General features: G+C 35.8%; 7 protein-coding genes across 13 annotated transcripts in view; 3 read left to right on the top strand and 4 right to left on the bottom strand.

The window, feature by feature from the left end:
* Positions 1 to 10,793, top strand: part of LOC115440948 (putative peptidyl-prolyl cis-trans isomerase dodo) — a 26,342-nt gene extending 15,549 nt beyond the window's left edge. Inside the window, exons 2-6 of one of the 2 annotated variants that reach the window (XM_037447395.1) lie at positions 3,450 to 3,475; positions 4,201 to 4,323; positions 8,427 to 8,466; positions 8,775 to 8,978; positions 10,002 to 10,793. In XM_037447395.1, coding sequence (XP_037303292.1) covers positions 3,473 to 3,475; positions 4,201 to 4,323; positions 8,427 to 8,466; positions 8,775 to 8,978; positions 10,002 to 10,207 — 576 coding nt within the window. In that variant the 5' untranslated portion in view covers positions 3,450 to 3,472 and the 3' untranslated portion in view covers positions 10,208 to 10,793. Of the gene's footprint in view, positions 1 to 3,449; positions 3,476 to 4,200; positions 4,324 to 7,733; positions 7,870 to 8,426; positions 8,467 to 8,774; positions 8,979 to 10,001 lie in introns of those variants that run through there. The other variant, XM_037447397.1, reaches the window with a different exon arrangement.
* A 612-nt stretch (positions 10,794 to 11,405) lies between these two features.
* On the top strand, positions 11,406 to 21,884 carry LOC115440944 (E3 ubiquitin-protein ligase TRAIP). Its single transcript, XM_030165470.2, has 8 exons — positions 11,406 to 11,828; positions 13,309 to 13,524; positions 13,870 to 14,028; positions 15,828 to 15,929; positions 16,488 to 16,601; positions 17,014 to 17,206; positions 17,667 to 17,789; positions 18,331 to 21,884. Exons 1-8 carry the CDS (start codon positions 11,716 to 11,718, stop codon positions 18,655 to 18,657), a joined length of 1,347 nt encoding a protein of 448 aa, XP_030021330.2. The 5' UTR covers positions 11,406 to 11,715; the 3' UTR covers positions 18,658 to 21,884.
* Positions 21,885 to 28,183: 6,299 nt separating this feature from the next.
* Positions 28,184 to 65,164, top strand: LOC115440968. Of its 3 annotated transcripts, XM_037446697.1 has the most exons (23): positions 28,184 to 28,829; positions 35,606 to 35,765; positions 36,129 to 36,269; positions 37,432 to 37,592; positions 38,325 to 38,436; positions 38,837 to 38,906; positions 39,407 to 43,158; positions 43,411 to 43,428; positions 44,087 to 44,233; positions 45,173 to 45,326; positions 45,839 to 45,927; positions 46,884 to 47,007; positions 48,594 to 48,685; positions 53,548 to 53,666; positions 55,605 to 55,730; positions 56,271 to 56,361; positions 56,773 to 56,891; positions 57,182 to 57,280; positions 58,160 to 58,321; positions 58,710 to 58,916; positions 60,518 to 60,674; positions 61,282 to 61,386; positions 61,889 to 65,164. In XM_037446697.1, the coding sequence occupies exons 1-23, from the start codon at positions 28,650 to 28,652 to the stop codon at positions 61,951 to 61,953; spliced, it is 6,450 nt and encodes a 2,149-aa protein (XP_037302594.1). In that variant the 5' UTR covers positions 28,184 to 28,649; the 3' UTR covers positions 61,954 to 65,164. The 3 variants fall into 3 exon arrangements, with proteins under 3 accessions (XP_037302594.1, XP_037302598.1, XP_037302604.1); XM_037446701.1 differs by lacking the exon at positions 43,411 to 43,428; XM_037446707.1 differs by lacking the exon at positions 43,411 to 43,428 and having other exon boundaries at positions 60,518 to 60,666; positions 61,251 to 61,386; positions 61,889 to 61,939.
* A 1,698-nt stretch (positions 65,165 to 66,862) lies between these two features.
* Positions 66,863 to 90,742, bottom strand: LOC115440942 (myosuppressin). Of its 2 annotated transcripts, none has more exons than XM_030165467.1 (3): positions 90,688 to 90,742; positions 67,885 to 68,078; positions 66,863 to 67,310 (listed from the first exon to the last, which is right to left on the bottom strand). In XM_030165467.1, exons 1-3 carry the CDS (start codon positions 90,696 to 90,698, stop codon positions 67,219 to 67,221), a joined length of 297 nt encoding a protein of 98 aa, XP_030021327.1. In that variant the 5' UTR covers positions 90,699 to 90,742; the 3' UTR covers positions 66,863 to 67,218. The 2 variants fall into 2 exon arrangements, with proteins under 2 accessions (XP_030021327.1, XP_030021328.1); XM_030165468.2 differs by lacking the exon at positions 90,688 to 90,742 and adding an exon at positions 75,302 to 75,459.
* A 17,192-nt stretch (positions 90,743 to 107,934) lies between these two features.
* Positions 107,935 to 109,025, bottom strand: LOC115440938 (mast cell protease 1-like). The gene has a single exon (XM_030165462.2). It carries the CDS (start codon positions 108,960 to 108,962, stop codon positions 108,036 to 108,038), a length of 927 nt encoding a protein of 308 aa, XP_030021322.1. The 5' UTR covers positions 108,963 to 109,025; the 3' UTR covers positions 107,935 to 108,035.
* Positions 109,026 to 112,487: 3,462 nt separating this feature from the next.
* On the bottom strand, positions 112,488 to 128,176 carry LOC115440912 (src substrate cortactin). Of its 3 annotated transcripts, none has more exons than XM_030165418.2 (12): positions 127,720 to 128,176; positions 124,238 to 124,377; positions 122,791 to 122,877; positions 122,158 to 122,267; positions 121,195 to 121,349; positions 119,896 to 120,061; positions 119,401 to 119,522; positions 118,644 to 118,817; positions 118,288 to 118,356; positions 117,661 to 118,044; positions 116,931 to 117,101; positions 112,488 to 116,386 (listed from the first exon to the last, which is right to left on the bottom strand). In XM_030165418.2, exons 2-12 carry the CDS (start codon positions 124,375 to 124,377, stop codon positions 116,303 to 116,305), a joined length of 1,662 nt encoding a protein of 553 aa, XP_030021278.1. In that variant the 5' UTR covers positions 127,720 to 128,176; the 3' UTR covers positions 112,488 to 116,302. The 3 variants fall into 3 exon arrangements, with proteins under 3 accessions (XP_030021278.1, XP_030021279.1, XP_030021277.1); XM_030165419.2 differs by lacking the exon at positions 127,720 to 128,176 and adding an exon at positions 127,430 to 127,645 and having other exon boundaries at positions 116,931 to 117,098; XM_030165417.2 differs by lacking the exon at positions 127,720 to 128,176 and adding an exon at positions 127,430 to 127,636.
* A 188-nt stretch (positions 128,177 to 128,364) lies between these two features.
* LOC115440911 (acyl-CoA synthetase short-chain family member 3, mitochondrial) lies at positions 128,365 to 141,386 on the bottom strand. The gene is made up of 12 exons (XM_030165416.2): positions 141,216 to 141,386; positions 136,170 to 136,320; positions 135,866 to 136,010; positions 135,440 to 135,584; positions 135,017 to 135,113; positions 134,245 to 134,444; positions 131,228 to 131,459; positions 130,685 to 130,844; positions 130,209 to 130,356; positions 129,746 to 129,891; positions 129,213 to 129,444; positions 128,365 to 128,903 (listed from the first exon to the last, which is right to left on the bottom strand). Exons 1-12 carry the CDS (start codon positions 141,319 to 141,321, stop codon positions 128,626 to 128,628), a joined length of 2,040 nt encoding a protein of 679 aa, XP_030021276.1. The 5' UTR covers positions 141,322 to 141,386; the 3' UTR covers positions 128,365 to 128,625.
* Between the last annotated feature and the right edge of the window lie 2,793 nt (positions 141,387 to 144,179).

Below are 144,179 nucleotides of genomic sequence, written 5' to 3'. Positions count from 1 at the left end.
GTTGTTGTCGGTTGGGCTCTTTTGGTCTGGAAGCGTTGCAGGCAGCGATACGGGGCGACGTCCAAACGTGATCAAAGTGAGCCAGCCACGTGTATTTTGTGTCGACGTGTAGATTTTGGGCCACAAGATTTGAGCGCATAAATTTTTTTTTTTTGTTATTAAGTACAGAATTTTGTCAAAATTATAATGGCGAAGCAGGAGATGTCTTTAAATGTATGTTAAGAATTTAATATAAATTAAGAAAATGATAATCGTACTGCGCGGCGCTTAACGTCTTCAGATATTCGATGTTGATTGATCTTCAGATATTATTCTTCATACCGAATAATAGTAATAACAATAATTTACTTCAAACTAGAACACAATTCTTGCTCACAACTATTTACCCGTACAAATCCTAAAGTGCTGCTTTATGCTTCATTCCCATTATACATAGCTGGCATACAAGAGACTTACGTTTAGATTTAGTTTAAGAAAACGGCGATAGGCTGATTGATTGATTGATACCATGGATCGGTTATTACTAAACATTCTAACAAATTGACCATCGTCACATATTTCATAGAATAAAATATGCTGTCAACCAGTTGCGAATGGTTAAATTCCGAAAGGTAACCCGACACAACATATAGGTACTAATATGCATCAATGTGGTCTACAAATCGTTCTAATGGTAATTAAATTCTGCATAAACTTCCCTTTATATTGATAAAGAGAAGCCGGCAAGAATTGGGTAATATGGATTCTTCGAGACTGCTGTCAACAAAATAGCCTAAACTTTTGGCCGCATGTATACATCGGTTTGAAACGCAGCTTTGGCTTGCTATGTCTACGCTTTCAGTTAATGCATAAAACGTTTCATAGCTTTAATATTTTAATCCAATTTTGTCTCTATACAAATTTTAAAACACCGTAGTGACTCGATTTTGCGAGGTTTTTAAAATGGACTTTATGTCGTCTAATCTTGATTTCTTTTAAATAAACGTTGTTATATTATAAAATAAAATTTTCTTTATTTGCTACTACAGTTCACATAAGAATTTATTCAAAATATTAAAGTTAGGTTAAATATATTCAGTATCAAAATGTACAACGAACACATCTCTGCTGTGTGGGTGTGTGATATCTATAACTAGATTTGCATCTTCGATTTTATTTACCGTATCAACTTGGTAACGACCACGAAATTATATTATGCAACCTACCAATAGGATCTACTGGTATAACGAAACTGCTTTAGAATTAATTTCATCGACAGAAACCATAGCAATAAGAAATGTTTTCAGTTCTAATGTAGGAATAATATTCATTGTAGTTAGAAGTTATGGATCAATATAAAGTAGAATCATTCAGAATTACATGATGTTTAATTGGATAAGCGCTTCGACTGTTCGATTACCAGACATATTGGCAAAACAATTATGTTACAGTAAACACCTGGGCCCATTGAAGAGTGCCCGTCGATTGAATGAAAACAAACGTTATCTATTATCTCAAGATGGCCGACTTTGCGCGGGAACCTTTTTGGTAAAGGACCTCGTCTTCTGACTTGGAAAAAATAACACTGTTTTACTTGAATTAAAAGATCTAAGGGTTAAGTATATAATTAAGAATATTAATATAAAAGTTTTGAGGAGTATGTTACTATTTATCTCGTAGAATTTAGAATTTGAAAATTATTTTAACTTATTTTGTGGAAATAAACAAGGCCTGCTCTGCAGTGTGACGGGTAAAATTCAAGTTCCTTATTGCATAGTGCGTTATTTATGGCTTTTATGTTTAGAGACTTTAAAGACTCTATCGGAAAGCAAAACTGATCAACGTGAAACTTAATAAAGTTGGAGCCACTAAATGTGTTAAGTCCTTAACCAATTTGTGACGTTTTCATGGACGGTGGGAAACTTCGATCTACTAGCATCCTTGTGCCTTGTAACCCTTTTAACACTTAAGAGATCAAAGATATTTATAGACGTTCCATATTTAAATCGAGGTATTACAATGATACTTAGATATTTTTTTTTTATTTATAATTAGTGCTTCAATAATGCAAAAAAAATGTGTTATATCTTAATCTTAGTAAATATTATGTATGAATATTTGTGTTGGTTTCTCGAAGAAGAATTACGCCACAACACCATTGCTGATGGTAGAATATTTGTATCCACCGGAATAGAGGCCACCGTACACAAAGTGTAAAATCCTCTATAATGGCCTGCGTACGTGTGTCGCGTTTCGAATCAGTCTGTTTATATCCAGTTTTAAAAAGGCTGACATAATTATGCCGACTGGTGAGAGGGTCTAACCAGTCAATCGACACTATCTAAACCTTATTTCACTTACCATAAGGTGCAGTGTGGTTAATTTTGCGCGTATAACAAAAAATGTTCCTGAGTGAAACTCCATAAATCTCTATTATGACGAAAATAGCCTGGGAAAGGGCATCTAAACCGTCTAGTTTAATATCCCAGCGGTGTGTCAACAGCGTCCATTGTTGCTCGACTACATCAGAAACCAGCTATTGTACATCAGTTCATTGGGTATTGCCTAGCTCGCTTAGTCGTGTTTAATGTGTTTAGATTTTTCCATACTATAGTCGTATTAATTCTTTATTTATATTATAAATATATATTTTTTAACAGATAGTTGTTATTTGTGTTATTACATATGGATGGCGAAGGCAGGTGAGTGACCGCTATTCGATACGTCGCTAGCTCTGTAAATATGGTTTGTCCATTCATGCAGTAATAAAGATGATTTTTTAGTGGTAAGTGTTGGCTCATGCCGCAGCTTGAGTTAAAGGCGTTCCGTGGATTAAAAGCCCCATTATTTATTTAATTATTTACGGTAAAACCAAAATACTTACAAAATTATATCTAATCATATTATAGCATATGAAAAGAATTTTATTTCCTGGTTTTCCGAGGTAAAAATGTGTCTTTATGTTAATCCAGATAATTTTCTATGTCCCAAACTTCATCCAAAACCATTAATGAGTTTACTTTTAATAATCATCCAAATACCATCATAAATATTACTATTTTTAGTATGATTTGTTTAATTATAGAGCTAAGAAACTACGCTCGATAGAGGAGATATATAATTTCTTATGTTAATTTCTTTAGTTTTCTCCCGACGTTTCGAAGACTTTGCAGCCTTCGTGGTCACGGGGGGACTGACCCTCCTGTCGAAACGTCGGGAGAAAATTAAATATAAAAACCCGCGATAGAATCCGAAAAGTAGTTTAATTTTAAAGATATACATAACTTTATAGTCATGTTTCCTTCTCGCTCTCTCAGTCTAAGATGACTCATAAAACAGCCCAAATCAAGTGCCTACAACGATGTAAAGATCACTAACACTTGAAGGGTAATAGAGCGTCAAAACTGTCTCCTACATGTGTATCACTATTAATATGATAATTTTATAACTTAAACTGTTGTTTGTTGCAGTTAACGCGTCTCAGTTAACTATAATGGTGAGTTGTTACGTAAAGCTTTTGATGTATTCATTTAACTTGTAAGTCCGTCGTGGAAATGTTGAATTTTAAAGTTATCTATTTTGAGGGTGCTGATTATATTTTGTACCAAACAATATAAATTAAGTAAGTAATTAGTGTTAGCATCTAGTCTTTTACTGTAATTTCATTATTTTAATATATTTTTTTTACGTTACTAAAACCAAATAAAATATTTCTTTCTTTCTTTTTTCTTTCCTTCTTTCTTACTTACTGTCTCTAAAACCGACTAGGCTAGGTATAGGGCGACTAAATACATATCATTTGTTATTTCAATAAATTTTATTTGTATACTTTTGAAATAAAAGCAATATGTTGTTGCTCTGAAAGGGATATTTTTATTATAATAATTTTCTTACTTTACATATAGACCTTACACCCATACTAATAAATGAAATTAATCTTACGTGAAAGAGAAACAACATTTAAAAATATTACTTTACATTCACAAATCTCTTAAATCTTTAGTTATCCGTTTTAAATTTAAATGTCATTTTAATTTCAATGTTGTCAATCTTGTCTATTAAAAAAAACCATAGAGATATTTAAAAATAATAAAATTAAATGAAGTGTTAAAAACTTCATTTACATACATAAAATCGATTGGTCGAAGGTGTGAGTCTGTAAAGGCTGAATAGCAATAGAACAGCCCGATCCCACTGAATCTAATGTAATTATCGTGTTAGAAATTCAAGTTCTGCTCGGACGGTGACTGCCCGCTGTGGGCGCTGGCCGGTCTTCATGCTCTAAGCGGCTTGCCAGCCTCAGTATTCAGGGATCTGGTGGCGTGTGTGGTCTACGAGCGATCGGTAAGTGTTCTTCATTGGTAAGACGTTAGCAGTGGTATAACTACACCGTAAATAGATTATAGATTTTTAGTTATACTCAAAAATCTTTGTAAATTAGTGGCGAAGGGAAAGATTTTCCGAAAGGTATTTACTAGCAGTAGTATAATAATAATAATATCAGCCCTGTATTATATACTTGCCCACTGCTGAGCACGGGCCTCCTTTACTACTGAGAGGGATTAGGCCTTAGTCCACCACGCTGGCCTAGTGCGGATTGGTAGACTTCACACACCTTCGAAATTCCTATAGAGAACTTCTCCGATGTGCAGGTTTCCTTACGATGTTTTCCTTCACCGTTAAAGCTAACGATAAATTCACAAAGAATACACACATGATTTTTTTAGAAAATTCAGAGGTGTGTGACCTTGGGATTTGAACCTGCGGACATTCGTCTCGGCAGTCCGTTCCACAACCAACTAGGCTATCGCCGCTATTATAACTATACGGTAAATATAGTTTTTAAGGAATACTCAAAAATCTTTTTTAATTAGTGGAGAAGGGTAGATAATGTTTTCCGAAAATAACCTGACACAGCATATAAGTATTATTATGCATAAATGGTGTCTGCATATCATTCTAATGATTGAAATTAGATTTTTCCTAAATTACGAAAGGGATTCGGCAGGAATCATTTTATATGGACCCACTACGATGAATATTACAATGTGCTAGGGCACCTTTTTTTTGGTTTTGTAGTGGATTTTGAAGACGGTTCAATTTTTAATTATAATGTTTTTGTTACACAGAACTTGAACCTATTCTCTCACGTATTTTACACCAGAACTCGAACGTCATAACCTAATAATATCGAATACATATAAATGCTATTCCACAATATAGTCACGTCGCTGTTCCATTCGTGATAAATTCGATTTAACGCGTTATAGTGTTTCACCCACCATTAGCCTTTCACGCGGCTTCTGTCGTAGTTCTGGTATCGAAAACTTTGAATTGATAAATAGAAATACAAGTATTTTATTAACTTAAAATCAATGATTTTTATGATAGGCCAACGTAGGGCTGCCATCCGTCCGGAATTCCCCGGATTTGTCATAGTTTGATGGGCGTCCTCGGGCCGTCCGAGAGTGCTTTATATTTTTTAATTTTAATGTTGTTTTTATTTTTTATAGTAAAAAAATAAATTTTCATAGGTGTCCGGGGAAAAACCCGTATTATGCCCAAATTTGTGAGATTTTTGCCGGGTTTATCGGGTGTACGCAATTTAGGTGATGGCAGCCCTAGGCCAACGTGGCATAAAATAAAGTATTTTATTTAGTTAACTTAAAATGTGCATAACATTTTGTAAGGAAGGCCGACGTGGTGCAGTGTCTGAGCAGTGAGTAGTGAAATAATACAGGGCTGATATAATTATAAAATTAATTTCTATTATATTTGATAGATTTTCAGTTACGTCATACAAAGTTAGTATTCCGAGTAAGTATAATATTTTGCTGTTGATATATTTAATATCATTCAACATTCTTTTGGATACCACTCCACTTACTCTCAGGTGTAGTGGGGTAATTTTGCAGTGACTGTACAAAAAAAAAAAAGAATAAAAAAAAAAAAAAAACAGAAAAAAATCACCCCGAAATAGTACCTGTATTTTCTAATATACATGACTATATTTATCTTGATCTATCAAAATCGTTTCAAACTTAATCATAATCTACCCAAAAAAAACCTGTAAGTTGAGATTCATTTTGACATCTCGCATCAAAAAATTTAGTGTCTTAAAATCCCACCTGGAAATCAAACATTGAATCCCACTAACCAAGCACCAACGCACCCGTCCAGGTCTATTTATTTAAGGACTTCCAACGAAGTATACACGACATAATAAAAACAATGTAGCATTTTTACAATTAACAGTGTGACGGGCTTCTTCAATTATAATAGGAGACTACAGCATGTAAATTTAAATATTGGTACAGCGCCAAAAAATGAATATTTGTTATTAATATTATTTATATTAAATTATACTATCAGAGCAATGACGTAATTAATTTTACACCTATAAAGTTTAACCTAGAACTTCTACATAGAGTTTCATGAATCGATACAGCATGGCTGCATGTTAGGTTCCAAAAAATTTACCTAGGTAGTACTTCATGTCTTATTTTGTGAACTGAGAAGCATTAACATTCTGTTTGAAGCGTGCACGTTTATTCAATTCTTTGAAAATACGTTGACACATAAATATTTGTTGTTTCAACATCAAAAGTATTGGAGAAGTATACTGCTGGAATTTGTAGATTTTTATAAATGTTCCGCCAAATAGATTGGTCTTTCTATAGATACCTACATTTGTTTACTTACCTGCTTATATTTATTGTGTGACAAATATTATGTAGTGTACTAAATACACCTTATTGCTACAGGCATGCTTGTTGGATTAGTTTCAAATGTTTCTTAAAGACGTATTAAAATACGATCAATATAATTGTGACGTTATAAAAAAAGAAAATCATTAACGATAGGTAAGTACTCGGAATTATGAAATAGTAATGAACATTTTAACATTATTCTTGTTGATTACCAGCTGGTCCCTCGGGTGAGCCCCTGATTACGTATTCATAAGATCTCTATTAAGTATTTTAGCTAAGTATAGATTCGGTTAAAAAATATCGCAAAGAATAAGTAAAAAGGCAATTTTGTTACTGATGTGATGTTAGCGCAATATGATTTCAATTTGTAGATTTCGGATTTCAAACTAAGCAAAGACAAAATAAGAAAAGGCAAGTGACCAGATGAAGGATGATTGCTTAACCAAGAATTAGTGTCGGCTGTCGTTAATTATTGATGAACGACTTCGATGTTAGAGTATACAGTCCCGAATAAATCGTGCTAGATATAAGTACACATTAGTGTTGTTCAAACGGAAAATCAAATCGAGCACAAACTACGTACTGTTTAATATAGTGGTAAATATTCACCTGACAATTTTGCAGGTTTTTAGAAAAAATAGTAGATAATTTATTTATTTAACGACCTCTAACAAAATGTAAGCCTATTTATTTAATATAATTGTAATGGGTTATATATTATTATTTTGTTTACTTGTATAGCTTATAATTGAATCCTTAAAGTATATTTACTGAATGATGAACCTCGTATTGTTTTAATTTAAATGGCAACATTGTAATTTATGTTTGAATCAAGCTGATTCCTCTAATATTCATAAACATACTTAAATTGTCAATTATAATTGTAATAAATCTTATAATGAATATTGATATTATAATTGCTTTTGTATAAGTAGTAAAAGTAGCAAAAGGGAAAATTAAAAACAAATGGTAAGTTTAATTAACTGATTTATTGCTCAAAAAAATAATGAAAATATGTCTACAGTTTTAACAAATAGAATAACTAATATAAAAATAGTTTTAGAATATATTTATAAACAATGTTTAAAATAAGACGGTAGTTTGACTCGTTAGACAACCGGATGGAGATAGACTCGACGAGTCGTGGTGTGCGCGAGTGATGAAGCGTTGTAAAAAAGTGGTAAAAATATATACACGGCACCGAAAGACTGTTACAAGTAGTTTTATTTCCAGCAACTTATGTTCCCGGGAGTGGCCCTTATAAAAAGATACACGGCATATAATAAATATAATGTCGTAGCATTTGTACAATTAACAATGTGACGTGCCTCTTCAATTATAGGAGACCACAGCATGCAAATTTATATATTAGTACAGCGGCAAAAATAATAATATTTGTTACTAATACTTAATTAACTTATCTACTGCCACTGTTACGAAAACGTGCTAAACAGAACAAAATAAGGACATCAACTATAATGTAAACTTTGACCTTATAAAATCGACTGGTATTTTTGAAAAAACGTGTCGGTACACGTCCATTATATTATTATATTGCTTTGTCCATTTGCGCGTGGTAACAACGCCATTCCGCCCGATAGGTATGGCTCTTTGGCACTCTTTGTCGCGTAATTGAATGAGAACAGTGATGCTCGTTGGCGGGAAACGAAGTCCGCCATTTTGTTTCACTGCAGCTAATTTTGTTGTAAATTGTTATTTGTTAACTTTGTTTCGCAGGATGACAAGATCATGGACGTGTTGAAGGGGACTAGTTTGTGTGAGTATTTTAATGAAATTTCCATTGATGTTAAAATGTGGTTAAGTTTATAATTACTTATATTCCTATACATATTACATTTCACACATTACTTACGCGCCCCTCCCGGCTAGAAGCCCCTGTAAATTAAAAAGAAAGAAAGTAAGATTCAAAACAAAACCTGAACAACCCCTCTCCTTCCCAGTTCCCAAACCCTTTTCCTTTCTTTTAAAACCGGGATCACATCCACGATTTTCCTGCAGATGAGTATCATCACCAGTGATGAATTCGCATCGCCTTCAAATAAACATACGATTCTTCAATACCAGCATCCCGCGAAGAATGCGCTCGCGCAGCGGCAGTGATCCGCTGGGTGTTGCGCCAGTCGTGGTCGTGCGCGTGCGCCGGCGCGCAGGTGACGCGCGACCTCCTCGTGCTTGGAGTGCCGCGGTCGCACGCCACTGCACTCGCGGAGGCCGTTGATGAGCATCGAGAAGAGCACGAGGCAAATGTCAAAGCTAACGGTTTTATGGGTGGGTACTTTATGTTCATCTTTTGTTCAATATAAAATGGTCAAATGTCATCCCGGGATAAAGGTTCACTGAGTCCTTTATAATAATAAATAATATCAGCCTTATATTATATCCTGTCCCACTGTTGGGCACGGGCCTCCTCTACTACTGAGAGGGAATAGGCCTTAGTCCACCACGCTGGGCTAGTGCGGGTTGGTAGACTTCACACACCCTCGAAAACTCCTAATAGAGAATTTCTCAGGTATGCAGGTTTCCTTACGATGGTTTCCTTCAACGTTAAAGCAAGCGATAATTCCCTGAGAATACATACATAATTTTTCAGAAAAGTCAGAGGTGTGTGCCCTTGAGATTTGAACCTGCGGACATTCGTCTCGGCAGTCCGTTCCACAACCAACTAGGCTATCGCCGCTTAGTCGAGTCCTTTGCCCGGTTCAAAAGTAGTTTAAATGTGAATCCAGGACAAGGTCTAGATTATATCAAATTGAATCGTACAGGAATCGCTGCTTACACTCTCGATGAACATCTTCACAAAATTTTGTGTGTATATCATTATGAATGCAGGTTTAATTTTTAAAGAGTATGTAAGATTCGCATATAAACATTGCATTCGCATACATTGTGTTCAATTTCAATGAAGTTTCGTTTCTTTTCTGCGTTCGAAAAGAATGGGTATTACCAACCTCAGGGATGATTTTACGCAGCTATCTCATTACAACGAGATGCCCGGTGCCGCCCGTATGCACAGAAGGCCACCGCGGCTTTTGGTTGGTATGCCGGTGTAGGGTATACGGGGGTTAGGGAATCGGGCCAATGCTCGCTCGGATGATGCTATACTCCCGAGTGTCGACATTGGTCCGTAAGACCGGTGAAACCAACATAACCATTCCACTCTTTCTCAAGTGATTGTAGCAATAACGCGCATTAACGTAGCGAAAAAAATTGGTATTAAGTACAAACTTCGTTAGTTCTTGCACCCCGAACCCCTAATTACTATAAACTTAAAAACGCACTTTTCTTTTCCAGTAAACAAAGTGACTGACGTGTCAGTAACTCCAGGGCCTGAAGGGACAGTAGATACTTTCAAAATGACACTGCACGTCGATGACGTATTTATCGGAGAACAGCACACAAGAGAACTTCTCATAGAAAAGAGTCAGGCACAGTCGCTCCTCGAAGAACTGAAGAAAGCATATAACAAGATGGAAGAGTTAGATTGTAGTGAAAATTAATTTATGCTACTTATTATGTAAGCTAAAAGTAGATGGCAATCAAGCCAATTGTATTGTATAAGTATAAATAAAAATTAATCTATATGTAATGAACGAGTGGAATGTTGCATTCAGTGCCGGCTTTAGGAGGGGCGTCCTGGCACCAGATTTTAGGAAGGATGCTATGAGTTCTTGATGCATTTACTCCGACTTTATCGTCACTTATGGATATAATAAGATTTTTGTCAGCATTAATATTATTGGGACCTAAAAAACTTGCACACGCCGACCCTGGTTGCATTTTTTGAAGGTCGGTAGAATTGTGACGGTCTGTTTTATAGAATGTAGTCCGTTTCACCCCGAACCGCGCGATTTTTCACAATGTGACGATGGTTGCTAACCAGTCTGTAACTACCACCCTATTAACAGCCGTTGAACTTTCATTTAATACGCAAAAAAAAACTAAGTTACACATACGTAGTAATGTAAGATTTGTGCATAATTAAACTCATTGTAGAGAAGTGCAAAAAAAACAAAATTATGTGTCTTACTGTGTATAATACTTATAATACTAGATATAGCCATTAAAACGTATATATTGTTTTTATTTTAAATAATTATTAGTCTTCTTCCATCTCCTCATAACAAAAGTGTTCCACAAAAGGCTTTTTTTTATTACAACCGGCCGCTTGAGACTTTTATCGAGCGGCTCACCTGTTGCGCATTCGCTGTAGATAGTAGATACCTACCAATTATTTGAACGCGCCTTTACACATTCTACTATAAAAAGAACGATGCACAAATATATTATATCCGAGGATTATACAATTATGTAATATAAAAACTTTATTATAGTACAAAATCCACTCCAATTTTTATTTTACCAAACCAATAGGATTCCATGATTCCATGGCATCTGCGAAACTGCATTCGGTTTAAATTTCGGCAGTACATGATGATTCGCCGAGTGTGTAAAGGAAACTAATTATAAATGTTGCCAAGTAAGAAATAAATCGTCAATATTAGGGAAGTTTTGGACCTATATTTTGCTTGTTTTCTGCAATTATATAAACGTTGAGTAAAAAAATTATGACAATCTATATTTATTACTTATAATTTAACTATAATACCATATCAGTTTATAAAAACTGAAACGGAGACATGATAAATTAAAAGTAAATATTTTCTTTAGAGTTAATTACAAATAATTATCTGGCAACATAATTTCTCGCGTCTGTCCTGTCATAAGCCTCAACATTGTTTTCAAGTGGTGTGAAATTCGTGATAAATTTATTATTTTATCGATTTCATTGGTTTTGTATGAACATGTATATTTTGATAGTGTAGTGGATTTTTAGGTAAATCAAACACCATTAACCAAACCGTCACATCAATTTTCAAACAAGTGTGGGTAAATGAAAAAATATTTCGTTCAGTAGCCAATTGTGGTATGATAAAGGACATTTTTAATTTGTAAACAGTTTAGCAATTGTCGGTGATATTGTGATGACATTGTAAAGTAACTCACAATGCATATTCTGTGCACAATATGCAGTGATTTGGTTAACCAGGCGGAGAGCATTTACGTTACAAAATGTGGCCATATATTCCACCACCATTGTCTAGCGCAATGGATAGAAAGGTATGTGAATTACTTGATTTTATATTGTAGGGCAGGCAAATATCAATTTTTGGGGCTGCTTATAACTGCTCTGTAACTGTAAAACGTAGTGATTATATTCTTTTTGTGTAACTGCCTCTTTTACTACTGAGGGTAGCCTTGGCTAAACAATGTTAGCATTGACTTACTGAACACTATATTGTACTCAGATTAACGAAATTTAATAATATTATTTTAATCTAAATGACCTATAACTATCCTGCATTGTACAGGACCTTCCTGTAATGCTAAATGTAATCCCACTTTTGAATATGGAATAAAATAGTCCCACAAAGTCTATTGTGTCCCATTTTTCTACCATACTTTTGTTGATCAATGCCCTAGGGACTTCGAGGAAACTTAATAAAAAGTTGAAACCCTACATGTTGAGTTTATGATAAAAAAAAATGGGTATAGGGTAAAATGGTATGGGTGGGATAGTTTTTTTTTTTGTCAAAAAGCTTATCTACCCTTTTACTTATAAAATTTGATGTAGTTATTAATGTTTATTTCTTATCAGGCAAGCTGTTATAAGAAATTGACAGCACCTACATCTTTCCAATGTCTGATTGTTTCTTAAATTTGCAATATATCTGTCAAATGAGATCCGTTATGTGGGTATTTCAAGCTGACACTACTTCAGGTAGCTTGTTCAACCCGTCTATTACTTAGAAAATGTTTATAAGGATTGTTTTGGGACTAGGCTATTAGCTAATATTGATGGCTCAAGTAATCAATGAAACTTGTCCTGTTATCTTTATTATGTATTAATTTTAATATGTAATATGGTGCTTATGTTAAAAAATATTGTCTTTTCGAAATCTTCACATTTCCATCTAGAAGGGAATAAGCAAATGAAATGTAGCTTCTGTTCTACTTAATTTAAAGACTGTTAAAATTCTGTTAAATGGCTGGTTTTTTTTAATTTAAAAATAGCTGAAAAAAATTAATTGGACGATAAAATTTTATTTACTAACTTTATTTGCTTTATTTTAAGGCATTTGTTCGTCTCATTTGCAACTGTATTTAAATGCATGAAGGAGTCCTTATGTTTGGAGGGTATTTATAGGCTGAAGTAATTTATAAAATAAAAAGCAAACAAGGTATCACTTTAACTCTTCACTGTCACAATATAGTGTTCATTTGTTGCTGTACTTTGAGATAAAGTAATTGGACAGCAATAAGTTCCTGGCAATAAACAGACTATATGTAGAATAAATTAGGATTTAAAGTTTATGTAATGCAGAGCGCCAATAACAAAACTGAGTCTGTAACAACAAGCTTTTATTAATCTATCCAGTATATGTTAATATTATTGACAACATTCAGTTCATAGTCATCTCATACCAACTAATTGTGTCTGGCTAGAGATATTTTCAGCTCCTCTATTAATATTTGCATAGCTGAACTCACTTATACTAAATATATAAAAAAAAACTACAATGATTCTAAACCTTTATAGATCAAAATCATGTCCACAATGCCGCAACAAGGTAACAGATCGGTGCATGTTCCGTCTGTACCCGACCATATCCAACGACATCACAACCGGCGAGGATGTGGCCACGCTGCAGTCGCGACTGGACGACGCCCAGCTTCAGCTGCGACAGACGAAGACTGTCTGCAAGGATAGGGAGGAGAAATTGTTGGCAATACAGGCTGATTTGAAGAAGAATGAGTAAGTCAATATTTTTATTCTTGATAATATACTGTGTTACTGTTTTAGGGTAGAGCCTTCTACTAGGAATTATTTTTTTGGGTCAGTAGTTGCATCAAACAAATTCATAAATTTTGCTTTCATTAGTGATGTTAAGAAAAACCATTTGTACATTTAATGTGAGAAAATTATTGAAGCAAGTAACTTAGTAAACATATTTCCGTTTAGTGGCAAACAGACGGTAGTTTACTTATAAAAACCTTGAAATGCCATTTGTACAGACTGCTTTGAGTTTGGTGTGCCTTGGTTTACACCAGAGGCATCCAACTAATATGTGTATATTTAATGAAAGAATGTTAATTGCAGTGAAATCATAAAATCCTATGAGAAGAAACTAGTCAGTCGTCAGTCAGCTCTGAACGGTTTGCGAGAACAGGTTGAATACCTGAAGATGCAGAATAAGGAAACGCAAAGGCTGAAGGAGGAAAATGTGGCCTTGCAGCAGAACATGCAGCTGTTCAATGGGTAATTATTTGTTATACAACCAAATAATACAAGCAATTAGCTCAAATGATGGTAAGTCACAACTGCTCAAAAATGGTATCATGCAAAACTTGGGATTCTTATGTACTGGTTTATCCTACCTTATTTAAATATTTGTCACCCTGAGATATGAATTATTAATGACATGTATTTACACTAACTTTTTAACTGGAAGAATATCGTGTGGACACTACCAGTTGGTGTCAGAAAAAAAATAAAATTTCTACCCAAATGTTGGGGTGCCGGGAGACCTTCTGGTACTGGCTGCTGGGCGTGTATCTGAGTTGAAAAACTCAGCCGCCGGTACCCAGCCCGTTGTATCTTCCCACGTTGCTGTGATGCCTCTTAAAGGCGTGTAACTGTGTGTATGTGGATGTGGGTGTGTATGCACGTAACACCTGAACAGCGGCAGGTGCAGTATGTTAGAGGGAGATGGCAAATAAGAAACAATAATTGATCGTAATGCCGTGCCAAGCGCCACCCTATGGTCCCTATACACCCCGTCCCTATGACTCTACTAAGGTACGTCGTCTTGAATATTCTTGAGGAATCTTCAATTTTCAGGAGTCTTCAGTTTTCTTCGCTTTCTTGAGTTGAGTTCTTGAGCCCATGACAAACCCGTAAAACGAATTAGCTTACCTGGGTCGCGGCTATGCCGTAGAGAGAGCCGCGACCTATTGACCCAATTTCTACGCTATTTTCGTTATGACACTTGGCATTTTCGGCAATTATTTAATTTATCTTTAGTCGTACACATATCTATATACTATTATATAAAGCTGAAGAGTTTGTTTGTTTGTTTGAACGCGCTAATCTCAGGAACTACCGGTCCAAACAGAAAAATTCTTTTTGCGTTGGATAGCCCTTTGTTCGTGGAGTGGTATAGGCTATATATCATCACGCTATGACCAATAGGAGCGGAGCAGTAATGGCTAATCTCAGGAACTACCGATTCGAACTGAAAAAAACTTTTTATGTTGAATATTCCTTTGTTTGTGGAGTGCTCAAAGTTATATATCATCACGCTATGACCAATAGGAGCGGAGCAGTAATGGCTAATCTCAAGAACTACCGGTTTCCACTGAAAATTTCGTTTTGTGTTGTATAGCCCTTTGTTCCTGGAGTGCTATAGGCTATATATCATCACGCTATGACCAATAGGAGCGGAGCAGTTATGAAACATGTTGCAAAAACGGGGAAAAATTATTAGTTTTGAGAGCTTCCCTTGCGTGCGCTGCGTAAACGGTTAAAGTTATGCAACAATGATGTATGACGGGATTGTTCCTCTTAAAAAGTTCTAAAAAATATATTATAAAACAAAGTCCCCCACAACATCTGTCTGCCTGAATGTGTTAAACTCAAAAACTATCCAACGTATTAAGATGAACATAGGCTCCCGGGAAACTACTACTTTTATAACGGAAAACTTTAGCCTGAAAAACTTTATAACGCGGGCGGAGCCGCGGGCAAAAGCTAGTATGTTATATATTTATGAAAAGGTCTCAGCGAGCACTATCCGATAACATAAAAATGTCTGCTATACATTAAATCTACGATAAGTTATAATCAATATAAAACTAAAAATTTACAAATGACCTCACTCGCTAACACTTTTCACTATTGTCGGGACATGTCACAAACGCGCACTGGACACTATTTTTCGTATCGGAGGGGCCGGCACGCAGCTGACGAGGTCGGCGCGTCGCCAACACCAGATATAAGTAAATAATTGTAATACCATTTTTGGTGTAAACGCATTTATAATCCCTATGTATTTTCAGGCTGAACAACATATTAAATGCAACATGCGAGGATGTTGAGAAGATGCTTCAGGGTTACACGGATGTTCGTACGGTGGCCACTTTCGCAACAGCACTTAAACGGTATGTTAACCAAATCGCGTGTAATTGTTACCTACCTCCTAATCATGCTACACAGGTGTATGCAGGATGGGAGAGGGGAGAACTATGTTAGTGGCTGTAGTGTATTTTTTGTCCCATTGGAAAAGTTACTGGCCTGTCGCAAAATATATTTTGCACATTCTATTTTGAGGCAACATATTTGTGTTACGGGATATAAAAGGCATTTAATTTATATCCGCCCGGATAGCGACCACCGTACACAAGGTGTTAAAACCAGATACAGTGGCCCACGTAAGTGTGTTGGATATCAGCCTGTGTATATCTAGCTCTAAGAGGCCGGCATAATTGTGTCGACTGCGGAGGGATAATCATCTCTCAGCAGTCTTGAACATTCTATTGGGCCCCACTCTTACCATCAGGGGCAGTTACTTTACAGTGCCCTTATAATAAAAAAAAATTGTTAGCAGTTTCAAAATGAAACCGAGCATTCCATTGATATCATAAGCCCCACTAATTTATACCATCGCCACCATTTTGTATGCCGTGCTAAGGTAAATAGTACCGTAACCTTCGTTTCAGAGGCTTGTGCGAGTCGGAAGCTAAAAACAGAGAGATTAGAGACAAGCTGCAAGTGGCCAAGCAGCAGATTGGGGCAGAGAAAGCTACGGTGGCTGATCTACAGGCCAAGCTATTGTATGTATGGGTCAAGTTCATCTAATTAATTCTGTAGCGCAGTAAAATGTATTTTAATTAGTTGTTTTTGTTTTCGCAATTTTATAATAACCAGAGGTCATCCAGTGGTCGTGTCGCATCGAGCTTAATGTATTTGTAATACATATGTATAAATGCTATATTCTGCACCCCTTCTTTATATGAACTTTAAGTATCCCAAATTTCATATAAAAATATAGACAATGAATTAAAATTTTGCATTGAAAAAATTTTTTTTTACCATAGCTGTGATCTGTTTTTAGCAACCATGTTTTTATTATCTTCAAAGAAAATCTGTAATAGGCATTTAGATTTAAATACATTACAATATCAAAGGGAAATGTCCCGGAGCGTAGCTGCTTTGATAATTATCCAAAAAATCATTCTTCTGCAGGCAAACAGAAGATAGGCTGCAAGAAATAGAGCAGAAGTACCAGTCGCTCTCCAAGAGGAAGGCGGGGGACATGAGTGACAGCGACATGGACACGTCTGCGCCCGCGCAGGAGATCGCCGCAAAGCAGATGCGGTCCATGGACCTGTTCGACTTCAGCGGACCGGTGCTGCCCGTTGATAGGGATGAGAGTGTTGTGAGTTAAAATACAAAGTGTAATTTTAAACGGCTTCCCATCCTTTTTCCTTTTTTTCGTGGGGAATCTTTAAGACCTCGCGCGAGTCCGAGGAGCCGAGGCGAGTATGTTGGAGTTTCCAGCTTGCTATGCATGCCAGTATACCAACTCAAACCCCACGGTAGCCTTCATCAACATATCAGAAGTGGCTCTGAGGTACCAGAATAATATTGAGGTAACAAACCCAGATTACTACTGGATCAGTCTCTGTGATGAACTGTGTACACGTCGGTAAGCAGGATGCAACTGGCGTCCCCAAACAGCAGTGAAGTCTGCACAGCAGTTCATTCCAATTGAATGTCCCAGGGCAAATATAATATTACAGTCTACTTTAAAAGTCTGCTTACCATTCCATACGCTACACAATATGTGAACTGAGTTTTGATCTCCTAAATATAAGTATATTGATACATTGTTTCAGGGAACATTGGTGAGAAGGATTGAGAATGCTGACTCGCCATATTTGACCTTAAAACAGAGCAGTCTCGCTTTGTCCGCGCTACAGCGAGCGCCCAAACACGCGTTACCTGTGGACAAGATGAAGGTAATAGTACTAAATATTTGCCCCTCTATCCATATTGATGATGCTTAGCTTTTAACCGTTTACGCAGCGCATACAACGGAAGCTTTTAAAAGGAATAATTTTTTCCCGCTTTTGCAACATTTTCAATTAATGCTCTTCTCCTATTGATCATAGTTTGATGTTATATAGCCCATTTATCTATGATAAATGGGCTATTCAACACTACAAGAATTTTTCAATTCAAACCAGTAGTTCCTGATATACCAGCCTTGTACCGTATCCTATCGCAGTCCAGTGCACGGGCCTCCTCTGCTACTGGTTATAGGCCTATGTCCAACATGCTGACCTTATTATGTATTGGCTAAGACACAGCGTATACTGAGCTGGTATCCCTTCTACCACACATCATGCAAGGAGTCTGTTGTGTGCCTGGTTAACTGTGTGTGATTTTTTTTCTTTTCATACTTTTTTTTGTTGTTTTTATGTGTATGTAGAGAAATAAATGGTTTAAATGTTATGTGTAATGATTTAATGCCAACAGTTAAAACAAATTTGTTCACAGCCATCAGAGCTCGCCATAATAAAAACAACGCGCAACGCAGTCATGAAGCGTCCGAACACAGATAAACTATCAAGCCAGAAGTCAGTCAGTATTTTCAACAAGAAGGAATCACTTAGCTTGGACACAGCGGGTGAAATGCCAAAACGATCCAACATATGCTACGACGGTCTCGGAGGACATTCTAAGTTGGAGATATTTCCCGTGCCAAATAATACGCCTAATAAGAACTTTATACCTAAATTGACAGCTAAACACAGGTTAAAACGTCCGACGCCCGTTGGCAGTCAAGATATAAGCAAGATGTTGGATAAAATGAGGGGTAAGTGAAATTGATCTTAATATGTTGGTATTTTCGGTGGAATTTTCTCTGGCAATAGGATTTAGTATTTGTGTACACGATGTTGCAAAAAGGGGGTATGCATAAAACCATGTAATGTAATGTAATGTAAAGGAAAAAGGAATGATGTTTAATGCTCAGAATAAATATTCGACATTTTCCTTTCACAGTTTTAAGAATCTCACTATTGATAATACTTTGATTTATTTAAATTGGGTAGTAAATACGAACTAACGATGCAGTAATTAAGAATGTTTAATGCATCTTTCATTGTTATTGTAGGAAAGGTTTTAAGGTGTTAAAAACTCTGCTATCCACACTGTATGGGTGACATATCACCTTTTTGTAACACTCTATATGTTGAGCCACTTTTGATACAGTTTTAACAACGAAATTGTATATGCCGACTGTTGATCAGTTCAAGAATATGTTTAATTTTGATACCATTTACTACATATAAAAAAAAATACTGCGAACCCTATCAGACTGTAAGTTTGGAATAATTAACTATGTACACTGTAAGAATAAAGTGCTAAGCGCATATTGTTTATCAGTTGGTGTTATTAGGGTTGTCAACCAACTATCACTCAAATATTTAAATAGTGTAGTGTATGTTATAATTGTTAAAACCAAATGTCGTTAGTGTAAAATTTTATAAAAAATAATAATAAATCCAATCAATGTAAATGTTGAATGTCTACTGAATCTAAACGAATTTCGGTCATAACTGATATTTTATTGACCTTAGATAATGACTTCTTTATCTACATAGTTCAATCTATGTTCTATGATTGCTCCATCCTAGACAAAAAATAAGTTGTATCTATCGTCCATGACAACTGATATAACCATTTTCAAAAGTCATCTGTGACTCACTGTACCCTGCACTGTGCTGTTTATTTATATTATTTTAAGTAAAATCTAGCTGAATATAAATATTACATATATCTATTTGCCAATTGAAAAAGTACCGATTTGTTAATTGCTCTAGTGTTCTAGAGCCATTGAATTCCCAAAAAAAGAAAAATACTTTTAGTTTTCTTAGAATTTTCATAAATCACAATTACACATCACTAATAAAGCCCGTCACACAGAATAAGAGTTTCTCGTGCGATAGAGACGAGAATCTAAAAAAAAAGTCATTTAATTTCATAAATTTCGCTTTCGCTTTCTTTGCTTCGCTATATTTGCTTTCATTTATTATATTTTAATCTTAAAAGTAAATAAGTGGAGAGAGTGTGCCGGGTGAGATCTCGCAAATGACATTATTATAATCCCGATTCTGTCTTAAGAGAAACTCTTATTTTGCTAATGAAGTTTAAAAAAAGGTTATTTCTATGAATTAAGTGTACCTCACTACATTATAAGTTATAGATTCATATAAAAATAGTCTAGATTCTATCGAAACAAGTCATTTGTGTGGTAAATAATTGGATTTTTTGTTTGATCAGTTGCCAAATTTTTTGATGCGAGAAAATATTGTCAGTACCTACAGAGTCTATATCTCGTGCACGAGAAACCTGCACCAAATAAGTATTCTCTTGCCATATACCAATCCAACCGGAACAGCGCCGGACAATTTGATATTTTTTGTTCATATTGCCGAATGATTTCATTTTACTATATACTATCCTGTGAATATCTCATACAAATGCCATGTTTCGCCAATACTGTTACATCTGGTCATTAAAATAGATTGTTAATAAACAGTGATAATGCAAACAGGTTCCTACATCAAAATAGATTATAATAATTTTCTATTTCAACTTAAACCTAGTAATGAATAAGACCAGTAAACTGAATTACTATTTTAGAGGGAATAAAATTATTATTTGTAATGCGGTTTTGATACTCTTTTATACATTGTTCAAGTCAATGCATATAAATAGACAATCCAAAAAATTATACCGTATTCCTACGAAAAGATCATTTTACTTTAGAATTATTTTTAAAGAAAGAACTATAAAAATAATTCACAACTTTTGTTTTCCTTAGACGTTAGGAGTAGCGAGGTAGCTCGCTTGTATGCAGCTGATCATTAAACATACCAGTGTTTGCAATAAATCAAATTGTAATTTATTATAATTAGACTATTTAAATATATTCTAGTTATTTTTAAAACTCTAGAATCGGACAGTGTTCATTTTTGTTTTATCTCGCTTCCCAGAATCACAATTACGATTTATCTAGATATACGTATGTTGCTCAATATAATACTGTAATGGTTGTATGGATTAGGATGAAGTGTAGCGTATGGAAAGATCGAGGAAAAGATATAACAGTTTCAGGACAGCCAATAAGTCATGCGACAAATCGGCAAGATTAAGTTAATAATATGGATAATTATTAATTGTTATTACAAATCTCGAGGACTAAACTAATTTTGATAAAATCGTTTTCAATATTAATGAAATTCCTTCCTACTTAAGGAAACTTATTATATCCATGTCCATGTTGTTACTTGTGACTATAGAATTCCCTAATTTTATGACAAGACAGTCTGAAGGCATGAATGAAAAAAAAATCAATAATAAGCAGATTTATTGTTAATCCAGTTTAGATGAACTGACCGGCATAATAGTGTCGATTGGCGTGGAATCTTCGTAAATCGATGCTTTAGAAACGACTCCATTTATCAATTGTAATCACTGTGCAGTTTCAGTATAAAAAACTAACACCCTTATTCATATACGTTTTCTATCTAAGGATAGAACATTGCTGTGATGACAAGTTTGTTTCTCAGTGCTGACGGCATGGCAGCCTTTGCAGTGTGTGGGCATAGGGCCGTTGTAATTGGCTAATATTGAGATACAACTTAAATATAATTAGCTGTCAGATAAAAAAAGCTGAACAAACAGCAAGCTGTCATATAAACAAAGCTGAGGAACAAACTTATCACAGCAATGCTCTGTCCTTCGATAAAAAATGTCTATGAATAGGGTAAGTGTCCTGCTGGTCTAGTACTTGTTCCCTTTCCCATGCCATAGTGATGTTAAGTGTTTTGATGTGAATCATAATGGTTGCATGTTTAGTTCATAAGAGTAGATACTTAAGAAATAGTTTTACTGTGATGTTTAAATATACTGAATTGATTATTGCCGCTTGTAGTCAACAAGTGGTATGTTAAATGTAATAAATATGTATTAAATAACTCGTTGTTAATTTATTAAAGACTGTTAAATATGTCATTGATGAATAAATTGGTTTTGATGGTGTGTTTGAGTGTTTTTATTTACCTTAACAATAAATTTATTTATTTGAGTTTTTGTGGGGGTAGAAAGAGATTTAAAGAGAGTGAGATGACAGGTTTTGGGGCGTCTGATAGCGCAACCCAATGCATTATGTGTTGTCTGGATTTCAGTGGTGTGGAATTATATGCTGCTGGGGCAATCCATTGTTATGACTGAAACGATATTGGACTAATAAACTGGTTAGATGTTGATTTCTTATGTTTACGCGAATGTTAGACATTGGAATTAAACTAATTTTCCGGATTCTATCGCGGTTTTTTGTCACGGGGGACTGACCCCCCCGTGACCATGAAGGCTGCAAAGTCTTCGAAACGTCGCGTCGAGAGAAAAATAAAAAACAAAAAGCCGCGATCGAATCCGGAAAATTAGTTTAATTTCAATCGTTATATGTTACTGTTGGTTAACCAATCGTTGACATTCTGCAATCAATATAAAATTTCATTAATTTTCATAAAAAGTTTTGATTTAGATAACCTGGAATTTATTATTACTTGCTAGAAAAATGTGTATAATTAATGTATGCAACAGTTTTATATCACTGAAGTAAGGCCTTATGTTTATTTCGCATAGTGTGGGACGATAAACCGAACGCAGATTTTGTTGACATTTTCTTGTTCTGCAAGCGAAAAAGGCGGGAAACTGTGAATAAGCAAAGGCGCCCTTTTTGAATTATTTATTTAAAAAAAAGCTTTTCTAGTATATTTTGTACATTAGCCTTCACATATTTATTAAATAAGTGTCTACATAAATAGTTAGCCCATCAAAATGGGCAGGAAGAGACGGAGAAAAGATGAACTTGAACCTCCGGATCCAGACCTATCGAGCTTCGGATCTTCAGACACGGATTCGTCGGAGTCTCTTGGAGCTGCAGGATCAAAACATAAAGATCCCAAAGACAAATATAAAATATACAAGGTAAAAGGGTACACACGTAAGTATCCCGAGGATACAAATCAAACCGAACTAATAGTCTTCCTTAACCACCTGGACGAGAACAAAGTATTCAGTGATAGGGATCGCATGGCCCTTTCAAAAGGTATACGGGAGCATGGAGTATCAGGTGTTATGCATTCTGCGCTCCATCAATAAGTACAAGGTTGGAATAACATTTGATTTGCCTAACAATGCTAACATGTTCATACAAAATAAAAATTGCTCGACCAACTGTCTCTGAACGCAACTATACCCGCTAGAGATACAGAGGTCACTGGAGTTCTCACTTCGGTTCCTATTGATATGTCCAATAAACAGGTCTTTTCGTTGATTGGTAGTTCCAAAAACGTAGTGCAGGTCAGGCGCTTTATGCGCAGGGTGAAAGGGAACGACGGTGTGGTAAAATTTATTCCGACCCAGGCAGTGGCTGTAACCTTCGCCTCCACCATCCTCCCTAACTACATATATCTTGACTCGTGGCGACACGAGGTAAGTAAATATATTCCTCCCGTTAAGCAATGCCTTAAATGTTTGAAATATGGACATATTGCTAAATTCTGCCGTAATGCAGAAGTATGTTCGATTTGTACATTAAATCACAATTTTAAAATTGCCAAATTGACCCTAAAGATGCCACATGTGTCAACTGTAAAGGCAATCACGTTGCTATTTCGTCGACATGTCCAATAAAAAAACAAAAGGTTGAAGAAAATAAAAGAAAATCTAGAACTGCCACATATTCAGAACTTTTGACTCCAATGCATTTCCAGCTCTTTCTGCTCGTACTTTAGATACGCAAATTAATAATTTAATGAAATCGGATACATTTATAAGCACATTAGTTGAAACAATTATTAAAATAATAAGTAATAAAGATGCCCCTATTAATTCTACTTCCATTAAAGAAGTTTTAAAAGCAACGCTAAGTAATAAATTCCCTTCATCTTCATAATGGATTTATCAACTTTAAATATAATACAATGGAATGCCCAAAGTCTGAATAGTAACAAACATATATTTATTAATTTTCTTTATACACACAATATTCATATTGCTATAATCAGTGAAACTTGGTTAAAACCTGAACAAAATTTTAAAATTAAAAATTACAATGTTGAAAGGAATGATTGTGGTAACAAACACAATGGTGTTGCAATTATAATACATAAAAGCATTATTTATTCTAGAATTAACACCTATTTCGATAATTCCTTACAAAATGTATGTGTGAAAATAACAGTTAATAATAAAGATATATGTATAGTTAGTTTCTATAGTCCTTTAAACTCTAACCCAGTCTTCAGCAAAAACAATTTTGATACATTGGTTAAGTCTATTCCTAGTCCTTTCATATTTGCGGGCGATTTTAACGCTCATCACACTTGTTGGGGCTGTGGTTCCGACAGCCCGCGTGGTCGAAATATTCTAGAGGTTATTGAGGATAATAATTTGGTTCTCCTTAATGATGGGCAAGCAACGACTATCGGTTCTCCAACATGGCGACCCAATGCTTTGGATTTATCATTGGTATCTTCATCACTGGCTCTCAACTGTGACTGGTCTGTACATGATTGTCCTCTTGGTACTAGTTATCATATTCCTATAATCATAAAAGTAATGATTAGTCAACCCAACATTCACACTCAAGGAAATTGTTTTAATGCTGTACATTTGCCCATTTACCCAAATTACAAACTGGTGGATTGGCAAATGTATAGAAAACAAGTTGATGTTTTATTAGTAGATTTTGTAATAGATGATACAACTCCTCTTGACTCATATCTCCTTTTTGGCAAAATTTTGCGCACTGCAGCTGCGAATTCTATTCCCAATTGTAATAGATCATATTTGTATGAGAACTCAAATATTACAACTCATTCATGTCAGAGAAACAATAGGAAAAGCCCTACACTTCCGTGGTGGAATCAAAAGTGTACACAGGCTGTATCAAATTTCAAAACTGCATATATATCTTTCAAGAATAATCCCACACAGGAAACTTATTTACAGTTCAAAAGGCTTAGAGCAGTTAAAAAACTAACTTTAAAAATAGAAAGGCGAAAAAGTTGGTTCTCTCTTTGTGAAACCTTTAATAGATGCACACCATTGTCTATCATATGGAAATTTATGCGAAAATTTAATAAAACCTATAATTTTAATAATCATGAAGATGACTTATGGGTATCTGATTTTTAAAGAAATATACTCCGGACTCTGTACAATATAACTCAGAATTACTTTTACCAATAATGTAAATACCAACAATAGCTTTCTCCTCAATCCTTTTACGATAAAAGAACTCATATCAGCCATCTCATCTCGTAGAGATTCTGCTTATGGTCTCGACGGAATGTCATATATTTTATTCAAAAAGCTCAGTGTTACAAGTTTAGAGATATTTTTACAAATCTTGAATCTTCTTTGGGATAATAACATAATACCACAAGACTGGAAAATGGATTGCCTTGTACCAATTTTAAAACCTGATAAGCCAAAGTTACACCCGATTCTTATCGCCCTATAGCACTTACTTCTTGTGTTGGTAAATTATTTGAACAATTGCTTAAACATCGTTTAGAGTTCTATGTAGAAAAATATAATATATTACCTTCCAATCAATTTGGTTTTCGTAGAAATCGTTCTGCTAGAGAAAGCGTTTGCCAGTTACAGCTGGATATACAAAACTCTATATCCGCAAATGAAAACTTGGTCGGTGTATTCTTTGACATCGCAGGTGCTTTTAATAGTGTAAACATAGATATTCTATGCCTTGAGTTATTACAAATAGGGATTCCTGAAAAATTATAAAGTGGATTAAAAATTTCTTAATGAACAGAGAAGTATTTACTAAATTTAATAGACACCTTTATGGTCCTAGACTTTCGTCAAAAGGAGTTTGTCAAGGGGTATATTGTCGCCTTTAATATTCATATTGTATATCCGTAGACTAAATCTAATATTGGGCCCTTATGTTAAAAATTTACAATTCGCAGATGATTTGGTTGTTTATACATCTGGAACTAATGTATCACAAGTGGTTTCAACAATTAATGATGCATTAGCAAAATTGTACAACTATTTTTCTTACCTTGATCTCAGTGTGAATCCATCCAAGTCTAAAGTTATTGTATTTGGTAAACATTGTCACAGTACACCTGCTGTGCAATATAATAATTGTTTGTTACCCACTACATCTGAAGTGAAATTTTTGGGTGTCCATATTTCATATAATTTATCCTGGAATAATTATTTAAATCATATAATTAATAAGGCAAATAAAGCATGTAACATTTTAAAGTCCTTGTCTGGTTCATATTGGGGTTCTGACCCCAAAATTTTGTTGTTATTGTACAAATCGTTAGTTCGTAGTCATTTTGAATATGGTTTTTATTGCTTTTGCTGCAGATGCTAGAATTGTAAATAGTTTAGATGTTTTGCAAAACAAGTGTTTGCGTATTATTACCGGGGCATTCAGAAGCACTCCCATAAATGCAATGCAAATAGAATGTAATGTCCCACCATTAAGTATTCGATTTAATTACTTGAAAGAAAGATTCATATTAAAACTTTTAGTGTAACTAATAATAATCTTTTGGCCAACTTGTTGCATTCTGTTACTCAATTCTCCCTAAACCAATTTATATTTTACAAGGTCTTCAAGAGTTCATGAGCTTTATTAAAAACATGAACATTTATCAATCAAAACACATTTTGCCTTGCTATGAAGGATCTTACATTAGTAAGTTTCCATCTATTGATATAATTTTAAATCAAAAAAGGACCGGCCCTCGACAGAAGAAGTAATCCATAGCCTGTTACCATTTTCAGACCATAAATTTATATATACTGATGGCTCCAAAAATGATAGGGCTGTGTCTTTTGCCATATATGAGCCCTCATCAAATATAGGCATCGGGAAAAAAATTGATAAAGCTGCTAGTATCTTCACAGCTGAAGCTGTCGCCATTTTCAGTGCTTTAAAACACATAAAAATTGTAATTCTGACCATACTAAATGGATAATAGTTAGTGATAGCAGGAGTGTATTAGAAAACCTTGCAAATAATCAATTTCATGCTAACACTAATTATGTCATTTATTTAATAAAAGAACTATGGGTCGAACTGTCCAAATTAGATATAGTAGTTCGTTTTGTTTGGGTTCCTTCACATATTGGCGTCATAGGAAATGAAAGGGCAGATTACCTGGCCAAAAAAATTGTTGAGTTACAAGAATTAATTCCTAATTCCAATATTGATATGACTGTATCCATACCACACACAGACGCTGTTAGTTTCTTAAAACAGCGTATGTGTCAAGCATGGGGGAGACATTCATATCAATACACACACTCATGAAAATAAAGGAAACTGGTTTGCTAGTATGGATGTCCAAATAAACTCCACTCCTTGGTTTTGCAAGAAAAATAATTTTATCAATAGAAAATTTTATTCAATTATTTGTCGTATGCGTTTTGGTCATTATAGATTAAATTGTCATCTTCATCGTATTAAAATGGCTAATTCTCCCTATTGCGAATATTGTCAATCACAAAAAATTCAATCACTACATCACATTTTCTTCGAATGTTCATCTTTCAACATTCAGCGCCTTGTGTTGGCGGATGAGCTTTTAAAAATCTATAAGAAGCCTAACCGGGTCCCGCAATGTTTAAAAGAGTTGCTTAAGAATGCCTCAACTTATGTTTACTTGTATAAATTTATAAAAGACACTGTAAATGATATTTAGTTGTTTTTTGTTTGTTTCGTTGAAATTTCTATTACGTAGTAATATTGTAAATATTGTTATTAAGTCTTACTTGTTAACTATTTTACAGGATATTGGTTTCAGACATATATTATAAAATGTATTATAATCAGTTCTTTAACAGCTGAGTCTGACAGATAATATCTGCCATTGATTATATTTGAACTTAGAGGAAGTACTTACTCTAAGTTTTTGAAATTTTGAAGCACGCTCAATACATGGAGCAAAGAGCAAATAGTGGAATTGCAAATTCTATATCTCAATGAAGCTTTAAATTAAGAAGAGGATAGTAAAAACATATTTTACGGATAGTATGAAACATATTCACTGACGAGGAAAATCGTACTGAATTGATATTTACTCTGGATTTGACAATTGGAAAAATGGATTATACTTTACCTGGAATTGACTATACTTACGAAAACTACTAATTGGAATACTTACGAAAGACAATATATTAAGAATTTAAATTTGAAGAAAAGAAATACGTAAGACTAGGCAGTATGGTCGTAAGACTATAGCCTGTCCTATAAGGACGAATTATAAAAAAAAAAAAAAAAAATTGTTCTGCAAGCTGACATTTTCATGACAGTTCATCGCCGAGACGAAAGTAAAGCTCGATCCACCGATTTTATTTATAAAATATCTCTTTCGTCTATTAATACACCGACAGATTACTTTTAGAACAACATTTAGAAACGGTGGAGGCACGCAAAGGCGTAGTGTTTATGAAACAAACGCGTAATTCAGCGTAATACGCGGCGCAAATCCTTAGCGCGCATCAAAATATTTTTATTTATAACAAGACGGTTTGTATGAAAATGTGTTTAAAAACAATCGCGGGGCACCTTTATGTAACTCGGAGGAACGATTTAATACATTATTCTATCTAAAATTATAACCAAAGAGGTAAAATCAGTTATTATTGATAAGATTGCGATCAGGCTGCTGATTAGAACATTCAAAAGCGTGTTATTGGTGTGTGAAATGTGTTGACGAGTTTAGTGGATTTGTGAAGTGTAAGTGCACAAAATGCCTGGTAAGATTAAAGTGAAGGTGCTGGCAGGGCGTAACCTGCCGGTTATGGACCGGGCGAGCGACACCACGGATGCCTTTGTGGAGATCAAGTTCGGTGGAGTCACTCATAAGACTGACGTGTGTCGGAAGTCTCTCAACCCTCACTGGAACAGCACTGAGTGGTACCGGTTTGAGGTAAACATAGTTTTATTATTGCTTGTTGTTAGCCAATAGGAATGCCTATTTTCCTTCATTGGAGTCTTGAAGTAGGTATGATTAGTAATAATTTTGGTAAAACAGTTCATAATTCACTAGATGATAATTAGTTCAAAGCATTGTTGTTGGTGTCTTTACCATACCGTCCAAATAACATAAGTGATGCTGGTAAGTTTTGAATATTATAAAGAACAATAAGCAATCTATCATAAAATATACTGTCCATTTTACCATCTGAATGATAAAAGAAACTAATTGTATAAATTCTATTGAACTATATTTTCTTTCAATTTATTAGTAACTAAAATGTTTCTTAAGTTTTTTGCACAAACTCATGACTACCTTCAAAATAGTACACTCACTGGTGACTATATAGGGGGGCTAGGTGGTCTGTGCCTACACTGGAATTTGTTGTGTCCACCTGATGGATTTTAAGGCAGCCTACCATTTTCCATTTTTAATTTAACCTAAACGACCAGATCTGCAAGTACAAAGAAATCTGATATTTTTTTTTTACTTTAAGACAATGTTCCACCTTGGAACATGATTCTAGCAATGTCTATCGGTACACACATATTGTAGGTGCATCTAGTGTTTAACCTAATTTTTACTACAACTGAAAATATTTAGTACAAATATAACTTGTGATCATAATGTATAATGTTTTCTGAACGATAAATTCAATTAATTTCCAATTGCTTAATTTCAGTAAACTGTAGTACTGCAGATAATGATAGTTATAGTGAAAGTTTATTTTATTTGCCCTTTATTTTCTTCTTTTTATTTTGTAAATATTTTACTTATCCAAAAAGTTAAAATAAGTATTTATTTTTTTGTTATTGGCAATCGGGTGATTCTTTTACATTTGTAATGCATATTGCCCATTGTAATCCCCGTGACTATGGTGTGCAACACAACATATTATTATGTTTTGAAACCTTTCTAGAAGGTAACCACTACATGCTTTGAGATGCAGAAATTATTTGGTTTCATTTTCATGCTCGGCTGCCTGCCTAAAGGAAACCGCAACTAAGATGTCATCTAAATATTAATGATATCATTTTGTATATGAACACTATGAGGGAATTCCATATTAGTATTAGCCATTTTTGGTCAATACTAACTAGAATACATTGTTATTTGCATTACCATAGTATAAATATGGAATAACAAAAAGATTCCATTTTAAATTTGATTTTATATTTTTAAACTCCACCAATGTAATACAATGGTTTTAAATGTCGAAAATATATTAATGATTGCAACTGACACTCATCTCGACAGACTATTTTACACAAACATTTTTATTTAAGTAACTCCAAGATACAATACATTGTATTGTTAAAATTATTGCAACAAAATAATAACAATTGCTAACCTTTTCTGTGGACTTACTGTCATATCTCAGTACTGTGCTTGTTTGGCAGCATGTTTTAATGTACCTAGCCAGGCAGATAGTAAAGAAGTATTGACTCTTAATTTATATCTGAAGGCCATGATACAAGTTAATTATTGTATACAATTGAATGATCAGATGACTATGCCATTTATTTGATTGATATAGTCACCATTCTGCATTCATGATTGACAATAACTTATTGCTTATTATTGACAATCATTTATTGCAAGGCTACTTTTAACTGTGCATCAAACACCACAGCATCAATACAGTTCACTCGTCACTCTGAAACAATAGACATTTTGTGTAATAATATATAATTAATTTGTTGACTACAATGTGCTTCAAACTGAAACACAAATGTTTGCACTACTACAGGCTACAAGCAGCCTATAACTATAAAGATAACCCAGCCATACCCAGACAGATTCTTACATGGAACTCCCTCAATAGTTTAGGGACAATTGCAAATTTTTTAGTCATTGCTGCCATCCATGCACACAAACCAAACCAGAGGAGTCATAGGTGCAATAAGACTTACGGCTGAAATAAACTATCTCAAACCCAATCTCTGGATCTGATGCAGAAATGGATCAATCAGAATAAAGTTTGATTATAACATTTTTACATGTTACACAAATTAGATTGATTTAATTTCGAGCTCTATCAAAATTGATTACTAAATTTGGCATTAAAGAAACATAATTTATTTATTTATTGCACTAAATATACAAATTTAAATTTGCGGACTTAATGCCATGGGCATTCTCTCCCAGTCAACTGTGGTGCACACATAAATAAGGAAGGTGCATAATGGTAACATGAAAATTAAAAAATAATTATAAACATTCCAGTTTATTATGATTGGCCATATCGTTTGTACAATTCTTATATTAAGTTTGAAGAGCAGAATGGTGAACTTTGCGCCTTTGTCAATCTCAGCTATAAGAGAAAGAACCGATTTGCGTAGAGTACCACCGCCCCCGTCAATCGCTAACAAAACTGGCAACTGCGTAGCTCTACCGAACTAAAAGTAGGTAAATAGTAGATAAAATATAAAATGTCCACTTCAAAGATAGAAATTTCATGACAAACGTGCATTTGGACCATTTGGCGTTGGGACGAGCCAATTGCCATGACGCGCGGTGTGGCGGATTGTTTCAAACTCTTAAACCGTATGTAAACGTTTAACCGTTCGTTAAATTAGGCATTACACTGAATCACAATATACTAGTTATTCTATATGCCAAATCTATTGAAGTAAAACTATTTTTCGGATTTTATGGCGTATTTTATATTATATTTTTTCCCATCTGTAATATAAAAATTTACTATAAAATTGAATATGCAATTTACATACATTTCTCGGTTTAGATCTAGTTATTATAGTTATGAGATATGTCATTTTCGAAATTGCATATTTAATTAGAAATAGTTTTATTTCTATGTCTAACTTTCGCTTAAACATAAATCATTATGTCAAATCTATTTGAGGTATAACCACTTGTTTGTTTTTTTTTTCAAAGAAATTATTAACAAATTTCTGGGCAATTTGAGGGTTCACATATAAGACTGTCAGTATAATTTGACGCAAGGAAGAAAGTAACAAAACTTTTATTGGAATTTCTAAATAAATGGCAAAAGTTAATGTTTAACGAATTTGCGTTCGAGCGTAGTAGAATGCCATGCATTACCGATACGTACTGAGTAATCTCAAATCCTGGATAATGAGGCCAATGTTTAGGATCAGTTGTAGCTATTACCACTAAATACTATCATTCCTAGGCTCGCCTCCCATCTATATGAGACGGAAAACACTTCGAGAAAAGTGGGTGCCCTGGTTACTCCTCTGTCTACTCCTTCGGGCATAACGGCGTGATGTGTGTGAAGTTTTGTCATCCAGTTGTATACTAAGGCTAATTGGCTACAGAATAAAAATCATAGTTCTATTGATTTGTAAAATCATTTTAACAACAGGTTTGAAGTCGCCGGTCGTTTATATTTTTACATTATCGTCTGGCGTTAGTCTGCCATTTATTTGAATGCGAGAGTGTTTAGTGCGACGTGTGACGCTTTTCAAGGGAACACGCGGCACATTTGTTTCATAGTTAAATATAGTATTTTTGCTATAGTTTCCGTCTCGTACTACGCAGGTTTACGTCGTATGTCTAATGTCTTAGTTGGGGAGCGAACTACGTATCAAAGAGCGGAAACTAAGCCCCCCCCCCTGACCTCCTTCAGGCAGTCTACATGCGACAACAATTGTAACATTTGAAAAAAGGCTCAGTTTCACAAACACGATATTGTGACATTTATTTATAAATTCAATGAAAGTTTACAGCACTTGGCCAAAACACTTACATCTAACAATATAATATAACTGTAAATTTAACAATATTAAGACAGCAATAACAATAAAACAAAATTCAAACTAATAACAAAATAACTAAAATTATTTCCAATACTTAACTTACTAAGGAACATTTTAAAGCGTTTCTAAAAATAACTTAATACTATTGTAAATACATGTGGCAAAGTAGCACGAACATCCATGTTGTTTTTATTGTAATTAGTTAAGAGACCAAAAAGAGACACGTCGGTCTTTCAACCACTCAGGATCATCACGCTCAAATAAGAAGGCGATGAGCACCCTGTCATGGCGCTTGATCTATTTTCAAGGGGGTAGCCATTAATCACGTGAGGCTCGAAAGGGGGGAGGTGTTAGGAAATAAAATCACGAAATGTCACAAAAAATGGGGGGGGGGGGGGAGATAATGAGATATCACGTGCATTTGTTTTTCCTTGATCACACACACACAACATCACGCATTTATCCCCGAAAGGCTATGCTGAGGCGCAACCAGGGCACCCACTTTTCGCCAAGTGTGTTCCGTCCCATGATGTGATAGGGGGTGAGCCTAGTCTAAAACGTCACCACATATCACCAGGGAGTGGAGCGGGTTAAAAAGTGACTACAAACATTGCTTGATTAATGGACAATCCCAAGGGCGGATTGGTTGGTGTTGCTGTTTATAGGAAGTGAGGTGTATGATCAAATTGGCCTATCCCATCATTCACGTAAAAAATATCTTAATTTAAATTAAATACAATTCTGTATGTCTAGTACACACTTGAACACATGATTCAGCGTCGATTATGAATTGGTAGCTCGCCAGACGGCTTTTAACTGCTTTTAGCGTTACACTGAACGTTGTGCTTTCTCTGACAGTTTTAGGTTAATACTCCCTGTTTATAATGCGTATTATTATTTGGATACAGACCCCGTACTCAACACCTGTAGTAAACAGTGGCTGGGGAATTAGATTCCCCCAGCTTAGCGACTGCAGGGTCCTGGAGGGAAGTGGGATACCTTGGGAAGGATAAGGCACCATTTTAGGATGGACGGAGGGGAAAGGGAAGGGAAATGTTCGCGAGTCCCTCATAATCCTCAATGTATACTTACAACCACGAGGTGTACATACTTAACTGTGTGTCTAGGGCCGCGACAAATGTCCCCCCATGCATGGGCGTGCATACGGTGTTGAGACTGAGCGCACAAGAATTGCCTCTGGGGGATATAATGCGTATTGGAATATGATTTGCGAAGTTCACACTATTGGCTTTCTGTTTGAGATCAGGGTTGAGCCATTTTTACACGGGAAAGTGACCCAACTACACCTGATGGTACGTGGGGTGGGGTCAAATACAATATTCAGTGACGAGAGATTACCTCTCGATAGTCGACACAATAGGGGACCGGCCTATGCTTGATTTTGTACATTATTCTATATGTAATGGTTAATAAAACGAAAAAGAAGCACTCCTGCGAAAACTGTATAAATATTGGTTAAAAAATGAGCGAGTAATTCATATTTAAAATATTGTAATGTGCAGAAGTGGGCGCGATATCGCTTCATCTCTTTCTTTTGCACGCGTCGTAATTCCCGATGACGTCACATGTGGGTATTTCGTCTCTTTTCTGTTTCTTGTTAATTACCCCTTCTACCGAAATTCAAAGACTTATAACTTGTTGATTTTTTACCGGATTTCAATAATTCCTTCTGTGTTATAATTTATATTATGTAAATATTTGATAATAGTAAAGAACAAAAAAGAGTCCGGTACCCTATTATGGCGGTCAGTTCATCGCCGCCCTTCGTCTGACGTGTTCATTAATATCTCTTGTTGGGACGGCATCGAGCCAATTTACTGTTAACAAGACGGATTAATTTATTAATCAATTATCACTATCGATGATTTTAATAGACGTGTTGAGTGTCTTTATTATTAAAACTAGCTTTTGCCTGCGGTTTCGCCTTAGAAAAAGTTTTACGAGATAAATATTTTCCCAGGATGAAAAACCTTTACCTCTCAGAAGTAATGTAGCTTCCAGCTACGAAAGGTCCATATAACTTGATTCCTGCCAGATTCCCTGTCGTAACTTATGTAAAATCTAATTATCATTGGAATGTTTGGCAAACAGCAAATTTATGCATATTAGTAGTATCTTTAATATATTGTGTCGGGTTCCCTTCCGCAAAAATTCACCCTTTGCTACTGGTAGCTTCCTATTATTGAAAAAAAAATCAAAATCGATTAAGTAGTTCCTGAGATTAGCGCGTTCAAACAAACTCTTCAGCTTTATATATTAGTATAAGTCAAAATGAAATACAGAAATAATAAAGTAAACATCTGCAAAAATTATAGAGATGTAATAGCATAACGTATTGTAATGGGAGGGATTGTATGAATTGGCGAAATCACACATTAATGATACATAATATTAAATTCAATCTTAAACAAAGAAATCTCAGATATAATTATGATAATTTCTGACTGATTTGACGAACCCTTTCGAATAACAAACTCAATACCTATAAACACTGTAGTAATTAAAAAGTAATTAAAACAGCACTGCAGCAATTACTTATGGAATTGTTAAAAAACAAACTCTGTAAGGTGTATGTATGTTTTGTTGGCTGTTCAAATAAATAAACACTTGTTCAATTACATGTTACTTTTCAAATTGCTTTATTTAAAAGGTAATTTCAATAATATAATCTGAACGAAACTTTTTTTTAAGTCTAGTATTTTTAAAATGGTAAGTTGAGTGGGGTCCAATAGAATGTCGACTGACGCGAGATGATTACCCCTCGACAATCGACACAATTATGCCGGCCTGTTGGAACCGGATATACCCAGCCTGATCCCGGAACGCGACATTTACGTGTGCCACTATAACGGGTTTTAATTCCTTGTATGGCGGTCGCTATCCAGTCGGATATAAAATATATTCCACCACCAGCAAAACTATCGGCAAAAAATGTATGCGCTTAATTCTCTATCGTATATCCAGGTTGACGAGTCGGAGTTGCAAGATGAGCCCCTGCAGCTCCGGTTGATGGACCACGACACGTACTCCGCGAACGATGCTATCGGCAAGGTGGTTATTAGCCTGGCGCCGCTGTTGGCAAGGGAAGCTAACAATGTTAACAATACTACAGCACCACATGGAGGTAATTATCAGATAATTTTATGTATAGCCAGGAAAATAGCTGAACAAATTCCAAATTTAAAAACGTTTACATATTGACTGCAATCGAAATGTTTTTTTTTCTTCATCTGTAATAAATTAAACCCTTTGATGTTTATTTTAGTGAAGCAGAAACCATTGTTAATAGTGACACACAAGTTTGAAGGCGATTTGAAATTTCCAATTTGTTCAACTACTTTCGGGGTTGGAATGTACTTAATGATGATACATACAGATGTCTTGAGGCAACGCTTTCAATATTTTATGGTGATAAAGCTTCTGCTAAAATATTCTATTGCCATTCTCCACCCTAACTGCTGGATATGAAAGCGGTTCATCATTCCAGGAGCGGTTATGTCCGGCTGGATCCCGGTGTTTGACACGATGCATGGCATCCGCGGCGAGCTGAACGTCATAGTGAAAGTGGAGCTGTTCTCAGACTTCAACAAGTACAAGACGTCCAGTTGTGGAGTGCAGTTCTTTCACTGTAAGTAAGACTATAAACAGGGTCTGATGATGGAGCTCGAAAAAATCAAAAGAAAAAGAAAATTAAAAACAATCTTTTATTACTTGTTAATAAAAAAGAACCAAAAAGTTAAAAATAATTTAAACCCGATGTATTCAATATTTTCGTTTTTATATCAGACACATTTTTATACGTGATACGATACGACCGCCCATTAACAGTATAAACGCCATCCAACCTTGAATTACAAAGTATTGTTTGGTATTCCACTGCGCTCGCCATCCTGAGACTTGAGATGTTAAGTCTCATTATGTCCAGTAGTTTCACTGGCTACAATGTCCTTCAACCGGAACACAACAGTGAATTTAAACTGTTGCTTGGCGGCAGAAATAGACATTGCGGTGGACCGACCCAGACGACCCCTCGCATGCGAGAGTCCTATCACCACTTAAAGATTTGGACATCATTGTTTGAATAATTTTCTATGTTATTCAATGTATCTACCCGATGATTTCATTGTCCAAGAATTATTCACATATCCCTTTTATTTCTCAAACACGCTGCCAATTTCCCTCTAATTGACACGTTCGGCTTACGGACTTGGCCAGCCCGCTGAAGCTATTTCAGTGCCAAATCTGATAGCATTGTGTACGTGGATGTCTCGTTCCGTAGTGGTGGAGTATTTTATCAATGCGCCATATGTGGACCAACATTATTCTACCTACTTTTATCATTGCGCCATATTTGAACCAGTTATTCTAACTAGTTCTGGGTCTTTATGATTCCTTCCTGAACTAATTTCGGGCATGATAGCCAATCTGAACGGTGATCAGCCAAATACGCAGGAGATATTATAGTGCACAAGTGTATGCGCAATACACAGATGCACTCTTAGTTCCTTCACTCTCTTAGTCCAGTGAGACGGAAGTCCGACATGGCCGGAGAGTAGCACGGGTATCACACCGCCAACTTCCCGACGCTGAGGTGCAACTGATTTATTTTATAGGTCGAAAAACCCAGTCACAATTATTTTTGCTTGACCTGGGATTCGGTCCCAGGACTTCAGCGCGGTAATGGTACTCATTACTGTGTACAGTTATAACTGCGTCACTGATACAGTCAAGGGCCATTATAGGAAAGATGTTAAAAAAAATAGCTTGTTTATTCTAACCATATATTCCAGGTCCTATGATACCGCCAGGATATAGGGCGACGTCCATCCACGGCTTCGTCGAGGAGTTGGTGGTGAACGACGATCCTGAGTACCAGTGGATCGACAAGATCAGGACCCCCAGGGCGTCCAACGAAGCCCGGCAGGTGGCTTTCATTAAACTTAGCAACCAGGTATGATTCTTAAGCCTATAGATAATAAATTTATCAAAATCAAACACTATACCACACTAGCAGCAATAAGTCTATACAAAAGTAACTTCACGCAAATCTTGTAAGCTTCACATTATTTTGATATGCCTTCGACAAAGTGACCCCACTGCACCTGATAGTAAGTGGAGAGGGTCCAATAGAATGTCTACTTACGAGAAATGATTAGCCCTCGACAGTCAACACATGCCGGCCTGTTGCAACCGGACATACACAGTCCCGGACCGCCACACCCTTACGTGAGCCACTATGGCGAGTTTTAACACCTTGTGTACGGTGGTTGCTATTCAGGTGGATATAAAATACATCCTACCACCAGCAAATTTGCAGAACTCAGCCTTCTGTGATTGCGTAAATGGCGAAAAATGCTTGGGGAAGTAGACTTCTTCGAGTTTTCTTGCAAATGTAAACATAGGTTTAGAAAAATATATATAACTGATATAGGTGATACTACTAAAATACTCGCCTGTATAGAATAACTATGTTAAGTATTTTTATCATTAAGTGATTTATTTATAATCTTATGAGAAATAAATGATTCTTAAACCTTAAACCTTACTCATGGCTTCGCTCGCGTAACAAGGTGATATTGCTACAAACGACAGATGAAACAGAAAATGTAAAAACTACATATTTCGTTACGTACATTTATTTTGAGAAGTACTCAAATGTTTATTCACGTGTTTACACTGTCAGGTTCAGCGTCTGGTGGGGTTGAAAGCTGCCGAGTTAGGCGCAAACGCAGTGATCGGCTACCAGCAGGACTTCGACCTGGAGGGAGAGGCGGGCGTCGTCGCCAGAGCTATCGGTATCTATTAACCTAATAAAGAACTAATAATTTGTTTCCCAACAGTCTACTAACCCGCACTAGGCCAGCGTGGTGGACTAAGGCCTAATCCCTCTCAGTAGTAGAGGAGGCCGTGCCCAGCAGTGGGACAGTATATAATACAGGGCTGATATTATAATTTGCTTCCCCTATTTTCGTTTTAAGTCTGACATTGCATAATGCCATACAATTGTATCAAACTATAATAATAAATAATGCCCACCTATCGATTTATCGTATCTTATAATCGATTTATCGTGGTATCGATATTATTAAAATATCGTACTAGGGATATTCATCAACCAAATGGAAAAGTTATGTAATCATTTTAATTAATATATTTTGATTTTTATATGTTTAATAGCATTTTATTTTCTTCCAGGCACTGCAGTGAGCATCTCGCCTATACCAACTCCGAGCCAGCAAGTAAATATACCGCCGTGCACGCAACAGTGAGTGTAGCAATATATAACAATATAGAATATTCTAGTATAAATTTTAAATAAGCTATAACAGAACTTAGTATATAGGAAACTTACAGATAAACTGAATTTGGGTTTGAATTAAAAGTCCCATCAAAGTACAAAGAGTTCTAGGACGGCAAATGGATAGTAAAGCCTAATAATGTTAAGTACATTATAGTCCAAGAAATATTTCGAATACGATATGTTCCCTAAAACAGCATTTTATGTTTTCTAATATACTATGCCCCCAGGCTACCTCTTATTTTTATATAGGGCCCTGCAAGTCTATGTCCTTCATCAGGTCAAACTAGCTTAAGATATTTTAGGTACTAGTCAATGGCATATTTTGAATCACCCGCACACTTTTAAGGCTTTAAATGTGCGTTATCAATGTTGTCTAGAAATAAATAACATTAGTTATGTGATAAACAAAACAACTCATGGAAATTTTCTGTTTGCATGGTTTGTTGTGACGCTTGTACTCACAGACAGTTGAAAAAATATTTGGACATTTTGGCCTCTGACGGGGACAATATAACAGATCTGAAACTGTATTACCAAAATCATCAGGAAGAGTTGCAGAAATTGCTCACTATACTTAATCCGAATGCTTCCTCGTTACTCGATGAGCCTATGGACGATGATGATGATAGAAGTCTGGAGTTGGCCAGGCCGTCAAACGCCAGCAGCTATGCTGGCAGCGTCTCTCTCTACCAAGATGATTATATGTCCCACAAAAGCCTCAAGGACATCTCGGAAGACCAGACGGATTTGAACCGACTACTCAACAGAAGGGATGATTACGATTCGGACTCCTCGGGTCCTCTGCAAAAGATTAAGAAACTTAAAACCAATTTATTCTCTAAGAAATTTTCTTTGCGTTCTCGGAAATGGGACAAAGATAGCGATCAAGTATCCCTGAAATCAAATTCTTCTGATAGTTCTAGAATCACGCTTTTAGATTTGAAAAATGAGTTTAGGAAATTGAGGAGAATCAAAAAGCCCAAATTTCGTAAAGCTGTATCGTGCCAAGAGGACGAAGGTGAGGGCGAAGGCATGGTTTCCATTCTAGCTAGATCTGTCATCCATGCTCACACAAGTCTAGCATGCATTGCAGAGAAAGATTCCGATCATTCGCCAAGTTCTACACTGAGACGTACCAGTGAATCCGAGCCTACGATTAATGTTGTTGACGAGGAAAAACATAAAAAGATCGAAGGTGTAGAGGAAATACATGAAAATACAAAAGTAATCCCTGAAATACATTTTACCTCCTTAACTAACATAAGTTCAGACGGGCCTGTGCCGGAGCGTCAAAGAAAGATATCGGAATCCTGCCCGACAACTCCAGTAGTCGGTAGAAGCGAAAATCTTCTTAAACTACCCGGAGATCCAGAGTATTTCGGTTCAATTTCCTCTGCATTGTCCGGGGAAAGTTCGGAAATATACTCCAGTTCTGATGAAGACGACGAGAGTTCTGATGTGAAGACCTACACAGACGGATCTTTTGAGACTACAAGTTCCGTAGTACAGTCGGTATTAAATCATGAAGTAGATCCCGCTATAATCGACCAAATGGACAAGAAATTGAGTATCCTTGAAAGCGCTACTCCCGAACCGTCTGAACTTAAAAACGATGATTTATTCACAAACACTACATCTTTAGAATCAGTGACACACGACGCGGAAAATATTAAAACTGAAGAAATTGAAGTTACCGTACAAGAGGCTCCTTCTACTTCGAAGGAAGACACGTGCGTAAACAGAACCAGTAGTCAATACATCAAACTGCACAATCCTTTTGCACACAAAAAGGCATCGAAAAGCATTAGCGCACCCTCCTCTCCTACAGAAAAGACTGGCTTTGTCTATCGTTCCTCGAAGCGGATTAAAAATAAATTATCAAAAATATCTAAAAGCAGCATGATAAAGAGTCTTTCTCATTACTCATTGTTGCCAAAGAAGAAAGTGCATTCAACTTTGAGCAATCCCAGCTCTTCATCTGATGTACCATCTAAAGCCCCAAGCGAGACTGTATTAGGATCCCACTTTCTTTCATATTCAGACTTGCTAACTTTAGATAGAGAAGGATTCCAATCCCACAAACCTTTGCACAAGAGTGACGAATTTGGCCGCTCGAAATTCTCCATGTATATTGGCTCGGAACCTGTATCTAGGGCATCACTTAGTGGCACTTCATCCCCTCCTCATAAAGATGATCATGACCATCACGTGTATAAGAAAGAAAAATCTTTGAAGCCCGCAAGTCTTGTTCAGACAGCTATGGAGACCATGCTGATTGACAGAGTCCAATCATTACTAATACCCACATCGCCCGATCCCGCTTCTGTTAATACTCAGCAATTTTTCACTGACGTCAGTGAGAAGTTGGAAAAAGTTGAGGAATCTAGAAATAAGAAAGATTCGATCGGCATTGTCCGTCCAGATGTAAGCAAAGCTCAGTCTTTGCCACCTGAATCGCGGTCGCCGTCTTCAAAGTCTGTTCCATTTTTTGATGATTTCAGGAATAAAAAGTCGAATATGCGCGAAAGGAGTATTTCAGATCACAAGCCCCCTGGGCTTCTCCATACCGCTATGGAGACTATACTCATGGATAAAGTCCAAACTCTGGTAGGTCCTGCGACTCCAGAGCCCATAAATACAGTGCCACATTACGAAGAAAAGTATAAAAAGGATAAACCAAAAACTAAAGCCAAAGAGTCATCTGGTTTGGTTCACACAGCGATGGAGACTATGTTAATGGAGAAAGTACAGTCAGTATTACCTAAAAGTCCTGAAATAATAACAGTAACGGCAGATCCAGCATTGGATAAAGATAAACCCAAAAAGGTCGAGCCTAAAAAAGGTATTAAGCCAGCTGGGTTAGTACAAACCGCAATGACAACTATGCTTCTGGAAAAGGCACAAGCAGTACTGCCAGAAACTCCTGAACTTGTTGTAATACCAGAACCTTCTTTCGGCGAAGATAAATCTGTTTCAAAAGGTAAGGGAATGAAACCTAGTGGTTTGGTCCATACAGCCATGGAAACTATGCTACTTGAGAAAGTGCAATCTGTATTACCTGAGACTCCTGAAACTATTCCTATTCGAACAGAAGAGCCTTTAAAAGAAAAAACAGAAATTAGTGATGTTAAAACTGGAGATGTCAGACCAACTGGTATAGTCCATACAGCAATGGAAACTATTCTTATAGATAAAGTACAAAATCTTTTGGCATCTGATGTTAACGTAGGAACTTCTGCAAATGAACACACCAAAGAACTCGAGCTTCAAAAGTCACCGTCGACTCATTCGATGGATAAAATTAGTTTTACTTCAGAAAAGTCACCCTCTATTTTTATAGGCAAAGGAAAAAACAATGATTCGGTTAGTATAACAAGTGGTACGTCATCTGGATTAGTACGTACAGCAATGGAGACAATGCTTTTTGAAAAAGTCCAATCCGTACTAGGTCCTGAAACGCCCGAACCAAAATCTGTAAATATAGAAACTGAGAAAGCAGAGAAAGAACCTAAAGACTTGTTAGATATGAAGTCCCCTAGTTTAGTGAAGACAGCGATGGAAACCATTCTTATGGATAAGGCTCAATCGCTGATTCTAGAAAGAATAGATCCGGTAGGTACGAAAAATCAAGATGCTGATAAGACTACTGCAAAAGACACTGAGGAACCAGCCGCTTACGTTGACAAAGCTATCAAAAACATAGACAAACTCCAATCTCTAATAACTGAAAGCGAAACGAAGGCCAGCGAAGATCCTTGCTTAGTCGAAACCGAAACAAATCAAAAGAAAGAATTTAAAAAACCGAAACTAGTAAGACAAGACAGCGTAAGTTCAGCGCAGTCGCTCAAAATGTCCAATGACGTACAATTAACAAAGCCTATGTTGCAACACTTTCATCCGGTGCTAAGCGGCGCGCAGTTAGAGACGATACCGTCGCTGCCGGAAAGCTTTGAACATACAGAAAGCTCGGACGTGAGTGTGGAAGCTAACTATAGTGTCGATGTGTGTGGTAACTTGCATGCAGTGTGCGGTGTTGACAGGGATAAGTGCGAGCCAGGGAGGGGCTCCCCGAGGCACGCGCGCCACGAGTCCTATGGAGGGAAGGAGCCGGTACAAACGCATCAGCATGCCCAGAACTCCTCGCTGAACGCGTCCTCCACGCCCATGGGTATACACAGGAGGTCGTCAGATTCTGATCTCAGTGTTACGCCTAAAGGTAAGATGTTTTAAACAATACTATGTAATTTTTGTAGTGGCGATGGAGAAACTAGGAATAAGGTGTACCTGATATTCGGTTTCGATTATAGTCGAGATGGATTGTTATACATCAAGACCCATATGAAACTTGATAATAATTACTTCGTGTTTCTTAGTACTATGTGCTATAGGATGGCAATTATTTATTATAATATCGATTAGGTCTTTAAAGTATGTTTTTTAAATTATTTTAAAAATCAACATTTTACAGGTAATGGTTTTTTGAATGGTAAGAAGTTTTTTCTTCTATGAAAACAGAGTCCATATAGGCTATAATATAGCTATATTCATTACGGTCAGTCAACATTAAGCTATGCTGTTCTGTGTTGTGCTGCGCTTTCATTAATTTCCCTTTTCACACATAATGGAGGAAACAAACTTAACATTCTGCACCGTTTTGCGTAAATTTTCCATTAGTATTAACTACCGTGGAACCACTGCCTTGTACGCCAGCTTGCACATATGCAAAACCCCATCTGCCAGGTTGGTTAGTTGATATAGTTCGTACTTGCAGTTATCATTTCTCAGCTCAGCATGGAAATTATAGAATGAACTTAGCACAGCATATCTCAGCAAATCTTGATGTTGATAACCTTCAGATATTATAGGGCACTTATGTTCCCATTCAACTACGTTATTTGCACTGTTTTTGTTTAAAAATACGGGTATTCATATTTCACTGACATCCAATTATCTGAATTTTAAAGTGAAGAAATAGGAAAGCTTTTAGATGTAAAAAGGTATAGACTAAATAGTCCTCCCCATACATGATCATTCCAATAAAGCTAAATATCCCATCATTTATGGCTTGACGGGTAATTCATTTGTATCGATAATTGCAAGTGTGAAGCATTTCAGTCTTATTATACTTATATAACCGTTTACAGGAGGTTCTCTGAACACGTCGGCGGGTAACGTAGGTAGCGGCGGCGGCGCCATCTTGCGTCCGTCGATGAACAGCAATAATCTGGACATGCTCGAGTACCCGTTCCTCACAATGACGGAGTTTCCACCAGGGTTCATTGTGCATATAGGTGAGATAACTGTCCAGATATATGAAGTAGGATTTATATATTCAAATATTGGTAATATATTCGTTCGATTAAATATATAATATCGATATGTGAAATTAGCATGTCGGTTAATTTATTTATTTACATTTTGTACACATAGTATACAGGCGGACTTAATGTCGTGGGCATCAAATTTAATCACAAGCATCTAAATTAAACGATATCGACTAACGAGCTGTGGTTTTTGGCACATTCTAAGGGGGTTAACCGGTATGCTAGTTTGCTTTCGGTAAATTGTTCCTACATGTTCGATAGCGTTCGTGTGACAGAGTTGTATTCGCCCTTTAGAAAATCATAGCGAATATTTATTTATTTATTTAGTACTTGGGAAACAAACAGAACACTTACAACTGAATATACACAATAAAAATTAACAAAATCCAGCATAGTTTCCACTAAAATTTTATCACGATAAGGTACAGAAGAAGGTATATGTATACAGGACTACAGTAATTAATATATGACTGCCTTGATAGTTGTATCGCGTGTGCGGTACGACACCGCTCTGAACTTTCTGGGTCGGGCATAATGAGGTTAGGCTTTTTTGCTCTGTATTAGCCTAATGATTTCTTATGTTTACGCGAATGTTAGACATTGAAATTAAACTAATTTTCGGATTGTATCGCGGTTTTAGTATTTTATTTTCTCCCGACGTTTCGAAGACTTTGCAGCCTTCATGGTCATGGGGGGGACTAAGGTGTTGTTCATCCGTAAACTCAATTCGAAACGTCCGGAGAAAATAAAATACTAAAACCGCGATAGAATCCGAAACTATTAGCCTAGTCCGGATTGTCCGATATGATGATAGATGATGAGCTAGTTAGTTTTTAAGGAGCTGCAGTTTTCGCTGGTACATACGCTATGATGGCGTAATGTGTGTGTGTGTGTGTGTGCGTGCAGGCGGCACGGTGTGCGCGCGCTCGGTGAAGCTGGCGGAGACGGAGGGCGGCGCGCGCGGCGCGTGGTGGGCCGAGCTGCGCACCGAACTGCGAGCGCACGCCCGCGCGCTGCGCTGCAACGCCGTCGTCGCCTACGCAGACTCCGCCGCCATCTGGTCAGCTCTCGCACTGCGTCTTACACTATACGATAATGGCTCGACAATTGGTACAAGTTAATGCAACAACCACTAAATAAATTTCCATGAAATTTGGTACACGAATAGACTGTGTCCCGGATTAACATATAAACCGGTAATTTGTTCCTATAAGAAAAATATACTTTTTAATCCGATTATTTCAATAGATGGCGCTATAGGTTGCTACAATGATTTAGTAGCTTTTGTAACGGGCAAGGCTTTTTGAGCGACACCTAATTATTTATATATCCATTCATATATCACATAAACTAAAAGTAGACTTAAATTAGTTACTATAAAAAATAAAAAAATAATAGTTGATTGTAAAGATATATTAAATACATTAATAACCACACGACTAAATTTCTGACTTACATACTAAATACTATTACTAAAAATAATGCTAATTACCACTTAAATTTAACTTCATACCGTAACATTAGATTTTAAACTTTATAATGAGTAATAATTAAATAACTATTTGCTTACAGTGAGGACGTGTGTGTACTATCAGCTTCTGGAACCGCTGTAGTGATCAACCTGGATTGTGACTTCAATGCTGAGGTCGATGGAAACAATGGTACGATATTTTACCTTCGCTCATTGCTGACGAAACCCAATTTTTTCTACTTATTATCGAAATCAATAAGCTATCACAACTGCTATCTTCAGATCGATCGAAAATGGATCAGTCAAAAATTTTATCGTTAAAGATGATATTTTGATTTATTTACAAGATGAATTTGGGTCCTTATTTACTGTGTAACACATTATTTTGACAGTGCGTAACAAGCATGTTGCACTGGGTCGCGTTTGCTGGTTGTAGGATATATTTCATATCCGCCCGAATGTCGAACACCGTACACAAGGTGTTAAAACTCGCCATAGTGGCCCATGTAAGTGTCGCGTTCTGGGATCAGGCTGTGTATATCCGGTTCTAACAGGCCGGCATAATTGTGCCGACTAATGAGGGGTAATCATCTTTCATCAGTCGACACTCTATTTGACCCCACTCTTACCATCAGGTGCAGTGGGGTTACTTTGTCTTACACGTCTAAAAAAGACAATAATAATTGGCATACAGAATACCATTCCACGCTAATGTCAAGAAGATAACGCAGCACGACCTCGTTACGAGTTTACATTGTTATATTATAGTTAACTTATATTTTTCTAGTTGAAACTCAATTTTCTGCCAAATCAACCCAACTCACACTTCAGAAATAAAAATTTAAGCATATTGCAATTGACGTACACCATATTATACCTACAAGATAACACAACTACATAGGACTATTAAAATAAAAGATAATAAAGTTCCTAAAGATATCGATAAGGGGCTTTTAATGATTTTGGCCGATCATCTATTAATATATACTAGACCTAATGATTATAATCAATAAATTAAAACAGCTAATTAATGGCCCACGAACGTCCTGAATGTAGACCGCCTCTAACAGGTCGGAGAATTTAAAGGAAAGCCTTCGTTCGGCAGTGGTCTTATAGCTAATGATGATGATTAATTGATGTTTGCAGCGTCGAGCGGTTCAAAGAACGCCATAGATGAGCTAGAGGCGGAGTCGTGTTCGGTGGCGCACGTGCCGTACTCGCCTGGGGCGGGGCCCTACCGCGCCGAGCTCTCCACTTGTGGGGGGTGCAGGTAAGGGAGGTGGACCACACTAATACGTAAGATGTTAAGTGTCATAATGCTCAGAAAGGCCTTCAATATTTAACAACACTGTTATGTTGAAACACCTAATACGTAAGATGTTAAGTGTCATAATGCTCAGAAAGGCCTTCAATATTTAACAACACTGTTATGTTGAAACACCTAATACGTAAGATGTTAAGTCTCATAATGCTCAGAAAGGCCTTCAATGTTTAACAACACTGTTATGTTGAAACACCTAATACGTAAGATGTTAAGTCTCATAATGCTCACAAAGGCCTTCAATATTTAACAACACTGTTATGTTGAAACACCTAATACATAAGATGTTAAGTCTCATAATGCTCAGAAAGGCCTTCAATATTTAACAACAGTGTTATGTTGAAACACCTAATACATAAGATGTTAAGTCTCATAATGCTCACAAAGGCCTTCAATATTTAACAACACTGTTATGTTGAAACACCTAATACATAAGATGTTAAGTCTCATAATGCTCAGAAAGGCCTTCAATATTTAACAACACTGTTATGTTGAAACACCTAATACGTTAGATGTTAAGTGTCATAATGCTCAGAAAGACCTTCAATATTTAACAACACTGTTATGTTGAAACACCTAATACGTTAGATGTTAAGTGTCATAATGCTCAGAAAGACCTTCAATATTTAACAACACTGTTATGTTGAAACACCTAATACGTTAGATGTTAAGTGTCATAATGCTCAGAAAGACCTTCAATATTTAACAACACTGTTATGTTGAAACACCTAATACGTTAGATGTTAAGTCTCATAATGCTCAGAAAGACCTTCAATATTTAACAACACTGTTATGTTGAAACACCTAATACGTTAGATGTTAAGTCTCATAATGCTCAGAAAGACCTTCAATATTTAACAACACTGTTATGTTGAAACACCTAATACGTTAAATGTTAAGTGTCATAATGCTCAGAAAGACCTTCAATATTTAACAACACTGTTGATATTGAAACGTACATTGATTGGAAATTGTATTTGTCGATACTGTAATTTTCATTGGATTTTTTTTATTAATCAATAAACTTTATTTGGTACAACATTAAACGGCAACATATTTTCACATGAGATTTGACATGCATTAAATTGTTTGTGAACTTCTAAAACAATATTTAGCAGGGAGCCCCAAACTAGGCAATGCCGTTATCTTGGAGGTCAGAACGATTTTAAATCTATCTTAGTTTAGTCTATCCTAGTTTTGTTTTTTATTTGGAGAATTATAAGTTTGCGTCTACAGTGTGCAAGTAAAACACCTGTCGAGCTTTGATTCGCACACGCCACGTGATACGATGTAGCTGACCTTATGGAAATATAAAGCGCAACTCACAATTTAGAATATTTCTGAAGTGTTTTCGATTGAAGAATTCACGCCTTTTTTGTCCCTAATCTAGACTCGATACTATAAATGAATATCGGTATATTTAAATACTATATCGATATAAAAACTACGTCTATACTTTATAATATAGTGATTTTAAGTAACAAACTAGAATCGATAATGTAAGCAAGTAATTTAAAATTTTCTGTATATCGCAGACGAGCAAGAGTGCCAGCCGTTTTGTTGGCAACATGCTCAAAACCAAACAAATTGGTCTCCTACGGAAAAGCGATCACACTCACCGCTGTTGGTAAGAAATTTACAAAATATATAACTACTGTATTTTTGCCCCTGAATAGCTTAGTTCAAAATAAAAAATTGCATTTACCCTACCTTTGCTAGTACCTTTATAGATAGGGGTTCGAATCGTGAGCACACTCGTGATTGGTCAGTTTGACGTCCTTCTTCTTAGTCGTAACACTCTTGACAGAGTGGTCGTGGTCGTCATGTAGAGTTTTCTGGAGCAGATGCAATACGCCTCATGATCTTACGCCATATCTCTCTGTTAGAGGAAATTCTGGTGCATTCATGTACGGGACGGTCCACGGCAGATTTAACTTGATCGGTCCAGCGCATAGGAGTCCTTCCTCGCGGTCGAGTGCCTTCAACCTTGCCCTGGACGACAACACGTTCCACAGACTGGTCACCTCTCCTAGAAATGTGTCCGAAGAAAGCGAGTACGCGAGACTGTACTAAGGCGGATAGACGCTGCTTGATGCCGAGTTCTTGAAGTATCGAGGTATTTGTTCGAAATTCAGTCCACGACACCCCAAGCATTCTTCTCCAGCACCACATTTCTAAAGCATCTATCTTCTTCTTTTCAGTCTCTCTCAGAGTCCACGTTTCTGCAGCGTAAAGGAATATGGGTAAAATTAGAGTTCGTACGAGCCTGATCTTTGTGGCTTTAGTGATGTTTCTGTTTCGCCATATTCTCTTCATTTTGTCCATTGCGGTCCGAGTAATTCCCATACGCCTTTTAATTTCGTCCACGCATCCACCATTGTTTGTGATCAAAGCGCCAAGATATATGTACGATTGTTCTACTTTGCAGTTCGCAATCTCAGTAACTTCTGGCGAATTATTAGTTTTTCGGTTTATGATCATTATTTTGGTCTTGCTGCGGTTTATGCGTAATCCGAACTCAAGGCTCACTTGCTCCATTTTAGAAAGCAGCTCTTCCATATGGTGCGCACTTGACGCAAAAAAGCGTGGTATCGTCTGCGTAGCGCAAATTCGCGACTTTGTAGCCGCCAACTGTAACCCCATCTGTCCAATTCTCCAGGACAATACGCATTATAATTTCAGTGTATATGTTGAATAAGAGCGGCGATATTATACACCCTTGACGGACACCAGCACTGGGATGAAAATTCTTGCATAAGATGTTATCTGTCCGTACTGATGCAGTTCCTTCTTCGTACAGGCGCCTTAGAAGGTGCACGAGATGTTTCGGTGTGCCCATGTCCAGTAGTGTTTTCCATAAAATCGGCCATTTCACTGAATCAAATGCTTTTGAGAAATCCACAAAGCAGATATATGTTGGCTTGTTGAATTCCCGAGCCTTCTCAATAATTTGGCGAACAATAAGAATCTGTTCTCGAGTGCCCTTCCCCTTCACAAATCCGGCTTGTTCTGGTGCAATTTCTTTGGACAAATATGCTTTCAGTCGTTCATTCAGAATATGTAACAAAATTTTGCTAGCGTGTGATATTAGAGCAATGAGGCGGTAGTTGCTACATATCTTCGTGGAACCTTTTTATGTAGGGGAGTAAAAACCGTGTGCGTCCACTCTGTGGGCCATATGCCTGTGCTCCAAACTTTATTGCAAATGGCATGAAATACGTGGTCACCACGTTTGCCCATAGCCTTTATAGTTTCGATCGGGATTCTATCTCTGCCCGTGGCTTTTACTTGTTTTTAGATGCTTTATAGCGGCTCTTACTTCAGACAGAAGAATATCTGGCTCCAAATCTTCATTACTCGGATCTGTCTTTGGAAAACAACTTGATTGCGGATCCTGAAACAGCGACTGACAGTATCCCTTCCATGTTTCCGAAATTTGATCCAACTCTGTCATCAATTCGTCATTCTCATTCTTAATAGCCCAGGTCTTAGCGGGTACAGTTTTTGTGATAAGACGAATTTTACGATAAAGATCTCTGGATTCGTATTTTCCTGCATGTTTTTCGACCTCTTCACATATTTTACGAAGGTATGAATTGCGATCTCGCCTGCAGTTAGTCTGAATTTGGGCAGACAACTTGTTAAGTTTTCTAATGTCTACTCCCTTCGCCTTTTTCTGCCGTCGGTCTTCAATTAAAGCAAGAGTACTATCTGACATCCAGTGTTGTCGTTTATGTGATTCAGTTGGCAGCTTAGAGTCTGCGATTGCTTTTTCGATAAGATGTTTTGCCTGGTTCCACAGTGTTTCTGGTGTTGCTTCATTTTGGTTTACATTCACCCAATCTGCCCAGTTTTTATCTATAGCAGTAGTGAATCTTTCGATATCCCCAACTTCCGCATTGTCTTGTTTGTAGATAATTCTTGCAGCTGTTAATTTCAGTCTTAGCCTGATTATCAGAAGTTCGTGGTCCGATCCGCAGTCTGCACCAGGCAACGTATGAGCGTTAAGGATAGACGTTCGCCAGCGTGATCGAACCAGGATATAGTCAATTTGGTTACGATAGGTACCCCCTGGCGACGTCCATGTGTACAATCTTCGTGGATGATGTTGAAATAAACTATTTGTTATGACTAGGTTGTTCTCGTCAGCAAATTGTATTAAGCGTTCACCACTTTCGTTGCGTATCCCAAGTCCAAAGTTTCCTACGCTGTTGCTGAGCTGTCGGGAGTTTGCTCCAATTTTGGAGTTGAAGTCGCCCATGATTAGCAGTAGCTCTCTATTGGGCATTTTTGTGATGGTATTTTCCAATTCCGAGTAGAAGTTTTTAATATCTTCCGGTTGAGCCAAACTCGTAGGAGCATAAACCTGTATGAGATTCAAGTTTACAGGCGATGCTTTCAGTTTCATAGTGATTACACGGTCACTAATTGGCTCGTAACCCAATACACAGTTTCTTAGATGTTTTGGTATTACTATTGCTACTCCATTTCGGCTACTGTTATCGTTCCCAGAGAAGTAAATGGCATGGGTATCGGTGAGAAAATGACCGTTTTTTCTCCAGTGGGTATCGGCCAGTCCGCAAACATTCAGGTCACATCGGATTAATTCTCGTTCGAGGATGTTCAATTTCCCAGTTTGCAGCAAGCCACGTACGTTCCACGTACCTATCTTCTGGATTTTACGTAACTTGATGGGATTTCCAGTAGCAGAATTTCCATGAGAAGCCTGGTTCCCCGCTTCTACAAGGCGGGTAGTCCATTTCTCACCGCGCGCCCCGGACGCATCGCGGCGCCGGTTGCTAGCCGGCTCACGTGGCAAACGTGATCCATTTCTTTTTATCTGCATGATGACTTTCTCGGGATGATAGTTGCAGTGGTTTCCCCTTGCCTTCTGCACCAGACCTTTTTGGAGTTATTTAAGCTCCAAGGTTGCTGAAACCTCATCTGATCAGTTTCCTGATAGGGTGTATGGTTATACCGCCATTGCTCGGTCGCCAGTGCCTCGTCAGTTATCTAGCAGGGGGACCGCGGTAGCTCAAGAGCTGCCGCCGCAAATTTGTATAAATTTGCGCGTGCAGGTGAGGATGACAGTTGGGGTCGGAAAGATGTTATATCCGTTCTCCCCCATTCCCCCAGTTTGACGTCCAACATGCCGATATTTCACGTGATTGGTCCCTCAGTTGATGCTCGTTGTCTATTGGCTTGCACGTGCCATGCTACCTATACTCCCGTCAATTAGTACGTACGCTCGCTCGTCCCCGCCACTGTTTAGGGGCCGTTCAAGTATTACGTAATGCATTTTTGAAGATTTTTGACCCCCCCCCCCCCCCCTGTAACGCCCCATAACGTTTTCCTGTGCGCGCCCGCCCGCCCTCGCTCCAAAAGTTATGTACTTATAATTAGACTTTTTTTCTAATATTCATAATTATTTTACGCAAAATACCGGAAAGTCCCTAAAATACCTTTGTTATTGTTTTAAAATAAAAAACAAACAATGTTACATAACGCTTTGTACGAAACCCCCCTCCCGCCCCTGTAACGCATGGTAACGTTTTACAATATCCTCCCAAATTACGTTACGTAATACTTGAACGGCCCCTTATCTGTGCTCATGATTTATGCCGATTACTGTATTTAACTTTAATCGATAGGAATATCGATATGCTAATTCTGTATTAGATATAAGTATAGTAAATTGGAAGATGATTTTAATTTTGTAATAACTAATGACAAAGTGATCGAAGTATCGATAATTTTTTATCGATATAACAGCGATCAAGTAAATATCAAACAGAATAATTTTCATTTCACAGCAGCTCGTGTTAAGAGAAGGCCTGGTAAGCCAAATAAATATCGATAAAATTGTAGCGTCCTGCACTATCGCGGCATTCGCACCTACATATACATTTGGTGAATAGAATATTATGTTACATGTGATTTGTTCTTCCAACTGCTGATTTTTTTTGTCTTCAGATATTTTTAACTTGAACGAAGAATTCAGTAATTTCGATATAATATTGTTTATAAAAAAACATCACCGATGCATATATTGCGTTGATGCGTTTGATAAAAAATATCTGATCTTAAAACAACATCAGCCGTATGTTGAATGTGTAAGAACTCTTATAGCTACACCGAAAATTGAAATGTAGTTAGGATGCAACAGTGAGACCGTTCGAAAATTCGGTTTAGATTTCGGCCGAAACTAAAGCAGATTGAATTCTGTTTTCGTACAACACATAAATAGTGATAGGTGTGGGGTAGCCATTTCAGTAGAAAGTAGAATGGTTTAGCTGTACGTACACCACGGTATGTATTTCAGACATGGCTTCGGCCTTATAATTTAAGAATATTACAGACATGGCTCTGGCCTTTAAATTATAATAAAGAAGACGTATAAAAGATAAGACAGACTAGGCTGTATGGCTGACTTTGCCTTCTTTTCAAGGAGTAAATCAAATAAAAAATCCATGTGGTGTGGTGTTGCAGCGGCCCGCGTGCGGCGCGCGCCGCCGGCGGCGGAGCCCGGCGCGCGCGACATCTCGGACCAGCTGCCCTTCCTCGAGTACGAGCTGCACAAGCTGCTGCTCGCCAAGCTGCGCATGCAGGTCGGTGACACACTCATTTCATTCATTCATTCGTTCATTCGTTTACTCGCTCATTCATTCATTCGCACATTTTTTTTTTTTTTTTTTTACGTAGGTAAATCATCAGTTGACTATCTCCCGCCTTGGGATGGGCGGGAAGGCGTGTCAGACTTTTACTGACTAAAAACCTACGGTGTTCCCATCCTTTGCCTATGTGCCTAGGTCCAAGATCCGGTGGCATTGAGACCTAGGCAGGCACCGGCTCTAAAGGGCCCCGCAAATCACACTGACACTGCTCTTCGAGGCGTGCGTGGAACACTACGCGCCGTACACACGGGCCGTTGGGGTGTTTCGGGCGACGAGCTACCCAATGCTCGTCACCCGACGGTCCGCGCCTACGGAGGCCGACGATCCTCAGCAGACGTTCGACGCCCGCGTCTGCCGTGGCGGATGGGACGTTGGGCGCTTTGGCGCCGTATCCGTTCCGCCACCTCCTTTGCGAGCATCACGTCCTCGCAGAAGGAGGTGACTGCGTCCCACTCTCTCTCGCCCCGGAGCATGGCTTCTACCAGGCCCCGACGCGAGAGGTCTCCGCCACCGATGGCCGTTGTGAGAACACGGCGGTGCTCAGCCCAAGTTGGGCACACCTCCACCGTATGCTCCACCGTGTCCTCCGGCCGATCCGCACAGTAAAAACACGCGGGCGTATCCTCCACCCGGATCCGATACAGGTACCTGCCGAAGTAGCCGTGACCGGTCAGTACCTGCGTCGTCCGGAATGAGAGGACGCCGTGACGTCTCGTCAGTCACACCTCGAAGAGGGGACTTACCGCCGCTATCGTGGCGTGCCCAGCCAAGGGTTGCGACAGTCGTTGTCGCCATTCCGCCATGAGGTTCTGCCGGAGCTCCGTCCGCCGCGCGGCAATTTGTCGCGGTAGCGGAGCTACGCCCCGGCTCTGCGCCTCCCCGCGCCACACATACAGTGACGCAAGGACCTTCGCCTCGAGACCCCATGGCGGTAGTCCGGCAAGGAGGCCCGCCGCCTCGCAGGAGATCGTGCGGTATCCCCGTATCAGCCGTATGGCCATCGCTCTTTGTGGCGCGTTCAGAAAGCGGCCTTGCCGCCGCGCCACAGCTGCGGACCATACGGGGGCACCGTACAGGGCCATGGACCGCACGACTCCTGCGTAGAGCCTCCGGCAGGGAGCATTTGCCCCCCCCCCCCCCAAGTTTGGCAAAAGACGCCGCATTATGCAGGTGAATTTTACCAACCTGGGAGCCAAAAGGCGGATGTGCTCCTTGAAGTTCCATCGGCTGTCGAGGACGAGTCCCAGGTACTTCATCGTCGACCCGACGCCGATGTGAACCCCCCCTGCCGTGATCTGGAGACCCGGAGGTGGCGCGTTCCCCCGGCCATGAAAGCACATGGCCTCGGATTTGTGCAGCGCCACCTCGAGTCCCAGTTGCCGGATTCTCTCAACGACTGTCGCAACCCCAATTGTAGCCGCATCGACCGCCGCCTGAATTCATTCGCACATTTGTTCGTTTGTTCATTCATTCGTTCACTCGTTCGTTCTTTATTTCATTCTTCATTCACAAGTTATTTTATATTTTTTCTTATATAGGTCAAATGTTAATTCATAGGCTGTTACTTGAAAATAGGTGCAATGTTTTAAACCCAATCAATGAAAGTATTTGATAGACTTAAAAAAATAAGGAACACAATATTATCTTTGTGTAACATGACTAATTTAAAAAAAATATGTATTCTCAAACTTTCAATAAAAACATTTGGTTCACCTAATTATATTACTTAATTTATATATATATATATATATATATATATATATATATATATATATATATATATATATACATACAACATCAATACAATATACATCAATAACTTTCCACTTTCTGTAACAAATATCTATCTATAATCACTATTTTATATCACAGGGTGCAAACGCACTATTCTCGTTGCAAACACAAATAGCTGTAGGCGAGCGATGTGTGATGGCTCTAGCCAGCGGCACTGCAGTCAGATTAGCAGCGCTACCGCCTCCAACGCCGCCTAGAATTAAGGTAAGACTTCCATACCACCTAGTATCACAAACAAAGAAAGTATGAAACAGAAATAATTTAACACGATAAGTGTTCGTGGCCGCGGTGATATAGCTAAAGAACATGCTCCAAAACCAAATCTCAAAGACCACTGCGCCTTTGACTAAGCGCACCAGAATTTAATGTCCTTTTGGTAGCCATTTATAAATGCCAGCGTAAACCTTGCACCATTGTGTGGGACATGGTATACCAACTTTCAGAACAAATGATGCTGTATTGACTATAAATTTTAGACTTTATAATACTCACTGTTGTTCATTTGGTCTTACGAGACCAGTTCGAATCTGATGGGCAAAGTTGGATTTTCTGCTCAGTGTCAGCCTGAAGTCTGGAATGTCCGATCTTAATGGAAATAGGCTCGGCCTCTATCACATCATGGGATGGAACACATAAGTGGATGCCCTGATTTTATACCTAACTACCCTTTTGGAGGATGATATGTTTTTGTTTTAAAAGTAAGAGGGTAGTCAACAATTTATAAAACTTTTTCTGTATGTTTAGGCCTCGGAAAACGACAAAGATGCTGTGGACATACAGAAAGCGTTGTGGGACTCGTTCACTGCAAATAAAGCTGCCAACGGATACGATATAGGTGACGCAGTTAACTCAAATTTATTCAATATTTGTTTCGAATATACAATATATAATTATCGTCTATTTGTGCCGCCAAGCACCAGTGCCTAGTCACTGTTGTGTTCAGAAGGATATTGTGGTCAGTGTAACTACTGGACATAATGAGACCTAACATCTCATGTCTCAGGTTGGCGAGCGCAGTGGAATACCAAACAATACTTTGTAATTAAAGGTGTTTATGGGCGGTCGTATCGCCAACCATTAGGCGAATGGCAAGTTCGTCTCGTCATTCAAAGCAATAAAAAAAAGAAAAAGATCTCTGTAGTAGTTATTGATAAAAAACATTGGTCTTCTCTGCAGATAGTCTAAGCGTCAATTTATAGAGAGCCCAGCTCAAAATGTGCCTATATCTTGGTGTTTTTATCTGAAGGTGGCGTAGACCATAACACGAACGGCGCGCTACCGGAAGTGGACGGCGAAGATGCGCCCGCGCTAGATCTGTGCGCCGATAAGGACGCGTGCGTACTTGAATTGGACGAGGCGGAAGATGTAAGTTTACATCATTTTTATTTTAATAATACCGGCCCTGAATATTGGATACATCCCGCTTCTACTTTAGCGACCGTGATTATTGCCTAATGTGGGTAATCAATTATCGTATACAATTCGTAAATTGCAATAGAGCATAATTATCTTAACCAAAATAGTTAAAATTACAAAATCATTGTTCCAATAAGCGCATAGTTTGATCGATGTATATTTTTTTTAGCAGATTTTTTACTTTTTAATATATATCAAAGTTAAACAATAGTATTGAGTAATATACTTGTTGTTTTTAGGTGGAGACGGCGCGTTCGCTGGCGCAGCGTCGTGCGCATGCGCGTGTGTTCTGCGGCGATATGACCCCGCGCGCAGACCCGCCGCACGCATTCGCACAGGTAACGGGTTCGAATTAACCGTAGTATGCATAGCGGCACGAGTCGTGAGCACACACGAAGAGTTGTGGGGGGCCAATGTATAGTATACTGTGCAACACAAGTATATATTTTTATGTATCTACTTGTGTAATGTGTTGAATTATTGCTACTACCTATACGAAAGTAACTTCCCTCTCCATCCCCATACAATTTTGAGATTTGCCCCCTTCCTGAGTTGAACGTTGATTACCGCCATGAGTAAGTACATAGTGTGTTCAAAAAGTATCGCGAATTTTGTGTATTTTCAAAAATTATTTATTTATTCGTGAATATCTGTTTTGTCCCCTTCAAAGTAATCTCCCTGGGATATTAAACACTTGTGTCAACGTTTTTTTCCAATCTTCGAAGCACTTCAAAAAATCATTTTTTTTTTGTATCTTGTTCAGCTCCTCCTTCGATGCGGTCTTTATCTCGTCTATCGTGGCGCAGCGTCGTCCTTTCATGGGCCTCTTCAGTTTCGTGTTTCGTTTCGTTTCGTGGGGCAGCTTTCATTGAGATGATTGAGCTTTGGTTTCCACGTCATAACCATAAACCCACGATTCGTCACCAGTTATGACCCTCTGGAGCAAATTTGGGTTGTTGCGGACAGATTCCAACATCTCATTAGCAATGTTCATGCGATGCTGTTTCGAAAATCGGAGACAAACCAAAACATGTGCAAGCAAAGCAGCTGTCAACAATTAACTGAACATACAAAATGGCCGAAATTGTCAGCATAAATTACCAACATAACGCCACATAAAAAATGGAAATTCGAATATACGTAACCCGCGAAAATTCAAAATTCGCTATACTTTTTGAACACACCTCGTATATAAGTACGGCTGCGTCATCGAGCAGGTGTGGCGCGCGCGGGCGGGCGCGGGCGCGGGCGCGGGCGGCGGCAGCAGCGCGGGCGCCGAGCGCGTGGCGGCGCGCGCGCTGGACGCGGCGGCCTACAAGCTGCGGCGGCTGCGGCCCTGCGCACTCGCGCCCACGCGCTTCCACCTCGAGCTGCCCGAGGTGCGCACCTTGTCACACTCATACCCGCACACAAATCATATTATTTACGTTTGTCGACACCTAATGCTCAAAAATTATATATAACAATTACAAATAAACTATAAGTAACAAGTGAATTTTTTTAAACTATTATTAATTTTAGTTATCTCTCCTAAAAACGCAACATATTATTTCCAATATTCTTATCCACAAGCTAAACAGTTGCATTATACATGTCCCAAAAATTATACTAATTATATTCAAAATACAAGGTGTTGCAAATAAATGGGATCAAAAATTTTGATACTACATACATATTTTTTTTAATACAATATACATACAATATTTTTTTTTAATCTGACTAGGCTTAAAAGTGCGTGGTATAATCCTAACAATTATTTTTTTCAAGGATGAAATTCAACTAGTGGTGTACGGTACGGCGATACCCCTAGTAGATCCGTCAAAACCGGAACCAGCCACTGAAAATGGAGAGACGACTAACCACACGAGTGGTGGAGGCGACACCGACGACGACATCTTCGCTCTGGATGAAGAACAGCTCGTAAGGAACAACAACCAGCAGGTCGAGGTCGAGGAGAAATCTAGCAACGGACAGGTTTGTAATCATCAGTGATGAAGGATGACATTTTCCAAAAGGGAATCTGACACAACACATTACTAATATGTATAAATATATATACATACATACATACATAACATCACGCATTTTATCCCCGAAGGGGTATGCAGAGGTGTAACTAGGGCACCCATTTTTCGCCAAGTATGTTCCGTCCCATGATGTGATAGGGGGCGAGCCTATCGCCATATCGGGCACAAATTCCAGACTCCGGGCTGATACTGAGCAGAAAAACCCAAATATCACTTTGCCCGACCCGGGATTCGAACCCAGGACCTCAGAGCGCTATTGTACCGGACGTGCAATACAACTACGCCACCGAGGCAGTCAAAATGTATAAATATATATAATAATAATAATATCAGCCCTGTATTATATACTTGCCCTCTGCTGAGCACGGGCCTCCTCTACTACTGAGAGGGATTAGGCCTTAGTCCACCACGCTGGTCTAGTGCGGATTGGTAGACTTCACCTTCGAAATTCCTATAGAGAACTTCTCAGATGTGCAGGTTTCCTCACGATGTTTTCCTTCACTGTTTAAGCGAACGATAAATTCACAAAGAATACACACATGATTTTAGAAAAGTCAGAGGTGTGTGGGATTTGAATCTGCGGATATTCGTCTTGGCAGTTCGTTCCACACCCAACTAGGTTATCGCCGCTATCAACAATATGCATAAATGCGGTTTGCAAATTGTTCTAATGATAATTACATTTTACATAAGTTGCAAAAGAGAATAGGGTAGGAATTGAGTTATATAGACTCATAACTGATCGTCATAATAGTAAAATCTTATTAGAAATCTAATCTAATTTTTTTTTTGTTGTTAGCAATTTGATTACTGCATTTATTTTATTTCTTCACGTCCTTGAATTCTTAACATAGCGATTTTGTTTTATTTATATTCTTAAATACACACGAGGATAATTTGTTTTGTAACCTTTGGACCTTTTTGGAGGAATATTATATGAATTACCTTTACATTCATGGATGTCTAAGGAGCTAAGCTTGTGTAATGCGAATTTAGTTTATCCTGGGGCAAATTCAGTTTTTTTACAGTGGTATCGTGGTACATTTATTTCCTTTAAATATTATATTTATTAATTCTGTAATGAATAAATCTATAATTAAATACTATACCGAGGTAGGTATGTATGTAGGTGCACGGCCACGCGCGGCCGCCAGTAGGTACGTCGCGAGCGCGCCCTCACCCCCGCGCTCCGCCAACCCTTCCCCTTCGGCGCCCCGCTGGCCCGCATGTACGCCAGTCGGGCGGGGACTTTCGTACGCGCACCTACGTCTTCTCCACCACGACTCGCGCGCAGACCCCACGTATTTGCCAAATATAGTACCGATCATAGTATTTTGTTCGTTTCGTTTCGCTGTAGACTTTCTCTTTATTTTCTCTCCTTATTTCTTGTAGTGCGTGTTTCTTCTACTCTTGTGTGTATTGTACTTTTACTCTGTGCTAATAAACTCTCTTTACGTGTGGACTTACCCGCTAGACTCGAGTCTGACACTAGCTACCTACAATAAGTATTGTATGTGCCCACGTTTTATTTAATAAATGTCCCCCCAGCCCCCGCGCTGCGTGTCGCTGAGCACGCTGAGCGGCGCGTGCGGCGCGGCGGCCACGCGTCGCATCTGCGCGCTGCGCCTGCTGTTCGTGCGCGAGACCACCGCCGTGCGCGAGCTCGGCGGCCTCAGCGGCTTCCTGCACACCTTCACGCTGCGAGGTACTGTACACACTAATTCGAATGTGGTATCTGTTGACTGGATACCTAATATTTGTACCACCCTGTATATTAAACACGTAGTTAAAATTCCACCGGAATGGCGATTGAGAAAAGCAATGTACTTTATAATTAACTCTTTTATTTTTCTTATTTATTGCACTTAATATACAAATGTATACAGGCAGACTTAATGCCATAGGCATTCTCTACCAGTCAACCTTAAGGTGGAGCAGAGATAATCATGGTAGGTGCATCACGGTAATATGACACTCAGAAAGAAGATAAATATATAAAATACCTATAATAATATAATACTCTTACTATCAACCTTGCATTACAAAATATAAAACTTACGCTATTCTCAAAACCAGGTCAATAGTCTATCATTGTTATGTTCAGTTAATGATAATACAGATAGAGGCACGAGTGGTGAGCACACTCGTGATTGGTCAGATTGACGTCCAACGCGCCAATGTTTCTATTTTCACAGTCGCTTTTCGTTGTCTATTGGCTTACATATACCAAGCGTCTACTTACCCTTACTCGACCCCACCACTGTCCCCCTGTGCTCACGAGTTGTGCCGTCTGTAATCTGGTTGATCGGCAGGTGCTGGCGATAGTACGCGCGTACACGGCGGCGCTGGGCGGCAACGCGCTCACATCCTTCTACATCACGCAGCTCATGCTGCAGGACAACGCACACAAGAACCAGGTACCGCATTTTCATTGATCTATTATCGTTATTAGAGTACTTAACGGATTTATTCGTAATCAATTTGTGTATTTTTTTATTATCGATGCTTCGACTGCCCATCACTGCAAAGTTTTGGAAATGTCGGAAGTAAAAATTTAAGAAATCATAACGAAATAAACCGTTATGTAGTTTTAGTTCAATTGAATTACTTTTTGCACATTTACTCATATAATTGTGAAAAAACATAATAAATACACGGGGATGTAGAATGGTGGTATCAACACTGACCCTTATTGTATGACGTGTTATTTGTTATTTATCACTAAAGCTGGCTTGCACAATGGCTTATTAAACATGTTTAGCGCTAATTATATTTAGTGAGAGATTGTGCAAGCCAGCCTTAATGTACCAATAACCTGCAAATAATTCTTCATTTAAAACAAGTTACCTTCTTTTTGCAACATACTGTATATAACGTATTATTTTCTTTTAAATAGCTACTATGAATCCTTTTTTCCAGGGTCAATGTCTTCTATCAGTGGGCGGGGACGTGGTCCACGTAACGTATTAAACATATCCAAGTGACGAGTGACGTCGCGATCTATCGGCAAACATTGTATGAAAAATTGCCAGATGAAAAAATGGCAACTTTAGGTAGAAATTTAAACAAATATCAGTGTTGGTATATGTGGTAGGAAATTAAGGAAAATCTATTTGTCTGCGTACTAGCATTTATTTTGTTTGGAGTATGATTTTCGCCATCGAAGTTTGCCATAATTGGTAATATAATACTGCATCGATTTATGAAAAAGAATATATACGGCCCGCTGTTAGATGGAGAATTGAAAGGAGTTTTGTTCTACGATTTTTATGATGATATTCAAAGGAAATGTTAGACCGTACTCTGGATGGCTATATTTCGCTCTAAGACTATTTTTAAACATTTAAAATACTCGAGTCACTTGCCTGTCGATATAAGTCGTTCGAATCCATGACTGAAGTCTGATATTTGAAGAACAAAACATATAGTAGATATATAACCACGGTAACTATATAAAATGTACTTAATTTTTGACACAAACGTCTATCAGCCGTTTTCAATAAACGATCTCAATCTCGATCTTCAACCCGATTCTGAAAATGAACCAATCAAAATAAAATCATTTGAAGCATGTAAAAAAAAACATTTATCAGATTTTTCGATTTTTTTTATAGATCTAAGAAGCGACTAGGGTCGTTTATTGAAAATGGCGGTGTTAAGTTTATTATATCTTACTATCAATTCATGTGATAATTTATAAAAATTAATTCTTCTTAAATAAAATATATTGCCGCGAAAGCAAGAACGGCCACGTCTAAATAATAAATGAAAAAAAAAATACAAAAATAACATATAATTTCCTTTCAAATTAGTTCTTTTAACGTCTTTTTTTTTAATATTTATTTTAAATGTTTGGATGTTTGAGGAAAATAAACGCAAAAACTGAACCGATTTGGATGGATTTTGTCACACGAGTACACCATGTCTTGGTTTAATTCATAGGCTTTTTATTCCGGTAATTTGCTCCCATGGGAAATGTTGGGCTTTTTCAATTATTTTTTTATACATGCCGCTGGCGCACTACAGCTAATGTTTTATGGACTTTTGTAGCAAGAAAGGCTTTTCACGCGAATGAAGCTGCAAGCAACACCTATTTTTACAATAAAATTAGGCCGTTTTTGCGCTTACCTTACATCACACCGCCTACTGCCATATTAAGTGGAAAGAAGATTTTCAAAACAGTTTTACAAACAGTTGTGTTACAAACTCGCGTTTATGAGAGAAACTTTGTATCTTTACTCTTAGAAAAATATGTCTGATTACCCCGAGATTTAGTCAATTAACATAAGTTTTATTATTCACGTACTTAAAGTATATGATGTATAAACACGTGTGTTCCTTCTTTTTTGGTCGCATTATACGTAAGAACTCGTGGACACCTAAGTAGTACAAAAATAGTACACGAGATGTCGCTTTTTCAAATTAATCTAAATATGAACGTTTTCAAAGAATGTTACACCATAAGTTCATTTATAAAAAAATGATATTTATTGTATTAGTGTAATAAATATTAAAAATGAATGACATCTAATTACTTAGTTACAATTATTAAAAATATTTTTAAAGTTTCATATGTATCTGAAAATGTATTTTACAATTTATATATGACGTAAATTTGTTATTAAAGTAAAGAAAAAAATGAGTCAATATCACGTTGGCAAAATAAAAACGATGCTAAAGTAAATAACATAAGGGCGCTTTCAATTTGTCTCTTATTACAGCGCGGGATTCGCGCGTTTTTTTATATGAATTTACTTTACCGCGCGAACGCAGTCGAAGACCCGAAACAAATGTTTGAAGATTTTTTATAATTTTTATGAATAGAATGTCGAATGATGAGTGATGATTACTCCTCGTTAGTCGACACAATTATGCCGCCCTGTTGGAACTGAATATACACAGGCTGATCCCGGAACGCGACACACTTTGTGGGCCACTATGGCGGATTTAAACTCTTTGTTTACGGTGGTCGCTATGCGGGCGGATATAAAATATATCCTACAAACAATCCCTAAAACTTGCGACCCCTGTTCCCGGCTCGTATTGAACTACAGGCTGTTCCAGAACTAATATATATCTTGCCAATACTATCTCTCTATTGTACTTAGTTTTTTTTCTATCGTTTTTTTATGTATATAAGTAAATAGTGTATATGGTGCTATGTAGAATTGTGTACTTTTGTAAAAAATATTTTTTGTCTTTTAATATTTGTATTGTCATTTCGTTTTTAAGAGAGTTCCGAATGATATTTTTCACGCATTATCATTAAACATTGTTTTTAATTTCTAATTAATTTTGTAGCAATGGTTTTAGGTGTGGTGAGTTACTATTTTTTTTAAGTATTGACATTGAAAAGTTAAAGTCATATAATCATTGTTATTGGTAGTATGTGAGAAATACGTTTATCAGGAAAAATAACATAAAAAATATATGTATACTTGGTCGTCTTGTAATCGAAATTTAATATATTGGCAACACTAATTATACTTTTTTTTTCTATACTCCTTTACATGAAGTTTCATCAAACCTAATCACAATCCCTATGCATAATGTGTTTAAAAAGAGGTACAACATACTCACGCGTTATATATATGTAGGAAAATTTACTATCATCTTAATAATTATTATCTATAATATTTTCAAAAAGGTTAATTATATTGTTACACATCATTATATAGCTTATTTTTAAAATGTCTATGACTCTATTCTCGATAATTAATACGCGGTTTATGGAATGTAATGAATGTTAATGTTTTATTCACTGGTAGGTACCATCGCAATGTATATTTCTGCCGCCAAGTAGCAGTGTGTAGTCACTGTTGTGTTCCGGTTTGAAGGACATTGTAGCCAGTGTAACTGGACATAGTGAGACTTAACATCTCATGTCTCATGGTGGCGAGCGCAGTGGAATACCAAACAATACTTTGTAATTCAAGGTGTTGGTGTTTCTACTGTTTATGGGCGGTCGTATCGCTTACCATCAGGCGAACGGCAAGGTCGTCTCGTCATACAGAATAATTTATTCAGCCCGTGGAATAACTACGAAATGCACGTATTGCTAAGACAAAAACACGGTTTGCAAAGTATTTTCACTCGGAACTTTCTAGATATTATATTCGTTGCATATTTATTGTTATATTGAATGTATTTTTATGTGTTAGTGTGTGTTGTAGATACAATATACTGAAATTGTAATGTGTGTTTTATTTATTATAATATGATGACCCTTTTGCATCCTTTTCTTTACCAAACCTTTTTTACAGTAGTTTTTCACGAGTAATTGAATTCTTTAAAGTAATATTGTGTTATTCTAGTCAGTATCAACATGGCGTCTGGAATTTGTGTCCCATATGTGCGGTAGACTCTATCACATCATGGGACGGAATACGCATAGTAGAATGTGAGTGCACCAATTGCGCCTCTGATGACCCTTTGGGGATAAATGGATGAGTGTAACTTATTAGTGGAAGGGATGAGGAGGAGACTTGTGTTTCCTGCCGTACACTGAAGTAGAATAAGGTTTAGTGAATGACTATATAAGTCTATGAAATCAAACTTTGTCCTGACGCCTGACATGTTAAAGATATCCAGAGGTTCCATTTAATAGGTAAAAGCCTATTATTATTTCCTGGTCACAAATAAAGACTGGTTGATACTAGGCAAAGAAAAACAAATATCACTTTTCCTAACCCCTGTCAAACCCAAGACAGCGCGGCAGTCGTACCGCACATATAACATCTACACCGATGAAGTCTGCAGAAATTAATTAATTATATCCCCTACATTCTGATAGCTCTAGTCTGCCTATAATGTCTCAACTTCGCATAAAATTTACGAGAGTAGTTCAGAAACTAATTGTGGTTGATTTTACTGCACACGAACGTTTTCAATATAATTTTAATGGCTGCAAGTTTTCACATAATTTATTTAATCTTGTAATGACCTATGTTAAATCGTCAGCTGAGATATTTAAAATTGATCTATACATATTATAAAACAAAGTCACTTTTTCTGTATGTCTGTATGTTATCGATTTTTTCAAAATCTACTAAACGGATTTTACTGAAATTTGGCATGGAGATAGTTTAAGACCCTGGGAAGGTTATAGGCTACTTGCAATCCCAGGAAAATATATAGTGGGACTTTTATTCCGGAAAACTCCTTCATACGGGAGCAAAAGCTATTATCCTATTATTTTAACCAGGACCTAGTAAAATCAGTTATTTTTTACAATTATTTTTGAAAATCTATAACGATGATTGGCAAACTAAGTAAGTATCTATAGGTACCTATATATGTAATTTGGGAACAGGGTTGCCAAAATACCAAAACATATGCCGGCATAAATATATTCGTTATGTAGGTTGTAGGTACTTCTCAAAATATTAGTCAAATTTTTACAAATTGAACAGAAACCTAGACCCATTTTATTATAGATACCAAAGCTTCTCTCTATTGAAATTTTCAAAGGATACATATTTAAAATTGATTTCGGCTTCAATTTTAAAATAATTAAATTATATGAACAAAAGCGGCGATAGCCTAGTAGTGGAACGGACTGCTGAGACGAATGTCCGCAGGTTCAAATGCCGAGGGCAAACAGGTCTGATTTTTCCAAAAAAAAATGATTATGTGTGTATTCTTTGTAAATTATCGCCTGCTTTAACGGTGAAGGAAAACATCGTGAGGAAACCTGCATACCTGCGAAGTTATCTATAGGAATTTCGAGGGTGTGTGAAGTCTACCAATCCGCACTAGGCCAGCGTGGTGGACTAAAGCTGAATCCCTCTCAGTAGTAGAGGAGGCCCGTGCTCAGCAGTGGGCAAGTATATAATACAGGGCTGATATTATTATTAATTATATGATAGAAAAATATAAGAGAAATATCTAAGCTTGTCACAAATATGTATTTATTTATTTAAAACATCATAATATTGTTAATACATATCAAATGAAACGCCACAAAAATGACAACAATTTTGTTAATTACACTTACACACTATAATACTTTAGCAATAAGTACATCGATTTATCTTAATTTGGAGAGAGAGGTTCGCACGTCCATCTTTTTCGGCGTTTTTAATATGACAATGCACAGGTGTTGAAACATACAGCCAAATGCACTTATTAATAAAGGAACTCTTCAAAAATGTTTTGGACGAAATAAATATTGTTATATATTTAAATTAATTTAATATGCAAATAATGTTAAGCCTCGTTGGTTCGGTTCGTAGGTTTCTAACAGATAATCAGCGGCGGCGGCCGAATCGGAGGAACGAGTGCACAACGTCTTGTCGCTTCATGCCGGAGTCCAGGAGTTGAGGGTAGTCACGTACTAAGGCTGGAAAATAAACAAATTTTATTCACTTGTCTAAACTACGTAGGGTAGAGTGTAATTATGGAAAATGGTGTAATGCTGGGGTCGTAGCCACGACGCCTGTCAACAATTATTTACAGTAATAGAAAAAAATGGCAATGGCATATCCAAGCGACAGCCTTAATGCTTATGTTATATTATTCTTATCCCACAAATATGAATAGATAAAAACATTGGAATCGTAGTTGTTCGTTGTGCTTTTCTTTGGTACACAGTATTAACTGGAAATACAACATTAAATTAAAACCATTACCCACGACGACGTATTTTAAGCGTGTGGAAGTAGTTGTATCATAAACTACAATGAGGTAGGTAAGTGATGTACTTAACTATTATAACCTCAAATTATGATCATATCCAGTATAAGCAATCATATTTTTCGCAAGGAGCCGATGTATTTGGAATACTGGCTCAGTTGTTAATCGTCTTACCAGCTAAAACAACACTTTAGCCGTCCTCGATGACTGTTTCAGTATTAACACTTTGATATGCCATAAAAAGTATACAATACAACTATGAACATGAAAATAGTCCTCACCTTGGTATTCGGGCACTTGTTCGCCAGCGGCCTCAGCGTACAGTTCGAGGAAGGTGTTCAGGGCTTGGCAGAAGCGTGCGGCGCGAGGGTCGTCTTCAGCAGCGCCTGCACAGAGCTGCGCCGGCGCACACACCACCACTGACACGAGCCAGCACATCACAACGCACACGAGCGCGAAGCGGCAGTGTTCTCCTCTGTAGAAGATATATATATATATTTTTTTAATTGATCCTTCTACACCGGGCTGTAAACGGAGACATTTCAACTGGTGAGAGAAGATTACCACTCGCCAGTTGATACAATTATGCCGGCCTGTTACAACCAAATATACACAGGCTGATCTCCGAACGCAACATAGTTACAGGGGCCACTATGGCAGGTTGTAGACCTTGTGTACGGTGGTCGATATCCGGGCGAGTACAAATATTCTACAATCAACAGCTAAGTAAGTAAATACTCAATAGTCACAATGTGTTCCCCGCTTAGTCCAGTGACAACGTATACGGGCTGTGAAACGGGAGGTTTTTAGTGCGAATCCTGATTCGGACAAAGTTTTGTGTAAGTTTTTGTAACATGATTTGCCCGGTACTCGAATTTTGCGTCTAATCGCGTATCCATTACAAATACGCGGCAAAACGTATTCATTTCAAATTTATTTGAGAAATTAATAATTGTTAATACCTACTTAAATCATCAGATAATCAAATGAAGAATTACACTTCAGTCCACACACGTTTCCACTAATACCTCGGTTAAAGATGTATTCATTAAGAGTTGATAGGTATATATTGAAAAAGTCCAATAGCGCTAGTAGATCCTTTTATATTAAAATCATATATTTATCATCCATTACCCCTTGACCCTAATCCCGAACCCGAGAACTAGTATTCTGTTACAAAGAAATATCCAAAGAGCGCTTGCCTTTACGCGCGCGTCGAATTTCACGCTAACAAGAGGAAAATAGCATCTTTGTCTCCTTACAACTGACGTATTGCATTTATTGTGGAAGGAAACTTTAAAATCCCGAGTGAAATGGATTTGTCTGTTCGATTTAATGGTAGAGTTCGGAGGCGGAATGTCGTTTTGAGATGGTTTTTATTTGATATGTGGTAGTAGAAAGTATGATAAATGCAAGCAGGTACTCTGGACTCTGGTAAAGTAAGCTCTGTCTTATTGACACTTAAAATACACAACACACAACAACATCACGCATTTTATCCCCGAAGGGGTATGCAGAGGCGCAACCATGGCACCCACTTTTCGCCAAGTGTGTTCCGTCCCATGATGTGATAGGGGGCGAGCCTATCGCCATATCGGGCACAAATTCCAGACTCCGGGCTGATACTGAGCAGAAAAACCCAAATATCACTTTGCCCGACCCGGGATTCGAACCCAGGACCTCAGAGCGCTGCCGTACCGCGCATGCAGTACAACTACGCCACCGAGGCAGTCACTTAAAATATCAACATGTTATTTATTATCCTATTATTTTGCTTAGTAGATGAGACTGGATTTTTTGGATATAGCATTAGACTCCTGTCATATTGTGCGACGGAACACCACATGGTGTAAAGTTGGTGTTTTAGTTGAACCTCTGCCTACCGTTTCGGCGATAAAGGGGTGAAGTGTGTTTGTTCTTTATTATGAGCTGCAATTAATGTATGTTTTAGGTTTTTGTTACTGTATCTTCCCACAATATTAGCCTCAACTAATCGAACCGTTTTAAAAACTATCCGTAAATGTTAACTAACTCAATCAAGTTCACTCATCAAACAAACTTGCAAAGCGACTACCTCACACTTTGATACAAAGAATTCCTAATATAGTTAGCACTGAGTGTTAATTTAAATAAATATTTCAAATGAGACAAAAGGATATTTCGAGCCACGCGTTCTAAGCCAGTTGTTGCTATTTATTTTAATGCACACAAGAAATATGGCTGAAATTAATTTGTCGCGAAAATAGCTGCGTCATCTCGTTTTAGAATATTTGTGGAAATAGTTTTGAATGCTAAGTGCAATGTGCTATAAAAGTCTGTTTTAGGAATAATTATTCAGGAATAATTACTAATAGAGGCGATTCTTTATATATCTTGCCAAGGAAATTGCGTATTTTGGACCTAATGGTTGCGAACATCGCCAGAATTATGTCGGCTTGTTTTACTGTAGCAACATATTCCATATTTCAAGAATTCCAAAAACATAGATATTATAACTTAAGTTTATGAATGAAATGAAATTAATAAAACATTTACAATAAAATATTGCTTATTTTTCTCATTAATCATAACTCAATACTGAGGCCCACAGGTAAACGAATATCTAATTCCACAAAAAAACAAGAGAGCACATTTTAAATTCCTTAAATGTGACCAAACCATAAAGTTTTATATCCAAAAGTGTAAATATAGAATATTATAAGATGGCAATCTAAAAATAATTCGAGTTGGTCTAATTTCTACAACCACTAGTGACTACTGGGTGATATAAATTCTCAGTAAACGTACTAAACAAGAGTGATTGGAATAAATCTAGTTAGACTTGCACAGACTGTTAAATTGTTAATTGACCGAGAATTGAACTCCAGGGCGCAGGCCTAGAGCGTTAACTATGAAGAGAGATAACAATTAAATTTTATTGATTTACTAGACATACGAAGTATGAATATTGTTATATTTATTATTCCTCTGAACAATATTTTAATTACTGGGCGTAACAACTATGTATCTATACGATTTCTCATGATTTGTAATAGATAGTTTTTGTTGACGTTGCTTCAATTTCTATACGTAACACTAATAAGAATTTATAACTGACCTATATAATATCTAAATAAAAACAAAACATTTCAAATACCCCACACAAAACAAACATGGCGTCGAACCGTTAAATTCAAATCCGCCTTCGTCCTTCGCAAACATTAAAAATATCAAAATAAAAAGCAAAATACGTGACAATCTCCACTGCGTGGAAAAGAGAGTACTGTATTTCGGGAAAGATTATATTTTATTGGCTAGCCGGGCGGACGATCGGTAATCTGCCGGCAAACAAGACGCGATGTTCACTAATCTTCTCCCAAGCTAGAGTACAATAAGTCAAACTTTACCGTTCGGACTATTTCGTGCTCAAATATATTATTTTTGACGCAAAAGGAATTGTTTGTAGATGTGATTACGCTGTTCTAGATTTTATATAACGATATAAACGTATATTTTTGTACCGATATCTGTGAAAGAGTAGACACATCCCGAATGCCTATGATTTATCGAACTTATCCTTCTGCTTTCATTTACCTTCTACTTGATAAAATTCTTAACACTGACAAACAACTAAACCAATTGTTATAGGAGCATGAAATTTTAGAAACCAACACCTTTTCAGCAGTCTTCACAACTAAGAAAGAAATTGTCGGAAATTCATATACTAATGGCGTTAAGGCCCATTTAGAGTATAAGGAACACATTGTATTTGCCTGACTTAGCGAAATCTAAGCTAGATCATATCGGTTTAAAGCACAACTGCCTACGCCAATGACACATAACAATTATTGCATTATTGATCCCTAACTACACACTGAATCTAAGAAATTCCCAATATCCAATATTTAAATACGCGTCAAATAACAAAAACCAATATCGTTACAAGTACACATTCCACTGATACGAAGGTCTCCCGAATTCCAGGGTTCTCTTTCATTCCACGAAAACATTTCCAATACATTGAATTAAAGAAAGAACAAGGTTTATTGACGCTAATACTACAACAGAAACATTAGGTGTCCCACGCGGCTTCGCATGAATGACCTTTTGCTGCCAAACGAAAATCTCCATATTTCAAATTCAATTATTTTTTATCCTATTGGCGTTTGGTAAATATTCTTCAAAATGAACCCAAGACAGGCGTTTAGATCTCAAGAACTCAGAAATACAATTTTTTTATTTTCTTTTAGGCATGGCATTTGTTATTAAAGTGTAAATCGAGTTCGGCAAAACTCATTATGCCGGAACAAAACGATATGGCTATGTCAAACAGGTTTGTCGAATTTTTAACAGCCATTCCTGGGCTGGTTTCGGGAAGTACGCCCTTACTGTTTGCTATCGAACTGTTTTCGCAAACAATTAAGATTATGAGTGCTGCTCACAAGTAATACCTACGAAAATCATTGTTGAAATTGCTGTTAATTAGAAATATTAATCTATTAAAGATCGCTGTTAGATCTCAAATAAAAACAATTTTGTCTTCCTGCACTTGCACAAAAAAGAAAATTTCAGAGCATCGGGGAGCTACTGTTTATATTGGAAAAAGCCCAAAATAAAGACGAGATCTTTTCGACTTCAAAAACCAACCATTAGTAAGGGAGTTGAAACAAATCAGTTACTGTTAATGACGCTATGCAATTTGATGGGAATTCCGACTTGAAATTAAACCTTGAGGTTAAAGTTTTGCTTTTTTATCTCTCCCCGACGTGCCAAGTGAAATTAAAAGTAAGCGAAATGCGAGGGAAAAATAATTTGAATTCAGATGGACGTCAACATTTTTATTTTAAAAGGAAAGGATAATTAATTATACAGCTTACGTCAAAAGTAAAAGAAAAATATAAATATCTGAAACTAAGTCGTAAGTGACGTATTGTTTAGTTTATGACTTAGTCAAAACATCGAATGGCCATCTCTACAAATATTGCAATGTTTAGGTAATACAGTTTTTGATCAATAATATAATCTTAATACTTAAAGGTAGGCTTGCGGATATTTATGAAAATCATAGAACAAATATATTCTTATGATTTATTACAAAATCCGATGTTTATGAAAATATAAAAACACATTTTTATAAATGATTATTCTTACTTATATCAAAATATTGCCAAAAATATAAACTGCATTTTACGATTTCCCCAAATCGCCTCAAAATATTTACCGAAAGTGCCGAAACTGTCCTCCTATGGGATTATTTAAATTTTACGATGAATCGAATTATGGTATTCTTCACACCGTAACGTATTTATGGTATTGACATTTTGTCATATATTCTTTTGCTTCAATTTCATTCGTGATTGTTACATTTTAGTTCGGTAAATATTTTGATGCTTATGAATGTCTTTCGGATAAAGTTACAAATGGGCTCATATTATGAACCCCAAAGATCTAGTAAGCTATTTCAGTGTATGAATTATAAAACAATTTTGTTCTATAACGATTCTATAATCAAGGTCCATGAAAACTCAAAACTCAGAACCTATAATAAAAAAAAAGTCTTTTTTGGCATTTCAAAAAAACCCTAAACTCTACTAACTCTATAGGGACTTACAGTCCTGGAAAAATATTTCCTATGACATACAGTTAACATAGCCTTTTCCAACCATCCTTCAAATCTTGGTAATGAACATTTTACGACGGATTTCAATAAACGATCTCAATCTTCTATCCGATTCTGAGAATAAACCAATCACAATCACTCATTTGAAATCATGTCAAAAATACTTTGTTCTGATTGGTATTACCGCGACCGAAAAAAGTGATTTGAATTGTTTGTTGACCGTTGGTTAATGGGTTTCATTTATCTTCCAGAATGTAGCTCGTCTGTTGCTACATACATACTGCACCATTTACTGTCAGGTCATATCAACTTCGTAATCTTGCATTTAATGTCGGAAATGTTTTATAAACGATGTCTATTTTTGGCGCATTATTATGGTTTACAAAGAAGGCATCTGTGTTTATAACTCAAACAGATCACGGCTGGTTCAAAGAAACCGGGATACGAGATACTGAAATAAGTTTCCTGGAATGATTTCTACAGGATAACACGCCTTTCGTCGCTTAGGTTTAAACAAAATATGCATCTAGATTATTTAGATATTCATAGTCCAATCTCCCTTGAATGTTGAATTTATATATAAGTAATTAAAATACGTGACGAGAAAGTGGTTAGTTTTGTAAACGTCTGGTCATAACCCTATTGCAATGAAGCCAGGATTATATTATATAATATATTTTATTATATAATAATTATCTGATTTAGAATTACAAAATATTACATGGCTCTTCATTGCGTGTATAATACTTTGAGTTATCAACACGGAAACCGGAACGTTGCAGTTAAAATATACTGCTTAGTTGAAGGAGTAGACAAGGAATCCAGACGATCTCGCATACTAGAGACCTACCACATATAATAGAGTATAAAGTACATTGCTAACTTGTTAATTGTAGTGTACATTACTTACTACGTAATATAAATGATAAAGTGATTGATAGGTGCAACGTAATATGTTTCGAAGATAATAATTCTGCCTTATGTTCCTCTAGCAATACGATGATAAAATCGCAGGACAATTTAATTGCATAAATGCTTAATGGCGCCAGTATGTTGGGGTATAGAAGTAAACCTTATTTTATCGGATTGTGTGCGGAGTATACCTCATACCTTAGGTATCAATTTAAGCAATATAAATAATTTGTTTTTGGCACCTGGGTCAGAAGGGGTTGTGGTAGAAAGATTTTAAATGCATAAAAAGTGATTAAACACCAATAAAAACATTTGTAACGACATTGTTGTAAAAATACGACGAGACTCTTTAAATAATGATTTAAAAAAGCTTGGTCTATAAATGCCAAACTAAAATATAAAGGCGGTAACATTTAACCATGTTTCTATTAGTTATGTCTTCGCCATCTTATCATACTCCTATGTGAGATACGCAACACATTTTTCAAGTATATTGCGGAATAATTTACTTTAATTTATATGACCGACCGCTTTCTGAACGTCAACCTCTTTTTAACGGATATTTGACAGGTTCGAAGTCAACAAACCTGTAATTCTATAAGATGGCACAGTCTTTTTCTTTCCTATAGCATTTAAAATAAGGCTGGTAATAAAACTGTCCTAGTGCTGGTCACTTCTTTTACTACGAAGAGGTTTAAGTCCTAGTCCACCACGCTGGCTTAGTGAGTAACGAATACCAAAAAGTAAGTACCTATATTTTGCACTTGACTAGGTTGTTATGTACCTTGTTTTGCATTTGCGTTTAAACTTTAATGCTGGTCCACATTTCCATATAAACACTTCTCAATCAAACACCATAGATCCGCCTCATAATTTACATACAATTACGGCATATTTTTGCTCGTTATGTAACAATATGTGGTTCGTATATATTTCAAATTAATTTTCTGTTAAATTATACATAAAACATTAACCAAGAGGTAACAACAATTTAGGCCGGTTTCGAAACCGAAACTTGCATTTCAAATATGTAGTATCACTAAGCATAGTTACGCGGCGCGTGTAGTTAGTGTGGTCGCGGGATCGATTTTTTTGCATGATGTATATATTGTTCCGGGTTCTTATATAGTCTCTAATCTAAACTTTTAAAATCAAAACTGTATTATATATTTTACAAAACAACTTACATGACATTCATCAATCCAAAAATGTGTCACAATTTTTTCCAAAGTCCACTCACATTTCATTTTTTGTACGTGAAATTAGTGTTGCGCTTGCACTTATCGAGAGTTGAATGACATGATGACGTGGATGCGTGCGCGCAACGCACCCGACGGGGACTGGAGGCTGGACGGGACACGCATTCAATTTATCTCTTGTCCCCAACGTAGATATGGACTGAGGATCGATAAATCATTCTGGACTTTAAGAACTCTATTATAAGTATATATACTTAAAATACTTGTTCGAATTAAGTAGGTTTAATACGTTTGCATTTATGTCGCAAATCAAAACCAACTATTAAAAAAAAGTCTGTAATCAGTTATAGATTTTAATAATAGTATTCTCATACGACACAGAGTTTCTTTCTTCTCGTAAAATTTTCTTTTATAACAACTTAGCAATTAGTTTTTTTTTTGTTAATAAGTGAAATAAAATTACAGTGAAAAGGTTTGAGTGTCTTTTAAGTTTAGATAACAAGAAATATTATATAAAGTTATGTTAATGAGTTTTATAATTAATAGACATTTTATATTTTGAATAAATTCTAGAACCTTCGAAGATTCTTTAGAAATTAATGGACTCGGAGGAAGATTTTCTATGAAAACCGTTAACTCTACAAAGAGCGTTCGTTACGTCAGGCAAAGGAAAAAAATGTTCCAATTTCGAAAAAATAAAGAAATATCGATGATTTTTTGTTTCATATCCATCACTAGAGCATGCGTACGTGCAAATTCGCACGCAAATGGTCTATTAAAACGCGGGCTAAATTCTATTTCGATGCGGAAAGCTACCCGAATACTAGTGGGTATTCAACTTTCAACCTTATTCCGTGCAATTAGGATCGTAATATAAAAACATATGAAGCGCATGTACCCATTGCCAAATCTGCAGGGTGCTCATATGAGTCCGCGGATCGTAGAAGGCATTATAAGTCTTGCATGTATGACTTAAAGCTCAAAATGCTATGACAAGTAATTTTAATATACAAAAACCACATTCTGAATTCAGCAAAAGTGTTAAGCCTCTTTTTTGAGCTTAAAAAACGTCGCAAATCCCTATAGGCTCATCGTTGCTTTCATTAAACGCTTATTACAACTGTTCCAGGGAAGTTCTGTTTTGTGTGACTGCCTCGGTGGCGCAGTTGTAATTGTACACAGTACGAGTAGGTACGCCTACCGAGCCGAGGTTCGGGGTACGAATCCTGAGTCGGACCAAAATAAAAATTACTATGAGAATAGAGGAACAGAGCATGCACATAGTATAAAAACTACGATAAAATCCAAAAATAGTTTCACTTTAATGTCAAAAATTGAACGTTAAGAAATACAAAATAATTGTCAACAATAGATTCGACCAAGAACATGTCCCATCTCTAAACGTCCCATAACAGTTTCTAATAAATCTATATCCTTCTAATAGCACCGTAAGGGCAGTCATCGGGCGAGTGAGTTAAATTAACGACAATTTTTCTGGCACGCTGTTAGTTAACAGCAAGCGGACACTCAGCGCTAATTATCAAATTGCAAGCCATTAGACAGCACTGTGAAATGTGATTACTGCTGATTTAATGGGTGCAATGTTTACTGGTGTTTTTAGATTGTGTTTTACACACTTAAGCCCCTGAAGAGATAGGGAGTGCAACTGCACTTGTCGTAGTGTTTTCCGTCCCATGATAAGGGCGGGCCTATTGCCATCATCATCATCATCAGCCCGTTGCAGCCCACTCCTGGATATAGGCCTCTCCCAATTGCTACAGAGTCCAGTCTTCTTTATGCATCCAGTCGCTGCTGGTCTAGTGCAAGTTGTCCCGCCAGATGGCGTCCCAAGCTACATTAAGATTAAATAAGTTCCTGGTGTTAAGATTTTTGGTATAAGAATGGTAGCTGTTTTCATTTCCAAGCCTATATTGTGCACATGGACTATATACCTGAATATAAAAACATATGTCTACCGCCATATCATGCGCGTTTTCAGACTCTGGGCTTATACTGGAAACCCAAAACTATTTTACCGGACCCAGAGATCCAAACTGAGATTTGAATATGGCAATCGTACCGAAATACAGCTACATAAGAAAGCGTTCTTTTTAAGTTCAGGACACTTTTTTAGTAGAAAATAAAATACCATTATTATCGATTGTACACTATTACGACCGCTTGGTATTCGAATTTCAACCCTACAAGCTCATTATCACATACTTAAATATAGTTCAACAAAGCATGCACCAACTACACTGCTGTTACCTGTTACCCTTTTGGGCTAACGCATACGTACAAGTTTTGGATGTTGATGACGTTTATCAAATTACGGTCATAGCCGCGCGATAAATTATGCAAATAGAGCTTGTCATGAATGTAATTATTTGGCTTCGATATAAAAGGTTATTATTAAATTCCGAAACTAAAGTTTAGAAACCTCTTGAAACCGCAAGTTTAGAGGGCGATTATTGGTGTAGTGATTTGTGAACGTACGGTTATAGGCCAAATTCTCTGCTGTTAAGTTTTTTAGTATAAGAATGGAAGCTATTTTAATATCTCAGCCTGTGTTGCAAGGAGGTTGTATGACTGAATATAAAAACATATTACTGTCTTCATGTCGTAGTTGTATTGCGGTGCGATTGCCATGCTGAGGTTTCAGGTTCCATTCTTTGCCGCGTAAAGTGGATATTGAGTATTTCTGCTCTCTTTTATATACACATACACACACTCATGTCTTTTATCTCCGAAGAGGTTAGCAGGGGCACGACTGGTGCAGTCACTTTCCTCAGTGTGCATTCCGTTACATTATGAAATAGGAGCCTATCACCATATCAGGCACAAATTTCAGATCTCAGGCTGCTATTGACTAGAAAAACCCAATATCACTTTTTCCCGACCCGGGGATCGAACCCAAGGCTTCACCACTGCAGTCATACCATGATACAATGACTACACCGAGGCAGTCATAATCTCTCTAACAGGGCTCGGTAAATTCCAGTAATCGCAATTCATGACTCCTAATACAGTATGCAATTCCTAGTCTTCACCTCTACCTACCCCCGCAAACCATAACGCCTTTTAATAACATACAGAATCGAATGTCCACCCACGAAACACAAACGAAGACAAACACCCTTATAAAAGGACAAATTAAAACTGATTGGTACAATATCCTCAAGCTAACGGTCCCTACACGGCAAACAACGCATCCCAGAGGATTGCCGGTTGATTTCTTTATATTTGTAATGTTTAGTGTTTGATTGCGAAACATAAAGAAATTATTTATGATTGTATGCTGCTTCTGCTGAAGAAAAGCGGTGATAGCCTAGTTGGGTGGGGAATGGAATGCCGAGACGAATGTCCGCAAAACCCAAGGGCACGCGCCTCTAACTTTTCTAAAATTATGTGTGTATTCTTAATGAATTAACGGTGAAGGAAAACATCGTGAGGAAACCTGCATATGTAGGTACTTAAGAAGTTCGCTATAGGAATTTGAGAGTTTGTGAAGTCTACCAATCCGCCCTAGGCCAGCGTTGGGGACTAAGGCCTAATCCCTCTCAGTGGTAGAGAAGGCCCTTGCTCATCAGTGGGACAATATATAATACAATGTTGATATTATTATTACTTATTATATGCTTTGAAGATAGTTTCAAGACACAAAATAAGTTTTTATTTATACGGGCCTTGTCAAGTGACTCCAGGTCTAATGGTAAATAGACTAGAGTCCAGAGTGTCGACTGACGAGAGCTGATTACCTCTCGCCAGTTATGATTATACAATCTTGTTTGAAACGGGATATACACAAGCTGATACTAGAGCACAAGCAGATACAAGCAGATACACGCAAAAAATAGTAATTTGTTTTAGGGTTTGGCAGAAATGCAACTATCACTCTATTAGTTTAATAAACTTTATTTTCAATTAAATAATGTCCAAGTCTTGTATAATGAATAATGTGAAATGTAAGCACATGTTTTCGAAATATTAAACTTAAAAATAACCTCACACTCCTCGACTTAAGGTCCATGTTAAATTAACCTTTTAATCCAGTTATTACAAGGATATGTTATGACCTTAAACCCTTCAAACGAACCTTTAACTACGGCCCCGAATTCCTTTCCACAAAGTTCCAAACGTTTCACAACTTGGTCAGAGAACTTTGTTACTTTAAAAAACAAAAATGCTCTTGCTTTTGCACAGCCATTCCAAATCTTATGTGGAACCCTCATAAGCATTACTATTATAGCGGCAGGCATATTAAAAATAATAAATTATTGCAATGTGTATCTAATATAATAGATTTAGTATTATTATAGTAAAAGTAAATAAAAGAATTTGTTCGAAATGCATGTCTCAATGCGAAAGTCAAAGATCGGATATAGATATTTCAAAATCAAAATGAATAAGTTCTAATTTGAATTAGCATTATATTTAATTATTTATTTTTTATATGGAGAAGTACATAGAGGGACTTAATTATAAAAGCATTTTTTAATTACCAGTCGACCAGTTGGTGCAGAGATACACAAGGTAGGTGCATCTACAAATACTGAGATAAATAATTTGATTGAAGGTATAGCATATAAGTATAATAAAAATAATATATAATATATTTCGGTTTGAATAATTATAAGTCTGATATTATATTTTACATTATGAAACTCAACAAAATATTTACGTCATATCTATAACTTCGAATTAAATATTCCAAGATATTATTTATATTAATAATCGTGTACTTCTGTCGATGAGAATATATATTATTACTCAATATACGAGATAGTCCCATCTCATTATTGTATAAGCAAGTCTTAGTAGTCTTCTATTGTAGTACACATTTAAATCCGACAGTGTTGACTTATTACTACTAATAAAACCGTTTGGGATGCGACGCAACGACGGACGATTTGTCGACATTTAACGGACAGGTGGACTTTTGTTTTATTTATTAAATCAGTCCTGTACCGCCGCTGAATGCTGAACAGTATATATTGGATTTAAATGTCATTTGGGTTTTAAATTGTCCTGCAATTTCGTGTATAGAGGGCGTAAACTTAATTTAATTTCGACATGTTATCCCAACCCAAAAACATGTGATATGCAGTCATTTTTTATTCGAAAACTTGATATTACAGTTTCATAATAAGTCCTGACTCTCAGATATATATTAAAAAAAAACAAACAATTTTGTGTCATTATAGGTAATGTCTTGACTCTTATATTTAAATTAAACTATTTTTCGCGGTTTATATATTTTAATTTTCTCTCGACGTTTCGAAGATTTTGCAGCCTTCGTGGTCACGGGGGGGGGGGGGACTGGCTGGCCACGAAGGCTGCAAAGTCTTCGAAACGTCGAGAGTAAATTAAAATATATAAACCGCGATAAAATCTGAAAAATTGTTTAATTTTAATGTCTAACAACGCGTAAACATAAAAAATTTCAAATATATATTATTAGAGGTACGTAATATGCATTGTACTTCAAGTTTCTCGTATCAATACTGTTTATGGAGTTGCTTAAGACAAGCGTTTAACTTGGTTATTAAAACTTATATACACATATTGGAACGAAATCGCATTTAACTTTATTGGTCACCAGGGTAATAAATGTCTTTAAACCAAAACGGATCCTTTACGTAAACGAAATGTCAGAATATAAAAATGTCTTTGATATGTTAAGTAGTTAACAATTTAATAACTAAGGCGTCGGCAATTACTGCAGAGTACACCTCGCAATTTACATATAAATAAAGATTAAAAATTAAAGTTACGCAATAGAGGTCATTTTAATTTTTTTATGTAGATTTTTGGTCATGTGTGCCATCAGACGGATTTATTCCAGTATTTAAAAATCCTCATTAACCTTTTTTGATACTTGCGTTATTATTAAGAATTTTATAAATGTTGAAACAAGTTCCATATATTTCAACTCAGATTTACGTTTTGGTTTCTTCATTCTACGCTACTATTAAAATTACAGAAGCTTAAATCAAAATTGAGCAGAGACGCGCACTGAAAACGCCATTTATCTAAATAAGGAATATGAGTAAAAGTATTAAAGCAAAGGCAACGTTTCATTTGAAGTGAAGTTATTTATTCCTCTATTCGTATTTAAACAAGCCTCAAAAGTTGCAAAACTAACTACACGTATTTCCCAAAAATAACGAATGCAAACAAATTTAATCTAATTACGTCCAACTGGGCCGCATTCAGTTGATTAGTGTGCACCAAAATTTGATTAGGAGTCAAAGCGCGTCCTCCGAAATGACAGGCGACGGACGGACCGCGCACATTATGCGGGGGCACGACTCACAGCCTGTTAATTACCAGTGTAATTAGTTTTACACCATTAATCTAAGCTAAAATGTTTTCCCACTGTAAATTGTTTTCTTATTTCACAAATTGCAGTCTGTAATATCTTTGTTGTATCAATCGCGCAATATTAGATTGAACGAGAAAAAGTGAAGATGTAGGTGGAAATGAATTGCTGTTCTGCGAGAAATCTTTTTATATAAAACTTTTTATATTTTGAATTAAGTTGTTGGAGAAACTGAATAATGTGGTTATTTGTTGTTTTTATCAAGAAAAAGTTTATATTTAGTTAGTAAAAATTGATGTAGTATAGTATAGAATCGATATACTAGCCGGTACGGGTCAGATCATAGTTTTTTCATTACTTATGTAATTATATACATATAGGCCTCCTTTTATCGTATTTTATACTTTAAACCACCGAAATAATCTCCTGCGCTATTTGTTCGGCGTTATTATACTCAAAGTAATTTAAGATGAAATGAAGTATGAACAAAACCAATATGGGTATTTCCTCGGGGATTGCACCTAAACGAACGATACGTAATATTTAATAAGTTTCGATTTTTCATTATTGAGGTTAGTATTGCTATGAGATTTATGGAGTAACATTTAATTAAAATAACTTTGACTACGAGTAAAGTGAGGCTTTGTTTAGTCATTTTCGAGATATATATATTAAAAGTAGGATTACAAAGATTAACAATGTATTTAAAAACGCATTAATGTAATATTTCATTAATGTTCATTCAAAGGGTATTTGGATGCCGCACGAGTTTCCCGTAATTAATTTTGACGAAACAGTTAGAAGGTACGTAATTAGGAAAAAAACGATTATAATTTTCGCTAGAATGACGATCTATATGTGCAGATGTACAGCTGATCACAGACATAGTCTGTTATATTGAGTAGTTCTTCTAGCTTACTACTCTCTCTATCAAACGCGGTAAGCAAACTTATCTTCTGTGTTCTAATGGAGAATTCTTAGGCTTGCAAATTTCTGCACGATGTTTTCTATCACCACATAACAACGGATGTCCACACTTAATAGACAGAAGTGCATCGTTTGTGTGATTAATTAGAATGTCTGAATTTCGAAATTCTCTGGTCGTTTCTAGACTATAACTGCCTTTCTCAATTTTTTATTGTAGTTTGAATTACTAAAACCAAACGTTTTAAATGTAATGAAAGCTATTGAATTTCCTAATAAGCAAGGCCCCAATCTTTACTAATTTCTGTACCACCATAATATATGTCGATATGACTCCGCAGAGTATATTTGGAACGAATTTTACTTACAATGAAAATGTAACTGCTTTCTAACGTTAATTAAGTTTTGTTCAGAATTAGAAAAGTAGGATATTGACACAATTATATGGTGGTATTTTCTAGTAGAAATGTTACTGATGCATCCTTCTAGCTGATAGACAGCAACCACTGTATATATCATGGTGAAAATGTCGCTATATTAGTTTGAGCTAGCGATTACTGTACCAGGTTTAGCCTGCAATTAGCATATATCCAGTTGTAGCATGCAATATTCCGTCGATCTTATATATGGTACCCATATTGGTCAAAGTTGTATTATTTGGACTACGCTGCAGTATGTAAAATAATTTTAAAAATTGCTATTTTATTACCACCAGTGACCCCCAAATATTTCGTCTAAATTCGTCCCTGTTTATTTACAAAGAAAATGTGTTCGAAACATTTGGTAATGCATTATAACTTCCAAAAAGGTACAGACGTTCGCAAATTGGTAAAGGGCGGGTATTTTTTAACGTAATATTACTAAAAGGGTTTATCGTAATGCAAGAGTAAAAATATTCCTTCTCTGTTTACTTTTTGTATGTTTTATCCAATTGTATCGTGATTCAGGAAATGTTATTAACCCTTAGACACATCTTTGCGGGTATTATGTCGAGTTCAAAATCTTATAAATTTTGATTGTGTGAACTTTATTCATTGGGACTTCACATATCCCACATTTGCTACTAGACTGAACACCAATGACCTATGATGCATCTCTTTTTAAACAACTTTGGTCTTTTTTCGTTCAACAAAACGCATACATATTAACTAAACTTCTTTAATTTTTTAATTGCTTTGAATGAAAAGACTAGCTTCCAGTTTGCCTGATAGTAAGCAATACGACCACCCCTAAAGCTTAGAAACACCATGGATTACAAAGTATTGTTTGGTATTCCATGACGCTCGCCATCTTGAGACATGAAAAGTTAAGTCTCATTATGTATAGTTACACTGGCTACAATTACAATCACAACCCAGTTTGTCATAAACTATATTATAAATAAATTATCACTCACGAAAAAAATATGAAGCTCAGTAAATTCGACATTTTTAATACAAAACATTGTAATAATTAAACGCGTTTGTTGAAAGGCTCATTAGCTGCATGTTTTTTGCAAATGACACGCGGTGACATGTCGCTTGTACAATGGACATAAAGGACAGCGCACATTATACAGAGCGTAATATTCGGCTACATCCATAGTTTTTTGATTTAATTGAATTTGCAAATGAGACTTTGGTGCTACAATTGATAGAGTTGGACGACTTTTAAACATCACATGGGTAATATATAAATATGCCACCAGGCATATGATGAAATTTTAAAAATATGTGTGTAATGTAATTGGAACTCAAAGCTACGGAAACCATGAGAATAATTTCTCTTACTGACTTTAGGTTATATGCGCAAAGATTCACCACTTGCTAGTTTTTGAATGATACAAAATTACTAGCTTTTATACGCGGCTTCGCTTGTGTGAAAGATTTTTTTCGGAGTAAAAGTCCTTTTATATATTTTATCGGGATAAAAGATTCTATGCCTTTCTAAAGGGCTCATACTACCACCATACCAAATTTCATCGAAATTGGTTCAGTGGTTCAGCCGTGGAAGCGTTAGAGACAAAAACTTACTTTCTAATTTATAAATATGGTTTTAAAAACTTACGAAAAAAAGTAAAATGACATAGCAATTCTGAAGAGATATTTATTTTAATTAGGCAACAGCTTTAGGCAAGCTTAGAAAGAAATTTCATAACTCTAGTAAAAATAATTACGTTTTATGTTTTACAGCGCCATTTTGGTTTAATGTTGACGATAATAACATTTAAACTTATGATTTACTTTTAACTACGTTTAGCTCGCGGGTCTGTCCTCTTAAAATGTGCAAAACTCGCGACTGGTTAGTCGATGTCGTTTAATTTTGATGTTTGTGATTCGTCGAGACTAATCCGTCAGTCACGTGTTAGTTTATCAACCAATCACAATAAAACGACACGGAGTCGTGTTTTTTTGTACATTCTAAGCACACTAGTCGCGTACAAACGTTTTTAAGAATAAAAGTTCCATATACTTCATATTAAGTAGTCTTTAACATGTAAATCCAGGACGCTATATACCGCATCAGTGGCGGAGGGTGGAATTTCCTAAAAGGGAACCCGAAACAACATGTAACTGTACTAAAAGTATAAATTTCGTCTGCCAATCGTAATGATTATTAGATTTTAAAGCCGACAAGAATCAGGTTATGTGGACTCTTCGCCACTGTACCACGTTCAAATCCATTCTGTGCTTTTTTCTCTATAACAGTATAAACTCGTAACCCGACCGTGTGACGTTATCTTTATAAAATTTGTGCGGAATGATGCAAATATGCAAATTTGTGTTGTCTTAAAGGTGACGCGGTGCGTTATGAATTGTAAAATAACGTGTTCCTGCAGTTTCTGTGTTTGCATTCAAACATCTTTTCAAAATATATAATTCAGACCATGTTTACACATGACTAATAAAGGATACGGGTCACTGGAACCAAGGTGCTTCCACCTGGTAAATCTAGAAAACGTTATGGAGGGTAGGACATCAACAGACCAGCATAATTGTGTCGATTGAGGAGGGATAATTATGTCACTATATTGACCCAAACCACTTACCATCAAGTGTAGTGGAGTAATTTACTGTGCCTACAAATTGTTTTTCACCTGTGTACATGATGAAGTAAATTAAATTGAATAGTTTTTACAGAGAATTGTTTAATTTCTTGAATTTCCCACCCGCCATAACCTGAGTGGCGAATACTCCTAACAAACACCACCTTTGATCTCTAAAAAGCAATTACAAGACCAACAACGGAGAAAAACGGATACAGACGACCTTTAAGGAACGGAATTCGGAATTATTTTTGGATCTATTATCTTCCGCAAATACATTTCAAATGGTGTTAGTATCAAGATTGTTTTTAACCTAAACCAGCCTAAATAAATATTTTAGGCCATTTTAAAAACTGAAGTCTCGCATCATTTTGACGAACAACTTAATAGGTCTTAAGACATATAAAATTACTTTTTATTCATATTTATTTTAGTCAACTTACATTTTTTTTTCAAATCTATCATTAGAAATTGTGGTAAAGTGTTTTTTCTAAGAAGACAAGTAAAATATGGCTTCCTACCTTGCGCTACTACATTATAGCCATAAGTTATAATATTTAATTCCAGTAATCGTAGTGTTAAGTCTTCTGGAAAACTTAATAAGTAATATTTATGAACGCACTATCATAACGCCCTAATATTATATTAAGAACTAATGCAACTCTCTATACCTGTCGAATCCATTATGTTATGAACAACTCCCGTATCGATGCCAAACTTCTACGGTTAAATGTTTCCATGCTCAAATTAAATTAACGGCACAATTTGCCGCTTAAAGCGGGTTACCAGCTCAAATTACAGCTGCCGAATAACTTTATACTGTGTTGTGAGGGTAATTTTCCCTTATTTAAGGAGTGTAAAGTAGTTATTTTACGTAATACGTTGTTAAAACAGGGGCGATAATGGTAACTTTAGATTCAGATTAACTGTAATATGTATTACTGTTTTTGTTTTTAGTTCCTTGGTAATGCAATTCTTAAGTTTACAGATGCGCCTTCTATCATCATGGGACGGATTTAAAGTCTGATTGTGTCTCTACCGAATCCTTTGAGTGTAAAATTGACACCGTATGTTTAATGATTAACCATCAGTAGTACTATTTGTTAATATAAAAAAAAACTCACGTTTTTAAAACGTGCAAAATAATCCATTCCAAGAGAGAGGTCCAATAGAATGTTGACTGAGGAGAGATGATTACCCCTGAACAGTCCACATAACTATGCCGGCCTGATAGAACCGGAACTACACAAGCTGTACCCGGAATGTGACACACTTATGTGGGTCACCATGGCGGGTTTAACATATTGTATACGTTGGTCGATACACAGCGGATATAAAATATATCCTATATAAAAATAAGAATATAATACTATAAGAAAATTCTAACGTCCCTAATCCCTCAACTTTACACTGAAACAAGAATAAAAACTATGCTTTTAAACACTAACTATTAGTCTTCCTTCAGCGCGGAAAAGAAAAACTTAACATTTTATAAATCTTGAAACTAAACAAGAGAAGTAAAAACATCTTACAGTGATATATTTGCCGCAACAGGTGGGTCGCCGGGAAACAAACCGCACGCTATGACAACTTGTGTTTAACCTTTATGAGAAACTTTAGCATATTTTGTAATCTACATGAAATTAGGGACGAATCGTTCTTGGAATATAAATTGCTACTAGTTTCGGGTCGTAAAAGTGACTTGATTTTGTAAATAAATGTGAAAATGTTAGCTGAAAATTAGTCCCGTGTTAAATACTATCCCACATGCCTCCTCTACTAAGGGTTGAGGCCTTGGTACACCAAGCCAACCTAACGTAATTTAAAACAATGCATCACATTAAAATTAAACTATTTTTCGGGTTTTATCGCGATTTAGCGATTTAATAAAAATAAAATAAAATAAAATAAAAATAAAAATGCTTTATTCATCACGTAGGCGAACATGGTTGCACTTATGATAAGTCAAGGTACATGAGAACATTTAATTATTACTTAATTAGATTAGCTTATATAAATAAAGACAATTTATATTGAAAATAAAATAAATGAAAAATATACCTAGTAAACAAAGAAGCCAGCTCGGGCTGGCAGGGAAGAAGAAATAAAATGATGTATATATGTATTTTGAATAAGCAATAAGGGAGAAACGCGTCGCGATCCTCACCGGTGAGGACAATAAAAGCCCTAACCTAGCTAACCTACCAGCCTTTCACTAACTACCTAAGCGATGACTACCCGAAGAAGAAAGGCAGAAAGAAACTCCGGGCTTTATTTTTTGTCATCAATTGTCCATTCTTTTATAATATTGTTATTAAATATATATATTTTTTTAATTAGTCTTTTCTATACAAAGTCTGATTAATTATATAAGCCAATACACGCACATCACCGTAAAAGTGCGGAGAAAATCCACATAAAAGTATTTAGCAATAACTAAAATTAACGAAAAAACAATAATACTAAAAATTTATAAAAACTATGAAACGGTGTACAGCGTGCATACGCCTACATTTACAAACATAATATTTTCATTTCATATTTGTCATAGATCTCGGTCAATATAATTTAGATTATAAATTTTAAGGCTGATGCAACAAAATGATCGGTCGGTCGTCTATTATACATTGATAATTCAATGAGTCAATATAAAATAAAATATGTCAAATATGTCACGGACATTTAAAACTGTTACCCAGTAATGTTTTAGTTTTCTCCCGACGTTTCGAAGACTGCAGCCTTCATGGTCACGAGGTGGACTAAGGTGTTATTCATCCGCAAAGTCAATGCAAACAATGCATCACATTCATTTTCTTTTTTTCATATTATGCAGATTTAGTTACCCTTTCACCCTATATGTCAGGGGAAAATTTTATAAAACTAAATGAAAGTACTCGGTACATATTTGTGAAAACAGTAGCAATATTATTAAGAGAAATATACAAATTACTGCATGCGGTACAGTTGCATTATTCTTGTCACTCTGAGACATCAAACGTTAAGTCTTACCTTGATAATCTGAGCGAAACATCTAGAACCATTTAGTAAAATTATCTCTAAAAACCATCCGACTAGTATTTTACAACCTCTCTATCTTTTAAAGTAAAGAAATGTAAAGAAAATATCTCTTTCATTAGATTTATAAAATGTTTAAAAGAAACCATATTTCCTCATAAAATAATGCCAGATAAATATTTTTAGGAAAGTAGTTAAAAGTTGTTTAAGAAGTTTGATACTGTTAGCCGTTTTAAGTAAAGTTAATGTCGTCTTTTGTGAACAAAACACTTTTTATTGTACGAGAGAAATGAACAGATAAAAAGCGATTTTGTGGATTTAGGGCGTTAACGCGGGACTACAACATGATCGCGTCTTGAAGTAAATTGACTAAACTTGACTTACATTCTTTCATTAAAATGGAAGTTTAAACAAAGTTTCGTGATGTATATAAAAATAAATAATTAATGATTTTATAAGAAATGTATTCTAATGACTGTATGTTGATGTATTTTTGGCATCGCAAAGCAATTGCGATGACTTCAATATTAATTATAATTCCTACAAACGTTAAAAATGCAGTCGATTTAAGATTGAGCAAAGGAAAAAATATATTGAGTAAAAGTGATCTACTCTTTATTTTTTACAGACTACAATACTAGTTTTAATTATAAATACGAGCATTATTATAATAATGAAAAATACTTCAGACTACAAATAATATAATTAATTATCTTATGATAACAATTTAAAGATAATTACGTTAACAAAGCATCATGAGCAAACGCCGTAACACTAGAGTTGAGATATCTAAGATCTTGTTTGCTTATTAATTTATTAAAGCTAACTATCCTATTTTGCTGTAATAGTATACACGAGATTTAATCCAAGTTATTCCAGTGCCAGCTCCTTTAAGCCAAGTACCACTACTTTAAATATAGTAATTTTAATTATCGCGTTAGGTTCATGTTCTGTGAGCAGGAAGACAGTTGAGCGAAGCGTAGGACAATTCAATTTTGGAGTTGAAATATTTTTATTAACTTGATGTTTGGGAAGTTTAATCTGAACGTAGCAGTTTGATTCCAGCGTAATTAGTAGCTTTACACAGTAATTTCTCTTTAATTGTTTACACTATTCAATGCTGGCTATGGTTAAATTCGCGGTTAATTTAACAATCTAGATATCTACGTCAAATTGGCATTGTATTGAAAGCCAGCGCTGCGGTACTGAATAGGTGGTATGCAGCAGAATGGGAAACCTTTGGTGCAATCATTGTTTATATGTTAACAATATAGGATTTGATGTCTTATTGGTTTCTATATGCTTTATTGTTTCAATAATAAACTTGTTGTCTATCTATCAAAAAAGGGGTTGTACACAGTTTACGTAAAAACTTTTTATGATGAATCCTTTTTCGAAACTTTTTGCTTGTGTCGAATTATTATTGTTTTTTTTTTTCATCTTTTTTATTAAATATATTTTATATGATATTCGATAAATTATACAAATATATTGTCAATAAAATATTTTGTACTAGTTCGAGAGGATTGAATGCTAAAAATTAAAGAAAACGCATTTTTTACTTCTTAAAAACATCTGCTTTCCGAAAATATTAAAAATGCAACTAAACGTAAGTTTCAATTCGAAACTGTTTTCTTTTTTAATGCTATTGTATAAAAGGAATCCTTTTTAACTTTTGAATCTTAAAAGTGCTGTTGATGAAAAATTCTTTGACGCCTTTGATGTTAAGCTGTTTTTCTTTTTGTTTTAACTCGAATGGTGTAGAGAACCGAAACGTATTTCAATTTTGTTTTGTGAGAACGGTGTCTAATTGTAATAGATTTTAGGATGTGAAGATTCGCAAGTCTCTCGCAGATGAATAATATTGTTATTTTTGAAAAATTGTTATTGTATAATTATTATTTATATGTAAACGAGATATATGAATATTTTATATAAATTTTATGTGACTTGTACAATTGTTTGGCTATTAAATATTTTGGAAAAGTTAGAAACATACTATAATTTATTTAAACCAGTATTTTCTATATCTGAAATTTTAACAGAAAAATATTTTATCCGTAAAATAAAATAATCTCTACAACTCACCGGAAAGCCATTGCTACGATGATGATGCTACGACTGCGACGAGTGTTGCTACGAATGTGCCGTCGTAGCCGCGTAGCACGCTTTATATCTGAAGGCGGCTACGCCCCGCCCCCCCAGGGCCCGCCCATGCATGCACCCCCATCAACATTACGCACTGATTGATATTAATTGTTACATTTTGTGTAAACACCTGAAACTTGACGCGGGAGATTTTTTTACTTTTCAACTTTCCTTGACTTTAAGCTCTGCAGGCTGTAAATTTATTATCTCTTCCGTTTAATGTTGTATTCTTTACGTTAAGTTTATTTTGTGCTACATTTTGCCTAAAAATAGAATGAACAATATATTATTTCATTTTTAATTTAGAAGCCAAATACACAAATGGTAAATTGAAATAATGATTTAAATATTTAGTAATTATGAAAGCCATATTCGCAAGGGACTTGTATGGTTATGGGCCAAACACACGTCGACGAAGACCGATTTAGACTTTTTCAATTAGATTTCATTTTCTATAGCTGACCAATATTTAAAGTTTTAGTTTACACACATATAACATTTCGTAATAAATTTAAAGAGAAATTCAATTAATTAAACCAGGCATAACTTCAAAACGAAACATTATCATTATCAGCCTTCAAGTCCCCTATTAAACACAGACCTACCCTAAGGATTTTTAAACAGGTTCCTTCGTCTGTCCACTTTGTAGGTAGACGACCATCACTACTACTATACTTGCTAGTAGTCTCCATACAAGAACTCACCTGTTGCTAGTTCTATGAGCTATGTGCCTCGTCCACTTCCACTTTAGTTTCCTAAGTAAACGACAAAATTAAAAGACTCGTGCTGTATTTTTAAACCACGGCATTAAACTGCACTAGTCCTCCTATAATACGTACAGCGTAGTCATAAACATTAAAACCAGTGACGAAGAGTTCAGAGTTCAGTAAAATCTAATTATAATTAGAATGATTTACAGTCCATATAAACTATTTGTTCAACATCTGAACTAAAATGGCAACCACTGTTATAACCTATTTATTCACTTGAATAACAAATAATTTTACTTATTTGACTAATATTTTTTATTCAAATCCAAGTTTACACCTAGACTCGAGTTCTTATATCATAAGCGCCACTCTGTACACAAGCTGTCAAATTTGACTATACTAAAGTCAGTTTGAATGGATTGCAGTTTAATTCAGTTGAACACAGTGAATGTTCGGAACGCCAAATCTAGTACATGGTACATGTATATGTATGGTCGGGACATTTCACCCTTCGCCACGGTTATAAACTAATGACGGATGTCTCTTATATCAGTTTAAAGATACTCAGGAATTATTCCCCCAAACAGCAATATCACTCAAAGGCCAGCGTGTAATAATCAAAAATTAATTCGAAACCACACAACAGTTAGGGTGTGTTCATAATAAACTACATTCAATTATGAAGGGGGATTAATACTGCTCCTGTAATGGCAGTGTGTTTGAACGTGAATGTTAGGCAATTTTTATGGGATTTTTAACCTGATTTGCCGGACTGGAGTCTGCAGAGAAGGTATATGGGCCAGTGGTCGGTCGTAGAACCTTAAAATGAATCCCCTCGACTTTATAGCGTTAGAGGAAGAAGTCTTTAGTGTTGCTTATTTTTTATTTTCTAAACTACTAAATACACGTCACTTTTCTTGCTTATTATGTTATGCGTGAATCTGGCTCAAACGACCATAATTTGAGGGTATTTTCATCATAGTAAAGATGTTAACGCTTTATAACTGACGATTTAATCAATAATAGACATTTGCCATTTTTATTCATGTAGGCAAAGTAATGTAACTGGATTCAGTTACTGCATCAGTGTTTCTTTGAACTTAATCCACCCGCGCCTGCTTCCCGAAAGCATAGACAAATGTGCACCCGCACTTACTGAGTTTGTCTTCGACTTCTAGAATGTGGTAGGTAACTGTATAGGTTACAAAAATCAACCTAGAACAATATACATGAAGTTTATTGAATCGACTGCCTCTGTGGCGTAGTATTACGGTAGGACTGCAGTGCTGAGATCTCGGGTTCGATCCTCGGGAATCCAGTGAATTTGTATTTCTACTCAGTATCAGCCCGGAGTCTGGAATTTGTTCCCGATGTTGCTATAGGCTCTCCCTTACTATATTATGAGACGAAATTCACAAGTCGGAAAGTGGATGCAGTAGTTGAGCCTCTGCCAACACTATTGGGAATAAAAGGTGTAAATTTTTGTGTTTATTGAATCGAAAATTGTCCGCATGATTTTTGAAATATAGAAGTTCAACTTATATTCAATATCTATTTAATAAAAAGACGATGATAGTATTAATAAGGTGAACTATATCCTTCAGATTTTTTTCGTGGTTACAAATCTGTTACCCAATTAAAAAGTTTCGCGAAAAGTTGTTACACTGTGAACATAACCTTACTTGCCAATATTGTTCCTTTTTTGGGACGTAGTTGTTTCAGACACCCACGGTGGATTTTCCCATAATATTGTTCATTTGGTATATACCACCACTACGTCTATTTCTGATGCCAAGGTATATTAAAAAAGTACTATTTATTCTCGAAAGAATATTGTAATGTTTAAAATAAATTTTTGATCTTATGTATTTTATTGGGTTATGTTAAATATTCAATTTTAATTGAATTTTATACTGTGTATGTTGAATAATTTTAACACCCGTTAAGTCAAATTAATATGACTGCGTTTATTATTGAGAGTAAAACTAGTAAATTTAAATGTTTTAAGACCTTTTCAATGATTTTTTTAATAGTTGTCAATGTACTCGTCAGATCAGTCATACTTTATTCTAAAACTATGAAATTGTGCACTCCGTTTCTTCACGTAGTTGTAAAGGTTTTAAAACTTCGCTCCTAAGGTCTAATTTACGATACACATATTACTTGAGAAATATATACCAGAGATAGTCTAATGGGAATGGAAAATCTTATTGAGTAGGCGGGCTTGACCTCTGACTTTTAGAATTATTTGTATTTATTTTCGCTATAACGGTGAATTTTGTAAATTAATTTTAAACGGTTTGTATTTATTTATTATTTAGAAATTTATACAATGTAATTTAATAATTATAGTCTGTATTAATTGTAATATATTATTATTTTATGCATGTACATTGTACATATTATATAATAATTAATTATATCATATACTTGTGTTAAAGGTATTCAAGGAATTAAAAAGGCTATAGTAATAATAGATAGTAAAGAAAATATCGACAAGAATTTATAATTTTTTTATATGTATTTCGAATCTATGCAATCAGTATAGTCTGCGGGGTGAAAAGAAAATCGATAGGAGTAACACATGGGGCGAATATATGGTTGATTATTAAAAAAACTGTAATATTTATTTATTGTAAATATATAGACGCATAGCTTGATTAGGAAAATAATTTTTGGTAAGATATGAAACTAATTCCTTTTACTGACAACGTTAACTTTAACTTTAAAACGAAAAAGCAGGAGTGACGTTCGCTACAAATCCTGAGACACAAAATAACGTCTAGAGATAATGTAGCATCGTTTAATAAAAGAATTTTGGGAATCACAGCCGTAATTTTAAAAATACATTCAAACAGAACTAAATAAACTTTACTATATTTATAGATGTATACCATTATTAGTAAGTCGGTAAAGGTATAATGTGTTTCATTAACGTAGTCCACGTATCTTTTACACGCAATTTAAACTTCTTTTACCTACGCGTTTAAGTTTCCAGATTAAATAAAGACGCACACAACAAAAACCCAATAAAGCTGAGGTTTTGCGTCGGTCCGATAGATGGAAATAAACGGACACGCTCATTTGTTTACCACACACGTATCTACCAACAGTGTTGGTATCATATTTATTGTTTCTCACCATTTACTAGGTCCTTACATTTGAAATTGGCGTCTTGACGTACTGGCCACTTTGATCGGAAATATCTCTTCTTTGGTTAAGAATTCCAAATTCAAATTTATAAATGCATTTAACCCGTTAAACATTTGAATTTCGAAAATAGTCATATTTGGTTTTTTTCTTTGGCGTCTTTCATATCGCACAATAGAAAAGATGAAATATCGCTATATTTACGAATATGAGTTCTAGCGGTTCCATGGTGCTAACCATTGCTGCAAAAATAGCTCGAAGTATTAATGATGGGTATAGCGCTGGTGTCGCAAAAGAAAACACGGTACGTTTTTTGGTTCCAACGTTTTCGTCCTGGAAATATAACGAAGAAGCTCCATATAGTATCATTCGGCGTTCTTGGACCACTGCTAGAAATAATTAAAACGGGCCGGCATAATATTTAATATAATATCAGCCCTGTATTATATACTGCCCCACTGCTGGACACGAGCCTCCTCTACTACTGAGAGGGATTAGGCCTTAGTCCACCACGCTGGCCTAATGCTAATTGCAAAACTACACATATCTTTAAAATTTAAAAATCGAAATCAACCTCATCTTGGACAAATCGTGTAAAAAAAGATGACATAGTGTTACTGTTGCCCAATCTAGGATTTGAACTCAAGATTTCAGTCTTTACATTAGTTAACACAGAAGGTGCTAGATCCCGAGCGATTATATACATAAATAAAAGTATCAAAATAACATGCATATGATTAAACTTTTGTATGAAGACATTTACATATTATTTTACTTTCGTAAATTTTTTTTAGCTCAACATAATTATGCGTTTGTTGGATCTTGTAGGTGTATGAATATTCAGAGTAGCCAGCGGTTTTCAATATTAAATGCCTCTCGTAGGTAAGATATGGAAGTCAAAATTCCATAAAATCTATTGCTTTCTTTTTTGTGCTAACCGCTGTATATTTCTTTGTAACTGCTGATTTCTTGTTACAAACAACATGATTATTTATTGCTAGAATCATGATTTCTCAAGTTACCTAGTTCCATTCGTAAGGCGAATATTCAGATAAATTTACGTAATACTTACCAAGTGATATGTTTTCGACAGTACTTAATAATCTCTCTGCTTTAAAAGTTCAACTTGAATAATTATGATTGCACAAAGGGTGAACCGTTAACAATGAATCTATGAATTAACAAAATAAGGCATTATACATGATGTAAATCTAAAAATTCTCATTCGCTGCTACGCAAGGTCAAATCTAACTGTAAAAAACTGTTCAATTAAACACGTAAGTAATATTTTATTCAACAAAAACAAGTAAGGCAACAAACAAGGGAACTACATTTCGTACCTTAATCAGGTATTCATAAGAACTAATTTCATCTAATTAGCGGCATTTGTACGTGACGCGTGAATTTCTTGGAATAAAATATTTTTATTGGTGGTAGGACTCTTGTATGTGTATGCACGTTTGAGCAGGTGAAGCAATGTCTATTTCTACCGCCAAGCAGCAGTGTGTATGCACTGTTGTATTCCGGTTTTAAGGACATTGTAGCCAGCGTAATTGTGAGACAACATTTATGTATCAGTTTGAAGAGAGTAGTGGAATGCTCTGCAGTAATTTTCAATTCAAATTTCTGTATGATGTTACTGCTGTTTATGGGCGGTAATATCACTTACCATCAGGCGAGCAGCACGTTAATCTCACACTCACTCATACAACGGCAATAAAAATGTGACAAATTTTAATAAATTCTGGTTTAATTTAAAGCTTTTTCAAAAGGCACAATGACTTGTCATGATTTATAATGGCGAGGAACTTAATAAATAACTCAATAATCCTATTATTATAATGAAAAATGCCCCTTTCGAAATACTCTGCAAACTTTCTAAAAGGGTGTATACGTTTGAGAACCTCAGAGCAGTAACAAGTTTAATAAACGGGCAAATCTTATGCATATTAAATGCACAAGTTTCAGAAGTAGCCGGGACAAGTTCGCCGCGGGTGGCGACACGGCGGTCATCCGTCAAAAGTCTAATTAGCGAAAAACAAATGTAAGTTTAACCGGATTAAGTTTAAATTAGGTTGTAGTCTTGTATGAGAGGGGTGATACTGCTTTTTCTATACCTGTAGACGAGCAACAGTGTGTTAATAGTCGTGACTATAATGTCCTAATTTTTATGTAATAATTTTTGTCTTGAAAACTCTGTATACCGTATACAGCCAGTTTTGTGAACATAATAAAAAAAAAATAAACAAAAAAGGGCTTTAAAGGATATTGTCAGAGTAAGCAGTATTACGAAACTTGTCATCTAAAGTAATGTATCTACAAATATTTCGTATTCCAAAATATATGTGGCATTATTTCATTCAGGTGTTTAAAAGAAACTAACATTATTTTACTGTTACATATTTATGTCGTATTAGTTGAAATATATTATTACGTAATGTTTTTACCTAATTCGATGTAAATAGCTGCTGAGTAATCCACTGCCTCTACAACTGGCTGTGTGATTTAGCTCGTAGCATCTATGTCATATTTGAAGTTATATGGAATTATTATATTTGGAAAACCACGATTCCTCGGTTTTTGTTCTATTCAGGAGATACAACATTAAAACGTCTGGTCGTAAAAAAACATGTTTTGTTAAAATAAAAACGTGGCCTAGCTCACGTATTGGATTTCAGGGATGGATATGTATGATACGTATAGTTCTATACCAACATTTACATTACATAATTATATTGTTATTATTTTATACATTTGATGGAATATAACTGACAAAGTTCTATGTTAAAAATGTGTATGATAGTGCATCTTAAACAACTCGACATATCTCCTTCTGTAGCGAGTGACGCATTCTGTGGTCATCCAGTTTTTATGTTCTTTCGCTTGCACAGCATTTAAGATTATTGTATGTATGCACAGTGTACTTACTAGGCATTATGAGACTCTTGGGCGGAACTAATATGGGACTTTCTCCGCTACCAAAAAAAGGCATAATGAGACTCAAAATGAATTGGCTGAATGGTAAAAATGGAATAAAGCCGCGATAACCGAAGTAGGAGTGGTACGGTCTGCTGAGACGAATGTCTGCAGGTTTAAAACTCAAAGTGCGCCTCTAACTAAGAGATAATGTATCCTTTATAAATTTTTGTTCGCTTTAACGGTGAATGAAAACATCGCGAGGAAACCTGCATACCTGAGATTTCTTATGAAAATTTCTAATGTGTGTGAAGTCAGCCCGCACTAGGCTAGCGTGGTGGAACTAGGCCTAAACCCTTTCAGTAATGGTGGTGACAAATTACGTATCAAATAGTAGGACTTTGACAACCCCCTCCCCCCCAACCCTATGAGGAACAAAACTAAGCATAACGTAAGTTATAGACATGTGAACAAATAATACCCGTGTAAATCATTAAATAATTCAAAAAAGTCTTTTCAGTAATGCACGAGGCCTGTGCACAGCAGTAGGACAGTATAAAAGCCTGTAATTTTCCATTGTCTAAAAAAATGCATTAGATGTACTTACCCTAAAATCAATTATTAATCTTGAAGCACATAAACCCGTTGTCAGATAGGCGCGTTATTATCAAGCGTTTTAATGGCATCCTGTTGATTTCATGTCAATTAAAGTGGGCTTGAGTGTACCTTAATGGGGTTTCAGGTGCTTGAGTGACGTCATACTGACGAAAACCTAGTGCTTGGGGCGGTCATAAACTTCGGGGGGCTAAGAGAAAAGGATTCGTCACTTTGTGATATGTACATACGTACATGTTACAAAGTAGGTTGAATATAGATTGTACTTGAGTGAATCCAAATACTGGATATGGATTGGACCTTTATTATTATATTTGCAACGTTCGTGTGCTGGTTAGTGGCTGGTCTACAAATGAAACGTTTTATTTTACTTTTACATTTGTTTTATTTTTGTAGACATTCGTTTACATGAAGCGACAAAACAGGGAGGAAGGACCGGAAGGATGTGTAACCTCCTTTTTTTTCTTCCATAGACTACAAACTATAATTTATTCTAACAACCTTTTTCATTTTACTAATATTGTACATACGAAAGTTGATAAAAATATTTATTAGATGTAAACCAACAAATAACTCAACAGATTTAGATGATTCGGCATACGGGTAGACTTTGTCTTGGATTAATTTGTTCGTATGAGATATAATGGATTTTTTGGATCTGTTTTTAAATAGATGGAGCGATGAAGCCGCGAATGTCTGCTCGTAGATTACTGCTTCTAAAAAAATTTTTATGGTTTCTTAAATACCTACATAGCCCTATCTTTGAGTGGATAAGTAGATCTCTAACTAGGATCGTGTGAATTCGTGTATATTCCTAAACTACGACAAGGGTAATTAAGCTTTAGAAATATCAATCCGTATAAATCGTAGTAGTTTTCAAAAATAATATTTGGATATGAGCTAATTAGGTAATTGAAGAAACTTAGAGCGTACATAGTAATTATAAACAATAAGGTGATCATATTTTACACATAAATTAACCCACGATCTATATTATGTTGTTATATTATGTATGTTTTGTACCCATTTATTTTAATCTTTAAACTAAACTCTGTTATATTTGTTATAAGATTTTCTGTTCTTATTTTATTTTGTAATTTTATTTAGATATTATTTGTATGAGAATGTTGTACACACTTTTAATAGTCATATGTATCAGAATTTGTATTATTATTTTTTATTTGTGATTTTTAATGCATTTGTCTTTCGTGTGTTATTTAAAAATTTAACGAAATCTCATATTGGTAATAGACAATTTGTACATATAATTCAAATAACTTAAATGTCAAGTTACAACACCCAAAATCAAAGATCTTAGTAGGCAAAATACCAATATAAAATTCAAATACAGATATCGTCGTAATTTGCTCGATATATGAAATACCACATATTTTCCGATTATAACGTAGAAATGTGATAACATCAAAGAATTTGTAATAAAGTTCGCACGCGGGGTCAGGTATCCGCTTGATATATCGCGAATATGAAATCGCATTTATAATAATGTATCGGAATTGCTATGGTGCAGTAGTAGGTAACCTAGAATGCGCAACATTTATTTAATTTCCTTAATTATACAAGTCACTGAAATTTGAGCACTAGATACAGAATATGCCCTTTACCCAGTGGAAAATTAGTAATAATTAATATAACCATACGTCAATTGGTATTAGCCAAATGGCAATAATATTCAAAAATTAAAGATTTGCTATAATCACGTACAATTTGAAAGCTCATAATTATTCCAAAGGTGACGATTGCAAACATTACGCAATACAAGCTGTCTTATATTATTGTTTAGAGGTTATAAAGTAATAAGCCAAGCACCTACTAGTTAAAGTTAATTATAGACGACATAGTTATCATTATCTATGCATGAAGTAAATAACAAATTGGCTAATAAATCTGAACTATAAAGACAGAGAAATGCTTCAAAATGAGTAAATAATTATTAATGTATAATAAAAAGTTATTAAGACATTTAGCTTATAGATTTAGGCCACCCAAACATGTCAAAACTTACACTGATAAAATTAAATACTTTGAAATGCAAACTTTGAAAGACAGACGTGATCAACTTAGTTTGATGCTTTTGTATAAAATAGTCAACGGTGATATAGATTGTCCACCTCTTCTCAATAAATTCTCTCTTAATGTACCTACTAAAATCCCTAGATATCCACGTCCCTTATTTAATTGTAGATTCAGCCGAACTAACCTTGGTAGCCACTCGCCTGTCCCTCGCTTATCCCGATTATATAACCGAATTGTAGAAAAATCTGATTGTATTGACATATTTAACGACTCGCTTCCCTATCTTCAAAAAAGAAAATATTGAACTCGCTTGTTGAAACCTAAATTTAGTTTTATATTCAGTCTTATATTTAGAATATACTGCACTCATGGTGCAGCCAATTGTTAATTGTTATGTATTTAAAATGTTCATGCTGTGACAGCCTGTAATTGAAACAGCACTGCAGAAATTACTTACCGAATTCTTAAAAACAAAACTATGTAAGGTGTATGTTTTGTTGGCTGTTCAAATAAATAAATAAATAAATATAAATTTAATAATACTAATATAAAAACGTACACGTAATAATATTATATACTATACTTTAGAATGACAATTTATTTATTTAAAATACATCAAAATATGTGAAACTAAAAACGATGTAAATATACTTAATAAATAAAATAAAACGCTTTATTCATCACATGGGCGAACATAGTTGCGCTTATGTTAAGTCAAGGTACAATCAGCAAAGTTCGCGGTCGACCACCCTAAGGGTCAAAATAACTTGGCAAATTTGTTTTACTACGTTTGGGAGGCGGGGTTTGGGATCGATTGCATAGATCGATATCAGTCGTAGGCCTACTGGCTACCTGCAATGACGTTACGTAACACCACCGAACCGCTGCTGAGTGTATAATAGAAAACGAAATTAAAATTGATGCGCGCACGTCTATGCTATGACGATAATTCCTATACTTGTAAGATGCATATCGTCGGCGTAAAGAACGTAATAACAAAAGTTTTATAGTTTGGAGACAATCGCGATTTACAGTGTTTTTATTGTTAAATTTTTTGGCATTATTTTTTAATAAATAAGAAACGACATTATGTTAATTATTTTATATCATATTATGTGCCTGATTACCTTCTTTTTAACTTTTAACAAACCAAACTTTGTGTTGTATTAAAAAAAATCATTTTAAAGCAATTTCCGCCATATTTGTCACAACTATATTTTGTTAGTAAATTATGATTAGCTACTTTTTTAAGCCGTTTTTTTAGTTTTCGGTCTCTTTAAACCCATAGTCTATAATTAATTTATTAAATAAATTCAATGGCTGCATAATATTATGATTGAATTTTGAATCGTAAAAATTTAAACTGTTCAGTTTATTCAATTCGTTCAATAATTCATATTATAATAATAAATCATAGTTAATAGATTTCATTATTTGAATTGTTATTTTATTTTATTTCAAAAACTTAGACGACATCTCTGTATTTACAAATATGTATTAACATTAAAGTAAAAATAATTGACCTAAAATTATTAGCTTCTTGGAGATATTGTTTTTTTTTTTATTTCCTTTTAATGATCTTTTTTTATCTTAAATATGAATAGTTTTTGAGTTAATAACGAAATACCTTTTTTTCATCCTAATTTGAACTATTTAACACCTTTTTGAAGTAGTTAATTGGACTATTTATCGATATGCAGCAATTATTATTTATTGAATTTGAGGCGAGTTTAAAGATTTTATGTGTAGGCGGTAATATGCTTTTATTAGAGTAATATTGAAAGGCCAACATTTTTATTGCTGCAGATGTTGTTTGAAAAGAATAAATATATCACATAAAAATGGTTTGTTAAAGAGCGCATTTTTATCAATGTTTGTATTGACACCGGTCTTACGTGGACGCATTTATCGTTAAACTGAGTCTATTGTTATGCTATTGAATTTAGAGGCATTTAAAGATTATAAGTGTAGGCGTTGATTTGAATTCTTATTACAGTAATATTTGCAAGGCTAACATTTTATTGCTGCACATGTCCAGTTTGTAAATTTTAGTTACTTTCTTTAGCCAATTATTTAGTTTTCGCAGAGTTAAAACCCAAAGTCTATAATCAACTTACAGTTATTGATTTTTTTTACCGATTTAATAGCTGCATATTATGATTGAATTTTGAATTATATAAATTACTTAAACAGTTCAGTTTATTTAATTCGTTAATTCACATAATCATAAATTATTATTCGTTTCATTATTAGAAATTATTATATTTTTTCTCAATTTTTTTTACGCTTTTATGAACATTTTATTTACTTTTTAAAGGACATGTCCGTTTTTTGTATGGGCGCTGGTTTTTTGTTTCGAATAAATTCCAACCAACCTCAAACTTATTGAATAATAATGTGCCAAAAATTAGTAACTTGGAGTCATTACAATAATAATTTTAGACCCTTCATTGATAAGAAAGAAAAGTCACGGCTGAGTAATTCATACAAATAATTTCACGATTCGTCCAAAGATATAACTACCTGTTTTTTTTTACATAAGTAAGTGTTATTATTATCATTTGCGGATTTAAAGGGAAAAATTTAAAAAATAAGAAAATTTGAAAAAAATGTTATTCGCAGTAATTATTTTCAGAGATAACTAAACAAGATTTTTGATTACTTAACTTTTTTCGGGATGCCTTCCAAATGTAATAACGTTTATATTTGCAGAGTTCATTTTAAGTGTAATATTTAAAGTAAATATTTTTTTTTAAATCTCACAATCAAATCTTTCAAATAAAATGATTTATTTCAATAGGCTCGTTTTGTGAAACAGTCGATGAGGCTCACGCACATATCGCTACGATATATAATTATCAAAAGTTAAAATCGAATATAGTAGATAATATATTTGCAACACCAACAAATAATGAGATACACATGTAAAATGAAATTTCGTAGAAAGTCCATGTAAATAAAACACATTTTTTTGTTACTTCAGTGATATGATTTAATTGTATTCATTATAAGTTTGATACGCTCAGCAGGCAGGTTGAGTAGAGTGTGCGCTCTGGATCGGTTAGCGATGGAGCTCTCATCCGTATCCTAGTGTATCCATCGAGGGACAGTGGTTCTCTGTAATACAATTAAATTATATATTAATTACTAAAATCTATTATTCTAATAATATTTTAATGTAATGACTACAGTGCCAAAATAATAAAATTTATATGGGAGCAGAACGCCAGTGCGGCCGACACAAAATACGTGGGTCAAGTACGAAATAATCCAAATTAAGTAAAAAAAAATCAGCTCTGTTTTCCATAATTGCACACATTTTATTGAGATAAAAATCCCAAATTTGCATTAAATCGGATTGTAATTCTACTTTAATTCAGTGCTACATATTATGTAGTTGTAAAAGAAACAATAATAACAGAAACCTCTGGGTTAAACTGGGTGGAACTTAAACGTCTATAAGCGGATCTTACAAACGCGCCGACATAGTTAATTACTCTAGTAAGAAATCATAATACCACTACTTAAAATCTTTAAACTCGTCTAAATTCAATAAACAATGGACGCCGCTTTCTGATAAAGGCGTCGACGTGGAACCGGGGTTAACAAAAACATAAAAAATGTCGTCCTCTAACAAAGACCCTTTTATGTGAAATCTTTACACTTTTAAACTGCACATGTGCAGCAATAAAAATGTTGGCTATGCAATATTACTGTAATAAAAACAAATTATCGCCTATCCATAAATTATTTATACTCGTCTATATTTTTGGCATTAAATAAAAATTATTAATAAAGGAGATAGAATTTCGGGCGTCGTGACTTCGTTAAATTGGAAATTTCCTCCTTATTTCTTAAATATTAATATTTTTTAAGTTATCGAAGAACCTCTTTATCCTCTTAATAACAATTGTATTTTTTAAGTGCCAATGAACACTAAAGATTATTTTCCTAGACGTCATGTTATCCAAATCGAATGAGCTATCACTCATATTTTTGGATCTTTATAATACATACATTGACACCTTTTTGAGCTTATTGACTGGACTAAAAGGCTTACCGGCCTGTCTTAATATATTCCCAACATTAAATTAGAGTTTACTATTAAAAGTCGACGGTAAAAGTTACGCTTAATGCTACTGCTGTTTCAATATCGAAAACTCTGAATTTTTAACTGAGATCAAGAAAAGATAGGTAACACCTATAACTATAGTGAGTATACCCGTCGAAGTAGTTTATTTTTGCATTGAGTACTTTTTAGTTTTCCAATTATAATTCTTTTCAATATTTTGACATTTGATTATACGTAAAGCAACTTAAATAACATACTACATAGATTACTACAAGTATGATTAATAGCACTATGTTAATTTATTGGCAAAAAAACACACCAATGATTAATCATATTTGACCCTACGATAGATAGGATAACTTAAGGATTAATATAAAATATAATAAGTAGCATATTGAAGTCTGTTTTACACAATTAAAGGAATAAGTATTCATCAAAACTCAATAATATTATAATTATATTTAAAAGAGCTTAAAAAGGTGGTCTATGTTGGCTTTAAATATAATTAATTATGATGACCAATAATTAAAAAAAAGCCATAAACCGCGATTTTCTCAAAACTGCAAAATTTTAATTATTAGTTCTCTGCGCTGACGATATTTTTCCCACGCATATTAACGTCCACTAGTTAAAATTAATATTAAAATATTATATAGTATAGTATGACTGATTTACTTACTGTAATATTTAATTCCCGGAATATATAATCCATGGTGCAGTAGTCACATGACGGGTCGGCGAATAAGTAATTAAGAGTCCAGTAAACGAACATAAGTCTACGTAGTGGCAAGATATCGGTGTCCGTAAACGAAAAAAATAATTGTGAGCAAAATACTACTGGTACTCAATAGTTGCGTGCGCGTCGTCAATCAGTAAAATACAACTAAAGTAAACAATAATAGTTATCTGCTGTTTCTTTCGCACATCTCCAAAACTGTCGTAATTGGTGAAATATGAGACAGGGGCGTGTCTAAATATCTCGGGACATTAGACCGGTCAAGCAAAATGTGTTTGGAAGTGTACTAGCACGAACTTGTCCGATTGTACATGAGAATATTCAATTATTATTTAAATAAAGTCGCTTATAAATTATCGCTGTACAAGCATAGCCTAGGGAGTACATCACCGTTAAAGTGAATTATGTATTTAGCTATTTGTATAAATAAAAAAGGTACATAATTTTTTGTAATTAGGTCTCCACAACGGATATTCCGCAATCGTACTTTCATTTAAATAAAGTTTTTAACGTTGCCAAGCGCATTCTCAGTTGCATATTACTGTATTCACTGTGTGTTACTTATTTTTATTTATGTATATTCATAGACACCTCGATGAAGACATATTGAGGGTTTGTAGAATTGTAATATTAAAGGTATTAGTACGTTGTACCAAAAAGTTTGATTTAAGGTAGTGAAACTATTGAGCTATGTATTCCGAAATGTAAATTAATTTAATATGAACCTACTTATGAATGGAAACATAAAAGAAATCACACTAATACTACAAAAGCGAAGGTTTGTAAAAATATATGAATGTTAGTTAGAAGTACCTAAACTTGCTGGACGGATTTGGATATTTGGCACTCACATAAACAGTGTGTAACTTACTCTCGTGGGAAATAATAAGTATATCTTCAAGACCATTATTTTAAAGTCTTATCTTAGGTTTCCTCTTTTAAATATTAATAATATGAAATTATTTAACATATTTTTTAATCAATTAAAGTTTTTATAATGATTTCTTATGTTTACGCGAATGTTAGACATTAAAATTAAACTATTTTTCGGATTTTGTCGCGTTTTATATATTTTTAATTTTCTCCCTACGTTACCCAGTAACTTAACAATAGCCACTAATGTACTTTACTGTTTAATTTTATTATTTTACTATAAGAAGAAACTTTATCAATACATAATGTAAAAAAACTTTGCCTATTAAAACAAAATATTATTATGTTTCTCAAATAAATTAATACATTTATAAAATAGATGGCGTTTGCGTCATAAAGATGGCGGCATGGAGACCATTGTAGCATAATCTTTTCACCAAGTAATCTGCCGTTTTTACACATGAACGCTGTTGACCGCACTTCAATGCATATATTTTGTGTACATTGTCATAAATAAATTACGCATTTCGTATACACATCATTTTCCATACAATTATTCACGTCAGATCTATGGAGATTGCATTTAAACAGCCTGTGTGGTATATGGTAAACATTTTACAATGTACTATGGAAGTAGGTTTATACTCAGAATAATAACTAAAGTTAGTTATTATGAGGGTTAATGTGTTTATTTCTTTCTTGAGAAATCTATAGAATATCATAATACTTAAAATAACATAATCCGTATCATCATCATCATCAGCCCTGTATTATATTCTGTCCCACTGTTGGGCACGGGCCTCCTCTGCTACTGAGAGAGATTAGGCCTTAGTCCACCACGCTGGCCTAGTGCGGATTGGTAGACCTCACACACCTTCGAAATTCCTATAAAGAACTTCTCAGATGTGCAGGTTTCCTCACGATGTTTTCCTTCACCATTAAAGGAAGCGATAATTCACAAAGAATACACACATAATTTTTAGAAAAGTCAGAGGTGTGTGCCTTTGGGATTTGAACCTGCGGACATTCGTCTCGGCAGTCCTTTCCACAACCAACTAGGCTAGGCGCTTGTTATAACCGAATAATATACAATATATATTTTCCGAACACATTATAATACAAATATGCATTAAGTTTACTTTAATATGGAAACTAAACCCAAGTATATTTAAAAATCTGGATTTGTAAAAGCAATTCAAAAGGGATATTTGACGTGTATTATGGGCACTTTCCGTTCTGAAAGGTTTATGTAATAATGTTGAGAGAATGTGGTGCTTAACGCATCCATTTCTTTTAATTTAAAATTGCAAAGCCGACCTCATATAACATTGTTAATATTACCGCTTTAATACTAGACTTACATTAAACTCCCGTTTCTAGAATATTAGGCCATTTATGTTTATATCATTTCTATTTTTAGCCGAAATTGTTTAATTTTGGCTAAAAATAGAAATGATATAAATAAAAAGTGTTAATGTTGTTGTTAAACTGTAATAAATACGTTTGAAATCCATTCCTTGTTTAAGGAAAAATAGAATTATATGCATTAAATTATTACTTCGTAAAGCAAGTAAGTAATATAAGCGCAACTAGTGCGTACTGTAGGGCAGCGCTCTGAGGTTCTGGGTTCGAATCCCGTGTCGGGCAAACTCATATTTAGGTTTTTCTGCTCAGTATTAGCCTGGAGTCGCGTATCTGTACCCGATATGGAAATAAGCCCGCCCCTATCACATCACGAGACCGAAAACACTTGGCGAAAAATGGGTGCCCTGGTTGCGCCTCTGCATACCCCATCGGGGACAAATGCGTCATGTGTGTTTGTTTATTTTGTAGTGCATATAGGGATCTTGCGATATCCAGAAAATTTATGGCCACCTGTAGGTTTTATTTTTGTGTTACAAAACACATATAAATATTAATTTTAGATGGAAATCGAAAACAGGGCTTCAAAAGTTTTAGTATAGAATGAGGCTGACCTCTACGTATCTAATTATTAAACCATACCAATCGAATTAAGAAATACGTTAACCCAAAACAAACTAGCGACCCACAATTACCCGTTACAAAATTAAACTCAAATAACTTTCTCAGAACTGTTTTACATAGAATAATAGAGCCCTGTTCTTATGCAAAGGAAGTCATTAATTTTTAAATTCGCTCCGACACTCGCAAAGTCTTGATCTCAATAAAACAAAAGATGTATTAAAAAGAGCAAAGCGATGTTCAACCCTGTGTTAATTTTGTTCGCGAGATCTCTTTCGAGCCAATCGTGGTATTCGGAAACTCTTGTGTACAATGTTGTTCTGTCAAAGTTCTTCCCGCTCACGACTCCTGCTAATAACTTCCTTCCTGGAACTTCTGCGGGATCTCTCGTTCCCTTGCAAGCTAATGGACCTCCAGAATCCCCCTTCGCCACGTCGGTTAACACCGAACCCGTGCAAATGAACGAGTTCATATTCATTTCCCACAATATCGAGCATTTCCACCTGGTCATGGTTTCTATTTGCGCTAAAAGTAGAATCGGTGTGACGCCAGCTCGTACACCATGCCCGATCCTTCCAAAACCAGCGGTAACACAAACGTTTAAGTAATCTGTCATCTTCCTAGCTGGTATTATAAAGTCTACATGGTCTGTGTAATTCCATTTTTCATCAACAAACACCAAAGCTATGTCATGTGACGGGAAATTAAAGTTATTGTGCAAAACGACCTTATCTATTTTTCTAAGTTGTGTCGTTTCAGTGGTGTCTGTTTTGCCAGAATGTACTAAATCACTGCGTAAATCTCCAGCAACGATGCGTAAGTTCCGCGGGTGATTTGCGTAATAAAAATCATTCTGTTCGAAACAGTGAGCCGCGGTTAATACCTTTAGCTCACCAATTATGCTTCCACCGCATAGATTCTTCCATACTGTTCGATCCTCATCAATTTTGTACGCAGGTTCTTTAAGAGACACAAGAAATGGCACCTCTCCCTTTTTAGCTGGTTCTCCATTCACTATAGTCGGTTGCACTTGATGTTTGGAGTACTTTAATGTAGTAATTATTCGATTATCATATTCACTTATTGCTGAATTAATTAATATACTGTATAATATAAATACTTTCATTACAATTTAGATTATTAGTTCGTCTATAAGTGTTTTGTTGGAACATCATGTTTTCATGTTCTGACAACGTCATTCTGATTTCATTTGTATTATGTTTCCATTTATGCAGAAGAATTACTATAATCCGAAATAGTTTGATCAATGTAAAAACGACTGCAATAATTTCGAGTCAAAACACATACAAATATTTTAGGTTATAAAATTATGCACTATAATATATCTTTTTGATGCTAGACATTACTAAAACGCTGCATCTGTTTACACTGCCAGTAATATACACCACAACCCTTAATTATATACCAACAAACCAAATAACCACTCGATCCGATTGTTATGGACCCCAAGATGCTTCAACAAATTGCGTATATCAAAGAGAATCATGACAAACGCGAGTTAAAGTTGGTAATTAAAGAGCGTAGACACCGACCAAGTTATTTTGCATAATATAGAGAGTGTTATTAAGTCATTTATGTCTTTCGTTGAAAATATATTTTCATTATGATTCTTGTTTTAATAGGAAACCAAGATTTTTGGAATATAAAATTGTAAATCTAAAATGCTGGCGCATTTTTAGTGTTACGACGAATTATTTAAGAAAATAGCTTTTTAAGTTTATTATAGTTTCTTTTTGTAGCTTACAGTTTACGTTACATTAATAAGTAGCATAATTAATTTATACTTTACAAATGTTTGAAAATAGCCTCTGGCGTAGTGGCCGAAGAGAAGCCTGTGAGATGAGAAACTTCGAGGCCTTCCCCGCACAAGTATTTTTTTTTTGTTTTTATCTTACAATGTATTCGTTTTTGATCGCGGCTCCGCGTGCGTTGTAAAGGTTTTTCGTTATAAAAGACGTGCTAAGTATATATTTTCCCGTCATAAAAAGTATGTTCTTCCCAGGATCTTAAACTATCTTTGTAACAAATATCAAAATTAGCTCAGATGTAAACCGCTAAAGTATAAAAACAGACGGAGTTACTTTCGCATTTATAAGTATGGACGTTTGTAATGCTAGATAGAAAGTCTCTCATATTCCTCGACAGTTCTTTAGACACGACTTCCAAGAATTCCTCCCACGTCATTTATAATTTTATCAAGTACTTTAATTTACTATTTCAATGGAAGAATGTTTTTAAAGTTTAACTGTAAAAACTCCTCGAATCGGACTTTGCTTGTCTTTGCATCCTTCTTTTCCATATAACTATATTTTGCCTATATTCTCATCTGAGATTCTAATCTCTTTGACTATAATTGTCTTTGGCTAAAATATGACATGGACGGATTTGTAAACAGAAGTAAACATGGATTTGAAACCCTTATATATTTAAATGAAATCACATTTATTTATCAGTTTCTTTACAATAATAATCTCTATAACATCAGATAGCAATCGAGTGATAACGACGTTGAGATATTCCAGAAACTACGTAAAACCCACCATACTTAATGGAGTTCCCGTGAAAAAGGGCGAAGTTCCTTACTTAGTGTCCATTAAAGAGTCAGTGCAGAAATTTAAGAAAAATCATTTATGGATAAACTTGTGTGGAGGCAGTATTATCGGTAGTACTAGAATATTAACAGCTGCACATTGCTTCGAAGCCAATAATTTTTATTACGCAAAAAGTCCTAGCAAATTACGCATTGTTGCCGGGAATTTGCGTAATGATCTTATACATTCTGGTTTTACGCAGACGTCAAATGCGACGCAATGGCGAAAACCTAACAAAATAGTAATTCACAATAATTTCTACTTTCCAGCAAACGACATTGCTATATTATTTGTCGATGAAGCTTGGAATTACACAAAATATGTTGATTACGTGGCGTTAGCACGAAAAAGGTTGACTATTCGGGGGATTGTTACGCCTTCGGGTTCGGTAGTAATGCGAAATTTCGCAAAATGTCTCCAGTGTTGTATATGGCGAAAATCAATGTTTTGTCGAAGATGCAGTGTAATTTTCTATGGGAAATGAATATGGATGAATTCGTGTGCAGTAATTCGGCCATGACTGACGTCAGTGATGGCGATTCCGGAGGGCCTTTATCCTGCAGGGGGACGCTAGATCCTGCAGAAAAACCTGGACGGGATTTACTTGTAGGAGTTGTAAGTGGAAAGAATTTTGACAAAACCACACTATTTACTCGAGTATGTACAATAACTGGATTAGCAGAAACGGTTTTATACAAAAATCAATCTTATTGAATAGTGTTATAAATATATTTTGTGTTGTTTTTATTATTTAACTTTCGTCTTTCAGTTAGAAACGTAGCAGTTCACCTCTGTAACATTATTTCGTATCCAGGACTTTAATTACCAGCTTGGGTTATATTACCTGCAGTCTAGATACTAAATCTGGGGCTTAGTTCGCAATGTCGTATACAAAGGCATTTTATTGCGATACAAGACAGTATGTAGTTCTTTTTTTAATAACTTTTAGTGTTTGATGCAGTCACATGTAATAATAGGGTCAATGCACTTCTTCAACGTTTAATAAAATTCTACATTCAGCGGTAATTTGAGTAAATTCTGATAAAAATATTGAGTTGTAATGATTTCCTACGTTTACGCGAATATTTAGATATTGTATTCTGGGAGAATTATAAAATAAAAAAACACGTTACAAAATTCGAAATAGTTCTATTTGAATATTAGTTCGCTTCATCTAAAACCCATTTCTATTTTATCTCTACCTTTTTTAGAAGCAAATATACAATTTCAATCTCTCACTTCCCTCAAATTTTGATTAATTTCCTTGAGGGTTTAAGATAGTCTAAAGTTCCTAAAGACTGGCTGAGCTTCATTGCGTCGTATAAAAAAATATTTTAATAGGGTATTTGACCCATTATTGTTTTTCAAATATTTACTTCATTCTAACAAAGAAAGATAGATTTAAATCCTTTAAAAAACCAACAAGTTATAAGCTTTTGAATTTCGATGATGTCAAAAACAAGAAAAGAGCAGACGACATTGTAATTACGATGCGAGCGAAAGAATGAGATGGGGCGATAACCTCACTACACGCGCACTCCTGCATATTGCAATATTTGAAACATTAATTACTGTTTACTAGCGCCCACTCCTGCACATTACAGTAAGAATTACTGTTTAATTTGTTAACTAATTTTAATGCAGTTTTCTTGTACTACTTGCTCACGCCTTTTATTCCTAAAGGCATAGGCAGAGGCGAAACTGGTGCACTCATTTTTCTCCGTGCGTATCCCTCCCATGACGTGATAGAGGGCGACCATTTCGTGCAATTCCAAACTCAGAACAGAAAAACCCAATATCCGGGATTCGAACCCAAGAAAAAGGGATATTAAGAATTTATTTAGATTTATTTGTGTTCGATTCAAACAGGCCGGCATAACCGTGTCCATTGGCGACGGTTACCACTTCTCGTCAGTCAACATTGTATATGTACGCCACTTCGCTAACCATCATCATGTAGGGGTACTTTGCCGTGGCCTATAGAATTAAAAAAATATATTTCTGGAACTGGCTATTGGTACACTATTAAAACGCAGCAGTATAGCTATAAAATATTTATTTCAATAAATCATTTCTTTATATAAAACATAGTTCGGCTATTTGATATAATGTCTTGCCTTACATTACTTGTATTTAACATTTATGTTATTAACAAACACGATACCTTTAACACCAACTACAGATTTAACTCCATTTTCACCTATTACATATTATGTTTACACCTAAGGTCTAAGACAAAATGCGCGGTAAAAAAAAACGCTCAACATTGCAACGCACGTTTCTTAAAGCGTCAAGTTATTTGCACCCTATTAAAAGTTAAAAGTAGTAAAACGAGTATCAATACAGCATCCATATTAGTGCTACATTTAAAGTTCACCAGAACTCACATAAATTACAATGGATTAAGTCTATAGTCATTTCATCCACGAAGACGCGCCCCACCACTTTTTGAATGAAGTATTGCGTGATGTCGCGGAGTAATGTGACTGATCCAAACTCTCACTCACCCTCCATGCTATCCATCATAGTGTATACACTCATGCTTCTCACGCACACTTAAGCGATTAGGGAAAGCAGTGGGACGCGTCTCAGTAAATGAAATAATCTGACTGATGTTAAGTGTGATTTCATTCGTTTTATTGTGACTATTATTATTATTGAAGCTCCTTAAAAAAGCATGTGGAGTGTTGATTTGCCCATTACAAAATTGTGCTACCCTGGTAGCAAAATAATGGAATAATTTTTAAAAGAGCAACGCTAGAGTTTCTTACCGTTCTTCTCTGGTGAGAACTGCTTTCCGAACTGGTGGTAGAGTTAATATTGACGGAATTTAAATAGTGTATAACATTATAAAGGTTCAAATATATTATTTAATTTCATGGTCTGTTACTAAAATGCTACTTTGATACAACGATCAAACGTGACGTGGCTAAAATGCGATCGTCGATGTTAAACGTATCGTGTGAATTGTCTTTTAGATAAAAAAAACGTTTATTCCGGACCAAAATTTCGACAAAATATATTCGCAACATTATTTTCTTTATAAGAATGACGATAAAAAATTAATTAATGAAATGATAGAATGAGTTATCATGAATTTACAAATGGATACTTTAAAATAAATTAAATAATTTACATTGGCACAATGCGTTTTGCGTTACAAAAATCATTTTGAATATATTTCGTCGGAATTTTTCTCGCCTAAATTAAATGAGCATTACTGTCGAATCCTAACAGATTTTGATACAGTTAAAGAGCATACATAGAAGATAAAAAAATTCGTTCCACAAACAATCTTGGTATTTAGTAATACCAAGAATTTCAAAATCTAGTTTGACCTGGATTAATTTATTCCCTACTTATTAATGAAACGAATTTAAAGGTACCAAAGGTTAAGAATTGTTCTAATAAGCATATCAGGTATACTGACAATAGGGTATTTGACTATGATTGATTTTTTAAGATGTAACAGCAATTAAACTTCTGTGAAAATAGCATTAAAATTCGATAAGAGATGAGGCAGTAATTCAATTCAAATATTGCTACGTGCAGGAGTGGGCGCGATGTGAGAATATCGTATATCCATCTCTTTCTTTCGCACGCATCCTAATCCCAATGACGTCACATCCAAGTATTTCATCCCTTTTCTGTGTTTTGATACTCAGCCCACTACCTAATTTTAATGTCATAATTTGTATATTTTTCACCAGATTTCAATGATTTCTGTTTTAGAATTTATACAACGTACTGATTTTATAAAAATTATAAATAAAAATAAGTCAAATACCCTATTAAAATTCTCAATTACAAAGAGCTACTAACATTAGAATAATTTTAACATCGAGATATCGATGGAATGTAGGGAATGGCTTCAGAGGTAGTATTTAAAGGTCCCAGCATGGAAGAGATGTTGCACTATAGTTTACACCAGCATACCGACTGAACTGCAAACTAGGTATTAACATTTCCATTCAAAACTGCAGACTGCAGGACGTGACCGCAAAAGGTGTACTGCATGCAATTTTAGCACAGTATTATTGTTAGTGGGATCAATTTGCTATATAAAAAATCGTATAAGAAAAGAACTTTGCTAGAACCTGATCCGAAAATCAAATCGGCGTTGCTGCTGCAGTCGCAGTTTAGTATGCAGCTTGCGGTCGCAGTTTGCAGTTGACTACAAAATACCACTTTGTGTTAACTGTTTTATTAACTACCATTTTAGGCGTCTGATTAAGTCTCATAACATTGTCAATTCGTTACATTAAAATCCATACATCATTAGTGAGGTTACAAGATTGATTTTTTCATAATTTTCACGTCATAAGTACGTTACTTGTTGATTTTATTATCTATATAACTTATGTACATTTAGTGGGCAACACTGGGCTGTACGGGTGACGGACTTTTGCTTCATATAGAAAAAAAAAATAAAAACTCCAAATTAGAATCTCTCTCCAGATAGAATTGTTACGATTCTAAAAAATGCTTTTAATAATCATCGGCTCTAGATATGAGTCCTTTAAGCGAATTTATAAACACTTTATATTTAACCAAGACCTAAATGCCCATATAACCCAATGTTGCCATATAATACTAAGTTTTTAAACTTATAAAAAATATAAATTTTGCGAGAAGCGTTCAATAACTTTGTCGTTAAATCTTAACATTATAACTAGCCTTTACAAAACGAGATGTAATGTAATACGTGCTACATTCTTGTAATTATTGTAATTAACACTTCACAACATTCCATAATCAACATTGATTTTTATTAATGTATTTTCTAGAAGTTTCTAGCCTCCTAGAGGCACTATTAATTAAAATTGCCTATAGTCAACATTTTACTACAGTCATATATTACTGATTTATTCAATTTGGTAGTTCGATTAAAATGTTGTAAAAATACTCGAAAATTAACAAAACATAATCGTTGTTTCGAAAAATAAATCCATTATTATAGCAAATAAATGTACGATTATTCTAATCAAAGTATTATTGTTCTAAAATGTCTGTTTCGACACTACTCAAAACAAAATAAGGGACATCACACTTAATCTCTGCTAGGTTTGATAATTCCTGTTAGGTTCTGTAAAAATTGAATTTCCATCAAAATAACGTATATTTCGCTGAATTATTCGGTCACCAACCTAACTAGAAAAAATTGGATATTTTTTCAACATCACATGAGCTCACACCTTTATTTTTAAAGTTTTATCTCTTGCATCTATCTTGTAAAAGGGATTGAATTCAGTATAATATCTCGTTATACCGTTTCATTTTCAAAGCGTTTGAATAAATATTGTTAATATAACATTTTTTTAGTTATAACGATGTATATAAAACAACTTTTGCAAGTTTAACAAGTGGGTTAAGTATTTCAAATTATTTATAGAGCCAGAAAACATCGAACAAATTCTCATATTTAAGAGCGGAGGTGAAAACTTACCATAAAGTACAGTAAACGGCACAAGTCATGAGCACAAAAAGAAGTAGGGGCGAGCGGTCTTACATAAAAATTGACAAGATTATTGTATAATGATTTCTTATGTTTACGCGAATGTTAGACATTAAAATTAAACTATTTTTAGAATTTTATCGCGGAGTTGTCGTATGGCAAGTGTAAGCCAATAGACAACGAGCATAGACTAAGGAACCAATCACATGGTTCGACATGAACTACGAACGGACCAATCACGAGTGTGCTCACGATTCGTGCCTCTATTTGCGACAAATTTAATCCCTACCCCCTTCTCTATAATATATTCAAAACCTGATGTTCCTTATTTTCTCTGGAGTAGTGTAACAATGCGCCGCATATTATTTTACGTCCGAGGAATGTTTAACTCACGCCAGCTCACTTGTCCTGCAACTGAACGTAATTCGCAGGGAACAGGCCGTAAGACCCTTTGCACAGACCTTGCCACCAACCTTCGTCGATCTGGAAAAAAGTGATTACGTTTGTAGTATCGATACTGAATCGATATCGATTTTGAAGGCATCTTAGGACAATTTTATAGAACGCCTCTTTCATTATTCAACTACAGCATTATTGGAATATTTTGTACAAAATGTAACCGAACGTAACGAATGACAGTCGATTATTTTTCGATGAACGTAAGCCTCTCCCAAAGATTTCCACGTCGACTCGTGGAAATCTGCTTGCATTCAGAGATCTACTACTATTAACTATTTAACTCCTTATTGTGGGTCTAAAACTGCGCTTACATTTATTACTCGTAACAGGGGCGTAGCGTGTCTTTCAATTAAAATTTCTGAGTTATTTTGTTCGTGGGCAATTGCGGTCAAATGATTCGACTGTCTCAGCAATTATTTAAAATATAGCATTTCAAAAGGCCTTACTAATACACGCTGTATATATCGGTGACTTATCTCGCTTATTTGGACGGACATAGCACAACAAATTACTGTATAACTATTACAAACGATGACCTTTATTAGTACGGTGATAAGTAGCAAATTACCATGACAATGTTGGTGATGATGTCATCAGGATCGAATGAGATCTCGTCTGCAGCGGCGGCTTGGTAATCGTACAGGGCACGCGCCGTGTACCCGTCCTCCTCCTCCGGGACCTCCTCGCCGCCCTCCCAACCCACGGGAGACACTACGATCGTCGGCTGCCGGGATATCTGCTGGTGGAATATTTATTTATCAAAATTAAGCCCAAATATATGTAAAAAAGAATAAAATCCTTCCATCGGTCAATGATGATTAATGCAAAATAATAATCAGATTATTACACTGAAATTTTGCGCGATAAAGTTAAAATCTGTTACCACCTGTGTAAGCATTTTACACCTTCTTGATCAGTTCAAATGTCCAGGTGTTTTGAAACAGGAGGTCCTGTAACACTGGGCTGGTTGTTCTAACGCAATTAGCTTGAAACTGGATTTCCAGAAAGGGAAAGGCGACGCGACCGCCCATAAACAGCAGAAACACCAGCCAACACCTTGAATTACAAAGCATTTGATATTCCACTGCGCTCGCCATCCTGAGACATGAGATGTTAAGTCTTATGTCCAGTATTTACACTGACTGGAATGGCCATCAAACCGGAACACAACAGTGACTACACACTGCTGCTTGGCAGAACTAGACATTGCGGTGGTACCTAGGCGGACTCTCACATATGAGAGACTTGCCACCAGTAATATCAACTCCTAAATAACTAACCTCTACACTATAACTCACCTCTTCTTTCTCCTCTTTAGGTTCTCCCACGAGCGTCACGTCGGGTAAGTTCTTAGCATCTTCTTTAGCCGGTTCCTTGCTCGGCGCCGCCTTGACTTCCACTTTCTCCTCTATCTCGCCGTAAATATGCTGTTTATCCTCAATCTCTCCATAGATGTGAGGCTCTTCTATCTCTCCATAAGTAGGTTCCGGTATTTCCCCGTAAATAGGTTCTGGAATGTTCGAGTAAGTCTGCTCCGGAATTTCCCTGTATGCTGGTTCCGGTATTTCCTTAGGCGTGGGTTCTGGAAGTTTCTGGACGTGTTTCTCTGCGGCGGGAGCGGCTACTTGTTCTGCCGGCTTTGGCGGTTCGTCTTCTTTCTCTTTCGCCACGCGATCTCTCTCCTACAGAAATCGTTATTAGTATTGGTTATGTGGTCAGTAAATATTTCTGCTAAAGCAAAATGAATTTATTAAATTAGATGGTAAAGTGTAGTTTTAATAAAATAATTGACTATATTGAAAACTGCGTCAGCAGAATAAGCTTTTTGATAGAATACAAAATAAAAATATTTTTATAGTCGTTCGCGTAAATTATGGAATCTAAAATATGCAATAACATATATATTTGGCTGAATAAAATATTACCTTTTGGGTTAAGTCGTTGTCCAGCTGTTGTCTCTGTTGTCTTATTTTCTGTACTGACTGCAGAGCTTCCTGTAAATATTAATACTATAAATGTCTGCTAATTTGTCGCAATGATCGAGACGATACTTTAAACATAATTTATAAGAATTTAGGTTCAGAATCATGTTTAGTATAATAAATAAAAAATTAACCACTCTCTTTAATTGTCTAAATTGAAAAAACAAAGCCTAATAAAAAAACAACAGACCAAATCCTCAACACATTTTTTTAAAATATAACCTGAACGAACCCTATGTTAGAGAAACACCTTATATATCTAAGCATTCATTATCTTTCTCTCTCTCTCTCTCTCTCACCTGTTCCTTCTCCTTGGCCATGTTCTCGAACTTGGCCCTGATAGACGACGGCTTCGCCCCTCCTATATCGGGCTTCTGCTTGGCGTAGTTTGTGCCGATCTTGCCGACCTCGTCGAACGCATGCGCAGACTTGTCCACGCGGTCTGTCTCCACGCCGAACTTGCCGCCGAAACCCTGACACCAAAAACGGTTTTTTTCCTTATTGCAAATCAATAACAAAACGAGCACAACGCTCACTTGATGGTAAGCGATATGACCGCCCTTAAACAATAGCAAAACCATAAAGAACTTTGAATTACAAAATATTGTACTAATTTGATAAAATATTGAACTTAATATATTTAGGCTTACATATACATACAATAAACGCTGTATAATATGTCTGGCATAGTTATGTAATTACCCCCTTATTCATAGACCTTTTTTATCTAAGGACGAAGTAAAGCTGTGATAACAAGCCTGTTTCTCAGTGCCCAACGGCACTGAGAAATAGACATAGGGCCGTTGTAATCACATTGGCTAATATTGAAATACAACAATAATAACCAATCGGTTATTATTGTTGTATTTCAATATTAGCCAATTACAACGGCCCTAGGTCTACGCACTGCGAAGACTGCCATGCCGTCAGCACTGAGAAACAGACTTGTTATCACAGCCTTACTCGGTCGTTAGATAAAAAACGTCTATGAATAAGGGGGTTAATATTTTGCTTATAAAGTTTAAGGGCACGAAGATAATTATCAATGCAAGTAACCTTCTTATGGTCGACTTGGCTGGCGTGCGCAGGCGTCTTCTCCTGGTGGTCCCAGCCCACGGCGGACGCGTCCTGTCTGTCCGTCTGCACGCCGAACTTGCCGCCGAAACCGATAGCATAGTCTGGAAACAATATACTCATGGATTTAGGGGGCGATACACTTGCACATGCACGCACACACGCATGCCCGCACGCACGTACGCACACACGCACATGCACACACATCATGTCTATCCTAGAAGGTCTAACAGAGTACCTATTTTTCCCCATACACTGACACTAACATACTTTTCCCGGTCACTATTGATAGCTTTATACCTTGTATACCATTGATTCCCAAAGTGGTCCAGATGGACGCCCAGGGGTTAACGGGAGGTTTCCTTTAATTAAAAAAAATGCTGATGACGTTCCGATCTACGCAGAATGAGCTGTGTCTTAAACTTCTCTGCTAATGGTGGCGGTATTAAGATGATTGATATTAACTCTGTTGCTTACCCTTCTGTGACTGATGCTGCTGTTTGTCTTCCCGGTGGTCCCAGCCCAGTGCGGCGGCGTCTTGCCGGTCGGCCTGGACGCCGAACTTGCCGCCGAACCCCACCGCGTAGTCTTTCTGAGACGGATGCTTCTCCACAGCCTCCTTGTGTTCCCAACCCGCCGCGCTCTGGACAAACGTTTTCCAATCAGCTCAGTTCTGGCAAATTAACTCAGTCCTAGCAGCGGCAGAAGTCCTAACTTAGCGGAGTCACGTTCAAATATAGTATCAACTATGTAATAAAATATATATCAAAAAAAAACATTTTTGTACGTGTGTCGAATGTTCTAGTGACTAGACGAGGTTTGACATTGGTTTATATCCTACCAGTAGAGACTTTCCCGGCCTCACATAAATAAGTACCTACAACTCCGGTAAGCCAGGATCAGCAGTAGCACACATTATAGCACCGAGTGGAGAAGCTCGCAGAGTATCAGGGGAAACTAATTTATCTTTATCCCGCAACGATATTATATTAATCAAATAGAAACATAGGGAGTAGTAAAAAATATTAATTATCCACTTTCCTCAATATCTTAATATCATACCAGCAGTTCTTCCAGAGGGGGAGGGGGGGGGGGGAGATTACGTATCAAATATCGGAACAAAAAAACTGTGAAACAAAACTACAAATTATTTTTGAGAATAAAAGAACACTTTGTGAATCATTTAAAAAAAAATTAGCAATTAGTAAGTAGTGTTATATATTCATGCACTTTACATACATCATATGTATATCGGCGAACTTCATGCTAAAGGCATTCTCTCCCAGTGACTAAGGATGAAATTTTTTAATAATGTAACCCGGGCCAAAAAAATACTTTAGATAACATATCGCGGCTAATTTAACAGAAAACAAAAACTGAAACAAACGTAAATAAACTTAAAAGTGAAGCCGGTAGTAATCGGGTTGTATGGACGCTTCGACACTGTTCACTCCCAGTCAACCTATGGGTGGTGCAGAGATAAATAAGGTAGCAAGGTACGTAGATAAATAAGGTAGGTGCGTAGTAAGGTAGGGAGATAAATAAGGTAGGTGTGTAGTAAGGTAGGTGTGTAGTAAGGTAGGTAGATAAATAAGGTAGGTGTGTAATAGTGTGTAGTAAGGTAGGTGTGTAGTAAGATAGGTAGATAAATAAGGTAGGTGTGTAATAGTGTGTAGTAAGGTAGATGTGTAATAAGGTAGGTAAATAAATAAGGTAGGTATGTAGTAAGGTAAGTAGAGAAATAAGGTAGGTGTGCAGTAAGGTAGCGTTGCTCACCTTATCGACCCTGTCGGTCTGCACGCCGTACTTGCCGCCGAAGCCCTGCGCGTAGTCGGTCTGCGAGACGTGTTTGTCGACCTTGCCGACGTAGTCGTGTCCGACGGCGGACGCGTCCATGCGGTCCGTCTGCACACCGAACTTGCCGCCGAAACCTGACCATCACATACGACTTTTTATAAAAAATCAACTAAACAAATATGTGTCTTTCTTATTGTGTTTAACGAGACGAGCATACCGCTCGCCTGGTGGTTAGTGATACGATCGCTCTTTAATAGTACAACAGACGCAGCTAAGTTCTTGTATTTTGGCGGTTGAGTTCAAAAAATTACACTCATATTCATTTGAAAAAAAAATAACTAGAGATTGTCAGTCTTAATAATTCTAAAACCAATCAATTTTTAGTTGAACAAACTTTATTGCGAACGTTTCCAACCCCTTATCCTCCCCTGGCTGCGCCCATGGTAACAACACCATAGAAAACTCAAAATTACAAAGTACTGAGTGACATTACACTGTACTCGTCACTCTGTAACATAATATGTTAAGTCTCATAATTCTTGATGTTTTAAGTAGAAATTACTTGATGTGATGGCGGTTCGTTTTAAACTTATTATTGAAAAGGAACCCAGTTATGGGGTTTAAGTGTGCACACTACAAATAGTTAAATTGGTTGCAATGTCTGGAATATAACAGTGCATGGACTGTTGCTTTCCGGCAAAAATAGACACAACGGTGGCATTAATGTGCCTTGTCGCATACAAGAGACCACTAATAAGACCATTAAATAAGATTCGTCCAGCCCTCAGCGCTAATTATTCTTCCATTGTCTATGGCGTTACAGCTTTGTCGACATCAAATGCGAACTTTCTTGAGACAGTAAGAGAAAGGATTGATCCTTGACGCTATAAAAAATACCAAACCGATATAAAAGTTAGTAAGTAATTATAGTTGAGGTGGTACCTTGCGCGTAGTCGGTTTGCGAGACGTGCTTTTCAGTTTTGCCGACGTAGTCGTGTCCCACGGCCGACTTGTCCATGCGGTCCGCCTGCACGCCGAACTTGCCGCCATAACTAAAGGCAAAACAATACATGGTTACACGAAATACTTTCTCGGTGACGTGGTATACTACGGTACATACATCTGCAATGTTCTCCAGAGTGATACACGGGTCGGCCTAAGTGATATTGGGTTTTTCTAAGTATAAGCCCGAGCCTGGAATTTGTGCCCGATATGGCGATAGGATCGTCGTCTATCATAACATGGGACGGAATTTACACGGATGGATATTGGACGCAACAGTTGTGATTCTACGTACCCACTTGTAGATAAAAGGCGTGCGAGCGTGTGTGTGCATATACGTGTGAATGTATGTATGCGAGTGCGTGCGGGCGTACACGTGTACGTGTGCGTGTGAGTAGAGTGTGAGTGAAAATAGTCACGCGCCTGATTGAATCCTAATACTACGCTATTTTACGACTAAGCGAGTTGATTATCCCTCGCCAGTCGACATATCTATGCCGACCTGTTTAAATAGGATATACACAGACTGAATTATAACTTAAAATTATGATTATAGAGTGTTTATGATGTTACCCATAAGAAGGTTTAGGCCCCGCTTCATATTGCTTCTTCTTCGCCAATTTGTCTGCTTCCAGCACCTCCTCTCTCAACTTATTCATGCTAGAATCAAAACAGGATAGTTAAAATCAGTAATATTAAAATTATCTTAAAGTGAAAACTACCTACAAAAATAATAAATAAACATTTTTAAATACAGTAGACCTACACTGAAGGCAGGGGCGTAGCTACTGCCTTATCAGCAGTATCAGAGATGCGGGGACCCGAACTTTAGGGGCCCCTCTTGGCCCTGAAGGGTCTCCAAAAGAATTTGATATAGGGCTCTTCTATAGCAAGCTACGCTCGCTGCTGACTGCAATCGTTTATGTCTACAGAAAGGTTGATCATATTTTCCGTAGTCCTATTATAAACAACTGGCATACAGTATTATTTTTATTATACTTTTTGGGAACATGTCTGAGTGGACATACTCAAAACTATGTATATCTATAAATTCAATTATTGATCATTCGATATAAAAGTTCGTAGTTCCAAACTTCAGCAATCAATAAATAAACTGTTATTTATCACAACCCACTATCAAACGTCGCCCACAATATCCCCTTTCCCTGCGCAATCGCACGAAACAAATAATAACAATATCATTGAACCGTTTTGTTTCAGACAGGAAGTATAAAATCAGACCGAACATTAACACATAATAGTGGTTACAATTTGTATTTCAGTATGATTAAACATTTCAATGTCCAAGTGCATTATTCAGGTAAGAATAATTGCTTTAGTGACGTAGTTTTATTGCGGCACGAATGCTGAAGTCTCGGTTTCGATTCTCTGGTTAGATAAAGTGGTATTGGGTTTTTCTACTTAGTATTAGCCCGAATTCTGTGATTGTAAAAGGCAATAAGCTCCCTAGTATATGAAACTTAGCACAGGTAGCCACCGCCTCCCCCAGGCAATTCTTGTGAGCTCCGTCTTCACACAGAATGCACGCTAATGCATGGAGGGACATTTGTCGCGGCCCAAGACACACAGTTAAGTGTGTAGACCTCTTGGTAGATAAATCGGAATAAAGGCTTGCGAACATTGCCCAACTCGGCTCATCCGAATAAGTTCCCATCCTTCCACCATTTCCCTTCCCACTCCACCACTGGCCCCTGTTGTCACCAAGCCGGGGGATTCCTGTATACCGTCCACAACACAAAAAAGGGCGATATGTTGTTTGTAGATGTCCCAAGTCTCATAACGTTTAGTAAATAATATTACAGATTACAATCTATATTTGACAAGTAATGCACTGAGTCGTTTTGCGTAGAATCAAAGCACGCTGAATTGAACCGCATGTATTTTGTAAACACGGTGATTCAACTCGGTTCCAAAAACACTCGATTCCATTCGACCTCGGGCACCTGGTCATCGATGGGCATTACATTTATTCAGGTATATAAGAAGCGCTTGTTCTTACTCAATAGCCTCGACGTTCCTGCCTCCGGGGCCCCAGCGCTGCTCGTGCTCGGTGACGTCATTCACGTAGTCGGGGTCGGTCTCCCAGTCGTCCGCCTCGGCGGGCGCAGGCGCCGTCACGTCCGTTGCTGCCTTCCACATCTGATAGAAACAATGAAACAATTAGCATTTTAGTGCTAAACATATAGCATGAGAACCATGTTCTATCCTAGGCATACTACACATCCAGCTCAGTTGCGAAAGGTGGAATTTGTCTAAAGATAACTCGATGCAAAAATATTGCCCTAGTTAACATATCGCGGCCAATTTAAAAACTTAAAAACTGAGACAAACTAGAAGGGAAGCCGGTAGGAATCAGGTTGTATGGACGCTTCGCTACTGCCAGCTTTAAAAAGATTTACAATACTCGACAGCAATAACAAAGGGTGAAGTTTTCTGAAAGGTAACTCGACACAACATGTAGCCATATAATAAGACTAAATTGCAAAATGCGGTCTGCAAATCGGTCTAATGATAATAAGATTTTACATAAATTACGAAAGGGAAGCCGGTAGGAATCGGATTATATGGACCCTTCGCCACTGCTCGACAGTAATTATTACACATTATGTGTCCAAATCCGTTAAACAACATATTTTAATTCTGTCTTCTATAAATTTAAACATTTATTTACAATATTAGTCAAATTAAGATAAGATTGACTTTAGAAAGAGCTACTACCTTATCAATGATAACTTTGGCTTCATAAAGCATAATGAAATTAAATGAAATGATTTATTTGATCCTGTAAAATGTTATACATTATTCTTCATTATTATAGATTTTGTCAATATTAATTCTACCACCAGTTCGGAAAGCAGTTCTCGCCAGAGAACTGCATAGTTAATACTACAATACTGCATAGTTAACTGTAACATGTTGTTGCTGTCTTGGCCATTTATTATCCAGTTTGGTATGTAATATTATCGGCTGAGTAGTGTACGTTCTTTCACTTGGTAGTGACACTGTTTAGTGTATGAGAACGGGGCAAACCTGTAGGTCGGAATTTGGTTTGTACAAAACAAAAGATGCTGCTTTTTAGCCTAGCAAATTATCAATTTATTTACTTTATTAGATATATTTTTTTCATTTATGTATGTTATGACTGTTAATTCTTATGTCAAAAATATAAATAATATAAAATAATATATGTAATTTGTATCAATATGAATATATGATAAAAAAAAGAAAGATAAATTATTAGTAATCAAATTCACAAGAGATACCAAATGCCATTTAGAATTTGTATCAAAATTTGTAGTTATTTAAATATGAAATTTGGAATTTGAAATGAAATCAGCTCATTTTATTACAATATTATATTTCCAATAACAAAATCCATTTATACAGGAAAACGAAACTATTAATTTACTATAATAGTATTGTGAGGAAAATTCTACACAGGCAAATTAACACAAAAATATAATACACCCGCTTTTAACTGAAATAAATAAAAATCCAAGAGTGCAGATGTTTGATAAAGAATAGCCTAATACATTAATCTAGGTCTTATAAGTACAAACAAAATATGATAAGAATAAGATATTCCCGTTAATCTTCATTAGAAAGTGAAATATCAATTTTTCAATTTAACACTGCTGGCCCACCGAGTGTGTGTCGAAATTCTGCCTTACCCTACAAAAGGAAAATTGTATGCCACAATTGTTGGTTCATGGATCTAGTAACTATATAATCAATGAGTTTTTGTCCATACAGATCGTGTAATCATGTTTAGATGTTTAGATGTTTAAATGTTTATTAAAAGTAAAAGCAGATGACATTGTAGCTAGTGTAACTACTGGAAATAATAAGACTTAAAATCTCATGTCTCAGGATGGCGAGCGCAGTGGAATACCAAACAACACTTTTGAAATCAAGGTGTTGGTTGATGTTTCTGCTGTTGATGGACGGCCGTATCGCTTACTATCAGGCAAATGGCAAGCTTGTCTTGTCATTCAAAGAAATAAAAAAAAGGTGCCAATGAATGGATTTGTTTGAAAAAGTTTTTTTTGCATCGCTGTTTGTTTCTAGTATTAACAACAGACTACTACTAATTAATTTATACTATTTTATTAAGTAAAAGTATAGTAACTCAAAATAATTAAACCTATTTTGGTCTTTGATTATATACCCTTATGGATAAAAGCCCGCAACATGATTTAACCCATTGTTTACAAATCACAATGGCTAGTGATGTAATACTGAAGCCGTTTGCTTACACAATTTGAAAATGTTTAAAAATATTGTACTTCAAAAATCCAAGGTGTACTAGGAGCATGCTTTAAACCTATATGCATATCAATACTTATATATAAAGCGGAAGAGTTGAAAGTACCAATCTCAGCACAAGCAGCCTTAATTTCACATATGCATCAACTGAAGTTTGTTATCTAATGAATATTCTATAAAATACCCTATATAGGGATGGCAAATCTATCTTAATAAAGTAAAATAATAAACTATCTATCTAAATATATAATATATTAAAAGAATGGCTTGTAATGTGCCATCCAAGAGCGGTTCTATCTATCCAAGTGCCCCTCCTATGATACAACTTTTTGTTTGGCATATTATTTGTGTGACTGAATTATTTGTCACATACCACTATGGGAATGTGTGCCATTGGTTTGCCATCCCTATCCAATAGGAAAATGATAACATGCTCTCTTACCTACATGTCTCATATTTTAGATTGTTATAATAATAAGTTATGGATGTGTGCAATAATTAACTGTCTTTATAGGCTAAGGACATGTGCCATATCTAAACATTTTACTTAAATATCTTTGCCCTACATGCATCTAAAGAAAACCTTGTTTCAAATAAATATTCAATTGATATTTGAATTAGTAAATTTGCAGCAAATGTATGTATTTCAACCTAAATACTAAATGCCTGTATTCACTAATTATACAGGAAATGCTGTTCTTTCTGCAAAGTAATAATTGAACAGTCTGATTTTACTACAATGTTAGTTTTTGAATATACATGTTATATGACATGAATGGTTCCTTTGTGGGGGGTAACTAACCACAAACTTTAATTGAAATTTCATCATGTGTTCTGTTAATATATTAAGTACTACAGTTACACGTGAAATAATAATATTTTGCTAGTATTAACTAGTGTTTTCCTATTTTAGTTGTTTACTTACCATTATTTAGAGAAAAACGTGATAGTATGACTCAATTTCACATTAATGTAACCATTATCTAATATCTATAACAGATAACATTCATACGATATTTTAGAGATAAGTATGATGAGGACCTTTACTATATTTTGTTTACTCAATTTTCAATAGGTAAAAACGAATAAACTTATTTCATAGACCATAATTTTTAAAATTTAGAACTAACTTGGAAAAGGATACTAGCCACGACCTCATTTATTGTCACGTTAAGTATATCTAACAAAATTATACGAATAAAAATGTTAACAAACCTTATGAAGCCGGTTTAATCACTGACGAAAAAATAGCACACTTTCACTGTTTATTTATTAACATAAAAACATTCCAAAAATATTTTTATTGTAAACGTTGATAGGTTGCAAAATAATTAACAACTATTCTTTATTCTAAATTATTTTTACTTAGACAATAATAGGGCGAAGCCCTAGAATGCGTCACCCAAAAAATTCAGATTTCCGAGATGTGACATTGACAGTGACAACTGACAGTGACGTTTGCGTTTTCACATTTTTTTAAGGAAATAATGTCAATCCAGTAATGTTTCCAATGGTGAACATTATACCATTTAAAAGGATCGTGGAAGAATCTTCAAAACAACCAACAAAATTATAGGTAGGTAGATGTATGTACGTGTTACGTAGATAGAATACATAGCCTGAATGTAAGATTTTATTATAAGTAATTTTTATTCGTCATAAATATTTCGATATAATTAATACGTTATATTATTAAACATTATATTATTATCCCATGAGGTGGACAGGTGACCTAATAAAAGTAACAGAATGTCGCTGGATGTGGGCCGCTTCCTATAGGTCGATCTGGAAATTTTTAGGGGAGGCCTATGTTCAGCAGTGGACATCCTGCGGCTGATAATGATGATGATTATTATTATTATTATCAAGAAGATGTACTTACTACATTATCTTATTTGTTAGATTTTTAAGTAATTTAAATATTATTTTCTATATCTACAGTGCAATATCCGCTTATCCTATAAAATTACAAAATTGACTCTACATTAATCCAGCATTGTACCTCAACTTAAACCTAAGTAGGTAATTAAATTAATTTATATTCTTAAATAATCAGACACATATTTTTTTCCATTTAACAGAATCCACACATTTCTAAAAGTCTCAGAATCACAAATTGACTTAAAATTCTGGATCGGGAGCGTCGATAGCGTATCCGAATTTTTGTAAAGCAATTTTAATTTCTCCGAACACTGAGGGATCCTCTATCGTTGACGGCAGTTTGACCAGCTGAGATCTTGCTAGCTTCGCGATGGCTCCTCGGAGGGCTTTTCCTGATCTAGTTCTGGGAAGTGCGGGAACTGCTACGGCTTTTCTGAAAGCCGCGATTGGCCCAATCAGATGACGGACCAAGGCAATGAGTTCTTGTGTCACTGTGCTTTCCGCTACCATTTCTTCATCTGAAAAAAAATATGGATGTTATCGTGAAATTGCGATATGTAAAATTTAATCTGAAATGGACATCGAATCTACGAACTCTTAGTTCATTTTTTCTTTTTACCGTTGAAGGAAAGACATTTTTGGGATGGGTAAAAGACAACTTTATTTTATAGACAATAAAGGATGACCGCTCATAAATAGGAAATTATAAATTCCACATATTCCTTCGTACCACAATGTGTTCTTATAACACCATAATGACGACTTGCAAGTCGTCATTATGGTGTTATAAGAACACATGACGACCAAGTCATAACACCAATACTCACCATCCTGAGGAGGTCTCATAACATACAGACACAAGGGCACATCTCCTTTCGTAGGATCTGGTGCACCCACCACTACAGCGTCAGCGACCCTTGCGTGCCGTAGCACCACGTCTTCAAGCGCAGCTGTGGATAGTCTGTGGCCGGCCACGTTGATGACGTCATCAGCTCGGGCTACCACCCAAACTGCGCCTTCAGAGCTGATCCAGCCAGCATCTTGGGTATCGTAGTAACCCTGGAAAAAAGTAAATAGTACCTATGAACGGCTAACTTACCTTCAGGTGACCGACTATACTTAAGACTCGCCATAATGACAAGAAAAGTAAGCCGTTATATGAGAGTTAGCCCTGCAATTACATTCAAACAGGAGAAATATATTCCAAAATTTTGGTGGAATGAAAACGAAATTAACATTCTCCTCTTTGGAAGTGGTAGTACCCGTTTCAAAGCCGTGACGTCTTTCTAACAATTTATTATTTTACTTTATTAAAACTTTCATGCATAATCAAACCAATGAGAAACTTTATATTACTTACAGGATATGATTCGAAATAAATGCTCTTGAAGCGTTCATCAGCCTTCCAGAGTGTGGAGGCGAACCCTGGAGGCAGCGGCAGCTTGGCGACCAGCCTGCCAACCTCGCCGGGCTGGCACTCTGTACCGTCTTCTTTCAGTGTACGGACTATTAAAGAAACAGTTTTATAAAACAAACGTCTTATTTTATTATGTAGAAGTGGTTTAATATAGAAAGTGCAATAAGAAACCATGTAATTTTTTCTACACAATAAATCCTGTATGTGCAAAATGATATTTACTCACCGGAATAATACAATAGGAGATTTATTAAGCAATCGGCATTAATACGAATATAATACGAAATGTAACGGCAAAGATGCTACTTTATGCCCAGCGCTACCTATGACACTTTAGAACTAAAGCCCTGAGACAGCTGGTAACTTCTGATACCAAATTAGTCATGCATCCAAACTGTGGTCTTACTGTCATATCCAGGGACGGGATAACCAGCTGAATGTGGTGGTATAGCATTGACTCCATATCCTACGCAGGGTGCCGTAATGGGCGACCCTGTCTCCGTCTGCCACCAGTGGTTCAAAACTGGAACACCGAAGACACGCTCGGCCCATTGCTGAAAAATAAATTATCGTAAAGGACCTAAACGAGAAATAAACAGAGAACATAAACTTATTAAAGAATGGTTTTTAGGCTGAGCTTATAAATATGGATTTTGGAAATAATCTGAGCATTATCAGCACCGTTAATGCCATCGCCAGAGTATTGTGAATGCGTTTCAACCTTTACAAGAAAGATTGAAAAGAGGAAATATGGGTCAGTAAACTTCCAGGACACACCGGTCTTCTCCTCTGTGATGTAGTGGTACCAAGTCAATCGCGTCCTGAAATATCCTAGCAAACAAAACTTTATCGAGGGTCTACCAATGGCTGCAGTACTCTTACCCTAGTATCCTGGTCACAATGCTCGCCAGCAATGAAGACGGTCTTGAGAGACTTCTGGCAGTACCTCCTGGAGTACTTGGCGTTGGGGTCAGCTCGCTTTAGCACTCTGAATGCTGTAGGGATCGTGAAGATGGCGTTGACGCGGTGTTGCTCAATGATCCTGGGTAGAAGAAGGATGGTCTTAAATATTAATTTTAATAAAGGTCCACTAGCCTTAATATAGTTCTCATGCTAAGTTTAGACTAGCAAGTTCTTATATTAAACAAGAGCTTCAACTTTTATAGTTGTATATAGATTCAACTTGCTGAATGTCCAAAATTTGCAGAGGTCAGCTTGCCGTGATGTTTGCGCTATAGAAATTAATTGCGGAACTCATTTTTGTAACGTTTTTTGCTTCTTCTTTAACTTCTTATAGTCTTTATCATCATTGCTTGGGTTGTGTTCAGCGTTATTAACTTATTCTAATTTACTATATCAGCAAACCTTAAAAGAGTTATTGGACGCGAAGCAATAGATAGAATACATAAAAAAATCACAACCTACCTAAAATATTGGCCAGGATCTGGAGTGCGATCGGGCTTTCCCTCATACAGCACTGAAGTCATACCAGCTAGCAGCGGGCCATAGCAGATGTAGGAGTGACCCACAACCCATCCAAGGTCTGAAGCCGCCCACCACACGCCTTTCTTCAGCCCGTATACCGCCTTCATTGACCAGCAAAGCGTGGCAGCGTGCCCGCATGGTCTTTGCACGCCTTTGGGCGTGTCTGTTGTACCTGGTAACAAAAGGACATTGTTTTTATAGTTCACTATTTAATTTTAGTGCAATTATCATAAAAGAGAATGAATAAGCCTTTTCTAGATAATAATACTGGCAAAAAATAATACAGAATAATGAATGGGAAATAAAATTAAAACCTTTATTAAAACTGAATAAACACTAATCATGCCATTATCCCCGAAGGGATAGGCAGGGGTACAACGAGGGCACCCATTTTTGTCATGTGTATTGCGTCCCATGATGAGAGCCTTTCGCTATTTCTGATGTAAATTCCAGACCCCGCGTTGATACTGAGCAGAAAAACCCAATATCACTTTGCCCGTCCCGGACTTCGAATTTGGGACCCCAGAGTACCGGTCGTACAGCTCACGCAATACAAATACGCCACCGAAGCAGTCCTTGTTAAAAAAAAAATGAAAAATCCCTAATAAAGGGAATTAGCCAACTGTATAATTACGGTGTGTATTACTATAGATTAAAAATAGACGAAGAGATTAAATAGCAAATTGCAGTTTTGTTTTGAAAGTAAATCATACGAAGTATAAGGTGTAGCAAATAGAATATATAATTATAATCCATTTTGACCCTTTTTATAGCGTAAGTGATATAGAGAACCAAAATAATTTCTCCCTCTATTTATTTAAGGGCAAATTGACGACGTTACTGATTCTAATAATCGTATATCTAGTTCTTTATTCGAGCCACCCACCATAATTAAACACAATTAATAGTGTCTGCATATCATAGAGAATAGTAATTATAGAAAATGGTAGTATGTACGAATCACATTTTAAATTATGAGAGGTTCAATTCATTTTTTTTTTTTTATAAACGTGAATAAATTATAAAACTAATTGAATTTTATTTAAAACAACTGAAGCCGTGTCTAATTAGGCTATGATTTCAATAAACAACTGCAGTTATAACACAATAATTAGCGGTGAGAACAAAAACTCTACATAAAAATGTTAATAATTACCTACTTAATTAATTATTATGTTTTTATTTTCTTTGAATGACTAGACGAGCTTGTCGTTCACCTGATGGTAAGCGATACAACCGTCCATAAACAGTAGAAACACTAGATGGTTTTTCTACTGTTTGAATTACAAAGTATTGTTTGGTTTTCCACTACGCTCGCCATCCTGAGACATGAGATAAGTCTTATTATGTCTAGTAGTTACACTGGCTACAATGTACTTCAAACCAGAACATAACAGAGACTAAACACTGCTGCTTGGCGGCAAAAATAAACATTGTGGTGGTGCATACTCAGGCGGACTCTCACATATAAAAGACCTACCACCAGTAAAGTAAGACGATATTAGTACGATGAGATAAGAATTATAATAATTATAATCGGAAGCTGTTAATTCTACGTTTTGATTTATGATGCACCATGATTGCTCGAGCAGATCAATTTATAGATATTTATTACCTTTATGTATAGTATATAATATTTGTCTTATAATGAACTGAATCAAAGTGAAAAACAATAAAACAATGCTACGTGAAATGTAGGTAATAAAAACATTACAAAGTATAATTGTCATTGAATGCTAAGTGTGTCCGGGTCGTTTTACAATAACATTGTAGTTAATTAATAGTCAATAACAACGGAACAGTAAAACGAGATTTTTAGTTGAATTCAAAAACTCATAGAGTAAATACGACGCATTGGTTCAAAACGAACAATGTATTGGATTCAATAAGAACCAAAATGTAGACCAATAATATTACCAGATAATTATCAATATTAGTAATATTATTGGTCTACATTTTGGTTCTTATTGAATCAAATACATTGTTCGTTTTGAACCAATGCGTTAAAGCAAAGTTGATGAATGAATGAGTTGGAACATTTATATCATGCTCATTACATAATTGTGAGCGGGGCTGGCCTTAGTATACTTACATAAACAACCCAATGACAAAAATTCGGCGCCCCTTTTTTCAAGTCTCAACATATTGAGAAACTTATCTAAAGTGTATTGATGTTCAAATCTGACTAAAGCCTAATTTAGACGGATCGATAATACACAAATTTGAAGAGTCAGAGGTGCAACTTGACGTGCAACTGTGGACATGCTTCTCGGCAGACCCTTTCAATAACATCTAGACTCATCACTTTTAATACTAGTAAATATCCGTGGCGAAGCCTCAATACAACCTAATTTCTACCGGCTTCCCTGTTAGGTTTATTTACGTTCGTCATAGGATTTTTTTTTCGGTTCGGGTTACCCTTTGGAAATTTCCCCCTTCCCCATTGCCAAATATTAATAATTTTTTCCTAAGGTATAAATTCCACTAGAAAATAACTCTAGCTACGCCATGTTAATGTACGTAGAGAGGTCACGTTCATTGCAGGTCGTTGTTTTTTTGGCTTCAATAAATTATTACTAGTATACTATTAATTATACAAATATATTATTGCAGTTTTCCTGCTATACGTCAATTATGAAGATTATTTTGTTATTTGTTGTAACTTGCTTGTTTATTATTATTATACACGTAAAACTCAAAAGTTAATAAGATGTCTATCAAAGTTGCAACGAAAACTAGTTACCTTAGTTAGCTTTTGTTCGTGGTTTTACTCAGCCCTCAGGTTAAATTTTGTTTATGAAAAATATTTAAAAATGTAGCTTTTGTCTTTCCGTGGGACTCCAGATTACTAAAAATCTATTTAATCAAATCGATTTAGTAGTTAAAATGCATTAATTTCACCACATTGGTTCAATACTTAATATCTAAATGGTAACAAAAGAAGATTCATTGTTTACCTGAAGTGTAAAGAATATACAAGGGCTCATTAGCTTCCACGGAGACACAGTCCACTGGCTCAGCCTCTAGCGCCTCGTCCCAGGAGATATCACGCTCTGGCTCCAGGATGCACTCTAGCACCCGCCTTCGCTGGAAGATGATGCAACTCCTGGGCTGATGCGAACTCTGGCATAGCGCTTCGTCTAGGATATCTTTGTATCTAAAGTAAACATACATTATCATAGGTAATGGTAATCGTCTGGATAGGTAACACCATGTCTATTTCGATCGTCAAGTAGCAATAAACATGGACTGTTGTGTTGGCGTAATGGACATTATAACCAGCGTAAATACTGTTAATATTGAGACAGTATCTTACGTCTCAAGGTGAAGAGCGCGCTAGAATGAAAACCACGCGGTGGTTCTTCGGCACAGTAGGGGCGACTGTGGACTTCCTCCGACGTAAGTGTCTAAGTTCTCGTCCGCAGCCGCCCTTAATACTACAAGTCACACCGATTGCATGCCCATGCACGGGGAGATATTTGTCGCGGCCTAGGCACACAGTTCAGTGTGATTGCCAAATTCACATTGAGGGCTCGCGAACGTTTCCTGGCCTTCTCCCCTCCACTCATCCTAAGAGGGTTCCTTCTCCTTCCACCACACTTTCTTCCCCAGATATCCCCTAACTCCTTCCAACTTTCCTCTACGGTTCTACAGTCGCTAAGCCGGGGATTCCAGTGTCCCATTCGCGGTTTACACCATACACCGTCCGATACTCAAAAAAATACTAACCTGACAATCTTGTTAGGCTCGACTCCACAGCTGGCTGCTATGATGACAGTCGGTTCCGCATGTTCTATTCGCGTGCGAAGTTCTCTTGCAGCAAAACCTTCAAGGTGACGTAATCAACGTATACATAATGTAATTTGTTATGTTATTTTCTGAACTATAATACAGTATTAAATGCGAAAGTTGAACCAATTTTTATGATATTTTGTATAGAGATAGAAGAGGTAAGAGAAGAGTAAACTTGTAGGGTGTGAAACTGGGATAAAAGTTATTATGGGGAATCAGTTCTCCAGGAAAGTATATAAAAATCGTAATTTCTATTCCCATGTACTTTTAGTAAGAAATAAAGAATGTTTTTTCTTATGAATAACTATTATTAAATGATTGAAAAATCAAGCTTTAATTTAATAATATCTGATACAATACCTCCAAAAACAACAGAGTGTATGGCGCCTATCCTGTTGGTGGCTAGCATGGATATGATTGCCTCTGGTACGAGAGGCATGTAGATAAGGACCCTGGAGCCTTTGGTAACCCCGAGGGATGCCAGCTTGCCCGCCAAGCGTGACGTCTGCGAAGAAAATTAACAGTTTTAAACGAGCAGTTCTGAAAATAGCTTTAATCTTTGCCATTAATTAAATAACTTGAGATTATTATGATAAGTTCGTCCTCTATTAGATGGACCCTGACTCCTGACAAAGCGTCCATACAACACGATTCCTACCCGCTTCCCTTTTATATTTACTTACGTTTGTCTTAATTTTTGTTTTCTGTCCAATTGGCCGCGATATGCTAATTAATTTTTGTTACTCGGGTCACCTTTCGAAATATTTCACCCTTCGTCATACTCACCTGTTCTTTGAGCTCAGCGTAGGTGATCTTCCTCACGGTGTCGGTGAGCGGCGAGTCTTGGACGAGCGCCACTTGCTCGCCACGGCCATTTGCCACGTGCCTGTCTACTGCGTTGTAGCATACCGACATCTCTCCACCTACCCACCTGCGAACGTATAAGGGAGTTCTATCATTTATATTTTTACACTAGTCAAATATAAATAGAGCACAAAAAAAAATTACAGTCGAATTGAGAACCTCCTCCTTTTTTCGAAGTCGGGTGATGATGGGTTCACTTTGCCATGTCCGTATAAAAAAAACCTACCATTTTGTAAACGGTGGATTGGTGTTGTCCAAGACGCGGTCCCAGGGCTTCGTCCACTCCAACTCCTGCGCAACTTCCCCCCAGAACTCCTCTGGGTTGGTCAATGAGCGATTCAGTGCCTTCTGGCATTCCGATGTGATGCCACTCTTTCCTGGAATAATGTTTGTTGTTATCCTGTGCGAAGTGTTACTATATTTATTAATTAAGCCGCGTTTTCTGAAATTACCTGTTCAAATAAAAATTCAGACCATGGTACGCAGACATTTTAGGGAAGCTTTCAATTAGAGAAAAAGGTTTGACCTATTACTTATTAGTTCAGTAAAAACTACCAGGAATAAACTGTGTACTTTTTTATTATTACAAATTTTGTACCTTTAAGACAATAAAAGAGAAAATGCCAACAGTATGACATAAAAAAATACTGTTTTAAGATGCAGTAGTTTTTTTTTGTTTGTCGTTTCCATCAGCATTTATATTTTTTTTTTTTACTTTTGATCATTAAGCAAAACATTTATAATCTACAATAAAAAATCACGTGAACTTTTACGTACAGCACATGACCATTTAATTAAAATAATATGCTATTCATGAATTCAGAGAGCATGGGAGTCGTGAACAATAATATATTTACCAAAAAAATTACAATTGTCACGCACGTGTTTTAAATCAACATAAAAAAAACGGAGCTAAAATAACTAGGTGCCTATGTTCCGGGTATAATTTCTCAGGCTGATCCCGGAACGCGCCACACTTATGTGGGTCACTATGGTGTGTTTTACACCTTGTGTATGGTGGTCGCTATCCGAGCGGATACAAAATTTTGTTGGTTGTAGGATATATTTTAAATCCGTCCGGATAGCGACCACCTTACACAAGGTTTAAAACCCGCCGTAGTGGCCCACGTAAGTGTGTCGCGTTCCGGGATCAACCTGTGTATATCAAGTTCTAACAGGCCGGCATAATTGTGTCGACTGCGAAGAGATCAATCTCTCTCTCTCGTCAGTCGACATTTTATTGGACCCCACTCCACTTACCATCAGTTGCAGTGGGTTCAATCAAATTAACTCATTTGTAAGCATGTCAAAAAAACCTTTGTTCTGATAAGTCAATTTTTGTAATGGATCATTAAAACGGATTGGGATCTTTTACTGAAAATGGTGGTTAGTTGAGCTGGCATATTATAACCTATGTTACTTCCTAAACTTTTGTTCTAAAAATTCTTATTTATAACACTAAACCCAGTGCCAAATATGGAACAAAAGTTCCCATTATAACTTACCAACATTATTAAAATCTAAATTCACTTCACTGGATAACTCCTTCGCCCCTTTCAAAAAATGCAATTTTATACCACATATTTGTTCTATTTTATCGTAGATATTACTCATATGATGAATATTACGGAGCGACATTATTTCTTAACAAGCTGGTTTCAATAAAGCTGAACACAATAATGAGATAAATTCAATCTTATTATGAATATATTGCGCTTGAAGACTACCTACTAGGAGAAAATTTAGAGATCCACGTTTAAATAGAAAAACCATTACATGCATATTTGTTTTCAACAAAGATGTTACTGTTAGTTATCTTAGAGCTCTTTGGATTGAAACCAATTTCGAAACTCCTGATGGTAAATGGCATGAATATCCATAGGTGTATATAATATATTATGTATACAATGGTAAAAAAACTCGAACTTTGAGTTACAAAATGCGTGGCGTGTAATTCCTTACCCGGAGAACTTAGTCAAGTTACAATATTACACTGACTATCTTTTAAAATTTAAATTCTTATATAACAATGCTTGCGGCTTGGCGGTAAAAATTAACATTGCAGTGGCAGCCATTTTATTGCACATACTTTAGGCCCTCCCCCGAGCAACGGTCTTAAGCAAACATTTACGGCATTTAACATATACCTCATTTTAATTTTGAAATGAATGAAACAATATCCACATATTTGAAACAATAAAAACAAAGTTCTAATATTGTAGGAATATTATGTTTTTTTTATATATACCTATATTACAATTCTTGAACATATAGCTTTGGAAAATACGGTAACCTCTTTATTAAATAAAAATATCTTTAATTGCAAACAGCATGTTTTTCCATTAACAATATTTTTTAATTAAGTTAGTAATTACACATCCTCTTTTACAGATGATTTATGTCACAAGCATTTTCCGTGAGAAGTCAACATAAAGCAGTATTAGTAATTTTTTGTTGTGATTTCTATTGCATTTACCTATATACTTATTTTTAAGAGTCATTTGATCTTTCTATTGTTCTTACGTCTTCAAAAAAAAAGTGTCGGAAAAGTTGGTGTCCCACATGTGGGCCATTCGGACTACAGAAAAAACTGTTATTCGTTGTTTTTTTATAAAACTCTTTATATTTTTTCAAATATTAATGGTATGTGTATAGCTTTTAAATACTCCTGTATTAAAAATATTGTTTTATCTTCAACTTCGAAGATGCTTCTGCATCCTCTCATGAAAACTCTTTAAAACAAAATAGGATATGTTTACTTTTTTGTTTGGGTTCGATTAGATATGTTTATAACTAACAAAAAAGCTAAAAATAAAAACGTTTTTACAGAAAAAAATAGACTCCATAAACACTACAATTCATGAAAAAATATTGAATTTTATATTATACGCCTAGAATTATTTCAAACACAAATTCATGTTTTTATGTTTTTGCGGATATTAAATATTTTTGGAAGTCAGTGTATAATTTTAGACGATAGGTACCTACATGATGAGAGGTACCGTCTTGTCATAGGGAACATTCCAAAGATAAAACTACGTTATACTTTATTACGAAAAATACTCCTACGCATCCGCAATTAAAGACTACAACAATATGGTTAATAGGTACTTCAACCCTAATTAGCATCATAAATAGGACTTATTTCAAACAGAAGTATTTGAAAAACCATACAAGATTTAAAATAGGTATTTGATCTCATATCTAACTTTTTTATTATCAATTTATATCTTGTATTTAAATACAGTTTTTTTCTTATCTTAATTTTCGTAAATAGTAAATTTAGTAAAATGTTTGTACTAAGTAATTTACCTATGTATTTATTACATTAAGACGTCTCATCAAAGAGACAAATCTGAACGCAAGGTTAAAAACATTTGGGAGCATGACACAGACCTCGTCGTAGAAAAAATAAGAGTAATATTTGAATTGTTTATTGTAGAGTCGATTCCGCATTTTAATTTCATTAGGGCATAGGTTTATGGGAAGCAATCTAGACTTAATGTAATTTAGTGTTTAAGTATTTTTGATTAATGATTGTGTTCTGTATTACGCCTTTCGTTAAATAAATAAATAAAAGTTAGATGGACGGTTTATGAACTAAGATCTAACGTGTGATACTCGATATAGAGCCTGGGTTGTTTATAACGTGCTTCTCTACCTCGAATAATAAGACATGGCCATATATAATGAGCATATAGACTGAAATTATATTTATAGTTAAGTTAGGATTTACCTATAAATATATCTTATAAATTAATAAATAATTGGCAAAATAAAAAACAAAATTAGTTTACTTTCGTATATTCATTGTAGAAGTTTGTCCCTATTGTAAGAAGACAGTTTTTATATCAATATCATACATCTATTTATGTATATGGAAATTCATACATCTATCTATATCTATGTGAACTCTAGTACTTGTGTATAAATGGCGCCTATAACTGGTTTCGCATTAATATGGGTGTGCGACAGGGATGTTTAGCATCTCCATGGCTGTTCAACCAATTCATGGATACCTGTCAAGGATATGAGAGAGTGACTACAAGCTGAGGATGAATAAGGTATCAATTCATTGTTTTCGCTGATGATCAAGTAATTCTTGCGTAATCGGTGGAAGGGTAACAGAAATTAAAGATAATTATGGATGGTGCAAGGAGGTCCGTAGCTACTACGTTGGCCGGTATTGGTACTCCCTGCTAGTCTAATTCCTTGCCAACTAATAAATTGATGTCGATTTAAGCGGTTTAATAAACAAATTATGGATGGTGCTTTTAGGAGAAAGGTTATGAAAGTAAATTTTAGTAAGACGAAAGTAATGGTGTTTGAAAGGAACAATAGCATGACAGAATGCAATATTGTAGGTAATCCGTAATGACAGGCTACAGCAAGTAAGAGAGTTTGAATATCTAGGTTGTGTTTTCACAAGTAAAATCACTATCATATCAACAAACGAGTAAGTGCAGGAAATCGGGTGAATGAGGCGTTGCACTTCTTATCGGTAGCCGCAAGGAGGCTAAAAACGCACGACTGGCTTTCTGTAGAGGAGTGTTATTGCCCACTCTGATGTATGGTAGTGAAAGTTGAGTGTGGCAGAAAAATCATGAAAGTAAAATTAAGCAGTGGAAATGAGAGCGTTAAGAAGCTTGTGTGGCAGTGGCGAAGGGTGAAATATTCCAAAAGGTAACCCGAAGCAAAAAAAATGCCTTAACATATCGGCAATTTAACAGAAAACAAAACTGAGACACCCGTAAATAAACCTAAAAGGGAAGCCGGAGGGAATCGGGTTTATTGACGCTTCGTCATTGATGTGTGGGTGACTTTGAATGATAGAGTGCGGAATACTACGGTAAAGGATATGTTTGGAGTGACAGAGGATGTAGTTACTAAAATTGAGAAAGGTATACTGAGGTGGTTTGGGCATTTGGAGAGGATGGGATGATAAGTAGACTGACAAATAAGATATATAAGGCGAATATGGATGGAAGAGCCGGTAGGGGTCGACCGCACCGAACGTTCGAATGTCAGATCTGATATTTTTAATAAAGGCCAGGTTAAAATTACCCTGATCCGGCGGGAATGCATGAAAAAATTTATGAAGGTGGAGGAAGCGTGAGAAGTATGCCAGAATCGTGTAAATAGTCAATCCATAGTCTCTGCTTACCCCTATGGGATAGAGGCGTGATTTATGAGTATCTCGAACATATTCGACCAGAATATAGAGGTAAACAAAATCAAACCTAAAACTATTCCCAAATAAAATTCATATTACCATAACTCTCGATATCCGCAGCAGTCACAAATGTTTTCTTTTTCAACTCCTCTATCGACGCTTCGAACTTGTTCTCTTTCCTAGCAGGTTCACTGGATTGGTACATTTTGCAAATGTCCGCAATACTCAACACTAATGTATCTGTTTATAGCTACCCGAAGTCGTCCACAGTTTAGCCCGTAATGGAAACATTGAGTACCGTACAAACATTATTATTCCTGTATACATAATGATGAGGGACCTTCGACCTGTTTGAATTATTAAATATACCAATGAAAAGACTGACGCAGACAATCGGTGGTGATCGCGATCTCCTATACGTCAAGTATAGTCATGTTAATGATACTTAAAATATGGTCTTTGGGTTTTAAGGTTTATTTTTAGAATTTTAGATCACCAGACAATGTTAGGAAAGACTGTGTTAAATACAAAGCTTGGATTTTGTAAAAAAAAATATTTTGTATGTTTAGAACTAAATCATAATTGGTTCTTCTATTTGGTAGTTACCTTGGCAAACAGGAACAAAGATCGATGTGTTTAATTGATACAATCCTTCGTTTTGTATTTGGGTTTGAATAATTATGAAGGAAGGAAGTGTCGTTAAACATTCTTTACATAGACTACAAAATAGATTATTCTAGAAACTTCACTCTAGGCTGTTGACAAGACGTGTTTAAATTGAATTATATTTGGTAAATGACCCAATATTGTGATAGATATGACACGAAAATGTTCTTCATTTTGGAAGAATGACGCGTATATCTATTTTACTTAGATTTCTTTTGTTTACGCGAATGTTAGAAATTAAAATAAAACTATTTCCCAATTAACCTTCGTGGTCACGAAGGCTGAAAGGACTTTGAAACGTCGGTGGAACATTATAATATAAAAATCGCAATAAAATTCGTAAAATAGTTTTATTTTCATGTCTATTTTACTTTTCAGACTGATATTTAGGAAGTCTGTTTAATGGTCTCATCATATTAAATCTTTAAGCAGTGTCTTGCGCGTGCAGGGGCCAAGCGCTTGCAAGGGACTCAAAGAACATATAACATGACTTGCCTCGACATTTGGGTAAAAGGCCTTCGCAATGATAAGCCTCTCAGAGTCGGGCACTAGCTAGGAGCGCAACTATATTTGAATTTCTGATATATGCTGTTCCATTGGTCGTAAAAGATATCTACATCAAGGTCCAACATGCCTAAAAAAAGTATATATAATAGAAATATTGGGAAAAAAATGAAATTGTGTTTATTATTTGTTGCATATAAAAATTGTTTTATAATAGTGCTCTTTTATGAAACTCATGAGTTATGAACATATGAGATACGCCACCATGGCAAGTAAAAATAACATGTGAAAAAATGGTGGTAGGATATATTTTATATCCGCCCGGATAGCGACCACCGTACACAAGGTGTTAAAACCCGCATAGTGGCCCACATAAATATGTCGTGTTTCGTACACAGCCTGTATATATCTGGTTCCAACAGGCCGGCATAATTGTATCGACTGTCGACGGGTAATCACAGTCGACATTCGATTGTACCCCACTCCAATTACCATCAGGTGCAGTGGGGTAATTTCCGTACATGCATATAAAAAACATAAAAATTCAAACTTTTACATGTCAATACACTGCATTATCTCAAGACATTAGACGTTTAACTATTTAACTTTAGTTTAACTGGCTACGATAGTTCAAAATTCAAACTGATTACTGGATCACAATCGAGTATTTAATGTTGCATACTGCAGCTTAGTGCCAGAAATAGACATAGCACCAGTGCCTACCTGCACAGACTCCTCCAGACCTACTACTCAGTCAAATTCGGTACGAAATAAGTAAATTCATATTTTGTAAGGTGGATGCACCATGGCAAGCAATGCACTTTGTAAGGCCATTTATTAAAAATACGTATTAATTAGCGTGCGATGACTTTTTGATGTTATTTTGATTGAGGTCCCTCGTTTTGATGATTTCCTTTGTCAGTTAATATTATAATTCGATCACACGACGTATGATTTCTAGTAAATAAACTATTATTTGTTTTATTTTTTTTAGTATGGAATATATAAGACTTATTTTCGCTACTAAAGAAAACAGAAGATATATTTCTAGTTTAGTTAAAATCACCACTAGTTTTTAATTACCAAAATTAAAAAATGCTTTATCTGCTGCCGTTACTGAATCCACATTTTACAAAAAAGTCATAGATATGCGATGTCATAATGACCGCTAATATAGGTAACTTTGGTTAAGTCACATTGATTCGTATTCTATTTTTGGCGTTCATTGGTCAATTTATATACAACTTGATAGTTTGTACTATCTCTAGGTAGTATTTAATAATTGATGAACGTCAATCCGACGTGTAATTTATACTTATAGTATTACCCCCTTATTCATAGACGTTATTTATCTAAGCTCTGTCTTTGGTGTCATAACAAGTCTGTTTCTCAGTGCTGACGGCATGGCAGCCTTCGTAGTGCGTTGACATAAGGCCGTTGTGATTGGCTCATATTAAGATACAACTCGAATATATTTGGCTGTCAGATAAATAAAGCGGAACAAACAGCAAGCCGTCAGGCAAACGAAGCGGCGAAACAGACTTGTTATAACAGCAATGCCCCGTCCTTTGATAAATAACGTCTATGAATAAGGGGGTAGTTTATTACTTTCTTCGTGTTGTGTCCATAATTTTATGCAGGATTTATGAACATTTTAACTCGTCATAACTTTGTCAAAAATGCGTACTGAATATTTATATCTTGCCTCTTCTACAAAACCCCTTTTTGGTTATTAAGAACTAATGCTGTATTTTATAAGTTACAATAAAAAAATACGTTTTCCACCATGTTTCTATTTATCGAGTAAAATAATAATTTATTTGTTAGGGTGGCCTTCCAATTTTTTTTCCTGGCAAGGGCTGGCTAATACAAACATACCGGACTTTTGGGTGA

This window comes from Manduca sexta, chromosome 6 (assembly GCF_014839805.1).
Source record: "Manduca sexta isolate Smith_Timp_Sample1 chromosome 6, JHU_Msex_v1.0, whole genome shotgun sequence".
Lineage (NCBI taxonomy): Eukaryota > Metazoa > Arthropoda > Insecta > Lepidoptera > Sphingidae > Manduca > Manduca sexta.
The sequence above is the reverse complement of the archived record's forward strand: the minus strand, read 5'-3'. Positions and strand labels throughout refer to the sequence as shown.

Bases quoted from the DNA above. Each gene is read 5' to 3' on its own strand.
- LOC115440944 (XM_030165470.2), top strand. From the start codon at position 11,716: ATGCATATTCTGTGCACAATATGCAGTGATTTGGTTAACCAGGCGGAG. The intron at 11,829-13,308 runs GTATGTGAATTA...AAACCTTTATAG, and splicing joins CTAGCGCAATGGATAGAAAG to ATCAAAATCATGTCCACAAT. The intron at 13,525-13,869 runs GTAAGTCAATAT...TGTTAATTGCAG, and splicing joins GCTGATTTGAAGAAGAATGA to TGAAATCATAAAATCCTATG.
- LOC115440968 (XM_037446697.1), top strand. From the start codon at position 28,650: ATGCCTGGTAAGATTAAAGTGAAGGTGCTGGCAGGGCGTAACCTGCCG. The intron at 28,830-35,605 runs GTAAACATAGTT...TCGTATATCCAG, and splicing joins CTGAGTGGTACCGGTTTGAG to GTTGACGAGTCGGAGTTGCA. The intron at 47,008-48,593 runs GTAAGGGAGGTG...TGTATATCGCAG, and splicing joins TCCACTTGTGGGGGGTGCAG to ACGAGCAAGAGTGCCAGCCG.
- LOC115440942 (XM_030165467.1), bottom strand. The intron at 67,311-67,884 runs GTGAGGACTATT...TTTATTTTCCAG, and splicing joins ACAAGTGCCCGAATACCAAG to CCTTAGTACGTGACTACCCT.
- LOC115440938 (XM_030165462.2), bottom strand. From the start codon at position 108,962: ATGAAAGTATTTATATTATACAGTATATTAATTAATTCAGCAATAAGT.
- LOC115440912 (XM_030165417.2), bottom strand. The intron at 122,878-124,237 runs GTAAGAACAAGC...TTTTGATTCTAG, and splicing joins AGGAACGTCGAGGCTATTGA to CATGAATAAGTTGAGAGAGG. The intron at 118,357-118,643 runs GTGAGAGAGAGA...TAATATTTACAG, and splicing joins TGGCCAAGGAGAAGGAACAG to GAAGCTCTGCAGTCAGTACA.
- LOC115440911 (XM_030165416.2), bottom strand. From the start codon at position 141,321: ATGTACCAATCCAGTGAACCTGCTAGGAAAGAGAACAAGTTCGAAGCG. The intron at 129,892-130,208 runs GTAAGACCACAG...TTTCTTTAATAG, and splicing joins TCCCGTCCCTGGATATGACA to TCCGTACACTGAAAGAAGAC. The intron at 128,904-129,212 runs GTGAGTATTGGT...ATTTTTTTTCAG, and splicing joins TATGAGACCTCCTCAGGATG to ATGAAGAAATGGTAGCGGAA.